This window comes from Manis javanica, chromosome 1, assembly GCF_040802235.1.
Source record: "Manis javanica isolate MJ-LG chromosome 1, MJ_LKY, whole genome shotgun sequence".
Lineage (NCBI taxonomy): Eukaryota > Metazoa > Chordata > Mammalia > Pholidota > Manidae > Manis > Manis javanica.
Window position 1 is genome coordinate 212,434,767 of NC_133156.1, and position 120,171 is coordinate 212,554,937.

The window sequence follows — 120,171 nt, forward strand, 5'->3', positions numbered from 1 at the left end:
CCGAAGCAACACGCCCAAGGTCTTTATTCTTCTCTAGGCTTTATTGTCTAATCTCTCGCAGCGGTTACAGCAGTTGTCGGGCAGCTCTCCTCCCTCCCGGCGGGCTCCCTTATATTCAGTCACCCAACCAATCCGGGACAGTATCATGCGTGACCTTTAAGCGGATAGGTGTCACGCGCCACTCTAAGTGGGCAGCACGAGCTGTGCACGGGTACGGAAGTCTGCTGGGCCAATCCCCAACAGGGAAGAGGGGAAAGGGTGGTGAGCAGGAAGCAGGCACCATCTTTAGGGCATTGTCCAGCTAGAGTGGGGCTCAGCCTCGGCCATAGGCCGGGCCCCCACACTTTCCACAATGGTTGAACTAATTTACATTCCCACCAGTAGTGTAGGAGGGTTCCCCTTTCTCCACAACCTCGCCAACATTTGTTGTTGTTTGTCTTTTGGATGGTGTGCTGAGGCTTTTTACAAGACCTAATAGAGGACACTCCAAGCTTCTATCCTCAGGGACCATCTGGGGTTATTTTCTTGGTATATACTTTGTCTCTCCAACTGGGCTGAGCTCCCCAATCATGGTATGTGTGTTTGTATTCTGGCTTCTTTAGGCAGAAGCTTTCCTCAAATGAGTCCATAAATCCACATTCTAAAGAGTTCAGGTGTTCACTAAGATAATTTTATGCTTGCATTTTAATGATAAAGACTTAGGATAATTTAAGGATATTCTAGAACAGGTGTTAGCAAATGGGCTCACCTCCTGTTTATTTGTAAAACACTTTTTGTTGGAACAGAGCTGTGCTCAACACGATTGTTCCTCAACCTTGTGGTCTTTGCCCCAACATTGTCTAGAGAACACAGATCATAACTTAACTCCCATTTCCTTTTCTACTTTGCACAGAGGAGGTGCTTAATACAGATTTGCTGAATAAGTAAACTAAGGGGCAAATAAATTCCTCACTTTGCTTCGTGTGTCCTCTAAGTGAGAGCAGCAGCAGCCTTTTCATCCATTAACAGTCACATTGCATGAAGTGGATGCTGGGTCATGGCAGAGCACATGCAGGTTCTTGGGTCCTTCATTTTGACAGAAAAATGAGTCCAGGAATTATCTGGGCAAAGTAGGTAGGACAGTATTCTGGGCAGAGGAAACAATGAATGTGAAGGCCTATAAGGGAGAAACCCTCACACATTACCCTCATAAACCATGCTGATATATAAAAATAATAATAGCAACTTTGGGTGTGGACCTACTTTGTTCTAAGCATTCTGAAAAAAGCTGTACATACATTGTTTTATCAATGCTCACAGCTCTTTGAACAATGTATTATTCATTTTGCAGATGAGGAAACTGAGACTCAGAGTGATGAAGGTATCTCGGTAAGATCACACAGCTGCTGGTTGGTGGGAGATGCTTTGATCCAGCCTCACTGGGGACCAGAGCCAGCTTTTGTTCCTAACCACTGTACAGAGCTGCCTTCAGTAAGTGGCTGTGACTGAGGAAGAGCCTTCTGTAGGTGCTGGGGCATGGGGAGGCTTGCTCCTGCCAAGCCAGTTAGCATTTAGATGAACAGAACAGATTTACATAGCTACTCTCACTCTGCCCATCGCCCAAGTTGGCCCCCTTGCAGGTGCCCCTTAGGTCAGTGCAAATCACTTCCATGATGGACCACACAGCAGTTCTCAAGGACGCTCCCCATTAAAGGCCTGTTGGTGGGAGAGAGGTGGGAGGCTGCTTCCCAGGGGTGAGCACGGAGCAGCTCCAGGGAGCTCCAGGCCCACAGATGGCCATGTGGATGGCACCTTCCAGAGCTCTGCAGAGAGGCAGCCTTGTGAAATTCAGATGGCCTGGTATGTTAAGATATACTGAGAAAGTGAGTTATTGGGTGGGTTTGGGAGCTCATCTGTTTTTCAGGGAGTTTTGTAGAAATGTTTTTCTTGTAAAAGAGTTTGGCCAATTCAAGGCGTAGACATGGAGTTAGGTGAATATAGGGTAGGGGAGATGCTGGGAGAAATAGGTAATTGTCATAATTTAATTAAAAATATTTTAAAGCCTCCAAATATGTACACTTGATAGACAGAAAACATTTGATGCTTGCAGAGTTCCATGTATCCACACATCTTTCACCATTAAAATTCCTGCCATTATCTTAAAAAATAAAGACCCATTATGAGCACATAAAAAGGTGCTCACCATCACTAGCCATCAGAGCAATGAAAATCCAAATCACAGTTTTTGTACCCACTGGAATGGCTATAACCAAGAAGACAAATAGTGACAAGAACTGGCAAGGATGTGGAGAGATGGGACCCCTCCTGTGCTGCGGGTGGGAATGTGCAACGATGCTGCTGCTGTGGACAACAGGCTGGCAGCTCCTCAAAAGCCTGTCATAGAGTTACCATATGACCTAGCAGTTCTGCTCCTAGGTGTGTATCTAAGAAAGGAAAAGACATGTCTGCAAAAACAAAAACTCGCACGTTTTCATGTTCAATAATGTTCTCAGCAGCATTATTCGTAATAGCCAAAACATGGAACCAATCCAATGTCTGTCAACTGATAAATGGATAAACAAAATGTGTATATCTGTACAGTGGACTATTATTCTGCAATAAAAAGAATTGAAGTAGTGATGAACCTTAAAAACAGGCTAGGTGATAAAAGCTAGTCGCAAAGGATTATGTATTGTGTGATTCTATTTCTATGCAGTGTCCAAATAGGCAGATCAGTGCAGACAGCAAGTAGATTGGTAGTTGCCTCAGGTTGGGGAGTGACTGCTAATGAGTAGGGGGTTTCTTTTTGGGGTGATAAAAATGTGGTAATATTGACTGTGGTTGATGGTTGTAAAACTGAATATACTAAAGTCATAGAGTTGTATGCTTTCAGTGGGTGAATTATATCTCACTAAGATTATATTATCAAACAAGCAATATGAGCAGTAACCCCCACACCTCAGAGGTGGGGTGCCATTGGCTTATGGGCACATTTTCCTCTCTATTCTACACTGATTACAGCCCCACTGGGCAGGCAGAAAGGAATAAGGGAGTCATTTTTACTATATGAGAAAGCCAAATATAGAGCTTCCCGGTGCCCAGGTAGCTTTGCAGAAGGTCCATTAAGGCCCTCAGGGCTTCTGGCAGCTAGTTCCAGACACTGGTGACAGACCTGTGGTTTTCAAGCTATATCTACAGAACCTCTTCAGAGGACACCCCATGACAGTGGGTGGGGTGGACATGAGAAGCCGAGTTGCTGAATAGGCAAGCTCTGGTCTCCCGCTTGGTTAGTATCAAAGCACTTCTGGGTTTAAATTGACATATTGGGCTCTTGAATGTGCTTTCTTCGGGGGGGAAAAAAAACCAAAATGGTTTTCTGCCAAAATCCATTGCCCTCACACCCCTGGGTTTCAGATTGCAAAGACAGCAAACAGAACAGTTTGCTTGACCTCAGCAGTCAATGCACTGATGTATCTTTAGAAAAATGCCCACATTTCCAACAAAAAGTGGTAACTTGGGCTGCCAAGATCTTGTTGCTTTGGTGTTGATTCTTTGCTGAGGAATGTGCCCGCAAGATATCTGTTTGCCGCACTAATTGCCAATGAACAAGTGAGAAATATTGCCTTTGGCCAAAATATATTCTGTTGCTAGAAAACAGTATGGCTAAAATGTTTATGAAATTATTAGAAAACAATAACTTACTGCTAATATTGTATAAGATACCCTTGTCCCCAGGAATGCTCCCATCCTTATCCAAGACTGTCTGTAGAAGCAAAAATTATTTCCCAGCAAAATCCAGAATTGTTCCCAATTTGTTTTAACAAGGAATGACATAAGTTTACCAGACAAAGGAGTTCCATTTTTCACTCCCTGTGGTTAATCGGTATGGGCAGAAAGCTGTAAATATCATAGATGGTTGCTGCTGGCTGACCTTGGGGGTCCTATTTCCTAAGAACCACGGTTCACTGGTTTCTTATGTCCCACAGGCGCCAAGAGCAGCCGTGAGGACTGGTGAACAAAAGCCGGGGGCCCCAGAAGCCTGTGTTGAGGATTGATGTGACCCTTGACCTCCACTAGTGAGGCCCGGAGGGAAAGAGGCACAGTCAGGCTCCAGTAACACTTAATGACAGGTCTTGTTAGGGTTAAAAAAACAGTTCTGGCGTCCAGCTGAGACCTCATCTGGGGAGGTGCTCAGAGGCCCTCAGTGACAGCCTGTGGGCCCCGCGTGCAGCTGCGCCCGGTGCTTGCTGAGCGCTCTTTCTGAGTCTGTGCCTGCCGAGGACCGCCCCTCGCCTCAGCCTGTGCCAGTAGGCAGATCCATTTACGTTTTTCCCCATTGCCTCCAGAATGTGCCACCCCACCTGAGGAGACAGTGAGGTTCTGACAGTGGCAAAAAAACAAAAAAAATCATCATTAAGAAAGTGACCCAGGATGAGTAGTACCCTTATAGAAGAGTCGCCGAGAGCTCCCTGTTCCCTTCTACCTTGGAGTTACAGGGGAAGACAGAAGTCTGTAACCCAGGAAGTGGGCCTCGGCAGAACACAACCACGTGGGCACGTGATCTTGGACTTCCGGCCTCCAGAACTGTGTGCCACACATTTTTGTTGTTTATAAGCTCCCCAGTTTGTGGTATTTTTGTTAATGGTAGTGAGAGCTAAGGCAACACCTTATGTAAATGTACGGAGCTTTTACCTAGGTGTGACTAGGGTTTAACTTTATAGGTTGAATGGAATGAGATGAAGATCTTGGATGTAGCTCTCCACTGAAATATACAAACAAACTTAAGACTGTGAGAGATCTGAACTGTGAACAGAGGGCTTTAATTATCTTCCCTTCTGAATAATTCCTAGCCAGCATCATGTAAGTCTTTGATACATCTGAATAGATATCAGTGACCCATTTTATTCATGAAAAAGAAAGAAAATAACACAGCATGCTCTTGGCACCTGCAAATTTAACACCATGGTTCTCACTAATCTTTGAAGCAATTTGGTGTTTTACTAAGGTGCCAGGTTGAGCAGCCCAGGACCTGGCATCTACTGCACCCTGAAGCAGTTCCACGGCTCTTGATCTGTCCAGGGTGCAGCGACTGGGGTAATAGGATGGTGCCATGGAAGTGAACAGATGGGGAGCGTGAAACTCCAGCTGAAGGTGAAAATGGGGTGAGGAGAGCTGAGGAGTGTGCAAGGGACGTGTTATTCTAGAGGAATTGTGATGTGGGAGAAAGCCTGTTCATTTTCTGGTATTTGGGGATTTCTGAAGGTTTAGACATATTATTCTCAAATAACAAAGGTCTACTATGGAGAGTGTGAAGCATTAAAAACACATTTTATTTTGAGACAATACAGATCCACATGCACTTATAAGAAATAATTCTGTGAGATCCCGTGTGCTCCTTATCCACTTTGTCCAAAAGGTAACATATTAAAGACTAATAAAATTGAGCAACTTTTTAATGTTTATTGTCCCTTTACATATTATCCCGTGAAGTGCCTATTTGAGTCTTTTCTAATTTTCTATTGGGATGTCTTTTTTTCAAATTAGTTTATACTAATTCTTTATATATTCTGGAAATTAATCCTTTGTTAGGTATTTCCCACCACTCTGTGGTTTGCTTTTCATTCTCTTAATGGTGTTTTGGGGATGAACAGAAGTGTTATTTTAATGTAATCGAACTATTTATTTTTTCCCCCTTAACTGTTAGTACTTCTTGTATCCTGCTCAAAGGTTCTTTTATTCTTGACTTTCATACTTCTACTAATGGATTTCCCATCTTCCCAGTCAAGCAGGTTTGCCACTTTGAAGTCCCTTTGACTTCTTTCTCTCATCTGGTCCACTTTAATTAGTCATTATATCAACTTGATGCTACCTTAGAATTACTCTTACATACCTTTCATTCTTTCAGACACCACCTTCCTTCAAGCTCCGCTTAGTCATCACAAAAACTTCTAGCAAGCTCCTTCCACGTCTCATCTGTCCTTTCGCTGTGTCTCTGCATAGTAATCCTGCTAAGACAACATAGTCTCACTGCTTGGCTCACAACAAGCAAGCGTGCCCCAGTGCATTCAGACTGAGTCTCAGATGCCTTGCCTACTGCTCAAGGCCTTCCAAGATCTGATCCTCTTCGCTCACGTTTTCACACAACCTGTGCTCCACTGATACTGCACTGTTGCTGTTGTTCTCAATGCTCCCGCTGGCTTTCTTCATGCTATTATGTCTAGAGTTGCTTTATCCCTTAGCAGGTTTTCCTGGTGAGTTGCCACCATCCTCCCATGCCCAGCTGAAGCACTATTTTCTCTAGGAGATTTTCCACAGTCCTCTCTCATAGCAATGTATTTGCTTCTTTTTAATGCTATATCCTGTGTTACAGTTACCTGTGTGTGTTTTGTTTACAATTCTATATTGTAAGATTCTAGAGGATAGGGACTCTGTCTTACTCTTCTTACTGTCTCTCTGATGGGACTTACACAGTGCCTTTCACATCATTGGGTTTTGTCTTATATTTATTTATTATTAATAAGAAATTAGAAAGTAATAACTACAATTTATTGAGTATTGTGGTAAATGCTAAACATGCATTATCTCAAATATCATGGAGCTGTGAGGATTAAATGACATATGGCTAATAAAGACCTTGAAACGTAAGTGGTTCCAATTATTATTACTATTATTCCTATTTAACTGGTGAGAAAACTAAAGCAGGTAGAGATTAAGTCACTTGCTCAGTATTGCAGAGCCAGATGGAGTTGGGACTTGAGGCCAGGTGTCTGCCTATTTTTGTCTGGTTTCTTTCGTTTAGCATAATGATTTTGAGATTCAGCCATGTTGTTGTGTATATCAGCAGTGCATCCCTTTAATTGGTGAATAGTATTCCCTTGTATGGATGTACTACAGTCTATCAATGCATTTACCTATTGATGGACATTTGTATTGTTTCTAATTTTTAGCTATGGCAAATGAAGCTGCTAAGAACATTCATGCACAATCTTCGTGTGGACATACATTTTGTTTCTTTTGGTTAAATACTTAAAAGTGAAATAGGTTTTTATATTTCTTTTGTATTTCATTTTATATTTCATCAGTTTCTCCACATAATTGAAAACACTTAGTATGTTAAATCTTTTTAATCTCAGCCAGGCTAATGGGTGTGTAGTGGTATCTCATTGTGGCTTTTATATTGTCATAGATATGTCACAACAATGACTAATGATGTTGAACATCTTTTCATGTATTTATTGGCCATTCATATCTTTTCTTTGGTGAAGTATCTGTTCATATCATTTTGAATTCTAGGAATTCTCTATATATTTTGGATGGAGATCCTTTATCAGATAAATGTGCTGTGAATACTTTCTACCAGTATTTTATTTGATCCTTTGTTTTGTTTTGTTTTCTTATTGGTGCCTTTCAAAGAACAGGTTTAAATTTTGATAAAATTTAATTATCAATACTTTTTATTTTATAGATAGTGCTTTTGACGTCATATCTAAGACATCTTTCCCTGCCCTAAAGTTGCAAATATTTTTCCAGAAGTTTCATAGTTTCAGATTTCACATTAAGCTATTGGATACATTTGAGTTGATTTTTGTCTATAATAGTAAGGATTGATGTTTACTTTTTAATATGGATACTTAGTTGACTGAACATTTATGGAAAAGCTTCCTTTCTAATTGCCTTGGCATCATGGAATTTGCCTTTGTCAAAAATCAGTTGGAATTTTTCTTGACTCTATTCTATTCCACTGATCTGTATGCCTGTGCCTAAACAACAACAAATGGCCTGAATTACTATAGTTTTATACTAAGTATTGTAATCAAATATAGTAAGTCCTCAAACTATGTTCTTTAATCAAATTGCTCTGGCTATTCTAGATTCTTTGAAGCTCCATATAAATCTTAGAATCAGCTTGTCAATTTCTATAAAAATGCCTGTAGAAATTTTAATTGTGTTGAAACCTGGGGAGAATTTGGCAGCATTGCCATTTAAATACTATACAGTTTTCTAATCTCTGAACCATACTGCATCTCTCCATTTATTTAGGTCGGAGAAGTTGGGGTAGGAGACAAAATATTTTGACATTAATGTTAAATCTTGTGAGTCTTCACAATTATTGTTAAACTGTTGGTGTTAAAAGTCAGAAAAAAGTTTCCTCTCCTTTCTTCTTTCCCTCCTTCTTCCTTTTCTTCTTCTCATACATCTTTTTGACTGAAAGCAAATTTATCACAGGCTCAGGTTTTAATTCATATCCTATTTTTTCATCTTCTATTGTTCAAAATTTTTATGCTTTATATCCTAAATGTCTCTTATTATTTAAAATATGTCTATTATATTTAGAGTTGTGCTGATAAATGAATCATGATAACACATTGCCCAATATAGGACTATGATGCTGTGCCTAACACAGCAGACAACATCCATTCTGGGAGCTGATCTAATACCATTTGCATTGGACTGCCATGAGAACCAATGAGCCAAAGTGTGTCAGAAATCACTCAAAACTAAAAAGTGCTGTTATTAATGTTTTTATTTAAAAGATGTACCCAAATAACCTCATTATTTCATTTAGTTGATGCAAATCATTCTTTAAAGTGAAAAGCATATGAAAAACAAAACAAACATGGCAGACAGCCAGTTGGTCATCAGTGACTCATGCTTTTTTCCATAGTGCCATATATTGCCCAGCCAGTAATGACATTTCCCAGTCCTCATGCATCTGGGTCCGGCTGTGTGACTAGTTCTGGCCAGTAGAATGTGAGCTGGAGTGACTGTCACTTCCAGGCAAAGATGGCTGAGCACCCCACGTGCTTTCCCTGTGCTTTTATTACCCTTCGTGGTGACTTTGGGAGTCTCCCGTTGAAGAGGTGACATCCGAGAGTGGATGGAGCCTGTACCCCCAAGTCACCACTTGGAGAGGACAACTGCTCCACCAGGGACATTGCATTGAACTTTGTGTGAAGCAAAATAAAATTTTAGTATGTTAATTCAATGAGATTTTGGAGCTGTTTGTTATAGTGAATAGTCTAGTCTCATAAGCAACCTTCTTTTTTAAATGATAGGGCCTTAGAGCAAAAGAAACAGTAATAGGTTGGGTTTGTTTACCTCATAAGCAAAGAGAAATAGCCTGAAGTTAAATACTTGGCCTATAACCTTGAAAATGACCTCCAGTGAGCCATACTAGTTTTTTGGACTTTGTTCCAAAGAATGAAAATATATAAGCTTTGGTATCTAATAGATCTGAACTTGGATTCTGACTCCAAAATTCTTGCTGTGTCCTGATCTTTTTGAGCATTTACTAGTGACTTTTATTTTAGTCCTACTATACTCCCTCCAAATATATAATTATCTCAGTTCTTAGTCCATCAGGTGAGCTAGTGCTGGATCCATATCAATACTTCCTTGTTGGACATCACTTTTAATATACAAGTACCTCAAAACTAAGTTACCAATTCTAAATTCATTACTTTACTGGAATTACTTTTCCTTGACTTCCTTATTTCCATTAATTGTGCTAAGGACACTACTACTCCTGTTACATCATTAATTAGATAACCTTGAGTGCAAATATTTCAATGAAAGAAGAGACTAATATATATAGCTATTTGTACCTAAGTTTTAGCTCTGTATAACATGTGTAGATCAATTAAATGAACAATTTCAATAGTGGTTCAATTGTTTCTTATAAATACACAGCTTTAACTTTCATTACTTTATTTAGAAGATGTGCAGCAGCAGTACCCCTTGGCATGTGTGGATTTACATTTGTGATTTTGATTCTTCATATGCGATTTTGAAAGTACACAACATAGAGTAACTTGCCAGGAATTTGAGTCCTGAATCTTACGAAGTTGTGGTTGATCTCAGCTGACTACCTAGAATATACCTCTTAAATCAGCCATAGGATTCTCTACTCATTAATGTGCATTTAGTAACTCTTAGGAAGTAATGAAAATTCTGTTTTTTTGATGAAAATGTCCTAGAAAAGAAAACCAACTTCTGGTGTTGATGATGGAAGTTAATTTAAAGAAAGGAGGCCTAAGAAAGTTGTGTTTGTTATTCAGAAAGTAAGAATTCAATATAAATTGAAGCATCGAATATCTAATCTTTTGGTAATACTAAATTAGTGAGCAAGTCTACCATATATTTCTACAGAGAGACAAGAAAAGTTGACTTATCAAACTGGTTCATCGAATTTTTTTATGAGAGAAAATATTGATACATTTTATAAATCAATTTAGTTCTAAAATACAGAATTATGTAAACCTTGGCCACAACCATGCTCACAGGGACTCATTTTTCCTGAATAGATTTATCAAGTACCTTTCTCTGAAGAGGTGGGTCTTTCTTAAAATGGATTCTAGAATTAGGTGATTCAGATTTTCTCCACTTTATTACTCTTAAATTCTTTGTGCCTGGCACATTGGTGAGTGATTGTAGAACACTCCACGGATATGTACCAAAAAAGAGAGACTGCAATTTTCTTAATGTTTTAGGTAAAAAAATCCTGCTCTTGAGGTCAAAAGAGTAAGTTATTTTTAAAAATGTTGTTTTTAAATCTATCAAGATCAACTCCCGAATAATCTCTTTTTTTTTAAATTAAGGTATCGCTGATATGCAATATTATGAAAGTTTCACATGAGCAACATTGTGGTTACAACATCTTGAATAATCTCTTAATTCATCTCTTCACTTTGGTCTTACAGGCACAATATATAAGCATGGATTGGTATAAGAAAATCTTTTTAGCTGAACGGAGTATATTTTCTTCAGAAATTTTACCTGGGTGTTCTTTATTTTTCTCTCCCTCATAGAATTCTGGTTACCTAGATCAACAATCATATTCCTTATATTTTTAAATCAGTCTGACATACTTCTAATGTTTTAAGAAGTATTGTGTTACCCAGTTTCCAAGATGGCTCCGAAAGATTCTTGTCTCCTTGTATACACCCCCATTCCCTTCCCACCTTGAATAGGCTGAACTGTGCAACCACTAGAATAGCGTGGATATGATGGTATAATGTCTGGGGCTAGATCATAAAAAAAGTTAGAGCTTCTATCTTTTTTTTGGATTGTTACTTTGGGGGAAGCGAGCTGTCATGTTGTAAGGCTGTCATAGCAAAGAGCTGAGACCTTCTGAATACAACTAACACTAATTAGCTAGCTGTGTGGGTGAGCCCACCTTGAAAGTCCCAGATAAGCCTTCACATGATATCACAGCTCTGGTCAATATCTTGTCTACAGTGTTATGAGGTTGCCCACAGAAACTATGCGAGATAATAAAAGTTCATCGTTGTTTAAACCACTGTGCTTTGTGATAATTAGTTTCAAAGCAATTGACAACTAGTACAACTAGGGAGAAACGCTTGAAAAAAAATTGTCCTAAATCACCTTATAAAAACTCTTGCATAATCTTATTTAATACAGTGATAAGCTTTTTTTATGAGGAGATCTGAATGTTTTGGGAAGGTATGATTCATTCTCAAACTGAAGTGGCAAATGAACAGGTGTTATTTCTGGTTTTGCTGGAGAAGGAGTTAAGCCAGTCAGTATGAGATGCACTCCCATACTCATCTCTAGGATGAGACAGGGACAGGGCACCCATAATGATGATCTCTTTTCAGAGTCCCAGGCACTATGTAGAGGTCAAGAGAACTCCAGGGTTTCTTCTGTGAATGTCTCTGTCTCAGAAAATGTTGGACAAAGCAAACAAAAATCTGGCTTCATTGCTCCATTGTTTCATGGATGTATTTTGATGTTGTAAAAATCCTTCTATTGTGTGACATATCAGCATTGATTGATTGAGGTGTAGACTCTTCTGAAATTTTCATTTAATTATACATGAAGCTTCATAGAATTTCACCCACAGAACAGTAGAGTTGTTTTGTCAAGGGTTCAAGACCTAAATTTGCCGTTGGCTCACCCCCAGCGCAGTCATGCGATTAGTCACGCAAGTAGTTACAAACCCCCTTTGCCATAAAGGAATCACAGCTAATGGCCCCACTGGCGCTCTTTTCCCAAAACATGTCTCTGAAAACTAAAACATGCATGTCAGTTTGGACTTACTTTTTGTGTTTGTTTTGCCCAAGGCCTGGACCATGTCAGAGAAGATGGAGACACCTTCACGGCCTGTTAGTCACATCTGAGCAAAGCTTCTCAGTGGGCTGTCAAACAAGAAAGGAGCCTCATGTAGCCACCTTAATCAGCATCCCCCATCTGGGAGGTCATTGGGATGTTTCAAACAATTTTCAGCTCTCATTAGTTGAGCGGGTTCCACAGGCAAGTCCTTATCTTTTGTAGCTTTTGCGGCCACATCCTGAGAAAGCCTCTCTGTAGAATGACATTTTTCCCATGGGTCCACCCGCAGTAATGAGCCACCAAGTGATGTGCCCTTTGCACTCACGAGCAGTATATGTGGATATTGACCTTTCATGTTGTGAGATGTCGATTTTACCCTTGGCTTCTGCCCTGGAAGTCTCATTATTTCTAATAGGCTGTGGCAATTAGGGTCTTGGGGCAGCTGATTGCTGCCATTTGGAGCCAGGAAGGGGCACTTGGGGAGAACAGTCGCTTTTTCTTTACATGAACAGTGTGATGCACAGCTCAGCCCAAATCTGCAAACAGCGTGGCCATGGTGGACCTCCAGCCACCAGTGAGAAACTCCTCATCCACTCTATTCACATATCCCTTCCTCGCACCAGCTACTGACTATTTTCAAACCCCTTTTATGCAGAATGACATGCTCAACAGATATTTTAGTGCATTGGATTTGGCCTAATAAGGAATACATTAAACAGAATTATTTGAGAGAGAAATGGGTGCATTCAGACAGACCTCTTTTTCCCTTTCAAAGACAGTTGGCTGGAAAAGGGAAAGGATGACACGGAAAACCGGCCATGCTGGGCGGCCCAAGGACCTTCTGAGGAGGCTCCCAGGAAGGCCTCTCAGATTTGTGACTGTGAAAGCTTGACTCCTGGTGGAACTCTATGATTTAAAAAATCTGGTGGGCTGTAGGCAAACCAAGCTGTTCCTTCAAGGTTAGAGTAATACATTGATACAATCCTAACAGCTTGTGGGGGAAGGAAGTAAAGAAGAAAAAGTCCACACTAGAGTAAGTACATAGGAAGCCACAAATAGCTAAAAGCAATATATACGGTCAACATTCACATTTTCTCCAGTTCTTTGACCTGAAGCACTTTCTATATTAAAAGGAAAATGAAATAAAATTATGCATACTTTTTGCTTCAGACAAGATGAGATTAAAGGCTAAGTGTCGACAACTCAGAGCAAAGACTTTAACATATTCCTACGCAGTAGAGTTGAATGTTATATAATTGGGACAAGATTTTTCCAAACAAATGCAAGAAAAAGCCCCTATATTAATCTGGTTGTTTATGAAAATAACACTTGGAAAAGCCCCTCCAGTGACTATCTCATCAATTAAGGATGTGCAGTGTCAGAGACCCTAGTGCACTGCTGCTGAAATACTCACTCTGGGTGATGTAGCAGTGTGGTCTGCTACTCAGAGTCCCTTGCAGATTTAGTTTTTGTTGTGCAAAATGACACATTTAAAATGTCAGTTCACTTCAATTGGGTTGGTCCATGGTATAAATATATGGCAGTTCTGAGATGGAGAGTAGTTCAAAATGTATAACCAATAATCATTGAAAGTTAATTCTTCCATGAATAGATAAGAAATCTCCAGAAGAAAGCCATAAGAAACTCCCTTTCCTCTTTCTCTCCCTCCCTCCCTCCCTCCCTCCCTCCCTGCCTCCCTCCCTCCCTCCCTCCCTGCCTCCCTTCCTTCCTTCCTTCCTTCCTTCCTTCCTTCCTTCCTTCCTTCCTTCCTTCCTTCCTTCCTTCCTTCCTTCCTTCCTTCCTTCCTTCCTTCCTTCCTGTTGTTAAGATCTTGGGCCGCCTGCTCTGGGCAACAGAAGTCCTCCCTGTTTACACGTTCACCCAGCTCAGCAGGGCTCTGCTCAGGCCCAAGGTCTAGTTGGCAATGAGGAGTTTATATCATTCTGGAGTCTCTTGTTTTCATAATTTCCTCATGAGTGTGTGGAAACTCCTGTTGGTGGCTTCAAAAATTGGAGATTTAGAGTTCTCAGCTGATTACTTCTTTTTATTTTGAAAATGCAACCAAAGTCTTTGTTATATACAGCACTTCTACATCAGTATCAATGGCCAGGGCAGCATTACAAAAAGGGATGCTTCCTACTTAGCTTGCTCACTTTAAACACCAGAATCTTAATTACAATAGGTCTATCTTGTGCAGATTATCTCTCTCTCTCTCTCTCTCTCTCTCTCTCTCTCTCTATCTATCTATCTATCTATCTAGCTGTCCGTCCGTCCGTCCATCCATCCATCCATCCATCCATCCACCTATACTAGTTTGCTAGGGCCACCATCACAAAGTGCCATGGACTTGAGTGGCTTAAACAATAGGCATTTCTTTTCTTACAGTTATGGAGGCTAGATGAAGGTGTCAACAGCGTAGATTTTTTTCTGAGGACTCTCTTTTTTCTGAGGCCATGTTCTCTCTGGGTGTCTGTGTCCTAATCTCCTCTCCATATAAGGAGACCACTCAGATTAGATTAGGGCCTACCATATGACCTCATTGTACCTTAAGTATCTCTTTAAAGATCTAATCTCCAAATATAATGATATTCTGAGGTACTAGGGGTTAAGACTTCAACATTTGTTTTGAAGGGACACAGTTCAGCCCATGACATTTCCATCCACTACCACACCACATCCTCTCCATCTAGGATTTATTCTCTCTCTCATCTCTCTCTCTCTCTCCCTCTCTCTCTCTCTCTCTCTCTCTCAGTACCTAAAGGGGACTTTAAAAGATAATAAAAGTGATTACAAATGACTGAATCTATTGAACAACTGACAGTTGAGAAGCTAAAACTCAAAGAAAGCAAGTGATTTTCCTAGGATAATGCATCTAGTGTCTGATGGAAGCTACACTCAATCCTAAATTTTTTACTGTTAAAATCCACGTTTGTTCAGTGTCATGAGTCTTGGAACAGCTATTAAACTTTCTCCTTACATCCTCAATTAGGATCTCATAAGTGACTGTTATTAAGAAAAGCCTTCTAAATTTAAGAAAAGAGGACATATGGGAGAGGGTGAATTATGAAGCTGGATCAGGAAAGAATTCAGTGGTATGACTGCTGTTCATACTATTGTCAGCTGTAATTCAACAAGAGCTCTTACAGAGAACTTAATTAATTCATGTCACAGAGAATTTTAAGAGTTTTTTTCCCATAAGTACTGTAACCAAAAATGACCAGATTGTATGGGACCTTTCTCTCTGGTACATTTACAGTTAGTTGTGTCAATATACAAGGCTGAGGTACTTCTTTCAGATAATACGATTAAGTATGTTATGATAAACTACTGTTTGGAAGTAAAAACAATAACAAATGAGCACTTCCTGGCCATGTAGGTCAGCAAAGAGATGATTGGTCCTCTGACTTAAGAGGGAAGAACTCTAGGAATTAAGAGTTCAGGGATGCATTTTCTCCATGGGCTTTTCCATGCTGGGTTATGAATCACAATTAACATCTATCCTAATATAGTTTTCAGTTTAATTTTAAACTACTTCTGATACTTGAGAGAATTACAGTTTTACAACCTGATCAGTGGCTTGGGCTTTCAATAATTTGATGCCTGGAGAATTTTATGAAATATTTTAGATGGAAGGTTCACACTTATTGTATTACAACTGGATGATTGCACAGCAAAATTCAGTGCTGCAGTATCTAACAGTTAACAGATGCAGTTTGACAGAGGGCAAAGTTTAGTTCCCTGGGTTTCAAGTTGTAAAGTTTCAAAGTGAAAAGCAAGCCGTGTATTGAGATGGCTGATTATGGATTCCAAAGGACCTGTGATCATGCAAAGGTGAGAGGTGGGAGCATGCTTGTGGGGTTAAAAAAAGATCATTCCTAAGGGGCAGCCAGAGGAATGCAGAGCAGTACAGAGTCTGGGCCAGAGCTCATCCTGAGTCAGCTCTTGGCTTCCTCTGAGTCCTAGGAGAGAGCCACGGCTCATAGCATGGAAAGCAGGGATCTGTCAACGAAACCTCTGAACCCTTGGCGGGACAGCGCAGCCCTGCTTGGGGATCATTGGTTCAGGCAGTGGTACAGGTGTGCATGTGTGGAAGTGTGTTCTTTCCATCCACAGGGCACTTGCAGTGCCATGTGGTTCAGGCTCCGTGTGACTCCTGGCAGTCAATAGCAGGGAGCAGCTCCTGCTGTGAGGCTGGTAGCCACAGTGACCCCCAAAATAAGCAGTGTATTTCTCTGACTATCCTCACTTGATTGTGTAGAATATCCAAATGTCTCCCCAGTTGTCTCTGGGAACCCCAAAGAGGTACCTCCTGAGTCCTCTCACACAAATTATCTCAGCAGCCATCTGGACAGGCTATTTTCCCTCTTTGCCTCTGAACCTGTTTGATAATGTCATCCAAGGAGCCACATGAAGACTGCGTTCTAGTGGATTGTGGTAGATGGGACTTGTTTAAGGACACATCTAAGATAGTCCCTGGAGACGCCCAGAGAGGCTTGGGGAGGCTTTAGGCAGAGTAACACTGCTACGTGTTGAGTGAGTTTTGTTTTCTCAGTCCTTGTGAGAAAGAATTCAATCAAGAGACAGACACAGAACAGTCTTAAGTGGTGGAAGTTTATTAAGCAAAGTGAAGCACACTCTCGAAAAGAGTGCAGAGTGGGCTGTCTGGAAACCAGAACTGCCCTGCTATTAGGGTTACAGTTTTATTTATTTATTTATATTTATTTATATTTTTTTATTTTGGTATCATTAATCCTAGTTACATGAGGAACATTATGTTTACTAGACTCCCCCCATCACCAAGTCCCCCCCCCCCACAAACCCCATTGCAGTCACTGTCCATCAGTGTGGTAAGATGCTGTAGAGTCACTACTTGTCTTCTCTGTGTTGCACATCCCTCCCCGTGACCCCCCCACATTATATATGCTAATCGTAAGGCCCCCTTTCTTTTTGCCCCCCTTATCCCTCCCTTTCCACCCATCCTCCCCAGTCCCTTTCCCTTTGGTAACTGTTAGTCCATTCTTGGGTTCTGTGATTCTGCTGCTGTTTTGTTCCTTCAGTTTTTTTCTTTGTTCTTATACTCCACATATGAGTGAAATCATTTGTTACTTGTCTTTCTCCACCTGGCTTATTTCACTGAGCATAATACCCTCCAGCTCCATCCATGCTGTTGCAAATGGTAGGATTTGTTTTCTTCTTATGGCTGAATAATATTCCATTGTGTATATGTACCACATCTTCTTTATCCACTCACCTACTGATGGACACTTAGGTTGCTTCCATTTCTTGGCTATTGTAAATAGTGCTGCGATAAACAGAAGGGTGCATCTGTCTTTTCTAAATTGGGCTGCTGCATTCTTAGGGTAAATTCCTAGGAGTGGGATTCCTGGGTCAAATGGTATTTCTATTTTGAGCTTTTTGAGGAACCTCCATACTGCTTTCCACAATGGTTGAACTAATTTACAGTCCCACCAGCATACAGTTGGTTTTTAAAATGGTGGCAAGTCCCTCCCTGAATCTTAGATCAGTCAGTTGACATGTTGATTGACAGGCCCAAGTTATATAACCTTCTTCCTAGTGCACAGGTGCTTACCCGTAAGTACCCAAGCAAAACCCATGGGGCCTGGGGCAGGAGGCAGGCTGAAACTACGATGTAAATTTATTATAATTATGGTATAATAAACTGGAGGTGGCTCTGGGTCACCTTTTGGGTCTTCGTGTGTCTGCAGCCAACCTGTGCTGGTGGTGTGGAAGCCCCACTGGGCTTTTTACAGCTTGTTTGGCCCTGATAAGGCAGGAGACTGAACCATAAGCAGGAGGGGTTCGGGGAGCATTCTGCCATCTGGTGACAAGGGAGGGTGTGGAGAAGGGGAGTACCTTGTCCAGGACAGGGTGGAACCTGCTCATGTCTGCCTAGCTACCTGACAGTACCATCTATATATTTATGTAACTAACACAGGCCATCTGTCACTTACTCAGATATGGTTCAAAGCAAGAGTAAAGAACCCTAGATGAGAATAGGTTCAGTGTTTAGAAGGAATGGCTATTTTTTTTTTTTTTTAGTCTCTGTAATGTGAACTACCTCCCTAGGAATAGCGGTAAAGCACATACATCCCTTCCGTTTAAGCCTGAAGAGACAAAAGAGATAATCTTGTCATTGAATCCACTCAATTTGCCAAATTTTTTCTCCCAGGTCAAGGATGTGCTGTTGAATAACAAGAAATTGACTGAAATTACTTGACTATTATTGGTGTCCCTTGAAACAGACCAAATGAGCTCACAATTCTCTTCCTCTGGTTAAATCTATTCTTCCCAGATTAGGAGTCCTGGGGAGGAGCTCACACTCAATGTTCAAACTCTCTTTGAGTGGGTCCTTCTGAAATTCTCTGAAAGGTGAGGTGCATTTGGAGCAGCACTACAGGAAGGTAGTGGGGTTTATACTTAGTGGAAAGAGGGAATTTATGTTCTAAATTTCAACTTTAACAGTGTCCAGCTATGCCTTTTGTCTCTTGACCTCTCTAGGCTTCAGTTTATTCATCCGTAAGGGGAGGTTGGGGCAGATTACCCCGGGGTGGGAGAGGGTAGGGCTCCTCCAGTGCGGGAGCTTCCTGTGCCCTAGGCAAGGCCCCAGGAGCTGTCCTCTGGTCCTCGGGAGCTGCCCAGAGCTAATTAACACACCCAGCTCTTGGGCAGGCCAGGGCTCTGAGTACAGAGTAGTTCATAAACCTGTATTTGTGAGGGTACTTTTGACTAGGCCTTCACTTAAACTGTTCACCACTAATATGGGGCCCAATTTTGGAGCATTAACTTACAGCGAATGGCCTTACTCTCTACACCTCTCCCTCCTGGAGAATCTGCTATCTTCCATTGGCTTTTCGGACCTACCCTCTATAGGGCCTTCTGAGATAGGGAAAGAAAACCAGGCTTTGCAGCTGCAAAACCAAGGCTTTTTGAATGAGAAATTGTTCCCAGCTGTGTGTGTTTACTAGGTTAAACAGCTCAGCCTCTTCTAGCTTCGCATGTAATGATCTTGGCTGTATGAGCTGGTGTATTTGTCTGCACTGCAGCGTGACTCTTAAATTCACATGAATGATTGCCTTTCTTGTAAATTCCAAGCATATTTTTATTCAGTCCCCTAGTATTCTACTGAGCAAAGTGCAGGGCGTCTCTTTCCTGCTCTGTGCAGAAGTGAAGAGTTCCTTGACCTGCTCTGCTATTAGCTCACTGGTAATGGAGTGACCATCTCATCCTGGTTGGCCTGGGATTGTCCTGGTTTGAAAACTGAAAATCCTGCATTACAGAACCCCTCGCAGCCCTGAGCATCCTACAGTGGTGCTTACAGAGGCTGCTTGGAGTCCAAGAACTTGGAGGAGGAAGGAAGCAAACTGGAGACAAAATGTTAATCCTCACAGAAAAGCAGCTGTAGGGGGAAACCAGGTGGCTGCGTGGTGCCATCATGGAAGTCGTGAGCTCCCCTGCTCACCTCCCCCTGGGGCTCAGGCAAAGCTGTGACCCTATCCTGTGGAGGGAGTACGTCAGGGACCTGGCTGAAAAACTACCTACCAGTAGGCTTTCTAGCAATATTCACTCTATTTTTGTTAGGAGACCCTGGCTGATTAAAACCAACAACATAATGTGCTATAGAAAGGAAAATCTGTATGAATCCCTACCCTAAAAGCATCTTTCCTGGCTGTCACAGAACAGGCCCAAGCAGCAGTGGGCACAGACCTTCCTGGTGACACACGGCGAGAGGCTTGGCATTTCACTGCCAACAGCGTTCTGTTCTCGAAGCAGTCAGTTTCTTGGAAGTTAGTGGATTCCAATCATGGGACAGGAAAAATACCAGGCTGGCTTTACAGGACAAAAAAAACAACAAAAACAAAAAAAATCAGCCTTTTGTTGCTGTGGCCTGATAACAAGGAGCTTTCAAGAATATCCGAGCTGTGCTTGAAGGAGTTTCAACTAGCCCAGCTGCCAAAATGTGAACATCGAATGATGGAAACAATTATGGCAAATTGAGACAAGGTGAGTCTATAGGCTGAGTTCATAATCACACTTTAAAGCAATAAGTGTATAAAAATGTAGTTATAACACAAAAGAAAGGTGAATGTAAGATGTAAGAAGAATATGTAGGTATTCATTTAAAAAATATTCATTATATGTCTGTTTTAAAGTATTGATTTGTGTTTGTTTCTCTTAGCACAAGCAGGAGAGACTAAACAAAGGGACCTGTGAGTCAGCCAAGCTGTCCCTGAAAAGGTAGGATCTGTTCTAAGAACAGAAGGACTTAACAGCATCTGTGCTCATGTTCAGTGACCCGGTAGGCAGTGGGTGGGTGAATAGATGGGCCCCACATTGTGTCTATGCTTATGAATTATCCAGGATCCTAAGGAAGAGAGGTAATCTTTCATTTCTGTAGAGGTGAAATCTCAGGATGGACCCACCAATGGGAATAGACTTCTACTAAAGAGGGCATTCATGTTCTAATAATGCTAACAGACCAGGCGGATATATGAAAATCATGCAGCAAAACACTACTAATACATCGGGTCATGCAAATGTCTTTCCTTATTTCTAGGAAACAAGTCACACAAAAATGAAAATCTGCCTGAAAGTCAGGGAGATAACAGTGTTGTGTTATGATAAGAGGATTGTATTAGTTACATATTGCCTCAAATCTTAGTGGAAGGGGAGAAAGAAAAAGAAAACCAAATGTCAGGTCAGGTGACAGGGGCTGACACCTAGGAATATTGACCCCCAAAGATTAAATCAAGAAATAAGGGAGGTTGAGACCTCCAAATATCTAAGGTGGGAGGGGATAATGGCCCCCAGGTACAAGGACTTTCTAAAGCTCCCCAGGAGATAGTATTGTGCACCTGGGGTTGAGAAGCACTATTCTGGAGTATCACCTGCCAATCTGATTTGATGTTAGTCACAAAAATTTACTTTAGCCAAAGTAAAAACATACTAAAATTTAGTCACAGTGGCTAGTGGTGGTAGGAGGGGTGTTACTAACATTTATTGAGCACTAGTTATGAATCAGGTTCATGCTAGGAATTTTACATGATTTCCACTTACTCCTCTTGACAGCCCTGGAAAGCAGATCATTAGTACTACCACTTTTTACAGAGAAGGAAACAGACTAGAGAGATTTAGTGAGTCACACTGTCTTAAGCAAAGCTTGTTTCTTACACCATATCAAGCTAAGTATCAACTGAATTCCCAAAGAGAAAACAGTATTAAAGATAAAGTAGGTAAATGATAAAAGGGCTAGTTTGGTAGCTTTAAACCTGAGCTCTAGGTGGACTGAAAAAGAGCACTACTGACAATATTACTGAACTGCATAGAGTTTGGTCATGAAGAGCAACAGCTAGCGCTGGGCTGCAGAAGACAGGGTGTGGGGCAGGGGTTCCACAGGGCAGCAGGAATTGGTGCAGGACAAGGGAGGAGGGCGGGCTGGTTCCCAAGGCTGGGATGTAAATATGGAGCCGTTTCCCTTTCTTTGCCCCCTGGTGGCAGTGCAGAGGAACCCTGGCACATCAGTGAGGGGCAAGATGGGAGCTGTGGGAACACGATGTCTTGGCTCTGGTTAGCTCCTACTGGGTGTTGAGTAACTTTGCGTGACAGGAGCTGAGAGGCTGGGAAGAGGAGGCCAGGGAGGAAGGGTCAGGAATGCAGATGTCAGAGACGGGGGAGGCCAGGCCAGTGAGGACAAGGATGATCCATGAAGCACCTCAGCTGCTGCCACAGAGGCAAACAGACCATTTCAAGATGGGCAGAAACTGAGTGTCTGCTGGCTTGGGGTTGTCATTGACAGCAAATACTAGAAAACATTTTAAAGCAAATGTGCACAAGCCTACACACCCATGCACACACATTCATTTCTAAATACAAACTGAACTTTTTTCCTACAAAGGCAAAATGCCATTTTCTATTCTCTTGGAGAGTGAAACATTAGGGTTCCCTTTCCACGGAGCTGGGTGTTCCCCTTGGAGTGCAAAGCAGTCGAACATGATAAGTCTGTGCTAGCTTTTCCTTTTCTGAACATTTGGTTATCAGGCTTCACTTAGAGGGACTCCCGTGGCTTTTTCTCTCCTCATGTGGCTTCAAGACGACGTCCCTTGGAGCCATTTCTCCACTCTGGTAATTTACAGGGTGGCTTGTGCTACCCTGGGAAATGACATGAGAAAGACTTCAAGCACCACTGGTGCCTGAGGAATGGCTGAGGTCAGGAGCCAAAACCAACTTGGAAGGAAGGCCGTGGTGCCAGGAACCAAGTGAAAACGAATGAAAGCAAACCAGCCACAAAATCACCCTCTCAGGTCCTGCATGGTGCCTCGGATGCCCTGGAATAGTGGCTCTGGCTTCCAAAACAGAAACCCTTCACCCAGCAGGGACTCCCTGCGTCAGAGGCTGCAAGGTGCTCTTTGCAACCACAAGACAAAAGAATATGAGGTCATTGTTGGAAGTTTAAACCTGGGACCAGAAGGCCCTGCTTTGGTGATACTGGCCTTGGGACCCCTTGGCCAGATCTTGCTACCACCTCCTGTTGCCAAAGCTGTTCCCAAGCACCATTAATTAAAGCATTAATCTCAAATGAATGGTGGTTGACGAGGACCCTAGCTCTGCAGGAAAGCACTCTAGGATCCAAAGGTGAGGAAATAGGGGTGGGTGTGAATTAAAGAGACAGAAAATATATTTGGGTTCTGGTGTCTGGGGCGGTCCTTGGCCCCAGATCTAAGGTCTGTGGAACTGTCACCTGTACTGGGTGGAGAACTCTCTCCCCATATGGAAGCTTTAACAAGTTCATCCTGGATATAGCTGTGAATCAGCCACTTGGTGGTTCTCTCCCATGTGCCTTGTCATAGTACCCATCTGGGACAAAGAACCCAGGTGGGTGTCATACAGGCCAGTTCTTTCTATCCAGAAAGCAAACCAAAGCTATTTTGATTCAGGATGAACATTGGGCATAGCCCTTCCTCAAGATCTGCCTTTGCCTGTGCTGTACTGAGAATATCCACTGTGCATTCATTTCATTTGTCCCAGGATGGAATAGTCCCTCCTCTTGGTCCATGGCCTCTCCACTGGGGAGCAGATGGCCGATCAGTAGCAGGCACGTGGAACCACAGGGAACTGCCCTTTTGTAGATTAATGGTTATAAAAAGCCATTGAAAATTGCTGCCACTTGACCTTTTTTTTTTGCCTGTAAAATTGTTCTTCTGTGTGGGTCTAGTGTTTTCTAGTATTCTGTGCATAGGTCTGTGCTAGGCACTATGGGGGTGCCACAGTTGGAAGCATCCTTGTCTGCGGGAATCAAACTGTGACCCATGGGCCAAATCTGGGCTGCTGCCTGTTTCTGTAAAGTCTTATTGGAGCACAGCCACACCCATTTGTTTACTTATTGTCTATGACTGCTTTCATACTAGCAGAGTTGAGTGGTTTAACAAAGACTATGCCATCCACAAAACTGCACTACTTACTACGTGTCACTTCTCAGAAGACATTTGCTGAGCCCTGTCTTATACAGTGGCAAGAGGCAATGATCGCTCATAAACACTGCCATTTTTCTTACTGCTATTTAACACCACTCCTTTTTCTGCCTTATCTTTCATTACTCTTCTTTTTCCTCTTCCACTTGCCTGATTTCCAAAGTGTCTCCTTTCCGCAGTGTCCTTCACTATTCTTGCCTCACTATTGTTCCTGGCCTGTTATTTTATGTCTGTTTTCCTCCTCTTCACAGGCTTTTGCTCTACCATCCTTGCTCATCTCTTCCCACCTCTCACTCGTCTCCTGCTTTTCATGTGCACCTCCTCGGAACTTGGCCCGGGTCACTGTTCAGAGCAGCTTTCTCTTACTCCAGCACAATCTTGTGTTAATTTCCTTCTTTAGATTTCAGTCTGCTGAGCAGGGCTCATAGTTAACTGGTAAGGAAAGGTTGCCTGTAGGAATCGTTCTTCATGTAGTTGGTTGACTGTCTGTCTTGTTTGGTCAGATTGAAGACCATTCCTGACATGAGATCACCTGCCTCAACCAGCCAGACAGCTCAAAGTTTAGAAATGCTGTCCAGATACCTTTTTCTTAGGGACTCCATTGGTCCCTGTTTGTGGACTCAGCCTCTGCTGAGTTTTAACAAGGCTCCTACTGTTTTTAACAGCATTCTGAGGCAGCGTCTAGAATTCAGAAATTAAGTCCATTCAAAATGAGGATGGGTGTGTGTGCTGGGTGGTGCCTTTCTTCCCACAAAGTAATGTGTTTTGAATCTAAGACATTTGTGGTCAAATGTTTCTCAGAAGCATGTACCACTGGTTGCTAAAGACTTTCTTACGCAATGCTTCAGGACAAAAAAAAAATCAAAACTGGGTAGTTTGCAGTCATTTTAAAATAATTACCAGAGATATACCAAACTTTGTCATAGCACTCACCTTTGATACCAGAGTGACAAGAGGCCTTATATTGCAGGGTCGCCAACCAACAAGCCAGCCATGCTTGCATTGAGAGGAAAGGGACCCAGAACATAGCAGCCTCAAACTTTACCTGGCTTTAGTGAATGCTACTTAAAATATATTTCAGGGGCAAAGACTTTGATTGCATTTGAGTAGAATTTGAAATTAGTCACTCTAATTAGTTTTCTTTCCCTTTTAAACATTTTTTTAAAAAACCTTTGCCCCCTTTTCTCAACCCTAAGTTGTAAGTAAGTATGGTGATTCTGATTTCTATATATTTCTGAAGCTTCTGGACAAACCGTATAATCACTGTATCTAACAGAAAAGCCACAAATTTAATATGAATAAAAGAGAAGGAGCTCTAGCCAGTGTGTAAGAGACATTTTTGGTTGATCCTGCAGCTTCTCTTATTTTCTTCCTGTTAGCCCTCCTTTTGGTTTGGGGATCCAGTGGGTTCACAGAATCTGATTTTGGGGGTGAGGCAGGTGACCCAGATCAGCATATTTGACTCCTTGGTCATTGTGATTGGTTCTGGGTGGATGTGTGACTAAGCAGATCCAGTTAGAGGGAATCTCAAGACCTTTGCTTAGAATTCCAGACCAAGTACCTCCTCTTTTTCCTGGTGATGTGAATGAGTAAGCACATAGCCTAAGAACCTGTCTGTACCCTACTTAGAACCACCAAGATGTTGGGCAGAGACTAGTCAAAAGGGAACTAGGTACTCAGTGACATTGTTGAGCTGCTGGACCAAGCCTCACCTGCAGCCTCTGGAATTTACAGTTATATAAGCCAATAAATTCTTTTACTTGGTCAAGTCAAATCAGGTTGTGTTTTCTTATCAACTTGCAACCCAGTGATTCTTTCATAGGATAATTGAACAATGATCATAAGACAGAACCAGAAGACCAAAGACTGGGTGTTAGCGTCTGCTTCATGTCAGTTTGCTGTGAGACCTTCAATAAGTTCCTCATACTCTCCTTTTTGGGCCTCTGTCTCTGAAATAATAGAGGAAGTAGAAAGTTGGGCTTAGTTCCATCTTACGATCTGTTCCAGCTTCAAGATGCTCCTCTTGAGTCATGACAAGCTGGCTCTTACTCCTCATTTGCTGTTTCTGTCAGTGGTCCCATCGTACTCCCAGTTCTCTATGTAGAAATCTGATATTGTCCCTGTATCCCACCCCCTCTCCTCTTTATCCCGTACATCTGTTCAGTGATCAAGGACTGTCAATTCCCTTAAGTGTCCCTTCTCTTTTCTTCCTTCCTATTCTTACCATCATTCTACATGCCCGGGACATGATCTGCCCCGACATCTCCTTACAATGCTTGCTCCCTTGAAACCATCTTCTTCATTCTTGCTGGATTAATATCCTTGAACAGACTTTTAAAACTTAAACATGGATTCCCTATTAATGGAAAACTGAAGTCTACATCATATGGCATTCTGTGTGGTTCATCCATTACAGCCATCCTAGCTCTTTAACTTGGATTACTTACAGGAATAGAATGAGTGCCCTTTTGAGGGTGAAAACTTTATGCATGGATTGTTTTAATAGTCCCTTCCAAAAACTTGTTTCAGGGAGCATCAAAAGCTTAGAGTACATTTGTGGCTATACCCAAGTTATAGGGCATATATGCTAGTGAATTATCAGGACCAGCAGCCTTAAAACCAACAACCCAGGGCCCTTGAGCACTACATCCTTTATAAACCCCCTCAAAACAGTATGTCCTAGGAAAATGTGTATCCTTTTCAGTACTTATTAAAGCAATATGTATGTTGCATGTGGTTACCCTGAAGTGGTGGCTGTTTTAAATATTTGTGACCTTAACATAACCAAAACAATTAATGTCTAATTACTCTTTAAAACATATATTAATATATACTAGGTATATGTTTTATTGGAACACTCTGTGGTAGAAAGCCATAGAAAAAGTGACTGTTGACTTACTGTAACCTTGGAATTAGTGTTAGACTGAGAGGGGAGAATCTCTGTTTGCTTTTTACTTTTTTTTTTCTGTAACAGAAACCCTGGCCTGTGAAGGCCTGTGTGCTCTGAGAGAATGGGCTGAGCTGACCTTGTTTATGCCCTCTTTCCTATGACATAGCACTCCTCCCTACAAGCTCTTTGCCAAATCCTTATGCATGTTGAGTCAAAGCATTTTGAATGAGTTCTTCACATGCAAAAAAGGGTTTAGACAACAGCTCAACATGTAAATGTACTATAGGGTCTCTTTAGTCACTGTTTCTGTTGAAAGTTCCTGAAGCTTGGAAAGATGCATGCAATTTGTTCAATATCTCAGCATTTCCCTCTGGACTGAAGCAAGGCAGTTAGCTTCCTGTTGTAGACTAGACAAATGAATAGAAATTCACTGGAAGGAGCCATGTGGGTAGTGTATCTATAGCTCTTGGCATTGTCCATTTAGCTGACTGACTTGTAGGTATACCTATATACACAATGGCCCATTGTGTTGATTAGGTGGTCAAAATAAGAAGTGACATTCATTAAAACCACCTTGTCTGGCCAATTTTGATTTCAGCTAGAAATCAAGTCAACTTGAACATCTAAAAGGAGAACTAGATAGAGCCATTGTCTTTTCTTTCTTTTCATGGAGGAAAAGGGGATCTAGACACAGATTAGGCTTCTTTTAGGACTAAGGGTAAGGGAAAACCAGTTGAGAATACATGAAGGAGACAAAAATGGCTTGGGAAGAGAGCGTGGGGAGAGGAATGGTGAATGGGCAACCCTGGGATTGGGAGGTAACAGCTTTGCCTTGTCGTGTACTAGACATCAGCAGCTCCTTAGGCTCCCTTGCTCCTCTCCCTGAGGAGTGTGTAACCACCCTGGTCAGAGGCCATCACGCAGTCATGTGCTTGGTGCTTGAATAACTGACTTGAATCCTGAGCTATTTGTCCTGAGACTGCAGGGAAGTATTCCTGGAGGTGACCTATACTCCCAAGAGTAGTGAAGAGGGAAAGAAGAGGACAGAAAAAGATCAGAGGAGGTGACTCAACGACCAAGGATTTATGAACCATATTAAATTTAATAGTAGATAATACATAGAGGAAAATTTCCTCCTCTGAATCATACATGTTTATCAGGTTTATACAGATATTGATTGTCTTTGCTTTATCTAAAATTTTTTGCTTTTATGGGACTTTCCTTAAAAATGTCTCTTGGTCAGATTGAGCAAGTTACTGAGTGGAATTTGGGGCAGAGGGTGGTCAGCCCTTCAGAAAGCAAACATGAGCTCCGTGGAATGTAGATTCACAGATGAAGAGGCCTTGAAACTGTGGGACTCCTGGCATACACTGTAAGTCTTTCTTTTTCTATTTTGTTTCCTCTTTCAGCTATCAAGTTTTCAAAGGAAAAAGAAAAAAGCTTATCTTCTTTTGATGACTAAGGGTAGAGGAAGAGGTTCTGTCTCTCTTAGCTAACTTGCAGTTCTCCCGGAAAACCCAACACGTACGGCTCTTTGGGAGCTGACATGGCTGTGCCTTCCAGGTGCACGCCGGTAGTTGAGGTCACGGGACATGCTAGGCCTGGCAGGGACTTTAAATTACCTGATGGTATGTCCATCTCAGTGTGGAACTGGAATGGAATTAGAATCTGTGTTCTGATAGAAGAGACTTTCCACACGGAGCTGGGCTTTCCAACTTCTTGAATCTCTTCTTTTCTTCCAAATCACATTTACAATCTTCACTGACCTCAGAGACACTTGTGTTTTATCTGGCCCTAAGTCATCTTGCTGGACAGAATTTCGCTTTTTTTATTCCTTTCCAGATGAAATAGAAAAAAAAACAGCCAATATGAGATGAACATACCCCTTTCTGCCTCATTGTAAATCATAGTAAAACCTCACTTATTCAAACTGAAATGATTGAAGGGCAGACCAGGTGAGTGAATGATCTGAAATATTGAAAATTATGAGAAGGATGCATTGTTACAACTCATATGTATATGTAATGACATGAACTAATGGCCAAGAAATTGTTCTCAGCACTCCCAGCGTAAGGTCTTTGCTGGTTTGTTAATGAATGGAGAAATGGCCATTTGCATTTAGTGTGTTCCCCATTTCCTAGGCAAATATTTACTATTAAAATATTTGAAAACAGCATATCCTCATGATTAGTTTAGAATCCTTTTATTTACATTGTTGCTGACACTAAAGAATATGTTGTGAAATCTTTCGCTGGTACTAACTTTAGACCACTTTGTATCTAACTCATGATGAGCACATTATTAAGGACCAGACTAATCAGACTTAAGGATTTTGTATTGAAAGTTGCTAAGACTCCACTGAGGAATACTTAAAAGGAGGAGCAAAGCAGTGTCAAACGTTCAACAAATGTTTATTGAGTCTTTCTCTGTCCTGTCCAAACAGAACTTCATGTGGGAAATGGGGGTAACATGAATATAGTAACTAAAAACAAAAATAAACAGACAGTACCCACACATTCTACAAACCACTCTTTCATCATAAGTACCTCCTCACCCCCCACATCTTTCAGCCAAAGGCCAACAAAGGGCAAAACAGTGATTTGAATTTCACTTCCTCCCTCTTATTTTGCCCAAATGCTGGGCATGGGGGAATAAACAGTAGGAAGTAGTAAGAAGAGAAACAAAATCGAAATGACCACAAAAGCAAATGGCCTTGGAGTGAATTCAAAGCAGACCACAGGCAAAGGAAATCATTAAAATATTTTTGTTTTATCTGTGTGTGTGTAAACCTTTGAGTCCCGCTTCTTTTTAAAATACCATCTAGTCTCTCTTTTCATGTACTTCCGTTTGTAATTTCCTCCACATCTTGAATGGGCCCATATTAACTTTAAACATTATTTTCATTCAAAGTTCAGTATTTTCCCTCAACTTAGCTAAAGTACTGCCCACCTGTGAATTTATATTCTCTACTCCAGCTTCAAATTTTTTTCCAGCTTTTAAGAAGTGAGTCATAACTTACAAACCCTGAACTTCATTTTTTCCTACCTCCCCAATTTCTCTTTCTCGTAGTTCAAACTTTGGTCTGCTGCTCTAACCCATTCTCTTTCTTTGGGTTTGCAGAGGCTTTATCTTTGTTTATCCCTCTCTGAAAAGTCCTGTGACCCAATGGCTGTGCTATGCTCATCTGAAGCCAGTGAAGTGAGAAAGCAGAAGGCAAAGCACCATTCAACATGAGGACATTTTTGGGTGAGGACAGGAGATCCTGACTCACCCACAGAACATCAGCGTCACACCAAACCCAAATGCAGAAAATCTGGCTGGCATAGTTTTCAGCATGAAAGGCTCATGGAAAGGGCAGGTCAGGGAGGCGTGCCCTGCTCCCACCATGCCTCGCTCCACCTCCTCATTGCTCCCCTCTCCTACCTCCCATGGTCTCTGAGGCTTCTGATGGGCACCAATGTCATTTCTGCTGTTGAGAATGAAACGCAGGCAGCATATTTCCTTGTTAATTTTGGTGTCAAGATCAAGTATATTACCTTGATGAACCCCTCTTTTCCTAGAAACTACTTCTCTGGAGCTGGGAGGCTCTGGTGCTACCCACAGGTGACTTGGTGGAGTGCTAGGGCCCCAATGTGTAAGATCTGTCCTTAAAACCACTCATAACAAGGATGTAGCAAAGCATATGGTCAACATTATCATGTAAAACTACATTTAAAAAATTATTGTCAAATCGTGTTTAAAATGCATCCCACCATAACTTGTAGAAGGACACGGAGAAAGTGCTACACTTTGCCACAGGAAAAACTGCTTCCTATCTGTTCTGATAAAGGACAGATCCTCGGCTTTCATTCTGTCAAGTCCATTAAGGACCCTTCTAGGGGCATTTGTAGTTGGTGTGTTGCCAGGCGAGTGGGCCAGCTAGTGGTTGCACCCACCATTAATTTCAGCTTCAACTCAATTCTCCCAGCAACTGGTGACCTCCCGCACCCCAGTGCCCATTGCTTTCCCAAACCTTCTTATTCAGTAATTCTGGAGCTTCCACTGGCTGTGGATGAGGAGCTCAGGCTCAGAGATCAGGTCCATGGACCACTTAGGGCAGAGAAAGACTGTGATCGGTGGAGTTTGAAAACTTGGGAATCAGCTTTTCATTTCTGCTTCTGCAACTGCCTGACGTGTATTTGGTGTTTCTCATATGCATAAACTTTATATACTTTATCTGAAGTCCTTCTGATAACCTTGAACTGGATGGTTTTTCTCTCTCCATTTTCTTGAGTTAAACCTGTGGGTTAGACTAGTTAAAACACATTTAATGAAGCACGGCTAGTGAGAGGTAAAGGTCCCATGTAAGATGCATGACAGTAAACCTGTACTCCTGTGTCTCCAAGGATTGTGGACTGACATGCAGTATTAGAAACCCCTGCAATGATGGCATATGGCAGATTTTGGCCTGATTTTATGTATAATTCCATCTGATCAGTCAGAGATAAACTCTCATTTCCCTTTGCAGGCACAAAAGGCCATCTGTGTAGCACAAAACAGCATTGTAAGTGCCTATCAAATTTCCTGTCTGCCTATCTTTTAGAGTAATTATGGCTCATCTCTCCAGGTTTTTCCATTGACATCTATGTATTGTTGTGTCTCCAGATGCATTAAAGACACATATCCAAATCAAATATCATTTTATTTCCTGCTTAAGTTCCCTTTGTCCTTTACTCTTTATGGGGTTTATGTTATATTCCATTTAGTGTCTTACAACTTTGGACTGCAGGCTATTAACTACACATCCATGTCGCTAGATAATAAGCTCAAGGCATTCAATTCTACCTGTTATTTAGCCTTGGACTTCTCAAGATTAGACTCTGGCCTTAGGAAACCCTTAGAATCCATCACTGAAGACCACATCTGACATTCAACTTAAATACCCAGCTCACTGTCCACATCTTCACCAACTTCCCAGGAGAGTAGGTAGGGCATAATTATCTATAGCTCATAAATGAAAGTCAAGGCCAGCAAGACTGTAAGGCTTGCCCAGGCTCATGCAATGATAAAACCATGAAGACTAGAAGCTTTTGTGTCATGACTATAAAAGATCAAAACCATTCATGCTTCACTTATATTTTATATAAAAATGATTGACAATTGTTTATTAAATGGCACTTTATATGTTGGCATAAAAAACAGCTTTCAGGTTTAATTAAATGAATTATGTTCACCCTGCAGTGGCTCTGGGCAAAATGCTGACATCAGTGAAGCATCTTTTTAACTTCTGGGGCTCCCACTCTTAGTACCTGATCTTGTGCTCTGTTCCCATCACTTCGTTCTTCTGGTGGGCTGCTCTTATCCCCCACGGCCAACTCCATCTTCAAGGTCCCAACTTTGAGGCTGTGGCCTCGCAATGCTCCTCAAATCATAGCCTGGCTATGAGACTCCTTTGTTCCTGAAATCAAAGGTCTAGCTTTTGGTAGATTCTGTCTGGGACATCTACACTCAAAGTTCCTTTAACAGAGAACAAAGCTTTTCATTCCTAAATCTGGAATAGATGCAGGCATGTGCTTGAGAGAGGTGAGACTTTGATTTAGGGCCACATGAAGAGGTGAGTGCCTGATGTCTTATCTGCTCCTATGCTGCTTTTAATGAGCATGGAGAAGGGAGGGCAAAGGTGAATATCTGGGGGGAGCTGGTGCAGAAGGGATGCTCCAGAGAGGGTGGATGAGGGACATAGGAAGAGACGGGAATGCTTATTTCAGAACTGGTGGCAATGAGTGAGTTCAAAAATGTTGCTGGCTTCCCAGTTACACTAAGGGTGGGCCCCTCTGTGGACTACTGCTTCTCACACTGATTACTCTTCCCAAGAATTTTTGCTTTGACAAAAGAAAAAAAAATCAATTATTCATCAGTGGAGAGGGTGTGGAGAAGTAATGAAAATTAGTGCATCCCTTTGAAAAATAATTGTACTTTTGGTCAAGAGTCATGAAAATGTTCATGTGCTTTGAATCAGTAATCCCTTTTCTGGGAATGTAGCCTAAGGAAAGGATCCCATATGTAACCTGCAAGCCTGTATAGGTTTGCACATTTTCTAGTTAATTGCTTGAACTTCTGATGCTCTAGTACCTGGAAGTCGAGTGTTGAGTTTTTGAGGTTCCTCCCCACCTTCACCTTTATTGGTTAAGAATGCTCTGGATCTTGTTTAATTCAAAGAAAGTCAGAGGAGAAGAAGAGAATCAGGCTCATCCATAGCAGATCTCCAGTTTCATTTACTGTTTTTTTATTATTATTATGAATATAGATTTTTTAAAAATTAAAGTATCATAAATATATGATCTTATGTTGTTTCAAATGTACATCACAGTGGTTCAGCAGTCCTTGTGATCAACTTATATTGTGATTGTGAATTATTGTAGCCTTTTAATCCCCTCTTCCTCCCCACCTTTACCCACCCCAGCCCCTCTCCCTTAGTGACCACTAATCCCTTCTCGGTGTTGATGAGTCTACTGCAGTTTCGTTCTTGTTTTGCTTTGTTTTTACATTCCATAAATAAGTGAAATCATATGGTATTTGTCTTCTTCACCTGGCTTATTTCACTGAGCATAATACCCTCCAGCTCCATCCATGTTGTTGCAAATGGGAGGATTTGTTTTCTTCTTATGGCTGAATAATATTCCATTGTGTATATATATATACCACATCTTCTTTATCCATTCATCTACTGGTGGACACTTAGGTTGCTTCCACATCTCGACAATTGAAGACACTGCAGTGATAAATGTAGGGGTGCATATGCCTTTTTGAATGAGAGATTTTGTTTTCTTTGGGTAAATTTCTAGGAGTGGAATTATTGGGTCAAATGGTATTTCTATTTTTAGTTTTTTGAGGAACCTCCATACTGTTTTCCACAGCAGTTGCACCAATTTGCAGTCCCACCAACAGTGTAGGAGGGTTTCTATTTCTCCACATCCTCTCCAGCATTTGTTTCTTGTCTTTTGGATAGTGGTCATTCTAACTGGTGTGAGATGATATCTCATTATGCTTTTAATTTGTGTTTCCCTGATAGTAGCAATGTGCAGCATCTTTTCATGTGCCTGTTGCCCATCTGAATTTCTTCTTTGGAAAAGTATATGTTCAGATCCTCTGGCCATTTTTTAATTGGGTTACTTGCTTTTTGGGTGTGGAGGCATGTGAATTCTTTATATATTTTGGATGTTAACCCCTTGTTGGATATGTCATTTACGAATATATTCTCCCGTACTGTAGGATGCCTTTTTGTTCTACTGATGGTGTCCTTTGCTGTACAGAAGCTTTTTAGTTTAATGTAGTCCCATTTGTTCATTTCTGCTTTTGTTTCCCTTGCCTGAGGAGATGTGTTCAGGAAAAAGTTACTCATGTCTATATTCAAGAGAGTTTTGCCTATGTTTTCTTCTTAGAGTTTTATGTTTTCATGACTTACATTCAGGTCTTTGATCCATTTAGAGTTTACTTTTGTAAATGGAGTTAGACAATAATCCAGTTTCATTCTCTTACATGTAGCTGTCCAGTTTTGCCAACACCAGCTGTTGAAGAGGCTGTCATTTCCCCATGGTATACCCATGGCTCTTTTATCATATATTAATTGACCATATATGCTTGGGTTTATATCTGGGCTCTCTATACTGTTCCACTGGTCTGTGGGTCTGTTCTTGTGCCAGTACCAAATTGTCTTGATTACTGTGGCTTTGTAGAGAGCTTCAAGTCAGGAAACATAATCCCTCCAGTTTTGTTTTTCTTTCTCTGGATTGCTTTGGCTATTTGGGGTTTATTGTGGTTCCATGTGAGTTTTAGAATTATTTATTCTAGTTCATTGAAGAATGCTGTTGGTATTTTGAATCTACAAATTGCTTTGGGCAGGATGGCCATTTTGACAATATTAATTCCTCTAACCCATGAACAGGAGATAGATTTCCATTTATTGGTATCTTCTTTAATTTCTCTCTTCAGTGTCTTCTAGTTTTCAGAGTATAGGTCTTTCACCTCCTTGGCTAGGTTTATTCCTAGTTATTTTCTTCTTTCTGATGCAATTGTAAATGGAATTGTTTTCCTGATTTCTCTTTCTACTAGTTTGTTGTTAGTATATAAGAATGCAACAGATTTCTGTGTATTAATTTAGTGTCCTGCAACTTTGCTGAATTCAGTTATTAGTTCTAGTAGTTTTGTAGTGGATTACTTAGGGTTTTTTATGTATACTATCATGTCATCTGCAAACAATGACAGTTTGACTTCTTCCTTACTGATCTGGATGCCTTTTATTTCTTTGCATTGTCTGATTGCCATGGGTAGGACCTCCAGAACTATGCTGAATAAAAGTGGGGAGAGTGTGCATCCTTGTCTTGTTTCGAATCTTGGAGGAAAAGCTTTCAGCTTCTCACTATTAAGTATGATGATGGCTGTGGGTTTGTCATATATGGTCTTTATTATGTTGAGGTACTTGCCCTCTATACCCATTTTGTTGAGAGATTTTTATCATGAATGGATGTTGAATTTTGTCAAATGCTTTTTCAGCATCTATTGAGATGATCATGTGTTTTTTTATCCTTTTTGTAATGTGGTGTATGATTTTGATTGATTTACAAATACTGTACCATCCTTGTTTGCTTCTCTGGAATAAATCCCACTTGATCAAGATGGATGATCTTTTTGATGTACTTCTGGGTTTGGCTTGCTAATATTTTGTTGAGTATTTTTGCATCTCTGTTCATTAGGGATACTGGTCTATTATTTCTTTTTTTTTGTTGTTGTTGTTGTATCTTTGCCTGGTTTTGGTATTAGACTGACACTGGTCTCATAGAATGAGTTGGAAGTATTCCCTCCTCTTCTACTTTTTGGAATACTTTAAGAAGGATGGGTACTAGCTCTTCTTTAAATGTCTGGTAGAATTCATCTGTGAAGCCATATGGATCTGTATTTTTGTATTGGGGGAGTTTTTTAATTACCAGTTCAATTTCATTGCTGGTTATTGGTCTGTTCAGATTTTCTGTTTCTTCCTGGGTTAGTCTTAGAAGGTTGTATCTTTCTAGGAAGTTGTCCACTTCTTCTAGGTTTTCCAATTTATTGGCATTTAATTTTTCATAGTATTCTCTAGTAATTCTTTGTATTTCTGTGGTGTCCATTGTGATTATTCCTTCTTCACTTCTGGTTCTGGTTATGTGTGCACATTCTCTTTTTTTTCTTGATATGTCTGGGTAGGGGTTTATCTATTTTTTTATTTTCTCAAAGAACCAGCTCCTGGTTTCATTGATTCTTTCTGTTGTTTTATTTCTTCACTATTTTATTTATTTCTGGTCTGATCTTTATTATGTCCCTCCTTCTACTGACTTTGGGGTTCATTTGTTCATTTTCTAGTTTCTTTAATTGTGATTTTAGACTGTTTATGTAGGGTTATTCTTGTTTTTGAGGTAAGCCTGTATTGCTATGTACTTTCCTCTTAGAACTGCCTTTGCTGTCTCCCACAGATTTTGGGCTATTGTGTTTTTGTTTTAATTTGTCTGCATGTATTGCTTGATTTATATTTTAATTTGTCAATTGATTCATTGATTATTTAGAAGCATGTTGTTTAGCCTCCATGTGTTTGTAGGTCTTTTTGTTTTCTTTGTGTAATTTATTTTTAGTTTTATACCATTATGGTCTGTGAAGTTGCTTGATACAATTTCAATCTTTTTCAATTTATTGAGCCTCTTGTGGCTTCATATGTGATCTGTTCTGGAGGACGTTTCATGTGCACTTGAGAAGAATGTGTATCCTGCTGCTTTTGGGTGGAATGTTCTATAGATGTCTGTTATGTCCATCTGTTCTAATGTGTTGTTCAGTGCCTCTGTCTCCTTACTTATTTTCTGTCTGGTTGATCTATCTGTTGATGTGAATGGTATGTTAAAGTCCCCTAAAATGAATGTGATGCAATCTATTTTCCCCTTTAATTCTGTTAGTATTTGTTTCACATATGTAGGTGCCCCTATGTTGGGTGCATAGATATTTATAATGGTTATAGCCTCTTGTTGGACTGACCCCTTTATCATTACATAATGTCCTTCTTTATCTCTTGTTACTTTCTTTATTTTGAAGTCTATTTTTTCTGATATATACTGCCCCTCCTTCATTTTTCTCCCTATGGTTTGCATGGATCTTTTTCCATCCCTTCACTTTTAGTCTGTGTATGTCTTTGGGTTTGAAGTAAGTCTCTTGTAGGCAGCATATAGATGGGTCTTGGCTCTTAATCTGTTCTGCCATTCTTTGTCTTCCGATTGGTGTATTCCGTCTATTTACATTTAAGGTGATTATTGATAGATATGTACTTGTTGCCATTTTATTAATTATTTTCTGGCTGTTTTTTATATAGCTCCTCTCTGTTCCTTTCTTCCTCTTTTATAGTCTTGTTATTGATGGTTTTCTTTAGTATTGTAATTGGATTTATCTCTTTTTTAAAAATTAATTTTTTTGTGTATATTTATTGTAGGCTTTAATTTTGTAGTTACCAAAGGTTCAAGGATAGCTTCCTTACTGTATAATAGTCTGTCTTAAATTGCTGATTACTCTCTTTCAAACACAATCCAAAGGTACTCTTAAAAAAATTTTTCCCTTCTTCCTTTTCCTCCTCATTTTTCATGTTAGATGTCATAATGTGCAGTGTTTGTGTATCCCTTGACTGATTTTATGTATAGTTGATTTTGCTTCTTCATTTACTGTTGTAAAATATCACTACCACCTGAAAACGGGCCAGGGCATCCTCATCCAGTGTTGTATTGATGTCCCTATTAGGGCTGGCACAGGCCACATGGGCTTGTCAAGCCTCAGTGCTTAGAGTGTTAATAGCCTTCATATTTTGGCTCCCCAGGTTCCAGCTCAGAGGCCTGAATTGCCGTGTTAACAATTCGACTCCCAGAATGTAGTGGCTGTGTCCAGAGGTGCTTCCACCTTAGCTGGACAATGAGTTGAAGCATCCACCCTGTTACATCTGGACCCGTTCTCTCTTTCCTCATGGACCTTCTCCTCTAGGGCCTCCTTACCTTTCCTGGCCACAGGACCTTGGGCAGTCAAATCAGTTCACCCCTCTAGGTTTCTCTAATTTTGAATTGTGGGGAGTAGCTTTTAAATATTAGTTTCTTCTCTGTTAAAGGCCCTTGCTTTTTAGATAAATTAACCACTTCCTCTTCAATGATCAGTTTTGTACTATAATGGCTCTAAGAGAGTGACTGTTTTAAAAGAGTTCTATTATACTTGAACACCACAGTAATGAGCACTTATTTCCCCACTGTGGCAAAACTAAGGCAACCACCCAGTAATTTTTATTGAACCAAAAACATCATATTTTCTATTTAAAAATAAAAAACTATGTGCATGCAGATATTCATTGCACAGTTATTTGTGAAAGTCAATTTATTAGAAGAATCAAAAGATGCAACCTCAGGGGGCTTGTACAGTAAATTAGGATTTACTCAAATGTGTCTACTCAACAAGACAACATTCAACTTTTAAAGTGATGATTATGAAGATTATAAGAAAACATGGGTGTCTCCATCCTATCTTCCAAACTTTCCTTTAGTTTGCCAAATTAAAAGGAATAAAGACTTTATAATTAACTGTTAACATGAAGGCTGTTGCCAACAGAACTTGCTGATGATTCATTTGGTAAAGTGAGGGATAGAGGGCTTGAACATGACTTCTAAATGTTTGCCTTCAACGAAAGGGTGAAGATAGGTGCTCTTTATTGAGATGTGGGAGGCAAAAATGGGGGTGGGAAAGCAAGAGCTTTCTTAGTCTATACCAAATTTGAGGTGTCTCTTAGACATCCATGTGAGGATACATAGCAGGCAGTGGATATAGGGACTTGAGCTCAGGGAAGAGGTCATTGATACCAAGACTAGCAATTTTAAATTTGAGAGTCATCTGAAATATGTAGATGGCATCTAAAAATAGGAGTTTGGATGAGCTCATGTAGGGAGAGGGTATAGATGGACAGCACAGGAAAATCCAGTACAGAGCCTCCAGTCATTCCAACATTTAGAGACCAGACAGGGAAAGGAAAACCAGGAAAAAATCTGATGCAATGCAGCCAGTTAGGAAGAAGGAGAAAAGAAAATGGCATCACGGAAACTGGGTGAGAAGAGCATTATAAGGAGGGAGAAGTCAGCTGTGTCAGATGCTGTTGAGTAGAGTATGATGAAGACACAGAGGTGACCTTAGGATCAGCAAAGGAGGTTCCTAATGACCTTGAAATGAACAGAGTCAGTGGCCTGCAGAGGAGGAAGGCCTGCTGGGGATGGCTGAGCAAAGACTAGGAGAGGAAGTCTCTTCTCAGTGGAGCAGTGATGACAGGCAATTCTTTTAGGAAGTTGTGCTGTGAAAGAGCTAAGAAATAGGATTGTACCTGGAGGGAGATATGATTGTCAAGAATTTTTTTTTTTCCTTAAAGGAGCACTAGAACATGTCTGTCTACTCAGGGAAATGATCCAGGAGGCAGGGAGGAATTGATGATGTAGGGGAGAGAGAGGTTAATTGAAGGAGGAAAGTCCATGGGAAGGAGGGGATGGTCTCCAGGATGCAAGGAGAGAGATGGCATCTAAGAAAGTGGGCACACACGCAGGGTCCTTGGCACAGAATCTGGTACACGTAGTAAATGCTCAGTAAGTACTTGCCAGTATTATTACACATCTGTCTCCTTTAATAACCAAGAGGAACAACTGTTGTCTGGCCCAACTCATTGCTCAAAAGTCAGGGTGCAAATGACTGCATTATAATTGATATGGCGGGGCTGAAGGGGAAAATGCCAAAATGACAGACTGGCCATTCTTTTCTCATACATCCCCCGCTCCCACAGCAGACTCCCAGAGGAGGGGCATTAACATAGGCTTGAAAAATGGCAAGATCCTAGTAATTGATTAATAACTGATGTGACTGCCTTTTAACTGAGTGTGTCATTTTCTTTTCACTGGATTCCATTTGCCTTTTAACAATGCTCTTCAGAGTTCTTGAGAGCAGCCTCCAGGGCAGTAGAGAATGTGGAAAAAACCTCAACCTCAAAACCTCTGCTATTGTGCAATTGAGATGGAATCCACTCTGACTGCTGAGACACATACCTAGAAGCGGTCATTTCACTGACCCTTGGTTAGGAGAAGCCCTCCTAACCACCTTGTGTAGCAACCTAAGAGACCCCATGTTATAACTGTTATTCCAAAAAGTACTGTATTTAGTCTGGGAACTCAGAGCTTTATCTACATAGCATGTTCTTTTGATCATTTGACTTTACTGGTGAAACAGAGTAAGTTGGTGTTCCTTGCCAAACAGCTGATGAAGAAAATGTCCATGTCTTCAAAAGCATTGTTAAAAAGGAAACATTCCTACAGAAATTTTACAGAAAATCTTTGGTCACTTTGTCACTCAATAAAAATTTTGAAATAAAATAAAAATGTATCAGACAGGAATCTTAGTTCCAAACCTCAGAAACTAGCTGTCACAGATGTAAGCAGAAAAATAATTCATTTAAGAATAGTGGAAACGACCCTGATGTCCATCTAAATAGAATGGATGAATAAATTGTGATATAGTCATATAATCAGAAGAGAACAAACCACAATATGTACAACAATATGAATGTATCTCACAGATATAATATTGAATAAAAGAAGCCAGGCAATATGTACTGAGTATGTACCATGTATTCCCATTTACATTAAGTTCAGGAATAGGGAAAAGAAATCTAGGGTGATAGTGTCAGGATAGGGGCTAATCTTTGGTGGTAGAATGGCTGAAAGGGAGCTTGAGGAGGGATTCAGCATGCTGGGTATACAAGTGCATTCAGTTTGGAAAATACACTTAATATGTACTATTCATGAAAGTCACACAGAAAGAAATCAATAGAAGGGCTATTAACAGGTAAAAATATCACCAATAAATGCTGGAGACACCAGTTTGGGGCTGTGGGTCAAAGCATGCTCCCCAAATTGGGCACAGAACTTGATTGTTTATTTTCTGTCTCCCCAACTAGAATGTGAGCTTACTGCTGGCACATAGTAGGTACTCAGCAAAAATTTATTGAATTCAATTGCCTTGTCCTTAACTGAGCAGAACTGCTCTTCTCACAGATGGGCATTTTTTTTTGGTTAAATATGTTAATCTCATCAATCAGAGTCCAGTCCTTAATTCTTCTCTAATTCATCAACATTGACTTTACAGTTTTAGTCTCATCCAACAATCTGATTTACTGTAGCTCCAAGTTGTCCTGCTGTCACCCTTGCATGCTCTCAATAGAAATGTGCAGTATCTCCCTGGACATGCAATTCGACTCAAAACTGCATGTCAGATGGAGCTGAGGCAAGGCATGAGGAGGAGGGTGGACTGCTAGACAAGGCTCTGTCCACCCGTGGAGGAGTGGCGAGGCCATTTCTATTTCTGTGACCCACCTGAGATCGCACAGACTCCTCTGTTCATTGTTTCACTTTCACCCCCATTGGCACCAAGTCATTCATTTGTAGGGCCCGCTGGGGAATTCAGCCGTAGAATCTTGCCTTCCCTCTGCACTTTCTATTGTTTAGGATGTTTAGGAAAGAAATGACTGACTCCTCGGATGGAGACCTCAGTGGGTGCGGTGCATATCCTACCAGCTTTAAGCCTTGCCCCCCATCCCGAGCTCCCCCCACCAACAAAGGCACATGTGCCCCCTGACCTGGGTTAGCCCCTCATAGCTGCCCTGGGCAGCAGTGTGCTGGGGTTGGGGTTGGGAGGGCACCCCTATGAGACTGACCAGGACTTTAAATCTGCAGACTTTCTTATCCTGGTGGAAGACAAGGTAAAGAGAGAGCAGATTGTTCTTCATAATTTTACTTAGAATTCTCTCACTTTTATGAAAACTGCCTCTATTCCACCCAAAAGTGGAAGGTAAAAAAATTATCCCATGTGGTCATTTTGTAAAATTTTGTCTTACATTTCTGCATTTCATTCCTGAATGGGGGTAGCTAGGGAGGGGGTGGCTCACAAAACTCAAAAGGCATCTCTGTTATGAGTTGAGAGAGAAAAAGAAAAAAAAAAAGGGATGATTTCCTTCCCCCACCCTCCTTTGTCTCTTTCTTGCTTCATGGTGTGCATGTGATATCTCACTTTCTCTCTTTAGCTCCATCTTCTTCCTTTAGCAGCCAAATGTGTTTGTTTCTAATTGCCTGATAGACATTTTCACTGGAATGTACTCATGGTGTATCAAACTCAACATAGTCTTTTATCCCATACCAAGTTTTCCTTCCGGTTTCTTTCTTTGGGCTGGTGACACTCAGGTTTCACATCAAGGCTTCCACAGGCAACTGTTTACTAAATCTTGCCAATCCTGCTTCTCAAGAGTTTGATCCCTCTTCTCTGTGACTATCACCAACTTCTGGATTCAGACCTCATCCCCTCCACCCATTCCAGCCTCCTTAAGATGCAGTCAAGCATAGTGGTTAAGAGTGGGTGCTTCTACTGTTTGTGAAAGGCAGGACTTCGGGCAAGGTGCTTAATGTCCTCATCTATAAAGTGGGGTCATAGCTCTTGCTATGAGAATGCAATCGGATTATGTATATGAAGTGGCATCCGCAAAGTACTCCATAACGATAGTGGTTCTTACCATCTGTCCTCCCTCTCATTGCTCCAATTCATGTTACCCACCACTGCTAGATTTATCTTCACCAGGGCAGCTCTGATCATATTTTCAAAACTTTCAGTGCCCCCACTAGGTATCTGCCTGTCACCTAGCATTCCCATCCTGGCACTCCAGATTTTCCTTGAAGTACTTGTCTAACCTTCTGACCTCTTCCTCCTTTCTATTGCCTCTGTGTTTCGGTCAAATGGACCTCCTTGCCCTTCCCCACACGCTCTGCATATTACAGCCTGCGTGCATTTGCTTATGCTGTTATCTTCTGTTTGTTTCACTTTCCCTGTCCTTCAAGGTCAACTCAAACCCTTTCTCTGTAATAATGGAATGTCTTTTTCTCTCCTTCTAAAGTCTCCACACATAATCACATCTTTCTACAGGATGGCTCACTTTCTCCCTGCTCCTGAAGCTGCCTCTCTGGCTGGAGGAATCTCCATGCCCCCGATCTCATGTCTCCACGAATCAGGATAAAAACCGGAACATTAAGTACTCATTTCCCCCTTCTGCCAATGAGATGCAAAATAACTAATTTGAGCAAATTCTCCACTAAATCAGTTGCATAGACCAATGTCTGATAGGCAAGGTCTTGCTTAAAGAGCCAAAGCTGGAAACATATTGTGGCTAGGAGAAATGGGAAAGATCTGAGTGTTCCAGTTCAAGCAATATTCTGCTCACCCCAGCCTGTTTCCCTGGTAGCCCCCTGCTTCTGTGCTCTATGCTTTAGTGATTAACAATGCAAGATAGTCACTAGCTTACTTCATTCAAGAAAAGGTAGGTTAATATCAATTTCTTTAATGTTTTTCAAATGAAACTTGGGCTTTTAGCAGCCATTGGGTATAAATATCAGTTCTCTAAACTCTTTGAGGACCCTGAAAGGTATTTTGTTTTTCGATGGCTGCTTCTTTCAGAATCCATGTGAGTTTCTTAAAATCCCACTTATGAATAGCAATATTTTCCTCCAGACACTGGCCACAGGCTGGAGGTTGTGAGAAGAAAACTATGAAACCTGCCAGGAAGTGCTGCTTTAAAAATATGAAGTTAAATTCAATCTCGAAAAGTTTTAACACAACTTCCCTTTCTTACAGAACCCTACCTTTGACTCAATTCAGGAGTGTTTTGAAAAATATGTCTCTTTAAGATATTTAAATAAAGAAATCAGTAGGAAATTGCTAGTTTTAAGAGGAATATAAATTCAGGAAATATTTTATGAATGAGGCTAGGCCATTCAGGCTTAAAAAATTATAAAGGCTTAAAATGTTTGTGTGTGCAACCCTGTACAATTTTAGTATTTTGCTTTGAAATATGTCATGCACTACTGATCCATGGCTCCATAAGCAGCACTCAAATACATTAGGTTTGTTTGATGGACTTATTTGTTTATAACATACCTCTTTATTATTGTTTTAAATATATATTTATATGATTTATTTTTTCCTTTGCTGATGGTGTTTTGAGTATATTTGTATTGGTTTTCCTCTTTCTGTCTTTTTAAAAAAATAGTCTTTTTAGAAAAATAGGAAACATACACAAAAGTAGAGAAATTAGTGTAATGAACTTCAACTATTAATCACTCAGATTCTAAAATTACCAGTTATCTTCCTACTTTTGCTTCACCTATACCTTTCCCTTCTTTCTCCTTTTCTTTTGGCTGAAGTACGTTAAAGCAAATCCCAGAATCATGTCTTTCACCTTTTTGTATTTAAGTGTGCATTGCTAAAAAAAATGGGTGTTTTCTTATATAATCAGCATACCATTATCACATGTATCAAAACTAACAATAATTTATTGGTATGATCTGGTACTTGGTCCAAATTAAAATTTCCCTCACTGTCTTTAAAGTGTTGCATTATAGTGAGTTTGCTCAAATAAGGATCTAACCAAGGTCCATACATTTGGTTAAGTTGTCCGGGGCTGGAGAAGAGTTTTAGGGTTTGGTAAGGGAGAGCACCTGAAGCAGGTAAAATGTGGGAAAGTATTGTGAGCTGTGGAACAGGCTTTTGAGAGTTGATGCCTGAATAATGTATCTTCAAGACTGGAACTATTTAGCTTCTGGATAGTACTTCTTAAATGTAACTCCCTGCAGAGACTGAAATTAGAGGGACTACAGGATTTGTCCTGTTTATGGACATAATTTCCAGAAGAAGTTATTCCATCTCCTCCATCCCTTCTTACTCCAGTAAATATCACAGAATACCCTTCCCAGGCAGAAAAGAAATGTAGAGACTTGTAGAGAAGGTACTGTCATAAGTTTTGCTGTCAATCCATTACAAAATGATCTGCCCTTACTTTCAGAGCTGTATTATGTGTCATGTCACTTTTCCCTACTACTACATTCTCGGTAAAACAGATGTTGTGTTTGATAGTTCTGAACTTGCTCTGTGTTGATATTAATGACTTCTGGATCTGTTGAACCATACAAGAATATATGTCAGCACCTCTGGTAGTAATAATTCAGCCTGTAAAATCAATTCTAGTTCAATCTTGATGTATTGTGCAACCCACCTGTTCATTAATATTTCACCATCTGTGGATCCTTGTGAAAAATGGGTCCAACTCAAGGGTTCATTTCACATATATTTTCTTTGGCTCTGGAGACAAAAGTAATTGGCAATAAACAGTGGAAGGGACAGCTTCTGTCAATGCACAGTAGGAGTCAGGGAAGAACCTCAGCTCCTTCCAACAGCTCTTCCCAGCAGACTTCAAACACATTTTTTCTTCCAATAGGGAGCCCTACAGGTTCCTAATCACCAACCCAGTGGGATTCCAAGTTGCTGGGAATTTCATAAGGCAAAATTCCCCAGGGAGTTTCAACAGAGGTGCTCAGGAAGCCAAACCCCATTAGCTCTTCAGCCCAAAACAAAAGCCCAGCTGCACATGGCCTCCCACACTCTATGCTCCCAGTTACTCTAGTTCAGCAGCTGTACTGTTCTCAGTGTCAACTTCTGTCCCTTTGCAGGGTATCTCTTGAAAGTCTTGAAACAGTAGACTGGATAGGGGTGGAGTTGGGGAGTAAATATCATCACACCCAATATCATTATCATGCCATACATTTATTTATTTTTTTATTAAGATACCATTGATATACACTTCTGAAGGTTTCACATGAAAAACATTGTGGTTACTACATTCACCCATATTATCAAGTCCCCCCCATACCCCATTGCAGTCACTGTCCATCAGTGTAGTAAGATGCCACAGAGTCACTATTTGTCTTCTCTGTGCTACACTGTCTTCCCCGTGACCCCCCACACCATGTGTACCAATCATAATACCCCTGAATCCCCTTCTCCCTCCCTCCTCACCCACCTTCCCTCACCCTTCTCTCCCCAGCCCTCCCCTTTGGTAACCACTAGTCCCATCTTGGAGTCTGTGAGTCTGCTACTGTTTTGTTCCTTCAGTTTTGCTTTGTTATACTCCACAAATGAGGGAAATCATGTGGTACTCATCTTTCTCTGCCTGGCTTATTTCACTAAGCATAATATCCTCTAGCTCCATCCATGTTGTTGCAAATGGTGGGATTTGTTTTCTTCCTATGGTTGAATAATATTCCATTGTGTGTATGTACCCCATCTTCTTTATCCATTCATCTACTGATGGACACTTAGGTTGCTTCAATGTCTTGGCTATTGTAAATAGTGCTATGATAAACATAGGAGGGCATGTATCTTTTTGAATCAGGGATCTTGTTCTCTTTGGGTAAATTCCTAGGAGTGGAATTCCTGGGTCAAATAATATTTCTATTTTTAGTTTTTTGAGGACCCATATAGCTTTCCACAATGGTTGAACTAATTTACATTCCAATCAACAGTATAGGAGGGTTCCCCTTTCTCCATATCCTCGCCAGCATTTGTTGTTCCTAGTCTTTTGGATGTTGGCCATCCTAACTGGTGTGAGGTGATATCTCATATTGGTTTAAATTTGCATTTCACTGATAATTAGTGATGTGGAGCATCTTTTCATGTGCCTTTTGCCCATTTGAATTTCTTCTTTGGAGAGGTGCCTGTTCATATCCTCTGCCCATTTTTTAATAGGGTTATTTGCTTTTCGGGTGTTGAGGCATGTGAGTTCTTTATATGTTTTGGATATTAACCCCTTGTTGGATATGTCATTTACAAATATATTCTCCCATACTGTAGGATGTCTTTTTCTTCTACTAATGGTGTCCTTTGCTGTACAGAAGTTTTTTTAGTTTGGTGCAGTCCCATTTGTTCATTTTTACTTTTGTTTCCCTTGCCCAAGGAAATGTATTTAGGAAAAAGTTGCTTGTGTTTATATTCAACAGAGTTTCACCTATGTTTTCTTCTAAGAGTTTTATGGTTTCATGACTTACATTCAGGTCTTTGATCCATTTAGAGTTTACTTTTGTATATGGAGTTAGACAATAATCCAGTTTCTTTCTCTTATATGTAGCTGTCCAGTTTTGCCAACACCAGTTGTCAAAGAGGCTGTCATTTCCCCATTGTATATCCATGGCTCCTTTATTATATATTAATTGACCATATATGTTTGGGTTTATATCTGGTCTCTCTATTCTGTTCCATAGATCTATGGGTCTGTTCTTGTGCCAATACCAAATTGTCTTGATTACAGTGGCTTTGTAGCAGAGCTTGAAATTGCAGAGCATAATCCCCCCCCCAGTTTTATTCTTCCTTCTCATGATTGCTTTGGCTATTTGGGGTCTTTTGTGTTCCTTATGAATTTTAGAACTATTTCCTCTAGTGTGTTGAAGAATGCTGTTGGTATTTTGATATGGATTGCATTGAATCTGTAGATTGCTTTAGGTACCATTTTGACAATATTAATTCTTCCTATCTATGAACCTGGGATGTATTTCCATTTATTGGTGTCTTCTTTAATTTCTCTGATGAGTGTCTTGTAGTTTTCAGGGTATAGGTCTTTCACTTCCTTGGTTAGGTTTTTTCCTAGGTATTTTATTCTTTTTGATGCAATCATGAATGGGATTATTTTCCGGATTTCTCTTTCTGCTAGTTGTTAGTATATAGGAATGCAACAGATTTCTGTGTATTAGTTTTGTATACTGCAACTTTGCTGAATTCAGTTATTAGTTCTAGTAGTTTTGGAGTGGATTATTTAGGGTTTTTTATGTACAATATCATGTCATCTTCAAACAGTGACAGTTTAACTTCTTCCTTGCCAATCTGGATGCCTTTATTTCTTTGTGTTGTCTGATTGCTATGACTAGGACCTCCAGAACTATGTTGAATAAAAGTGGGGAGAGTGTGCATCCTTGTCTTGTTCCTGGTCTTAAAGGAAAAGCTTTCAGCTTCTCGCTGTTAAGTATGATATTGGCTGTGGATTTGTCATATATGGTCTTTATTATGTTGAGGTACTTGTCCTCTACATCCATTTTGATGAGAGTTTTTATCATGAATGGATGTTGAATTTTGTCAAATGCTTTTTCAGCAACTATGGAGATGATCATGTGGTTTTTGTCCTTTTTGTTGATGTGGTTGATGTATGATGTTGATGGATTTTTGAATATTGTACTATCCTTGCATCCCTGGAATAAATCCTACTTGATCATGATGGATGATCTTTTTGATGTATTTTTAATTTCAATTTGCTAATATTTTGTTGAGTACTTTTGCATCTATGTTTATCAGAGATATTTGTGTGTAATTTTCATTTTTTGTGGTTTCTTAGTCTGGTTTTGGTATTAGAGTGATGCTGGCCTCATAGAATGAGTTTGGAAGTATTCCCTCCTCTTCTACTCTTTGGAAAACCTTATGGAGGATTGGTTTTAGTTCTTCACTAAATGTTTGATAAATTCAGCAGTGAAGCCATCTGGTCCAGGTGTTTTGTTCTTAGGTAGTTTTTTGATTACCAATTCAATTTCCTTGCTGGTAATTAGTTTGCTCAGATTTTCTGTTCCTTTCTGGGTCAGCCTTGGGAGGTTATGTTTTTCTAGAAAGTTGTCTGTTTCATCTAGGTTATTCAATTTGTTGGCATATAATTTTTCATAATATTCTCTAATAATTCTCTGTATTTCTGTGGTGTCTGTAGTTATTTTTCCTTTCTCATTTCTGATCCTGTTTATGTGTGTACACTCTCTTTTTTTCCTGATACATCTGGCTAGGGGTTTATCTGTTTTGTTTATTTTCTCGAAGAACCAGCTTCTGCTTTCATTAATCCTTTCTATTATTTTATTCCTCTTCATTTTATTTATTTCTGCTCTAATCTTTATTATGTCCTTCCTTCTACTGACTTTGGGCCTCATTTGTTCTTCTTTTTCTAGTTTCATTAATTGTAGTTCAGACTGTTTATTTGGGATTGTGATGTACATTTCTGTAGCACTCTTTGGTTGCCAATCATGTTCATGAACATGGTATTCTTGATCCTCGTAGTGAACCTGTAAGGTTGGGAGTGTGAGATATTTTTAACCCTGTTTTATATATAAGCATATTGAAGGTCACTAAGGTTAAGGGCCTTGTCCAATATCCACCTCTTGGGAGAAATAGAACCAACATGTTGGTCTTTGCTGTCTACTCCAGAGCCTTGTCCTCGTCCCCATGTGGCCTCAGTATGGGCTCAGCCCTACACACAGTCTGAGCTTCCTAACTGGTGAACCCAGCTTGTTTGTGTGGAAGAGAGGTATTCCTCAGTCTTTGGGGACCTGGTGTACCTGAAGGGGCCCACACTAGCAACCTCTGTCTCAAATGACCTAGTCCTTTTACCTCAGTGCCGTAAAATTGCTGCCATTTTCTGTGTACACAGGAACTTAAATAATACTGCAGATCACTATCTTAAAGGAAAGTGTAAGCGTTCCCTTTTTCCATGGAACTTAATATCTGAAAGCCAATTGATAAGCCTTAAGTCTGAAAAGTCATCAATCATAAGTAGAAAATAAAATTTTCTTTATTTCATAGTGAATTTTAAAAATCTACAACGTTTTTCTCAGTGAGCTTCTTTTAACTTTCATTATGGGCTGAAGTGTGATTTGAATACTTGTTTTTAAGTAAAAGCCTTATGGTCAGTTGCCATGGAAGAGCTTTTATTCCTTTTCTTTTTTTGCCTCCAACAGGATAATTAATCTCCACCTCCCCTACCCTGTTTATAATTAGGCCAGGTTCACTAACCTGTGTTCTCTTACATAGTTTTTAGTTCTGCAATAAAATGAGTCAGTCCCATTGTGTAAGGTAATTTCTTTGTTTATACTTCAAACTGGATTATCTCATGTTATTTCTGTCATTTGGATGATTATGTAAAATGTTCTTCTCTTCATGGGTTTTTACTAGGTTTTCAATTCTGCTATTCTTGATTCAGATCCAAAGCAATTAATGGGAACATGGCCTCAGGCAAATTGACAGTGTTCATTTTCAATATTAGGTCCTTCTATCTTGTCCTATCCAGATTCTACCCTTAACACCCCATTCTAGCATACTCCAGGAACCTGGACCCAGAGCCTTATGCATTTTCTATCACTTCTCAATTACTGAGAAGGTCAATTCATACTAAGGAATACGAGTATTACTTCATACCAGTACTCATTTACTATATACAAAGCCATTTCTCATGTGTACACAGGATTCTGAGTCCAGGGGTATATATTAGCACAGAGGTTTTTGTATCAGTCTGTCCCAGAATAGCATCTGGGCTATCCTTTTGCATGAGGAACCATCCAGTGATCCACGGGAAGAACGTTCTATTGGTTGTGAACCTTTTCATTCAAGTGACAGAAAATCAACTCAGCTAGCTAGAATTAATTCCAGTTGGTTTAATTTGGTTTCTGTCCCATCTTTGAGCCAATCCTTTGGCCAAAGAGAGGTAATGTTCTGAGTGGTCATGTCTGGGTCACATGTCCACCCCTGAGGTCACAGGTTGATTGTATATAGACTGAAAGTGGGGTAAAGATGGTTCCCTGAGGCATAATCAGGGAGCCAGAAAGGCACAAAATAAGTGTCCAATGCAGCTGGTAATAAAATCATCTAGACGGTCAGTTTAAGAAGAGTGTGAACAGACAAGTAACTCACCTTGAGGTAGGAGAGAGTAAAGGTGCTTGGCAGACTGATCACTTTTCAGTGTTCTTGGTGCCAAAAAAATGCTTCAGACCTAAACTTTGGATTTGTTCTAAGTTTGTGGTTGAGGTAACAAGTTCAGAGATGCAGTGGGCGGAGCAAATGGGATACCTGGAAGCAATCTGGAAGCTTAGTTTCTAAATGTTCATAATCCTAGGGCACTATAAAAAGACTAGAGCATGAAGACATCGTGTTTGAGAGCTCATTAAAGAACCATGGGGCTGGCTGGCAAAGGCCTCTCCCATCTCTGCAAGAGCTAAACCAAGGTTATAAGAATGGGGAGGTGAATAAATGTGATGACTGAGAATTATCTCAGATGTACAGGGCCTAGCACAACACGCAATAAATAGTAGCTGGTGAGAATTATATGTTAATGTTTTTGGAAGCACCATGTTAAGTTTCCGAGAACCTGTTTAGGTGGAAAATGCTTACAATTCTGGTATGAACCACTTGAGTGGTTCCTTTGGGGCCTGCAGTTTTAAGGCAAGTATCTACTCACTGGAGGATATTTTTGATTTGGGCTTTAGATGCTGTTGTTATGCCATCAGGATGTGCTCTTCCCTTACTGCTCCCATATCTACTTACTGACATAAGTTTATGTAAAGAGAAGAGATTCTCCTGGAGGAAGAAGGATTTGCAGTGTAGATTTATTAAACTGTCTGATGATCAGAGTTGGCCCTAAGTGAGGCCAGATGGCAGGGAAGGACCTGCTGATTAAGAGAAGGGAGTGTGGACTAGTGATCCCCAATTTAACAGCAGTGTCCACCAGCCCACTTCAAATGATGCCCCTTAGAGAAAATGTGTGTGTGTGTGTGTGTGTGTGTGTGTGTGTGTACACTGAAAGAACCTAATATGAGGAGCCAGAGTACTCCAGACTTAGATACGTTTACTCTGAGCACCTGGGACTGAGCCTAGCACAGAAAGAAGAACAGTCTTCCCCTCTGTCTCAAGGAAGCAGCAAGATGGGGCTGGAGCTGGTAGGAATGAAGGACACAAGGCAGCTCCTGCTTTGATATGACAGTAAAACATGTCATGAGGAAGCAGCTCTGTCTGGGATTTCATGTTATTCTTCTGCCCTTAGCAACTGAAGTCAGATTTAAAAGGGGGCACACTTAACCCTCTAAACCACCCAAAGGCAAATTTGGGGTCATTAACCAATGACATTTAATAGACATAGGACAAAAGTCTTTAATGAGCCTCTAACTGCTGTGATGACATATTAATAATCCTTATCGGTTATGGAAGCAGGCTTGAGGACTAGTGACAGTAATTAACATTCCAGGTGCTATGCTGGCACCAGTTACTGGTAAATTTCAGCCACTGAGATGCCTGCTAATTAGTAGACAGTGGCTTCCAACTTTTCATTGCTTCTTTGACCCATGCATGCCACATAAATGAAATATTGGATAAAAACAAAAGCTGAAATCTTTATCCTGAAACAATATTTAGAAACCTCTGGGAAGAAATGAGATAAAAAAGCTTGATGCTGATCCAAGAATTTTCCTTGTGAAAACATACAACAATCTGTCTAGAGGGTCCTCCATTGCCCCTCAGCCACTCCAGACTGCTGGATAAGCAGCAAAGAAAACCAGGATGAATCTTGCCCTTTATCTCCTCAATAGTCTCTCTCTGACCCTCACCTGACAAGCTCTCAAAGACTTTTGAACTAGGAAGTTGAGGGGAGCGAGAAGCCAAGAGCAGAGGATTGTGGAAGCAAAGAGACAAATAGTTTGAATCAGTGGTTTTCAAACTTGGCTGCCCATTGGAGTTTCCTGGAGAGCCTTGCAAATACAGGTACCTGAGTCGTACCCCAGAAGATACTGATTTCAGTTATATAGGGTATGGTTTGGGCATCAGTATTTTATAAAACTCTTTGGGTGTTGCAGCCAAGGTTGAGAACCATTGTTTTAAGTTGTTTGCCTCTAACACAGCAGAGAGAAGGGGGAAATGAATTTGTGGTTACCTCTTACTTGGCAAGAAGTGCACTTGGTATGTGTTTCTTAGCCCCAGCTGAGTATCAGAATCATCTAGGAGCTTTGAAAACATCCAGTGCCAGGGCCCCACTGCAGTAAATCAACTCAGGATACCTGAGGGTGATGTGAGCAGTGGTATTTTTAAACACTGATTCTCTTATGAGTCAGAGTTGAGAGCTACTGTGGAGGCATCATTCTCAAATGTCTGGTGTATAAAGGAATTGATATACAGTTTGGTGAGACTATTAAAACTATATATTGTTGCATCCTACCCCCTGAGGGTGGGCCTGAAAGTGTTACTTTGACAGACCCCACAGGTCATTTTGATGAAGGTGATCATTAAGGCCACCCTGTCCGTTGTTCTGATCACTTTCTCGTCCTTACGTTTTGCTCAACGTAAGTGCAACTCTGGCATCTGGTCTTCGGTTGTTCTCAATTGAAAAGGTAGGGACAGGAGGCAGTACCACCTTTCTAGGGGCATTTGGAAATGTCTAGGTTTGTCTTCTAACGATCATGATTAGAGATACAGCACATACTTAGTTAATGAAGACCAGGGTGTCAAACAGCCATCCCGCAACAAAGAATTATTCTGCCCAAAATATCAATACTGCTCCCAGTGAGAGACACTGGAATATGGAAAGGTTTGGATTGTGTGTGATCTGAAGTATCAAGGTATGGACTTTAAGCTCCAAGCAGGCATCAAGGTCAGTAGCCGTGAGATTTCAGCAACGACCTGGAAGTTCAGGAAACCAAGATACGTAATAAAGCGTCTTTCTCACCTAGAATCTATATTACTCTCGCTGTTCATATCTAAGGGGGCAAATCTAACTTCCCAATTCCCATCCCCTCTCCCTAATTGCAGGCTCTGTTAGGGACTCAGAGACAGAACTAATGGTCTTATATTCATTTTTAGTAAAATCACAACACAGGCCATCCTTCCATTGGCTCCCAGACTCTGTCATTCCCATCCAGGTGACCTTGGGGGAGTCACGTTATCAAGCAGGACCAAGAGTCTCCACCTGTAAAACCAGTAGGTGGAGCTGGGTGATTCCTACAACCCATATAATTTCTGACATCTGTGATTCTGTTTGAGGTCAGGAATTCTTAGTCTCAGTAAAGACCTGTTCCAAAATATCATTCCTATTTGTTCAGTTGATACCTGAAATACCTTTACTGGAGCCAGAATAAATCTCTCAGCTCACAGTGAGAGATCAGGCTTAGACTACACTGACCTGAAAGGAGAGATACACTAACTTGAGTTCCTTCTCGGGACCCGATGACTCACTATCACACGGCCCTTACAGGAGAGTGGTTTGACTCAGTGACACAGATTCACATTTTTTTCATTAAGCAGCATTATTTATGTATCCTTTGTCGATTGACATTTTGGGGCCCCAAAATGTGTTTTGAGAGCTGTGCGTCGCATGACGGTTAGCAGCGTCCCTGGCCTCTACTCACCAGGTGGTGGTAGTGCCGCATGTGGGCTATGACAGCCCCACTGTCTCCAGACACTGCTGCGTGTGCCCTGGCAGAGGCAGGCAGGGCTGGTGGGCCTTCTCAGTCTTTCTTTCCTAGGAAACAGGGGGCAGAGAGTGGCTTGAGGCAGGGGAGAAAAAAGGTCAGATTTGTATATGTTAATAGCTCACTGTAAACCGATTTTCATGTGAATGCCGTGAAATACTGGATTGTAGCAGACCAGTTCAGAAGGCCGTTGGAATAGGTAATCCAAGCAAGAGAAGGGGAAAGCCGGAGCCCAGGCAGGCGAAGAGGGACAGGAGAGGAGGAGGAGCAGGGCACTGGAGCCTCTTCCCAGAGGCAGCAAGGCCGCCCCCTTTGCACCCCTGGCCAGGGTTCTCCTGCCCCACATGTTCCAGGCAAGGTGCATAAAACATCAGTGTCCAACCAGACTGTACCATCATGGTGTACTAGATGACAAGGGAACTAACTGCTTTTTCTAACTAATTAATTCACCAGCCAAGCTCTTGACTCATTTTTAGTATGTCAAGAAAGATAGGCCTTCCCCAATTTCCAGGTCTACAAAAAATTGGTGGTGTTTTACTGAGAGCAAACTGTTCTCTGTAAGACAGCATGCCTGTACATTTCCACATGCTCCTCCGCATATTTGAACTGTAGTGGGCCACCACGGGGAATTTCTGGATTGCACGGCCTTCAGCTATGACAAGCAGTTAATGCTGCCATACTTAGAGGCAAATGGAAGTTGAGAGATAAGTGGAGGTTAAAAGGGGATTGCAGGAAGACAACAAAGGGCAAACTATGGAATGACAGGTGGTGTAGCCCACAGGTATGAAAGCTAGCTGGGGAGTAGAGCATTTTCTCCAATCCTCTGAAATCATTCAGTGTTGGTAATTAAATTCTGCTGTAAGTTACTTTCAAGTTCAAGGCAGCGTTTCCTCAGCTTGAATAAAGCTCCCCAGAAGGAAACATTGGTTACAAAAGAAATTGTGGGAGTCCATGTGCAGATAAGCCAAGCCTCATACACTAGCAGACATGGGCGTATTTTGATATGCATGGCTGACCTGATGCAAACCCAAGAATTGACACACTCTCTCTCTCTCTCTCGCTCTCTCTTTCTCTCTCCCACCTCCCCACCTTTGTTCTCAGGCTATCCCTTGGCTTCCCAGGGTTTCTCACTTAGGCTGTAAGGCCGGACCAGGTCAGATGGCACTCTGATTCTAGATCTTCCACCCTACACAAACTCAGCTTCTCTGTAACGTATGCTACCAAGCTCTAACTTTCTCTTCTAGGAAGTAGTTCATGAGCTATTAAATAACAGCAAGAGGCCCTCTGCAGTCTATGAGTGAAAGGTTATTTTCTGCTTGGTTAACTCATACGATCTTGGTTAAGGGTACAGATTTCTTCTTGGCAAAGTTTGAGTAAGTCAGGACAGCATGGATAGGGTTTGAATTGATTACACTTATTTTATCCAGTGATAGGCAAAAAGCAAATTAAGACATAGGAAGTCTCTTCTTCCAAAATATCTTCCGTCTTGGTAGACCATTGACAGATTTCTTTGAGATGAGCTCTGTGTTTAAAGTGAACTGCTTTATGCTGGAACATAATATCCTTAGCTGGTTGAGACCAACATCCTGGAAACAGAAATTCTGCCTTGGATGAAGAGGAGAAAGGAAGAAAGTCGCCCTTGGCAGTAGGCTTAGATGGGCTAGATGTAGTGGGGTGTCTTCGGAAAGCAAGGCAGGGAAGGGCTGGGCAGGGGTTCAGAAACAGAGGCAGCAGGCCAGTGAAGGAAAGAGCTTACGTTGTGATTTTTTTCTCTGCATCCTGGTGCTAACCAGTCTGCACAGGGCTTTGTGGTTCAGTCCCAGAGGTCACTTAAACTCTTTTGTTTGAGAATCCATGATCAAGGAGCGGCTGTCTCTGTAGGTCAGTACCCACTGTGCTTCGCCATCCTTGCTCCTGCTCTAGGGAAGGCTGCAGAAAGCAGGAAGAAACTAACACTCAGCAGAAGAAACTATTTCCTGAAATTCCTTAATGCTGTACTTAGAATTCCAGGAACTCAGAGCTCTGAAGGACCTTGGTGATCCCCTAATTTAGTGTTCGTTTTTTATAGCTGACACCCAAGCAGGAAGAACCAACCTTATTAGGTTGCTACTTTTCAGACTAGAGTCTGTCCAGGGTCTAACTGGATGGTGCTCAGAATGTGAGAAAAACAGTCTTTCTTTTGAAACAAGAATGCTTGAGCAGAAAGGATGCTACATAGTGGCTGCGTGACTTTAGTTGAACCTTTTGTGATTATTCATCCCATAGTTGAGATCTGGATTTTTTTCTTCCTGATGATGTTTTCCACTAGGCTTTTAAAAGAATATACCTCATATCAAGCTGACAATGGCTTCACTATTAAGAGAGGATGGGGCTTGAGGGGGCTGCAAGAAGAGCTCCAGGTCACGAAGGGAACAGCCTGAGAACACAGCAGTTTTGCCAGACGCTTAGGAAGCCATTGCCAGATGCAGTTCTGTTTCATAATATATCTCCATTTGTCTCAGTACAGAAAGGTGCACCCAGTTTATCCTGAAGCCTTGAGTTCCCTCTGGCTGCAAAACTCCCAGGGTTGGGAGTTTTAAATATCAATTTAAGATATATAGCCTTAGAGGAAGTCAAAGTGTATTCCTCTCCTTTGGAAATATTTTAAACACAGATTCTCATAGAAACAAAGTAGATGGAATTATTTTATGAACTACCCCTCTTTTCTTCAGAACTGAAGATGGACTACAATGTTCTTGCCCAGAACTTTCTAAAGATAAGACTTCAGTGGATAGTGGGATATGATATAGCAAACCATAGATATTCCAACAAACTATCTCAGGCATGAAAGATTTGGGAACTACAGGTATAAGGTAGGAAATGTGAAAAGTGCACCCTTAGTGTTCAATAACCTGAATGCCTCAAGCGAAAACTCAAGTGACTTAAGCCCTGTTTCACAGTAACCATTTATCCCAAAGGGCTGTGGCTGTCTCAGTCTCATCAAATGTGCCTTCACATAGTTTGTTCTGGCACATTTGGTCTACTTTAAAAATCTGTGCCTTGGTTTAAAACAGTAGCAGGTATTCTCCAGAATCCTCTTGACTCTGCCATATCCACTTTGTGTCCACAGAGCATACTTTGGGTTCAAGCCATGGACTAACGGAATCCTATTTACCTCACATATCATCCCAAAGGCTGACTAGTTTCAGTATAAATAGCTCACAGGTGATGGCCTATTCTAGGTCAGCTTTAAGAATCTGGGACCTTCTAACTAGGAAGTATTAAAAAAAAAGAGCAATGCATTAGGTTGTATATCTTCTCTTCTATTCTTTCCCTGTCCATTTCATTTTCTGCATCGATCTGAATGCTTGGGACTCAGCCCCCTCTGATTTACAAGGCCACTTGAGTTGGCCAAAGTCACTGCTAGCATTTCTCTTTTATTCACAGTGTTCTTCAGAGACAGAACACTTAGCAAAACACAGGATGTTTTCTCAGCAAGGGTCACCTCCAAGAAAGGGCTGGTCTTCACAGCAAGCATTTGATTTGTTTCCTTGCCAATGAAATGGGGTTGGAGTGAGCAGTATTTGTCAGCCTCTTCTTGGTCCTGATGGCTTCATTAGAGAAGGCCTTCCTCATTTGCAGCCTTACTAAAATCTTTATTTGTTTGCCTTCCACTCCAGAGTAAATTTTCTGGTCTGCCCACCATCCTCTGAGAAGAGTGACGAAAACCAAACAAAGTTGGAGTGATTCCCCAGCCTTACTTCCTGTTCTCAGCCTCAGCTCCACACACCAGACCCCTGCAGGTTTGGTCTATCCTTCAAACCTGCAATATCATAATAGTCATGTCTGTCTGGGGCTGTTTACCCCTCGCTGGACATAAAGCACCACTGGATTTATTGCCTGCATTTGGCTCAGTCAGTGCGATTGTTCTCTGCCAAGGGAAATATCAGCAGGGGATCGAGACTAGTAAGAGAATCAAACAAACCTAAGTTTACTCCTTACTAAATGAGAAAGCAAACCTGCCATCTGTGTCCACATATCCATTTCCAGAAGGCTCAGAAGCCAGTTCTCTTGACTTTAAGTTGGCAATTCCACATGTTTGGCAGAGATTCCTGTAGCTTCCTTTGTGAGTAAGAAGCTCTTGGAAACCTTGCCGAAGTAGAAGTTACCCTTTGAATAACCTGTGCATTGTCTCCAACTCTCAGTGTTTTAGGAGGGGATCATTGTAATTAATTCCCCATTCCCTCGTTTTTCTTCCTGCAGAACTTTACTGTGTGGCTGGCTCCACTCACTAACAGCCCCTTTATCTCAGGCTCTTCTTCCCGAAGTTTTTTTTATCAGGCACTAATTCCTGGGGCCAGCTGCTGTCACTGAAGCTTTTGTGTCAACTTTCCCCTGCTCTTGAACTTTGCTTCACTTGGCTTCTTTTCTTACTACATTTTTATCTGAAATGGAATGAGAGTACTGGGAGATAAAACTGTCCTCTCAGTGCTGTGCCCACTCCTGAAAAATGAACTGGGAAACTGGCCAATTAGCTGAGTTCTTTAGGCATAAAACCAACTTTTATCTCCAAATAATGAAAAACAGCAAAATGTATGACTCCAAGGGGACTGAATTAAGTGGAAAATTGTCTCCATTTGCCATTTTCTTCTTGCTTATAATGACAAAGAAAGACTCCTCCGACTGGGATTTCTATCTGAACTCCCCACAGGGAGACTTGGCTGGGGTTGGTGGGGAACAGAGGGAAGGCAGAGGCACCCCCATGGTGAAACCCAAGAGGTTTCATGAAGAAGACACTATGTGCTTTTCTGTCTGATAAGGATCCTGTAACATCTTGCCAAATAACCCAAAAGATGCCCATCTCTGTCCATCAAGCTTCTGCCATTTCTCAAGAGCCAGATGCCTCTTTCCCCAAGAAATGGCAGAAGCTTTAAGGGTGGGTTCTGTTCTGCTGCACAGAAGTGCCATGCTTTCCCCCTGTGGCAGATGTCTGAAACTAAGCATGGATCTCTCCGCTGCCAGGATCCTGTGAACTCCTTATTCTGTTGTTGATGTCCGTGGCTTCCTTCTGGTAGAACCTCATGGAGTTCTCCATGCTCAGGACTCTGCTGCTGTCCTGGGGCTTCACCACTCAAAGCTGAGGGATGTGGTGGTATCATTTTTCTTCCATCTTCTCTCCCTCACAGCAACATGTGTGCCCTGCTCCCCTGACAGTCAGTCATCTTCCCTCGTGGGGATCAACCTACTCATCTCTGCAGCTCTGGTACCACCTAACAGGGTGCATTTTTCTCAGTAGCTCCCCAGTAAGTGGCTCTAAATGGAATCCAGTAAATGACCGCGTTTGGCCCTTGAGCAGCCAACACCAAAAGAAATAGGCATGCTTGTGATTTATTCTTATTCCTCATCACTTCCATTTTAGTCCCCCCTCAACTCCTTGCTAAGATTCCTAAGTGCCCAGGACTCCCCAATAGTTTCCCTTTGGATCTTGTCCAGGCTCTGGAGTTTTCTTTCCTCTCACACTCCACAGTAAATCACCAGAGAGCTGCTTCCCACAGGACTGATGTGTTAATGGCTAACAGTGGTTTAATTCTATTAAAGCAGTAGCATTTTATCTGATGCCTGCAGGTAAACGTAGAACTAACGGCCACTGAGGAAACTACTCTGGCCTAATGGTAGGAGTCACCAGTGCTATCCACAGATTTCTTGAAAGCTTATTTCCTCAGAGTCGGCACCACCGGATGACTAGTGCTCTCTGGTAGCTGAAGACCAGCCCTCTAGGAGCTGGCCCCCTAGAGCAGACTTGCCCAAACAGGTCTCCCTTCAACAAGAACCTATCAAACCAGTAAGCTGAGGAAACTGACCAGGTGTCAGTAGCCTTTAAGGCGAACTGCGTAGTGGAGGATGAGCCAGTCAGGACCTAATGGAGATTCAGGGGCCCACGCCTTGTTACGAGCAGCAGAGAAAGGGTCACTTCCTCACTCCGTCACCTGGAATGCTATCTTCATTTGACTTCAGGGACCACATTGTTCAATCTTTTTCCTCCTCTTCTTTTTCCTTCCTCTGCGAGGAATGCTGTTGTCTTAACAGTCTGTATTAGTTTCCCAGGGCTGCCGTAACAAATTGCCACAATTTGGCAGCTTAAACCAACAAAGATTCTGGAGGCCATGAGTCCAAGATCAAGGTGCTGGTGGGATTGGTCCCTTTTGGAGGCTCTGAGAAAGAATCCATCTCATCCTTCTCCCCTAGCTTCTGGTGGCTGCAATCCTTGGTGTTCCCCGGCTGGGGCGGCATAACTCCAGTTCAAACCCTTTGTGGGCTTAGGGGATGTGTCTCGCACCTTTTCATTGTTGGAATGCGTTCTCTTCAAAGGTTAGCTTGAGTCCGGGCTGCAGGGACCATGACATCCTGCTCTGGGTCCCAGGTATTTCTAACAAGGTGCCTGAGCTGCCCCCAATTAAATGAATGTTGGTCGATAAGATACGCATTGGTTGTCTTTGTCTAGGTGATGCAGGCTCAGCCACACTAATTCACACTTGCCCAGGCAGTTCCCTCGTGGAAGCCAAAGCCAAAGCCTTGAGGCAACGGATATCGTGAGCATTCAGGGGTGGGCCAGCCAGCTTGCACTACCTCTTGGGAGCCAATTATGCATTTCTTTTCTAAGCACTGCACTCAATGACATCTCATTAATAGGTAGAAATCAGCCATGGTGGGAGTATTGTCGTGGAAATTGGCAAATTCTACAAATCAGCACCCACTCACCCAGAACCAGTTGTAAATGTTTATCAGCACACCACTGTTATGTTGCTAACTCTTTGGTTAATTCTTGGTCCTCACCCTACCTGACATCTGGATATGATGGTGCAGTTGATCACTCTTTTTGGAAGCACTGTCTTCACTCAGTTTCCAGGAAAACATACTTCTCAATCTTTTTTGCTCATTCCTTCTCTCTCCTCTGATCTCTTAACAAAGAGTGAGAGCTGGGATTTCAGTCTTGGACCTCTTCTCTTCCCTTCCCTAGCTATGCTCATTCCCTGGTGGTCTCATTCAGTTTCATGTCTCTAAATTCCATCTATATGCTGAGAGCTTTGAAGGATTTATTACCAGTTTGGACTTCTCTGTGGCTCTTAGGAACACTAGGCTTCAGCATGATGCTTGGGTGACATTTTAAAGAGTGAAGCACCAACAAAAAGTATGAAAAGGTGAAAAATATGACACTAAGTTGACCTTGAAAGGACACTTGTTTACAGTATAAGAGAGTGTAAAAAGTAAAGGAGGCAAAGCACAGCCTGGTTTGACCTAAGCTGTTAATTTACACATTGGGTGGTTCACATTTTTTACTGCTCTGTGCATGCCTATGAATGACTGTGAAAATTGGGGTTATAAATAGATTTTAATTTGCAAATATACATTCCATGAATAATGAGATTAGCAATATATGCTCAATATGTATTTGTCGAGAGTATATACTTGGCCCTCTGATATCAGTAGACATGTGGCCTCTGGAAATCTTGGAGTTTAAGGTCTGCAGGGTCTCTGTCTGGTGTAAGGGCCTGTCTAAGGGCTTCTGCCTTAGAGCTGAAATCGTTTTTCCCTATTTCCTTTAGCTTAGTTTGAAAAGTCCACCAGGGAATTCACTCCTTTGGAAATTCAAACATTCTTGTTACATTGAATATGTGTTATACATAACTAGGACTGGAATCACAGGAAGGCAGGGTGAGCAGCAGAGGGGAGAAGCGCAGCCATCACTTCCTCATTTGTGCATTCCAGTGTGATGCTGGCAGATGGTATTTTCCAAAGATGGCCAATGTCCCCCAACCCACATTCTCTTCCTTACCCCTGTACCTTGCCCCTGCCTCCTCAGGAGAGAGGATCTACCTTCCTTTCTCTTGAATCTAAGTGAGCTGTGATTAAACAGTCAAGGAGGGTTAAAGTGACACTGTTTATTTTCTGATGCTGGATCATAATGATGTGCCTTCCTCTTTGTTTGTTGGAATATTAGCTGTGGGAGCTCTGAGCCTGACCGCCCCCCAGGCCACCATGCTGTGAGTGAGCCAGCTGAGTGGGGAGGCCATGGGGAGGCACTTCCTTACCAGACCTAGTCTTTCAGTCGGGTGCACTTAGAAACCACGTATGTGAGCTAGGGCGTCACCAGGCGATTTTAACTCCCAGTCACAGAGCAGCCCCCAGCCTTTGAATCTTTCCAGCTAGAGTCCCAGACATTGTGTTCAGCATGCTTCCTTCTTCAAAAGTCAATCAACTATTAGAATCATTCAAGTTGATACAAGGTTGCTCTTCTCTCTGACCTGCAGCATTTATCAACATTTGTTTAATAAATTCTTATTGAGCACCTACTGCACCACCACTTTTAAGAACAAGTCTTATAATAATAAACCATAAAGTCTAGTGGGAAAGAAAAATGATAAGCAAGATAACAGAGAAACCTTGTCATGTCGAAGTCCATAGAATCTGGCAGGAGGGAATGTGGGCATTTCATGAGGCGGAAAAAAGGAGCAAAAGCAAGATCATGAAGAATCTTTAAGCCACGGGGAGATCAGACTCTCCTGAATTCAGTGGCAATCCCCTGAAGGAGAATGATATGATCACCCACCTTTCGGTAAAGGAACTCTGTATTAATTAGATGAAGCAAGAGTGGATATAAGGAGACTCGTTATTAGTGCAGGCAAAAGATGATGGTGACTTGGACTAGGAAAGTGCCAGAGAGGATAGAAAGAAACGGGTATTTGTAAGATCTATTTTGGAAGTAGAATTGACCATACCTGGGTTAAATGTGAGCCCATTTCTGGTCTAGACATGGGTAAGTAGCCACACCATTTATTGAGCTGGGGAAGATATGGAGAGGACAAAGATATTTCAGAGGGAAGCAGGTGAAAGATTTGTGTATTTCATGTTCCCAATGCCCATGAGACATTTGAGTGTGTAGACAGACAGTGGGCCCTGGGACAAATGATCTGAAGCTCAGACCTGAAGCCTGAGATTTGAGATGCTATTTAAAGTCATAGGAATGATCTAGGTAGGAAGGGTAGAAAGAGAAAAGGAGGAGTCTTTGCCAAGGACACTACAAAGGACAGCCCTGCCAACACTGTCTTCCCAGCAGAGTGTGGAGACACAGGGTAGAGCGAGCCAGCCCATCTTTGGAGCAGGGTTACAAGTCTGCTGTATCACTAGTTGAGACTTGCCAATCTGTGCTAGGATGTCATTCATGCCTCTAGTCTGACAGCCATGACCCACCTGTTCTTCCCTGGTTTATCTGGTTCTTCTGATATCAGTTCTAGTTTATTTTAAAGAATTTCCTACCTTGTTTTACCTCCACTTTTGCTTGATTCATTGGAACTCAACTATTAATAAGACATCTTTCCTGCAGGTCATACATTTGTCCCCAGAGTAGTTTATTAATTATATCCTTTTGTCTGAACTATGTCTTGAGAACTGCTGAACCTCCTGACCAGTTCAACTCATGGGCCTTTGCTAGGGGACAAAAAGGAAAGTGAGAAACTGAGGGCAAACATTTGCTCACCTTAAGCCTGTCTTTGAAGTGAGACTAGTCCTCTTATCCATAAGAAAGCAGACGATGTTCTGTCATAGTTAGTAATGACCCAGGGAACTACTAGAATATGGTCATTCTTAGTTGTTCATTCTGCTTGTCCAGTTTTTAATGATTCAGGTAGTTCATTTCTACTTGCTCTACGTGCTACAATGTTAGAAAACCACAGACCAGGAGGAGAAATGGGAGATGAAACTCAAATTCACTCAACAACAATTTACTGTGCAGTTTGCCTTCTTTGTACCTTAAAGGCCAAATTTTTTGTTGTTGTTGTTGCTGTTATTGAACAAGAAGACATGATTCAGGGACTTTTGGGTGACTGGACCTTTAATTCATCAATTCCATTACTAACAAGGATGACAAACTGTTTTTCATTTTCTTCCCTGAATTTCAGTCTGAATGATTATAGTGCCTGTCTGCAGCTTGTAACATCACCCATCATTGATCAACTTTTCTTCATAAACAATCTCACTATACTGGGGGAGGGCTTTGGAAAGACAAAGAATTTCTCAGTAAAAGACTTTCTGGGAAATTCCCAGAGCAGTGAGTCTAGCTGAAAAAAATCTCCAGGCCAAAGATACCTGGCTCTGGTTGTAGGTCAGTGCTGGGAGTTTATCGTTGGGACAGGGCCTGCACAGGTCAGGGAAGCCTTGATGGTCAGGCAGGACCTCCAGAAGGCCAAGGCAGGCGATGCGTAGCTAGAGGTGTGAATTCAGGGGAGTGCGGGTCCTTCCCTGGCATCTCACAGAGAACCACCTTCTGCTGCTTCAGCTTAGACACACACACCACTCCACTGGGTCAACTCTGGGTCTAACAGACTCAGGGGTGGTCTTCAAGAGTAGGGAGTGATCAAGTTCCTAGTTAGGCCTGTATCTTTGCAGTTGAGTCCACTTTAGGGAGGTGACTGGGAAAATTTAATTTTTTTGGTCATTGCCTTGATGTGACACATAATTATTAGTCCAGAGGCCTTCTGAGGTATATACATGCCAGCTCAGTTTTTAGGGTTTTTTTTCTTTTTTAAAATTCTCTTTCTATAGCTTTTAATGATGGCTTTGGTGCATGGCAAGATGATTCAGTCGGCATTACCAAAGGTGGGCAAGAAAAGAGGTTGGAATCTGGCATGAGGCTGAAAATCACTGTGGTGCCTGACTCCAGAGGGACTGCTCTCTGACTGACTGTGTGACCGACTCCGAAGGGAAAGGCTGTCCTCTTCGTGGAGCAGGTAGATGTCTAGGGGGTTCCCATCAGCTCAAAGGGTTCAGAGGCAGCACAGGCTGCTGCTCCAATGGGCTGGGGACAGGAAAGGAGGACAGACGCCTGTAAGGCAAGGCAGAAGGGTCTCTAGCCATCGGACTGGGGACAGGGCAGGATTACCATCCTGAAGGGGTTGGGGAATAGTTAGGGATAACAGGGCAGAACTAGGGAAGAACTAGGGCAGAGGCCAACGTGGGCTTGGGAAATGGGAGAAAATAACATCACGAATAGTTCATTTAACATAAAATCAAGATATTTCTTTACCATTTGGAGTAAATTATCCCAGACACACAGTAGGAATGTTTCTTTCCGTGCCTGCCAGGTCTACTTTCAGAGATCCCCTTTCGCTCCCCTCTCAGTCCTCAGCTAATCCCCCTTTCCTCCTCCCTGTCTCTTTACCCTTCCCTCACTTCCTTCCTTCTTCAAATATTTATCAAATCCCCACTGTGTGCTGAGGGTATAGCAGAAAGTCTTTTCTCTCATGTATATTCTTGTCAGGCAAATCGTACTGCGAACAAACATATAACCATTAAACATGTGAAATGATTTAAAAGAAGTGCTATGAAGAAAATAAAGTAGGGTAAGGGTCTAAGCAGCGTGGCCAGGGGAGACCTGTCTGCCCAGTTGACTCTTGAGCGGAGCTCTGGATGAAGTGGGGAACATGTTACAGATACGTGGGAGCAAGACCAGGATGGCAAAGGCCGTGAGATAGGAGCGTGTTTGACTGTTTGCGAATCAACAAGGAGGCCTGCGCAGCTGCAGCCAAGTCAGGCAGAGAGGAGAGTGGGAAGAGAGGAAGTCAGAGGTAACTGAAGGCCAGATCATGTGGTAATAGCTAGCTGTATCTACTTCAGCTTGAGGAATTTGTCTTTCTAGATTAAATTTTCTTAGGAGTATCTTAAGAACTGAAGAAGATGAAAACTAAAATGAATGAATCTGGAATGTCCTTTCAAGTCTGGAGGAGAAATGCTTGAACCAGGGGCCCCTCTCTTCAAATCCTATGGTAGATATCTGCCTTTTGCAGCTTTGCTTCCCTTCTCCTCTCTACAAGTTGTTTCCAAGTTGAGGATGTGGGGGTGGCAGGGAAAGGGGGACTTCCTGGAGCAGGAACAGAAAACATCAGACTGTTCTCTGGCGGTGGGCCTTCTCCCGCCAGCGGGTATCTCTGGGGAGGGCCTCAGGGCGGGAGGGAGGTGGATGACATGCCAGGTGTGGTCTGTGCCCAGCTGACCCTGCCTTCCTCATGACGTACCATATCTTCTAGTGGTTTGAAACCTCTCAGGTGTCAGGCAGTTATTCTTCCTAAAACAAGGGCCAGCCTCAGGATTTTGTGAGTCTTAAAAAGAATGTTTTCTTGGTAAACTCACAGACTTTCAGTGAATTCATGGCTCCCACTCGCTCTCTGGAACTCTTACACCTTACATCTGTGGGGCTGAATCATTAAAAGCTTTTCAGTTAAATATGAGTGTTGAAATGAATTATTGACCCGTTTGTTTTTTACTAAGAACTGGGAACCAAGGGGCCAAATGGCATTTTTAAAAATATGCATTTAATATGTGGAAAGAGAAAGTTTCTAGTTTCAAACAAATAAGTCAGTTGGTAGTATTTATTTTAAAAAGGGTAGAGTTCATGCTTTCTTTTACCTATTTATTTATTTTTAAGGATCAAATACTTGACTGAAAACTCTGTTTTAATGGGGAATGAAGGTCTTTGTTACAGGGACCATCAATTTCTCCCAGTACTTTGCTCCTTTACTAAAAAGCTATCAAAGAGCTTCCATCTGTCATTCTACTTATATGTATCTGAGGTGATAAAAATCATGCAAGAATCAGGGAAAGAAAGCAGATAAAATCTTTGATTCCATGGAGTTTAAAATTTAGTAGAGGTGTTATACATGAATAAAAATGAAAATTAAATCATGGAAAGCAATGTAAAATTACAACTACTATAAGGCTCTAGATGAGGGCTATATTATGCCAATGTGAACACAGAATAGTAATAGTAGTAAAAATATAATAGTTTAATAGTAGTAAAGTAGTAGGTGGGAGTCAAAAGATACCATTTAAAACTGATAGATAAGGTAGTACAGGATTAATTTTTTTAGAAAGCAGTTAAGAACACTACAAAGGTAACCACTAGAAAAATTAAAAATGTTCCTAAATACCAAAAGAAATTTTCCAAAAAGTAAAGAAGGTATATGAAATAGAAAAATGAACTTAGTAAATATGACATAATGTTCATAGCAGTGATTAGTATAATATGACAAATCTTGTCCAGAAATATCAATTACACTTATAAGTATGAAAAATCTTAATTCACCTATTAAAAGAAAAAGACTTTTCTTTCCAGTCATAATGGAGTAAGAGGGACTGAACTGACTCTCCTGCCTGTAGTTATTAGAATACTGGATGGAAACATGAAATACATTGAACAAAGGTTTTCAGACATTTATAGCAGGCACAATTTACACAGTTGCAGCACAAACTGCAGTGATTAAGAGAAGGAAAAGGAATGAAATGAACACTGATTGCCCCTGCATACTGCTCAGAGGCAGTTTTCAGCTTGCAGCACAGGGAGGGAGAGCCCCAACAGAGGTCTGCCGTCTCCCCGAGATGAGGAAACAGAGACTGAAATTTGGGGAATCCAAGGAGTATCACCAGATTTTTTTAAAGGGTAGTTTATAATGATAAAAGAGTCAGTTAATCAAGAACATATAACAACTCTAAAGGTATATGCTCCTAATAACAGAGCTTTAAGAAATGTGAAGCAAATCTGACAGAACCAAAAGGAGAAATAGACATCAAGCAGCCAGGGAGAAAAGAGATCAGAAGGAGTGTGAAAGAACCATGGATGTGCAGGCAGCAGCGCCCAGCCAACAGTCAGCGTGTCATGGCAGATGTTCAGTCTTTCATCCCGGATTGCTCTCCTGGCTGTGTAAATGGTGAATGTGGCCACTGCAAGTCAAGTAATTGAAGATGACTCCTCATTGTGAATCACAAAAGCTTAAATGGTATCTTTTGACTCCCACCTACTACTTTACTACTATTAAACTAAGTTTGGGGACCTTAAAATGGATATTATCACCTTCTGAAATAGTGAGCAGAGGGAGTCCTAAAGCTTGTCACCCAGAAGAGCATGTCCTATGATGTAGGAGTCCCTATTCCCAAGGACCCCATGCTTCTTTTTGCTGAAGGCACCACCAAGAGACCTTGTGGGGAAGGACCAGGCTTTCCCTGCACCCCTGAAATTCCCTCATAGAAGGAGAGGAATTAAAGACAGTAATTATAGACAACAATATACAGAAATATCTTACACTCTATACTTAATGCTCCTATATGGCAATACTATACAATACTTCTATACAGTAAATATTGGAGTATTATGGGCTGAATGTGACCCCCTGAAATTCATATGTTGAAGCCCTATCCCCCCACCCATGTAATGGTATTACAAAGTAGGGCCTTTGGGACATTAGGATTAGGTGAGGTCATGAGGCTGAGCCCTTGTGAATGAAATTAGTGCCCTTATGAGTCACAAAGGAGCTTGCTTCTTCTCTCTGCTCTCCACTATGTGAGGGTACAGTGAGAAGTCAGCAATCTGCAGCCAGGAGAGGGATCCCATGAGACCCTGACTGGCACCCTGATCTCAGACATCCAGCCTCCAGAACCATGAGAGCTAAATTTCTGTTGTTGATAAGCCACCCAGTTTCTGGTATTTTGTTCTAGCAGGCCAGGCTAAGCCAAGGAGTTCTGCTATAAAGAGGAGTAGAAGTAAGGGGACACCCGGGACACATTCTCTCAGGTGTCTTTGGTATGCAAGAAAAAGGCAGATGAGCTGGCATCTGTACTCATATATTTTGTAAAGAGAAAGAAAGGAAGGAAAGAAGGGAAGAAAGGAAGGCAGGAAGGACAAAGGAAGGAAGGAAAAAGAAAGAAAGAAAGAAAGAAAGAGAGATAGAAAGGAAGGAAATCCGGAGTCCTCCTGAAGAATAATTTAAGATGACTCCTCAGTGTGAATCACAAAAGCTAAGGAGAAAGAAAAGTCAGCGAGCAGTATGCCACCGAATCACTAGGGCCTCTCCCCAGGGAGCCAACGTGGGACAAATAGATTTCGCAGAGCCTTCCCTCTCCCCTCTTTCCTCCCACCCCAAATCCACATGTCTGGAAAAATAACTTATGCGCCCCAGATTTCCAAAGTGATTGATTTCAAACAAAAAAGGGTGGGTTTTTGTTTTGGTTTTCTTAAAAATAAGGAAAATGTATTTGTCCATTTCCATGTTTAAGAGCATTTTAAAAACAATTTTGAAGAAGAAATTCTGCCACAAGCAAAGAGTTGATTATTTAGTTTTATAGAAAACAAGAAAATTAAAGACAAGTGGTAGGCTCCCACACAGCAAGTGTTTAGCTCAGGAAATTAAAATACTCCTGGGAAACAATTTATCTTTTGCTCACAGAATAGTTGAATAAACCCAGTAGGGCATCAGCTCCAGTTCAGGGCTTAAACCAAAGGAAAACCTGAGAAAACTGAAAGCACCTACTTTGCACCAGTCACCTCCTATGTCCAGCTGCCTTCTGGCCACTTTATAGTAAGATTTCATGGTGACTCAGAAGCAGGCATTGTTTTTATAGATGAGAAATTTGAAACTGGGTGAAGTTAGCAATTAGTCATAGGTCACTTCAGTAGGTGGCAGAACCAAGCTTTAAGTGTAAGTGTATTTGATCCCGAAGCCTAGTATCTCTGCTACTCTGTGGCAGCACATGGCTTTTCTTCCTTATCTCTTTTGTCCATTCAGCCTATAGCCCAGAATAGTGGCCAGTTTGAGCAACTCACCTCTACAGATACTTGTTGAGTAAGATTGTGAATTTGCCTGTAACTAACTCTATGGAAGAGTTTCATTCATCAGTCCTGAAGAAATCAAGATTCCCAGAAGAAGCTCACTTGTCCCCCACTTCCTCAGACCCATCAAATAAGAGACCTCACTGGAGAGTTGGACGGGACAACAGCAGAGCTCTTTCAACTCCCTGTGGCCAAAAATGATCTGTAAAATCTGCGTCACAATGAGAGAGAGCACACGCCAAGAATATCCTGCACCCCTGACGGTCCTGTGGCTGTTTCACTGCCCAGTGGGTGATCGGACCCAGTTACATTGGGACAAAGACATGTGGGAAGGGGTTTTTCTGCCACAGCTTGGGAGTGGAAGTGGGGGAGGTCAGAGGAGAAGCACACAGCTTGAGGGGTGGAATCCACTCCCTTCTGCCTCCCAAATGCTGCTGGGGTGTTGGATCTATGGCAATGTAATGGGCATATTCTGAGCACCACCCCCCGTAATCTCTGATTTCTTCTAGCTTCTTGATATTACACTAAGAGAATATGAATGTCCCGTCATAGTAAATGCTGTACTTTTAAACAGTTCACCAATAAACCCATGTTCCCTTGGAGACCAAGAGAATGGAGCAGGAGAAGGCATGAAAAGGTAGGTCTTCAAAAGAGGCTTGGCAGTTACACCATTGCAAGGAGCTCGGGGAAGTTTCTTGCTTTGTTGGGCCTGGGACAAGGCTCGTGAACTCAGTGTTACACTGGACTGCTTTCTCTTAGCTCCACTACCTGAAATCTTGGGATTCTCAGCTTATGAGAACTGGTTGAATTTTGTAGGCAGATCGGCATTCCTGACCCCTGTCTGCTGACATCACCCTGCTTCTTTGGGGACCCTGGGCCCTTGGCTGGAGGGGACTGTTGGCACACACTCACATTTCTCAAACACACTGTTCTGCATGCAACGCTGTGCATCCTGAGCCCTGAGGCATCTGTGGAGTTTTGTCTTGTTTCCCCTGAGCCCAGGCCACTGTGTCCTCCCTGGCCTTTGTCCAGCCCCGATGGAGGCCCCAACATATGCGCCACAAACCAGACAGGCCTCCAGAGTTTGGCAAAGTGTCTGGCACACAGTACCTTTTGCGTCAGTGGTGTTCGCCCACGCCCCCCACACCCAGCATCTGCAGTGTCTTGGAGTCAACTAATGAAACACTGTGTTGTACATATTCATGATCCTAGTGAGTTCACGGGCTCAAAGAAGCTTATTTTTTATGTCTTCCAATTTGTGCTTCCACTGGACGGCTTACCAGTACCCTGCTAAAGGCATTTACGTTTACTGTCATCAGGAAGGCAGCTAGCCAGGGGAAGTATGGGCCAGTAGGTTGCTGTCCTTGGGTTCTTCACAAACAGTACTTTACAAGTAAATAATGAGCTTTAAGAAAATGAACTTAGAGGGTAATTCCCAACCTCTTTCATCTCTCCTCTAATACTCCAGAGGTTCGCTATATTTATTGATTCTTCGTATAAGACCTGCCTGCATTCTGTTTGTTCAATCTGTTTGGGAAAGGAGACATACCCAGGGAGGCCTTTGTCTGAGCTCCTCAGAACCCCAGCCTTAGTTTTAGGACCTTCCCTGTAAAATAATTAAAAAGATTTAATGAAAACTTTCAGCATGGAAGCTTCAAGGACATTCTTTAAAAGGATATATGTCAAGCTGGCCTGCATACTTATTTTTGTGTTGCTTTTCTAAACCTAGTGGGAATGTGAGCCCCTGAAAGAGGGCCCCCAGCCCATGAAGGCGTGAGAGAGGCAGCCTAGGCACAGGTTGCGGGCAGAGCTAGGTGGACAAATGATAGGCTCCTTGGAGATAGGTGGGTGGGAGAGCAGCGGCCATGGCAGAGCAGAGCCAGGGTCAGGCAAGTTGAAAGAGAGATACAAAAAAAGCTGCCTGCCTGCTGTAATGTCCAGATCCTACTCTGCAAACTGTCTGACAGAGTCCTTATACTGTCAGGAGAGCCTTATACTGTTTTTCTTTGAGAACAATAGTACACATCTGGTGGCACAATTAAGAGACATGATATTTGAAAATTGTTCACTGAGTACCACTTAGCACAGTTTTCTCTGTACAGGACCCAAGCTGGGCACTGACAGTGCATATCCACATCTCACTGCTACTGCCAGCACAGCCCAGGGTCAGGTGCCCCGCCTGGCAGGGCATCTGTAGCTCCCAGGCTTCAAGCCAGAGAATTCAGGAGACCATGATCTATTGTCATGACCATCTGGAGGGTGAAGTCTCTGGAGGGTTCTAGGGACCCACCCTCTGACTTCCACTCCAATAACCCTTTTCTCCTAGGGCTGATATGTGGCTGGTGACCAAGACCTTCCTGAGAACTAATAAGTCATTTAAGAGGCATATTAGCTGTGTGAAATTTGTCCTTCCTTATTTTCTGGACCAATTTTCAAGCATAGAACTCTCTTGTTCATAAAGGCTTGCATCTTGCAGGGGCTGGCTAACTATGGCCTGTGGGTTGCAGGCCAAATCCGACCATGACAGTTCATATAAATATATTGTCTAATGACTGCTTGCCAATGCTGAGGTTGAGTAATAGAGACTGAAAGGCCTGTAAAGAAAAAAATATTTAGTATCTGGCCCTTTACAGAAGCAATTTACAGGCTCCTGCTTCAGCATGAGACCAGTTCTTCTGGGGGCCAGGGACTGTCCTTGCTCTTGGGCAATGCCCTGGATAGAGGAAGGAGAGGGAGTCCATCTGTCTAGTTGATTCTGAGGAGCAAAACCAGGCTGGTTCAACAGGGATGTCATAAGTCCTTAATGTTCTGGACATCAGTATCTCCATCTTGTACAGCCAATCTTTCCATGGAGCTGGAGTATAGACTCCTCACAAAAGGGAATCTTGACTATTTGGGACCAATCTAAAATAAAAAATAAGTGATTCATGTTTATGTCTCATATAGAATGAATCCAGTTACCAATACTGTTAAGCTGATTATAAGTCTCTTTGACGTGGGTGCAGCTCTGACCACATTTAGGCACATGAGATTGAGAATGTCCATGAGCCAGGCCTTCAAGTAGAGGTACCCCCGAGTCGCTGTCAAATTGCCTTCAGCCCTGAGGCGAAAACCCAAATCCAAATCATAGCGGTTAATTGCCATTATCATACACTTTTCCAAAGGAATTGTGTATTAGAAAGGAAGATTGACTTCTCAGAAGCCATCAGGGCAGTTCCCATGTTAACAACAGAATCTGGGTCAATGCTTAACACTGGCATGGGAAGAGGTTTTCAAACCCAACTCTGTCTTTTTCGTGATTATATAACAGCTTCTGTATGGACAGTCACTACAAATGTATGCTTTTCTCTTGTGCTGATGAGGTGTTTTATATTCTGGAGGAAGGTGTTTGGTTAAAAACAGGCAAAATGGAAAGAGATTTTAACAAAATTTCCATATTTATTTGGTCTCAATGTGTTCATCTGTTTTTCCAAAGAACATTTTAGCAGTAATTTCTTTTTTTGATGTGCTAAAAAGTGGTGTATTGATTAAATTACTTGTAAGTTATAAATAATACTAATATAGTAACATTATTTCAAAGTTAATGGGGTCTCAAAAGACCCTCTGTCAGCAGGCAGATAGTTTCCTCTTTTAGGGATAAGGAAATAGAGCACCACAGAAACTGTGTAACAGATTGAGGTTCCGCCATATCGTCTCTTTCCATTGGCCACCAGATTCTTAGTCTGGTTGCAGAAGATGGAAAATATTTTTCAAAAGTCACTTTCTTTAGACTATATTGACTTTATGAAGAGAATTCCAGAAGCAACTCTTAGATTCAAGTTTTTCTGCTTATTGCCACCACCATACTCCACCAGTCATGTGACAAGAAGGTACAGGAGGAAGAAGAAACAAACGGACTACGGCAGTCTTTCTGCACCTTTCCTACCCTCACCCCATTGGTGGCCTCACTTAACAGTCACCCATCTCCACAGGTGCTCATGGCCAGAGCTTCTAGAATTACTCATCCTTCCCCATCTGTAGCCCAGATTTTTCCCCTCTTCCTGACTTCCACAAGGATGCAATTGTAGATCAGAGCTACCCTAGTGGACAGGACCACAGTTCATCCTGAAAAGGTTCCAGATCTGGTATAAATCCTACCACAGGTGAAAACAAAATCCAGCTTAAGACAACATCAAGGGCAAACCTGAAGGGGAACAGAAGTCACAGAGCAATGTGGACAGGAGACTGGATTGGCGATACCAGTCATTTCCTCCCTGCCACAGTCTCATCTTTTAGAAGCTTACGTTGCCCTCCTCATGACAGACACTCGGCCACCCATAATTGAACTAGGAGGTCTGACCTACTTTGAGCCAGTCAGGTCTCTCCATCTAGAACCTGGAGTTGGGACCCCAGGAGCCTGAGGCTGTTAGTTGTCTGTGGGTGTAGGGCCTGGAAGATCCTCTGGGTTCCAGGTGTGAGGCAGGCAGCATCATTTCAGGTGCAAATGAAGGAAGCTAGACTAGAGGGAAGACACAGGAGCAGAGGCTCAGAGACAGAAAACTGAGAGAAAGGGATGAAGAGTAGCTGCCTGGGGACTATAACTCTTCAGTGTTCCAGGAGTAATTCTCAAAATCAGCCTCCATAATATTCCCTTATAAATGTACAAGCAATTCCCAGTTATTTAAGTTGGTCTGAGTGGATTTCTGATCATTGCAACAGAATGTTCCCTCATCCTAAGATTAAATGGCTGTGGTAGAGGTGGTGGTGGGGAGAAAGTGGAGCCAGACAGAAAGATAACTCCAGGCACTTTTCTGGGGAGGGTAAATCTTAGAATCGAGTTCATGCACACATCCAAATTTATGAGACAGCCCTATTTCCAATGTGACAGTTTGCCCAAATTTCTGTTTAGAGAAAGATGATGTGTCTGTTTAAATATATAATCTTAGTACCGAGAAAGCCTTCGTAAGTAACACACAAACCTGGAAATCATGAAGAAAAAGTTGACAGGTGATACTTTCCATCCTCAAAATTTAAATGGCCTTTGATGAAAGACACCATGAACAAAATTAAAAGTGAAGGATCTATATGGTGGCTAGGGACCCCCTGCACGGTTCCAGACACCCTCCAGCTGAAGACCAGACGCTCCTTCGGGGCTGCTAGATGGGGTCCAACCTGGCTCAGTGGCTGCCATGACTGCTGAGAGTGTCAAAACTAGGTTGGCAGCAAGACCATGACCTCTCACTGTCCCGAAGGAGGAAATTAAAGGGAAGAAAGAGGAAATGGGAAGGAATGAAAGATGGATGAGAACAACAGAGAGGGAGCAAGAGATATTGAGAAAGGTGAAAGAAATGGAAAGAAATGAGCTGTTTCTCCCTCCTCTGCTTCTGGGCCCCCTCCTTTGTGACACCCTAGTCATGCACTAACTCACTGAGCTGGTGTCATCTCAGTTTGGGGCTTACGGTGGAAATGGGATTGTAGGAACTAGCACTTACTGAGTGGTCATAGGGTGGTCTAGGCAGTCAGCCCCCTCCATCTGATGCCAAGCTCATGCTTGCATAAATTAAATCCATGGATTATTCACAAGCCTTCTGAACAAAACTTTCAGGTCTAACATTTCCTTCCCATTCTTATCATTTCCGCTTGCTCAAACTGAATTCCCTTTATTCTTACCATCTACCAGAATGGAGAATTGAAATTGGGTTCTATTGCTTAATAGCCTGCCAAGCTATAAACAGCTCTCTCAAATTAAGCCATATCTCATCTAGGGAAAGGGCAATAAAAATAATGATCTATGTGGTCAAGAGTCCAGTGAGACATTTTTATAGCATCACAGATGGTTTTCCAAATTACAGAGCAGCTTTCTTTCTTTCTCTCAATTTCTCAGTCCATAGTTTAAAATAATGCTAGCTGACTGTTTCTCAGGTGAATTGGTTTGATTGTGAGGTTCTTGTTGTGCCCAAAGTTGCGAATCCCAGAAGACCACCAAGGAGCCAACACCGATGCAAAAGCAAAGAGCCTTTATTCCAGCTAGCTCGAGCTCAGTCTCTCATCTGCACCAATGCAGGGGTAAGATGCCAGAGAAAGAGAAAGAGAGCGAGTTTCAAAAGTACAAAGGTTTTATTGGGGATCTAGGGGCGGTTGGTGGGGTGAGAGGTGTGGCCTTGGCCGATTGGCTGGGTCTAGGGGTAGTTGGTGGGGTGAGAGGTCGTGGCTCTGGTCGATTGGCAGGGTCTAAGGGTGGTTGGTGGGCTTCTTGCTGACTGGTGAGGAGCGAGCCCAAGCTCCGATTGGCTGAGGTAGGATCTGGGTCCCAATTGCAGGATAGGACCCAGGTCCTGATTGGCTGAGGTAGGATCCTTGAAATGGCAGCACTTATGCTAAGGGTGGGGGAGTCTAAAAATAAAATTAACTTCTGGGGGAAAAAACTAAGTCCCCTTCAGTTCTATGTAGAAAAGCACTGTAGCTCTTACAGAGAAGGTGGGAAAAATCATATGGGAGCCTCGTATAGAGAGAAGGCTGCAGGCATATTGCCATGTGGGGGGAAATGGTTTGTCCCGGAGAGCACTTGGCTCTATGTAGTGCCAAGCTGCTTACGAGGACCCAAGTGTAAACAGGGCACAAGTGTTTTAGACAGGTCTTCAATAGCACTAAAATAACTGCTGGAAGTGCTTACAGGGTGTGATGGTGAAAGAAATGAGATTTGCATTTACATCCCATTCCTCCTATCTATAACTTATTTATTTCATTTTTTTATTAAGGTATCATTGATATACACTCTTATGAAGGTTTTACAAGAAAAACAATGTGGTTATTCCATTCACCCTCATTATCGAGTCCCACCCCCATGCCCCAGTGCAGTCACTGTCCATCAGTGTAGTAAGATGACACACAGTCTCGATTTGTCTTCTCTGAGCTACACTGTCTTTCCAGTGACCCCACACACCCCATGTACACCAATCATGATACCTCCTCCTATCACATTTTAAAGTAAAACTCCTTGACTGCAGTTTTCATTGTGGTGCCTTTTCGGCTTTGGCCGTGGCCCTGATTCCGCACACAGTCTCTTACAACTTCAGCCCTAGGTGTACATCAGATCTATTCTCAGCACAAGTCTGGACACTTTCCCTTCTACCCAAAACGGGGGCACTGGGTCCCTGAGATCTGACAACCCAGACCAGAGGTGGCATCTGCACTGTCGAGATCACAGGTGCCAGGGCAGGCCTGCCTGGGTGTGAACTCCAGCACCCCTCTCCAACCTGGCCCATCTCCTCAGCCGTAAATGGGTGTGACACTCATATACTTGTTCATAGGGCTATTGGATAGTTAAATGGGTCAGGGCTCAAAAATCCTTTGCACCCTACTTTGTATAGTAAATGACGACTTCGATTTTTATAGGCATATTGTAAAAAACATGGTGGAGATGGGTAGGATAAGGATATTTGGATTGTCCCCTGTAGAAAACAGTATGATGGTTCCTCAAAAAGTTAAAAATAGAGTTATCATATAATCCAGCAATTCCCATTCTGGGTATATGCCTAAAAGAATTGAAAGCAGGGTCCCAAAGAGATATTTGTACTTCCATGTTTATAGCAGCATTGAAAGCATCCCCTGATTGATGAATGAGTAAGCAAAATATGGTTTGTACATATATTGGAATATCACTCAGACTTTAAGAGGAAGAAAATACTTACATATGCTATAACATGGATGAACCTTGAAGACAATGTAGTAAGTGAAATAAGCCAATCACAAAAAATACAAACACTGTATGATTCCACTTATATGAGGTACTTAAAGTAGTCAAAACTGTAGAGACAGAAAGTAGAATGGTGGTTGCTGGGAGCTGGGGAGGAGGTTAGGGGCAATTGGCATTTATTGCTGAATGAGGTAGAGTTTCAGCTCACAAGGTGAAGAGTCCAGGAGATGGATGGGGTGACGGCTGTGTAATCATAGGAGTGTGCTTATACCACTGAGCTGTACATTTAAATGGTTAAGATGGTAAATTTTAGGTTACATGTATTTTACCACAATTTAAAAAAATTGGGTTAGCTGTTTTCTTTCACGGGTAGCATTCAACATTTTTTCTTTGCCTTTATTTTTTCCTCACAGGAAATTCCCTTTTAATTGTGGCCAAGCAAACAGAATGAGTATGCTTTTGGTAGTTCTACCATCTTTCTGATTGTTACAAAAATTATCTTTTTTGTCTTCTGAGTTTCTGGGTATTACAGTAGAAAATAGGTATTAAGTTGATATGGGGCAGGGGCAATGGCAAAGATCTTCTAAAAACCATCTCCTGTACACTCTTACACTATATTTACATTAACCCATATCTTTGAACTTGGGACCAGTCACAAGATCCCACATCTCAAGGTTCTCAGAAAAAGAACATAATAATTAAGTACGTACTGAACATCGTCTATGGGTATGTTTTGGGCTATGTGCTTTCCGCATACTGTCTCATTCAATCCACAACCCTAAGGACTTGCATTAGCCCCACATAGAAACCGAGCCTTAGAAAAGTAAGTAACTGCATGGGTCACACATCTGGAAAATAATAGAGTCAAAGTTTGAACTGAGAGCATCTGGATCCAGAGCTCCTGTTTAGCAACTTGCTGTAGCTTTAATGAATCAGAATGTGACAGCTGCAGGCCTGCATGGACTAGCCTTGGACTCTAAGTTGCTCTGCCATCCCACAGAGGTTGACAGGTTCATGTGAGCTCACTGGAGACTGGTGCCAAATTACCAGGTGTGGTACCTGCTCTGAGTCTGAAGCTGGCAAGAATAACATTGCCACATGGAATAGACCAAGAAAGATGCTATCAGATGGAATGTGCATGTCCAGAATATATCTATGTATTTTAAAACATGCAATGCCTAATTTTGAAACAAACTCCACATGTAGAGAAAATGCACATGCATTTTTCTAAATGGAAACCTAAGTTAGCTAATTCATTCCTTCTTGATAAAATGGTTAGAATTTGCTTAGAAATACCTTTTGTCATAAAATAGAAATGATTAGCAGTACCTTTCTCATTTGCCACCTCCTCTGTTTTTTCTCTTGTTCTTTGAATTCTCACCTATCCCCTCTCTTTGTTTGCCTCTTGCCTCACTCTACTCCTTTGTAAGAATCTAAGCAACACATTTAAATGTTGAGTTATGTTCTTCTTGAATAGAGATCCCTTTCTTCCCCTCCATAACTGGCTGGGCCTGTTACCTCTGGGTAACAATTTTGCCAGAGATGTTGGGGAAAAGAAGGAGGGCATTTTCTTTTAGAAATCCAGCCTGTGTGACATTTACCATCTTGCTATGGCTTTACAAGGCTGTGCTGTCCCTCCAGAATAGAGGCCTACACGCTTACATTCATTGAGTGCTCACTTGGTGTAGAAATGGTGAACTTACTTGCGCAAGGTCACAAGTATGCGGCACATTCAGGATTCTACCCAGGTTTGGCTGACTCCACAGTCTATGCTCTTAATCACTATACTATACTGTCTTTTCAACCAAGGTCAGGTTCAGTACGTTCCTCTGAGGTAACCTTTTCTAGCAGTGTAGACAAGATGGCGGAGCCCCTAGGTGTCACCTGCTATAGTGCTAGCTCTTGGAGGTGTCACCAAACTGTGTCTGGGCTTCCTATTCCTGGGGCAAAGAGGAATGAAGGTGATGTGGAAGGTTCCATGTGCACAGGCTAAAGGAGAAAAAAATCCCCACGATTTAGGGAGAAGAATGTGGTTGACTATATGGTGACTGATATGGTATTTTAGAGCTGAGCTGAATTTTAAAGATAATCTCCTCTAACTTCTTTATTTGCAGTTGAAGAAGTTGAAGATCTAAGAGGTTTAATGAATTGTCTAAAGACACACAGCCAGGTAGATGCAGTGCCAAAACCTAAATTTTGGATTCCAAATAGACTTTATGTCCTCTACCTTCATTCTGCCTGGGGTTTTCTTGTTCTTAAGAAGTCTCAAAGATCAGAAAATTAAATTGCTTTTAGTAATGTAATTGCATACATAATACAAGGAAATTCAAAGTAAATACAAGGAAAGCAGGAAGTTAACTCAGAGATAGGTAAGCTCAGCCTCCTCCAGTAGCCATCTCTTGTTCTTTAAAAAATTGTTATACTGAGATGCAGTTCACACACCATGAAAGTCACCATTTTAAGGTGTACGCATCAGTGGTTTTTACCACTGTCACGGGGCTGTATAATCAATCACCACTGCTATCTAATTCCAGAACATCTTCATCATCCTGCTGCTTTTCAAATGTCAGTTTGGCGGGGCTGAGTGTAGCTTCACTGAAACTTGGCTCTTGCTTCAGTGTCGGGCCTCCCTGTGGTGTTCAGCTCCCCTGAGATGATCAGATATCCTAAGTTCACTCTGTTCGGAGAGTTCGGTATCTACTAAAGGTCTGACTCCCTCAGAGATGGGCCAGGAGTAGGAATGAGATAGGCAGTGAGCCTCAAAATAAGCCTTAGTAATGAGAATCAGAACCTAAAAACCAAACTCAGCCTCTCCAGCTGATCTGTAGGGCTGAAAAAGGACGTGGTCCTAATGACGCAGGCCAAGAATGAGTAGAATTGGTAGTGGCCAGTGTAGTTGGTTTAAAGACTCAGGGTTGGGGCTGAGAGGCTCTTCAAAGTGTCATTCTCTTATGCCTCAGGCGCTTATGCACACTGAATCATCCCACCTCCACCCCACCCCATTATCGCTTCATCTAAGCCTCTGGGCCCTGAGCACCCAGTGCTGTAGGTTTCTTCTCAGCCTATGTACTGTGATTATGGGCTCTCTGGTCTGCTTTTCTCAATAGAATACAAGCTTCAAAAGGGAAGAAGTTCTGTCTTGTTTTTGTTATCTACCCACCTGCTCTCAGCATCATCTGGCACAATGCTCAATAAAGATTTCTTGAAGAAATTTTTAATTTGTCCACAAGCCCAAATTTTTCTGTCTCCCTATAATACTCGAATTAAAATCAAGTGCTGGGAGTATACTCAAGCATCCCATAGTTCTTTAAGGTGGATCATGAAATAATAATGTTCCTAGACCAAAGCTGCCTTTCTGTAGTTTTCATTGAGGTAGCCCTAGTTCTGGTCCAAAGAACAAGAGAAAAATAAATCTCTGCCCTCTTCTCTATGATAACCCTTAAAGTATTTGAAATGAACTGTCACGTCCTTTGTATCTTTTATTAATTTCCAGGTCAACCATATGTGCTTAATTCAACAGTTATGTGTAAAATGTGGATTCATTTATTCATTCATTCATTCAACTGATATTTTTGAGTGTGTTCTATTTATAAGGCACTGGGCCAGGGGCAGTGGTACAAAAGAGGTCAGGACACAGACCCAGTTCCTAAGAAGTCTGAAGTCCATGCTGGCTGTGTCATTCCTTCTCTCTGGGGTTTCTCTAATTTGTCAATATCCTATCCAAATGTGCTTTCCAGAACTTGACATTATATTCCCAAGTGGTCTGAACAGTGCAGAGTTCAGAAGAACTATTCATGATTAGGACCAGTTGCTTACAAGAACTACTGATTGTTTAAATTATCCTTAGGAAGTGTTCAGGGTGTGCTAATTGTGTGTGTGTGTGTGCGTGTGTTGGCGTGTGCAATATAAGAAGACATTTGGTTAAAATTTTTGTAAGACTGTCTGCTCTTTGTGATTAAACCAAATATATGGTAGATTGCTGGTGATAAAAGTTTCATTCGAATACATCCCCATCCTGCTAAAAACAGACACAAACAAAAAAACCCCAATCCTTAGGAGTGGGATGATTACAATTCATATCAGACTGAACTCATAAGAATGAACAGATATTTTTAAAAAGGACATTTCATGTCACTAATGGTTCTTTATGATATTTTTTAAAATAATTGGAAGGGAAGCATGGACATCTGGCATGTGAGTAAAGCTGTTTCTAATTGTGAGAGGCTGTTTGTCTTCAAAGCCAGTGGACACTGGGTACCCTTGGACGTGCTTCTCTTTAATGATTCTTGCTCTGGACCTGGCAGCCTCCAACCTTCACCTATTTGCAGAATGCAGGGTGGGCCAGCTCATTTTAGCTTCTGATCCAAGTAACTTTGTACCTTAAATTCCTTTAGGCTTTGGGCTTTTAATTATTTGGGGCTTTGCTTTGAGACTGAAACGTACATTTTTTGGTTATGCTGTTTCCTGGGTACTTTCCATATGTGCAGAAGACAGAATCACCAGAGGTTAGAAGGTCAACAGAAGAGAAAGTGCTTCTCATCTGTGACAACTGGGATAAATGTGGGAGAACTCCACAAGACTTGGGTGGTCAGGAGATTCCGGAATGATTCCAGAGAAAGCAAAGTGTGTACGAGTCATTCTGTCTTCTACCATAATGTGATCTGTTACATTAAGAAGGCATTGTACTGAGCATTTATAAATCAGTGATTTCACTGCTTAATATTTTCAATTCCTTTTTCTTGTCCTAACAGTTCTTCATGTACTTAATATTTATTAGGCACTGAATATGTGCCAGAAACTTTAAACTGTAGAAATAACTGTTCTCACAAGTGTTGTCTTGAGATGAGTCTGTAGTTTTTTGTTTGCACCATGATCCCCAAAGCACGTAGTGCACTTTATACATAAGCCTTGGATACAGTGCTCACTCTTTGAAGGCAGCTGAGGATAGAAATTTTAGAATCTTCCAAGTGATGTATCTTATCGTAAGATTTCATCAGCATCAAGAAGCCTGAGGAGGCTGTGGCAAGGGCCACTGTGAGGGCTATTGCCATTATTCCAACTGCATTTCCAGAAATCCCTTGTGGAACCTTCTAGAACCTGGGAGCTATGTCTGAAAATCAGTGTTTTAGTGAAAAGAAAATGATTTGATTCAAAAAAGTTTAACTAACAGACATTTTTTTTTCCTGATTATAATGTTCTCATGAAAGAAATCCTTTGTTACATATTCTCACCAAAGAAGTTTGGAAAATAGAGATAAACACAGAGGAGGAAATTAATCATCTATTACTCTACTGTGCAAAGATAAGTACAGATAAAATGTTGATGTATACAGCTAGTTTTTCTAAATCTGATTTTCCTTTGCAATAATTTTATAGCATGTTTTTTAGGAAACAATATATTTTCTCCAAGCCACTGCCTTTTCTTCTACAGTTGTAATAGCTGCATGATATCCCATTATATGCAGGTACTGTCACTGATTTAACTAATTGCATAGTATTGCCTCTCAGGTTTCCAGTTTTGCACAAGCATTATGTATATATGTACTGGAATACACATACACACAAATATATATATATATTTATATATATTTACTGGAATAAACATGCTTGTCTCTAACTATTCATTATTTACTCCCATTCATTATTATTTCCTTATAATAATCCCCAGAAATATATTTTATGAGTAAAAGGATAAGCCAAAAATTTAAACCTTTTTGGAATGTACATAAAGAAGCCCTGGATTCTGAGTAGTAATGTCTTTGTCTCAATCTCTAACTCAACTGTTTGACCTTGCACTCAATTACCCCATGTATAAAATGGGGAACATGGTCATGCATCCCACTGTATTTCAAAAGATGATCCTGAAAAGAATGCAGTAAGGCTTTTGAAATATGGCATTGGTAGGCACTGATGGTTGTCTGAACGGTGGCCATTCTTTACTTCATCATTCCAATAAATCTTAATTTTTGCCTGGTGTTCACCCCTTCCTCATTCTAGTCCTTGAACCTTTATGGTTGGTAACTTGTCTAAACATAATGTAATCACCCCTGCCAGTGACAGTTTTAGGAATAGGTTTATGAACTAAGTTGGTTTCATGAGATTTAAGGGGAAGTTTGCTGGGGCTTCTGGAAAATTCCCCATTCTTAAGAGAACCATGGGAAGAAAGAGTCTCTGTCCCTGGGCATTGTCATGTGCAAATATAAAGCTTGGTCATTGTGCTCTAATAGCCATATTACCCCAGCCTGAGAATTAAACTGAACACAGAGCTGTACATAATGGGAATTGGGGCTGCAGCCACTGGACTAGTCAAGTTCACTGGACCGTGAAGCCTGCCCCCCCTCTATTCTGCAGAGACCCAATTCTGGTGATGTATATGCTTGGAATCAGTCAACCTGAATTATAACTCCAGTTCTGATCATCAATCACTCTTTTCATTTTCTTTCTTAATTGTAAGAAATGCTTTTATCCCCTTATAGGTTTCCTTCAAGCTTTTTGTATCCTTCCTTTCCCAATTTTCCAAAAAATTGTGTCCTAAGGGAATATTTGAATGAAGAGGATAGTACTTATGTCAACAATTCAGAAATGATTCACTTAAATCTGCTGAACTGAAAGAGCTCAACCCTGGCCTTCCAATTGGTTCACAGAGTCACAAGATTTTTTTACCTTGGAAGGAAACAACATGTCTTCATCCCGTTTTGCAGAAGAGGAAACTGAGGTTTAGAAAGATTCATGATGACTTGCTACAAAGTCTGTGACAGCTGGGTGCTCTGATGACAGCACTCGCAGGTGATCTACCCAGAGTGCCCGTTTGACTCCTGCCGTGTTTCAGTGGGGAATTTAAGCAAAAACATATTGTAATTGGTTCACTACCCTTTGTCTCCTGGTAAATCAAAGTGTTGCATTTGGTGCAAGAACCCAAAGAGCAATATTCCGACCTACCACATTGGAAGTCTAGTCTTGAGTCCTCCCTACTGATTTTGTTTTGTAGAAGTCCCTGGGGAGAGCTCTCACAAATATTCCAGACTTCTTCCTGAAGTTCTACAGAGCATGTGCTCTTGGGCCACACCTCTTGGTGCCCTTCTGCTACTTGACTATCATCTCTCTGTATTCCTGGGTCACAGTCCGTGCTGCTGCCAAATTCCCCCAGCTACCATCTCTGTTCAGTGCATGGGTCATTGTCTGTGCTCCTTTTGACTGTCCCTGGATGGCCAAATGCTTGTTTTGTTTTTCATGGCTAACTGATTCCAAGTGGGTTCCCAGAGCAGAGCTGGGGCCGCAAGCGGGTGGGTCTTTACTCTCTTACTCAGCCTGTTCCTCTATAGAGAACAATGAGCTCCAGGAAGGGGTTTAGCCAGCCTGGGTCTGACACAACATCACACTGTGTGGGACCACATTTCTCTTTGGTATCTGGCTTTGCTAGGCTGCTTCTTGACATGTAGTGTTTCTCAGAGGCCTCATTTCCAAATTATGGGGTGGGACTAGAGCAGGAATTCTCAATCTATGATGAATCCTGGGGTGGAGGATGGGCATCCATGGACACTTTAAAACTGTATTCAAATCATTGTGTAAAATAGCCTTCCATTGGACAAATGCCTCTAACCATCTATCAGAGTGTCAAGAGGGTCTGTGACCCTATAATGGTTGAGAACCACTCATCTCTAGATGGTCTCGAAACCAGCTGGTCTCTAAAGATGTTTAAGTTCAAATGTTCTGTGACCCTGAGATTCCAGTATAGTTTTGTAGCAAATTTACCAAATGCAAAATCATTCAGTTGCTCTCAACTACTCTATTATATTCCTATGTGGGTGCAAGAGTTTATGCAAGAATTTTTAGCCTTATTTGCTCTGGAGATGTTATTTTGTTTTAAGGGGATAATAATGGATTAGGAGTTGAAGCTTTTATTAGCAAAATATTAGTACGATAGAGTACTATCTTAAATAAAAAGGCTATTTTTTCTCACCTTAAATATTGTAAATATTGGGAGATGTTTCTTTTCATAGCAGCAAGATCTTGGAAACTTTACCGACTGGAAGAATGGTGGGGAAAGGATGGTGCTTAGAACTGGCTCTTTCCAAGTGCCTTTTCCCCTCGAGAAGTGGGAGGCCTGGGGGAGGGGCCTTACTTCTCCTCCTTAGGTGGCTGCCTGAAGTTCCGCAGTTGACCCCCAGGCGGTGTTCTTGAGTTAGTGAGGGGCATGGAAAGCCACGTAAAAAGGGAGCCCACAGTGACTGCTAAAACTGTCAACTGGTCAAATGGTAGGAAGTGAAATAAATGTAGGCGATATTCAACCACAGTTGGAAGACAGAATTGGAAAAGGGTAACAAAAATCTTCCTATACTACTTATAGTAAAATATGGAAACATTTAGCATTAGCCCAGTCATTGAGATAGGGTTTAAGTGTGATGTTCAGAAGAACCTGTCAATTTTTAAAAATTGTGGTAAAATACATGTAACATAAAATTTATCATCTTAACCATTTTAAGTGTACAGTTCAATAGTTTTAAGACCATTCACACTGTTGTGCTACCAATCTCCAGAACTCTTTTTATCTTGCAAAACTGAAACTCTATACCCTTTAAACAGCTCCCCATTCTCCATTCCCTCAGCCCCTGGCAATCACCCTTGTACTTTCTGTCTCTATGAATTTGACTACTCTAGGTATCTCATGTAAGTCGAATCTTATGGTATTTGTCTTTTGTGATGACTTCTTTCCCTTAGGGTAATGTCATCAAGGGGAACCTATTTTTATGTCAAAATTATTTTTTAATTTTAAAGGAAAACTGGTAGTTAATAAAAAGCATATGACTAGACTGTTGATTCATGCAGACAGCTTCATGGATCAATGCTTTCGTTCAAACTACTGAAAGTCAAAATCTCACCTGCAAAGTGCACCAGGTCTCCTAAGGTTCTATGGGATAAGCAGTCTCACAAGGCTGCCGTGCCACACTGGGCACTGGTTGGCTCAGCAGGAGGCATAGGTCAGCCTGCTGAGTGCGCCAGCAGGGCATATCCTCACACCTCTCCTGCAAAATCTTGCAGACCACAGTCCACACCGAAGCCAGAAACTATTCTCTTTGCCTCCCAGCTGTGAAGAAATGAGACTCACATCAGATGGGTGTAGAGGTCACCCTGGTTTGGAAGGCCCATACTCCACAGTTGCTAATATCTTTTGGAGGAATTCTCAGGCGTAGCTTCTGTGATCCCTATGGAGACATGCCAGTTAGAAAAGTCAGTGCATTAAGGGCAATGCAGAGATATGGCTTCCAACCTATTTGTCCCAGTCTAGATGGAGTTTACCAAAAGAAGTTTACCATTTTTATTTTCTTTTATCAGATTTCCAGCGAAACAGAGCTAGAAAGTTAACCAAAAGTGAAATATTCATGTGAAAGGGAAACAGTTTTGTTAATTTTGTATTCACGACTTTTTAAATGTTTAAATTACAATTTTTGACAAAGCATCTGGTTAAATAGAAAGGAGTCCAAGTGACAAACTAATTGAAGGTGTAACAATGATTTGTCATCTCTTATTGGCTGCAGTTCTGTTCCTCAGCCTACACAGACTGACAGTGATGGAGCTATAATTAGAATTCAGATGTCTGACAGCAGGGCCATCAAGTATCATAGTCTTTCCTTGGGAAGGAAGAGGAAACAAGTGGAAAGGAGGACAAGGGGTGCTGATCTATGAGGAAGGCAGTAGAGGAGAAAGAAGTCAGGAAAGCATTTCTTCTTGGCAGCAGCCACTCCCCTGGTAGCAGATTAGGAATCCTTTGAGATTCTGGTTGGGACTCCACATTGGCAGACAAGGGAATTTGGTAGTAATTTGTTAGCGCTTTGATCTTGCTAAAGGAGTCACTTTTTGTCTTCCAAAGAGGAAAGTAATTTACTACATCAGCTATTCTGCAGGAGTTTTGAATTGCAAATAGAAAAACTGTGGACTTCCTAAGAGGTAGAGGCGGTGGGCTAGGGCCTTCCCCTATTTGTCCCTATGCACCAAACTTTTGTCAAGTGAGCATTTGTAGGCAAAATAGATGCCATATATTGTCCCTATACCTCTTTCTCTGTCACTGATGACAGGAGCTACTATCTACATAGTATGCATTTAATATACATAAAGACATTTCTGGGTCTTCCTTTGTGATAGGGAGGGCATGAGGACAAAGTTGAGAGATGGTTGCAAAGCTGCTGCCACAACAATTAGAAAATGAGCAAGACATTCTTGAGAAGCAGCCAGTCCATGAGCAAAGGAAAAGCCAGTTTGAGGGGTGGAAGAAGAAAGTTTGGTCTGAACTGAAGAAGGTCCTACACGAACGTTGAAACCAGGAGAGGTTTCCTATTGGACTGAACTCAGGAGTCGGGTCTGGAGAAAGCAAGCAAAAGGATCTGACTTCTCTTGTCGAAGGAACTCAGAGCAAGAATTTCAGTCCCTACTGGGATAAAAGCTAAGAAAAAGATGTCTGTGCTGGGAAGGGCTTGAACCGGAGAGCCATCCATGGATAAGCAAGGTCGACAGGCAGAATGGAGTTCCTGTCCGGAGCACCCCCACTCATGAGTGAACCCCCACAAGGACAGAAGTTTTCTTCTTTGTAACCCCAGTCCCTGGAAGCACCAAGTAAATTATTCAATATGATTCCACAAATATGACCTTATAGGGAATGCTGCTTCATGTCTCCCTATCAAGGAACCAATCTCCCCCAGCTTTTCCAGAGCATTCTTAATTTCTGACTCATGACCAACCAGGGGACCGTGATTTTTAGTTCAGAAAATGTACTTGCTCTAGGGATGTGAAGAGCTGTGGAGTCATAATCTATGAGATGGACCTGCAAGGTCTCAGGAGGTGACAGTAGAGGTGATATTTGAGAAGAGCAGGAATCTCTGGATCTGTGTGTGTGTGTGTGTGTGTGTTTCAGGATGGAGTCACATTTTGTTTTTTGTTAGCTTGGTGACATCTGGCAGTATTCAGTCTCCCAAGCTAATGCTCAAAAAATCTAAGGTGACCTGGTGTCACTAAATCATCACCAGCTGTGTCTAGCTTAAATAATCTGTTGTTAATATCAGAGCTGAATGTTATTTATTAACGAAATGCTGCTTATTAATTGTTTACAGGTGTATGGTGATGGTTAGAGTTAAGCCCCCAAAGACAATGCCCTGGCAACTAAGAATCTGTGGGCTTTTAACAAAGAGAATGATAGCAGGATGGGAGAAGGGCCACCAGGATGCAAAAGAAAGAGGGCAGAGAGAACACAAGCCTTTGCCTAATGCACTGCTCACTTAGCCTGCCATTTAAAATGCTTAAGGAAAGGGCTGGCACTACCCTGTGAGGACAGGAGGCAGTTAATGTCTGAAGAAATCCAGACCTCTGAGGTGAGGATGGAAAACTAAAGCTGTGGATCAGGCAGTTAGTCCCTGTTTCCTCCCTTCGCCGGCGCCAACAGCCTGCGGGTGCTTATCTGGCAGAGTCTCTCCTTTCTCATATTTCTGGGGTTCATCAGTTTTAGGGTTCATCTCTCTGGAGCTGTCCTCTCTAAATCCTACAGAATGTGGCACCACCTGCAAGCCCTTCTGCCAAAGGGCAGCTGAGCAAACCTGCAGGTCAGCAAATCACAGTGTTCTTCTCCCCCCACCCCCGTTCCCAGAGAGTGACAGTGAAAGCCAAAGGCTGGGTCCCTGGGGGCCCTATTCAGGCTGAAAGGGGAATGACTACCTGCCCAAAATCCTTGGTAGAAGGCTGGTGGTACAGTACTAGGAGATTGTCTTTTCAGAAATGTGGTCTGAGGTTTCACAGGACTCAGGAGTTCACCAGAGACAAAAAGGAGTCTGCCTGAGGTGCAAGGAGCAGCCCAGAGCTTAGGAACATATGTGTACATCTCACATGCACCCATCATGTATTCATACCACGATGTATGTGAATGTACGTGCGTGACGTGTTCACCATCATGGAACCCGCTCATCAGGCCAAACTGTTCTCTAGTTCTATTTCTGAGACGACAGTACGAACATACGATCACTGTAAGGAAAAAAAAAATCAGCAAGCACAGAAAAGTACAAAGAAGAAAATTATCCCATCACCAAGAGAAACACTGACGTTTTGTATCTGGTACTCAGGTCTTTTCACATGGCAAATTATGAGCTCTTTGTTTTGTTTTTCAAAATTGAGATCCTACCAATATACTGGTTTGTGTATGTTAATGATGTACTGTTATCCTGTGTTACGGATGAACTGTGAAGGTCTCCCTGTGTTCCCATGGTTTTCAGTGCTGGTCTCCAATTCCATGTCTGGATGCAGCCAGACAGACACTTTAACTCCAATCATATAAACACATTTACTCATAGCCTTGGTTTGAGGCATAAGTAAAAATGATTATATCTCTGCATGGGTCCTAAACCCCTCAGTCTCATGACACCAGTGTCTTCCTGGGGGCTGAGGGCACAGAGCAGGGCTGCTTGTGTTCTGTCTTTGTGAATGTTTCTGGGAAGAGAGACTCCCCTGTGACTGGACTGATTCTCTCTGCTCTCTTGTGGTCTTTTGTTTGCCAGGAACCCCCGTGTCTGTTGTTTTAGCTTTTCTGAGCAGTTCAGAGCTTTAATGGGGGAGTGCTTAGGGAACTACAAACCCCTCATTCCCGAGTGCCCGCAAGCAGGCCTTGAGGGCATTTCAGGGTCTGAGAAGCAACCTTCACTGCCAGAGCCAGTGGCAGGAGAAAAGGACCTGGGGACGGTGAGGGGAAGGTCTGTAGTGCGGGTGGGAGCTGAAACTCTCTCTTCCTTCTGCCTGTTACCATTTAAAACCATCTGAGGGCAGGAGGCAATTTGCTCACCCTTCAGCTGTGTGACCACATGCATTTTTTAAAGAAATATTTACTAGCTGCACAAGAAAAAATACTCTTCTTAGAAAAGCCCAAGAAAATACTATCAGTTTTTTCTGTTTTCCACTTGTCTGACTCTCCATAAGCAAGGTATCTGTGGCCTCTCAAAATCATGCTTCAACTTTACCCTCAAAACTACCTCTTGCTACCATGAAATGCTATTGCCTGAGGTGGTTTTTCCTTTCTTCCCTGCTGTAACTCCTGAGATAATCCTTGGGCCTGTGTCAGTGGGGGAAGAAGGCTGGAAGAGATGGCTCAAAGTCCTTTACAGAGACCTTCTCCTGATCTGACAGTCCAGCCTGCTCAGCTGGGACCTGAGGGAGGGAGCCCACCCCTGGCTGAGAGGGAAGGGACCCCCTGAGGATTGTGTACACTCTAGGCAGAAAAAGCACAGGACCTTTTAGTTTTTAGAGTTCTATCCTGCTTTTCCTTCTTATTCTGTCCCTGTGTCAATGATCCAGGAATAAAGCAAGGAAGAAAGAGCAAATGGAAGTGTTTTGGCCTAGAGAAGGTGAGATTTCACCTGAGATGGCAAGAGAGAACAAAAATAATAAGGAATGACAACACACCGCAGTTGGTAGTCCTTCACAGTTTACAAAGCAATTTCAGAGCCATTATCTCCTTAGCTCCTCACAACAGCCTGAGGAGGAACACACCCCAGACCTGATGGTTATCTCTGCAATTATGGATGAGGCCCCCACAGGGCTGTAATGGATGCTGTGATGTGACACCCAGATGGCCAGGGCAGAGGACCTCCTTTCCCCAGCTGAGTCCCTCCCCGGGAATTGCTCTCCACTGCAGGGATCTGCCTCACCCAGGGTTTTACTTTCTCCCTGGCCCTTGCTTTGTTCCCCACAACTCTACAGGGCCAGCCCAGCTCCAGAACATGCTGAAGGATCAGCTGAGAACTCGGTGGCAGCTGCATCAGAGTTGAACAAATGGGGTTTCACTCTATGTACCTCTTTGAAAACTGCATTTTTTCCCCAGTCAGTAACTGATATTGGCTATCTAGCCATATTAATGAGTACACATATAGTCTTTAACAGCTGTAAAATATCCTATTGCATGGATGTCTCATAATTTATTTATCCAATCTCTCATTGTTGAATATTTTGGTCATCTCCAATTATTTGCTATCAATTATAAATACTTTGCTGAACATCTTTGTGTATACATCTTCTCAAACTTGTCCAACTATCTTTAGGATAAATTTCTAGAAGGGGATCGCTGGGTCAAAGGATATATAGTCCCTCCAGAAAAGTGATAACAATTTACATTGCTTTCCTACAAGGTAATTCTTTTAAGCTGTTTCATTTCTCCTCAGCCCTACTAAATCTCTACCCCATCACATGCCCAGCGATGTCCTGATTTCATACCAAAAAAAAAAAAAAAAGAAGCCACAAAGGGGGCAACACTCTTTTCCACCCATCCCCAAATCAACACGTACACACGGCATGCACGTTGTCGAGGAACTCGCCTTCTCTGCCTTCCTCCTTCACCGAGGCAGAGTCTGCAGGGCTAGCAACTATTGACACTTACTTGAACCATATTTGCCCAACTGTTCACCAACTTCTTCCCTGCGATATCCCCTTTCTTCCCTGTATCATAATCATTTGCCGTCTCTTTCTCCCTCCTGGATCACTGCCAACAGCATAAAACAGTCACCTCCCATTTTAAAATGCAAACAAATAAAAATAACAAAAGAAAACAAAATCCCTCTCTTGTGCCCATGTTTCCTCCAGCATTCACTCCATTTCTCTCAGGTTCCCTTCCCAGCAGATAGATCTTCCCGGCCGCACTGGCTGCCACCACCTCCTCACTGCCCGCACACTCGCCACCTGCTCCCGATGAGTCCTTCCTGTCTAGATCACTGAGTCCTTTCATGTTGCCAAATCTAATGGACCCATTGCGGTCCTCATCCTAATCATTTCTCAGCGACGGCGGCATTGTTTCCCTCTGACCACTCCTTTCTGAAACAGTCCCCATCTTTCTCCTAAGATAACTGCTGGTTTCCCTTCTGACTTACAGCTTCTCCTACTCAGGCTTGTTGGCCAGCTCCTCCCAACCACGGCCTGTGAACTCTGAATTTCTGCCAGCCCCACTGCCCAGTCCTTCCATCTCTAAGCCTATTCCCCCATTCCCTCCCCCTCCTGCTCCTTCTCAGTAACTGGCTCATAAAATCAATACTAAAACTTGACAGACAGCCCAGAAAGGAAAACAGACACAGATCAGTGTCATACCATTCACCCACTCATTCAATACATATTTGTTGAACACCTAGTATGTGCCGGGCCTCTGAAGGAAGAGAATGGGGAACTGGGTACACAAGGTCTCCGTTCCCAAGGTACGTAACATAGAGTGCAAAGATCCCCACACTCAAAGAGTTCATTGTCAAAATCCCTGTGTGGAATAATTGCATGTGAAGGCCTCCTTACTTTTTTTTTTATTTAATATTTGTCTTTATTAAAGAGTTTGGCTTTTTTTCAAGGAAAAGGAAAAACCAGGTCTATGCATCTGAAAAAAATTTTGGCATAGATTCTAAACAAACAGATTAAAAATTTTCTAATCTTCTTAGATTCATAAATGAGCTATTTCCTTACTTAAGTACAATTAGGAATGGCTTATTTTCTCAATTTTAAGTGAGTTTCTGAAACATATCACATGACAAAGAGGATGAGTGGAAATTAGAAGCTGCTGCTGTGCTTTCTAGGTCATGAATCATACCATCCTGCTTCTCCTCTGCAATTTGCTGCAATTAATGTCTGAAATCTAAGACCACCGCCATGAACTAACTTATAATTCAGCATTAAAAGGACATTATCCAACTCAGCACTGTAGGTATCATGCATGTGGTGATAAATAAGGGGATCCTTTGTATATATAAGATTCTCATCTCAGAACATTTGGATATTTCTGTAATACTGCTTTTAGGATAAAAATAAGATGGGGTGGGGATTGGTCTGGAGCTGTTTTCAGATATCTTAACACACATTTGGGTTAAATATGTAGAAAAATCTCATATTTATATCTGCATAAATCATTCCATCCCCAAACAGCCACGGTACGTGTGCACACACTCAGGTCACAGGCTCCCTGGCTTTATCTTTACCTCCTCTAGGGCTCTGTGGGGCCTGCTGTGTGAACATCATGACTCCCTGAATTTTCTAGGCTAATTATTGCAACAGATTTAAAAGCTTGTTGGGATTGAGGCTGTGGTAGGTGCTGAGGCAAACGTTCTCGCCCATCTCACTCTGCTCAGGAGTCAAAGGAAAGGTTTTAAACCCAAACAAGTGCCTTCCAGGCCCTGGGGATGGAGGGAAGGCCCTGCTTCTCCTGGTGTCCTCCCTTCCCGGCCAGCAGCCTCCCTTCACCAAGTTGTTTTGTGGAATTCGGCAGACAGAGCCAATTCCACATAGTGTTGATACAGCAGACATGCATCTAATGGAATTTTTAGAGTGGAGGTGAAGAGACACTTATGGTCCTGGTGTCACAGTTGTTCATTGTAGAAATTGTGGCGGGTGATTGGAAGGGATCGCATACTTCCCGACATTCCCGGCAGCTCTCCTTGCCCTCCTCCGCAGCCCTCCTCCGCACGGAATTTCCCTTCTCAGATTCAGAAAGGAAAATAACTTCCACTTCCCCAGCCCGGCTGCCTCTTTCCCAAACTTGTTCTTGTTGCACTTTCTTTTCTGTGCTCTGGTTCTGACCCAGACCCCTCTGGGCCCTCAGCCGGGTAGACACTCTTCTCAGAGTTACAGGTCTTTTCTTTCCCCAACCATCAGCCTCACACTGCCACTACTTTTCTATTCCCCTCTTCTCTTTGAAAGTCAGCTTTGTTGTGCTCATTGTCAGTTCTGAGACATCTTACTAAAAAATAAAACTCCCCAACCCTGCCGGCATTCCAGGCTGGCTGAGAGAGGAAAGGTCCGCGTTTAGAGCCTCTGCCCATCTGGGACCTGAGATTTTTTATTCATTTTCCCTCCATTTCAGGAATGTTGCTCCCGGATCCGGGCTTGTAGCAAACAGGTTTTATCTGCTTCGTTTCTCAAGCATTATTTAACTTGTCTTCAGTCTTCCCTGACTCTCTTCTCACTGTCAGAATGTTTTGTAAAGCTGCATTTGTCATGCTTATCCCAATAATTAAAGAAAAGGACACTAAGCTGCCATCTGTTGAATTGCCCGCTTGGTGCTGTCCGCATCACCACACATGACCTCCGATCCTCTGGCTCTTAGCCTGGGAATAATGAAATTCTCAACTGGCTTTACATTCAACAGCCTACATGCAATCACCACACAGACTCTCCCTCAAATATCTTTGGTGAGACAATTCACATATTTTTTAAAAAAATAAAAAAACAAAATAAAAAACATTTTATCTTAGTTCTTTCAATAGTTAAGTATTTTTATCAAGAGGATCAACTTTTCAATTGCCTTGATCCTTTCCTGAAGAAAAGATTCAAAATTTGCAGCATCCATGATTCTGTCTTCCATGGGAGGGCAACAATCAAGGGTGGGTTTCAGGACATTTGTGATGGGGGTTGCCACTCCTCATTACAAAACCTCTCTGTTTGTTTTCGTTGTAAAAAACCTTTGCTGAATCTAAAATTGCCTTTTCAGTAACAGAGCTCCTCTTTATCTCTCCACCACTGTGTTTAAAAGCCCTTCATCTAAACTTTGCTTAATTAGGCTAACTTTTTGAATTCTTGTTCATTTTAAAATGAGAATCAAATTTTCTGCAAAATCTCTACCTAGTAAAAAAGCAAGGGATTTGCTTTAAATTAGAGTTTACATTTGGCAAGAAAAAGACAAGCCCACACAGGGCTTGGAACCTCCAAACATGACTTTAAGTCAAAGGCAGCAGAAGCATAGATGCATTCAAGGGTTCACCTTGGAGAAACAGTGGCGTGAATGGAAATGTTCCCAAGGGAGTTACCATATGCTAGAAGAACAGGAGCCTGGGGCAAGTAAAACTGAGTAGCAATATATACACATATATATACTTCTAAGTTTCAGGAAAGCTCCCAAGGACCCTGAGTCAGATGCTATTCGCAAAATCTGCTGATGGGAGGGTCACCCAGATGGTTCTAAGCCTGGCTAAGACGGGAATATGTAGCCCCTCTTATCGAGTGAGGCTAGACCAATCTTTGCCCACCAGTGAAAAGCCAGCTTTCTCCCTGGCCCCAAAGCACATGCCCCTGGGACCCCAAGCAACACTTCCGAGCCCACAGCCTCCCTCTGATCACTAGCCTAACTGGTGATCTTTGGGGAGTGGGGATCAAGTGCTTAGCCCAGGCTGTGAACTTCTAACCTGCAGAGCAGTCTTATTCTGTTGGGGTGAAATCCACAGGTTCATAATTTAATTCTATGAACACTGAATGGATACCAGGTGCTGGGGGAGAGAGGGAAGGAGGAGAGCAGAGAGGCTGGGCCTTACCAATGACTAAGTCCCTGGTTTCCAGGTCCTGAGCATCTACTTGAGCAGAGATGCATCGGATATGAAGCCAAAAATAACACCAGACAGAATGAAGTCAATGGAAAAAATAATAGTACAAAGTGCTGAAGGGATCCAGAGGGAAAAATAATTTGTTCCCTAATGAACAGTAGAGAGAAAGGGAATGAGAATGTTCACAACAGAGAAAGGGAGGGGGCATTTTTGGCTAAGGGAACAGCCTGGAAAGAGTAGGCTGTATTTAGAAGCCATTTTTAGCAGCTGGCATAGCTATGGGGGAAATTCAAAAATTTGATGAGGAATAAAATAGACACACAATCTCCACATCAAATCGTACTGTGGGTTGGGGAGGGCAGTAACCTCCTTGTTTCATATGAGTTAGGCAAGTAAAAGTTGTTTTTTTTTTTTTAAGAAAAGAACTTAAAAAGAAGATTTGCCTGGCTAGTGAAATCCTTTAAATTATAGAAGGGAATCACTGATAAAAAAAAATAGTGACAGTTATAGTAATAACAGCTCTTACTATTTTTTTGTCAAACTGGAAGTGATTTAGGACATACATAGTGGAAGGAACTTTAAAGGCCATCTTATCCAACTCGCTTATTTTATAAATGAGGAAATTAATACCTAGAGAAAAGTTCCTTGCCTCAAATCCGCAGTTAGAGGCAAAGCCGGGTTGGAGCACAGACCTCTTTTTTCCTAAACCAGATCACTTTCCACTAAAATGTGTCAATCCGCACCCTTGCCAGCTATTTTTCAGAGAAGAAAAAACAGTAGTTGGAATTTAAGAGAGTGGCTTAAGTCCCACAGCCACTGGTGGCTCAGAAGGAACTCCAACCCAGGACATTAGGGACATAGAGCAGACACTGTCCCACAAACATTCTTACTAAAATTAAATCCATTCACGAGGGATGAAGCATGAGACAGAAGAGTGAGTGTGGTGATTAAAGCTGAAGAATGTACATTTCTCCAGTCATGACCTGGGTAAGAAATACAGGGCTGCAAGGAGTCTGCTTTGCTTCAGCTGCCATCCAGCCTAACCACACACAAGCCAAGCTGCAGGGAGCTCTCTTTCTTCACCAAAGGCTTAGCTGCAATGTGGTTTAAATTAGACATTTCTTGCCTGAGTAGAACAAATCACTTAGGTTATATGCTGACAAAAAAGGAACAGTCTGCATGCTTGGAAAGCTTAGGGGGAATTAAATTATGTGCTGTCACTTCAGAGTTGTTCCTCTGTCCTCTCCACTACCACCTCTCAATTGCCTGTAGGAGTCCTGGAGCCTTGCGTGCAAGCTGTGCCATAACCCAAGGCTTAACATAAACTTCAGGCTCTCAGGTCATTGGGAAATAACAGGTATATCCGGTTGGGCCTTTTGTGCTTGTCTGCATGCAAATTAAAAGTTAGTGCAAAGCTGAACTCTTTGGAGCCTCTGGTTAGGGAGAAGGGAGGATGCCTTGGAAGAGAATTCTCACACAATCTCCCTGTTTATTTTTTCAGGGAATGGTGGGATAGAGCTTATTTATGGGAAGTTCGCACCTCTGGGAGGCTGAGCTCAGAAAGGGTGGGATATGAAGGTGGCTTTGTGTCAGATGGCCCGCTGGGAACAGGACTTGGAGGATCCTAAGTCAGAGCTTTGCAGGGGAGCAGTTTGTATAGATCTTCAGGGAAGGTGCAAGGGAGGGACACCAGTGCCCTGCTTCCAGCTGGTGAGAACAGTGGCAAGACAGCCAGCATGCAGGGGCAGGTTGGGGGAAGGGGCACGAGAGGGGGCCTGGCCTGGAACCAAAGGGCCAATGGTGAGCTGCACACCCAGAGATGTCACCTGGGCTCCCCACCTCCCTCAGTCTTTTGATGACCCAATACAATTCAGCTCTGAAGCTTCCAGGAGGCTGGTTGAAGTGCGAAAGGGTGTCCACTCTGTCCCCATACTTCATCCAATGAGAGCAGTAACTCATGCATTGTGCCCTCCAACTTGCAGGCTTTTTTGGTAGGAAGTTTTCCCACCTGTTGTGGCTAGAGGCAGTAGAGAGTTTTGGAGTCTGGTAGACTTGAATTCAAATTTTGGCTCAGCTCCCACAGGAACTATATGACCTTGGCTGATAACTCCAACTCCTCCTGCCTGGCTTCATTTGTCTGCAGAGAAGGGATTATGTTTCTACAATAGTTACCTCAAAGGGCTGGTTGTGAGGGATTAATGAAATGACCTATGTCAAATGCTTGACACACTATCTGGCTCAAAGTGCTGAATAAATGGTAGTTCTTCCTTTATAAGCAGTATACTATTATTGTTACCATTGTTAGTATTATTAACGGCATAGCTGCCATCTGAAGAGCTGCTGTGATTTCAGGCTGTGGCTCAGATGCCCTCCTAGCCCCACACCTGAGCTGGATCACCCTCCACCCCCACAGTTACTCTGACCTCTTCCACTGAGCCACGCTCTCCCAGCCACTTGACCAGGATATGGCCTGGGCTCTGGGCAGCAGAGATTTGGGTACTTACTCTGCCTCACCTTCCTGATGCATCATCATGCCAGCCAGACCCCTGGGGGCACTGCCTCTGCAACAGTCCAGCAGGGCTGCCTACAGTTTGAATGTGCCCCACTTGCCTCGGGGGCTTTCCTTCTACCATCAGTAGCTGGGCATTACTACCTCTAAAATCTACCCCTACTCCCACCAACAACTTGCATTTCAAGATAATAGCCCTTTAGCTATTTCTTGGATGGAGAGACACAAGAAAAAAAAAAGTCACACTTTTAAGCTTAGACAGTGGTTTCTCAAAGTGTGGTCCAAGGACTCCTTGGGAGAGCAGGTGGTCCTTGAGACCCTTCCCAGGGAACTGCAAGGTTAAAACTCTGGTAATAAGACATTCTTTGCCTTTCTCACTGCCCTTCTCTTGCAAGTTTACCAGGGGTCTTTCAGGGGCTGCCTGACATTTGATATCACTATAGATTGCATGCAGAATCAGATATGAGTATTCATCTGTCTTCTGTTAAGTCAGAAATTAATCAGATTTATAAAAATGTAAAATGATGCCACTCTTGCTAAATATTTCTGGTTTGGGAAAATGTTATTTTCCATAAAATATTTTAACACGTAATAGGTTTATTATTTTTTAGTGAATAAATATTTTAAATTTTGTTCTGTTTTCATGGCTAAAATTATAAATATTGATAGGAATAAATTAGATTAAACAAAGCTCTTGTTTCTACAATAATTTTTAAGAGTATAAAAAGGTCCCCAGAACAGAGCATCTGAGAAGCCTTGAGATAAGATTTTGGCATGGAGGCCTATGAGATCATCCCTTTGCTCATTTACTTCTAAATAAAATGATCATTTATGGGGATTTGGGACAGTGAGAATTTTATAGTAATCTCAGTAAATGGATTTGAGTGTAGCAGATCTAGTCGTGAGCATGTGGAGGTTTCATTCCAGTTTTCTGCATGTATCAGCCACTACTTTAAAGGAAAATTTCCTAAGCCCTCCTAAGATTGGATTGTGTGTTACAGAGATTAAATGTTGTTTAAGGGCAGATACCCAGGGTGCTCTGCACTGGGAAGGGTGGACAAGGGTTTGAATGGAGTCATGCCCTGGAACCAAGATGCTTCAGGAACCAAGGAGTCAGCAAATCTGGTGTGACAGACTTGGGTCCTCAGCAAGCATAACAGCGCCAGAGAAATCTTCACATAGGGAGTCAGAAGGGAGGGCAGGGCCTTCTGTAAGATCTAGGATGCTAGGCAGTAAGGTAATGAGTGTTTACTGCTGTGGGACAGATGGGCCTGGAGCCCAAAGAATTCAGATCTTAGCCCCCAAGTTTCCTGTGTAACTTGTGGCAAATAGCTCACCACCTCTGAACCTTAATCCCCTTATATGTAAAGTAAGCTAAAACTAGCAGTACTTTTAGGATGATTAGGAGAAGTAAGTGAAATAGTGGATGTAAAGTATAGAACACCATGCCTGACACTGGGGGAACATTAGCCTCTTTCCTTTCTCTGTGCTGACTTGTTTTATGCTGTGAGGCACCCTAAGAGGACAGAGTCTAGACATTAGGCCACAGGCTCTAGTCTTAGGACTCTAACATCAGAGAGGAGGGTTGTCCACCCATTAAGCTGGACACAGTGCTCTGCACATGGCACTCAAAACTGTTGGTGTGTTTATTCCTTGTAAATTAAATGGTATGTGTAATTTGATTTTCATTTCTCTGTTCTGCCTTAGGGGTCTCAACTATTGTGCACAGAGCCCAGCAGAAAAAGGGAACAGAGATGAGGGCTCCTGCTAGCCCAGAGTCCCTCATGTGTCCTTGCTGGGGAAGGACATTTCCATTTCACCACTAGCCCAGGTATTCCACTGGGGTTTGGTGCTGGTCACCTGGGAGCTCAGAACTCTGTGACATCTTTATTGTAACAGGAAGTCCCTGAAATAGTGGATGGAGAGCAGGTGCCTAAGGGCTCAGCAGTGGTAAGAGGGCCCAACCATACCTGAACAGGCCAGATGCCGTGCTTTCAGGGCTCAGAAACTGACAAGCCCCTCCTTCTTTCTGCATTCCAACACTTAGAGTGAATAAGCCCCCAGGGACTGACTCAGCACACTAGCAAAGCAGACACTGAGCTTAGTTACCACCAAAGTTAGGACTATTGAATTTAACTTCTCATTTTGGATGGGGGAGCATTCTGGACAATTTCCTCCCTGGCACTTAAGAAGGGAGAGCTGAGAGCTTCCCTGTCCTGCTTTTGGGGACAGGCTGCCGGGATGGCCTCAGCTTCTTCAGTGTAGTTCCTAGATGTGCCGTATGCCCCAGGTCTGAGGCCATAGTGCGCTGCCACCCAGGCCTGTAATGTAAAGAAAAGAAGGTGGTATCTTCTGGGAAGCTGGAGAGCATTGTTTCATTTATATAAATCACTGGGTGGCTCCACAGCAGAATACCTTTGAGCTCTTTCCCATTTGCACTGTGTAGAGTGGTGTTTTCTCTACTCTCCTTGGCAGTAATTGCATGAGTGTTCTTCTGGAGCCTCCTACCACAGGGCTGCAAAGCATGAAAGCCACAGAGGGACTGGCAATACTTTTAGGATGGAACCCAGCAGATCTTTCGCCCAGGGTCTCCTGGGAACATGGCATCCTCTAACCTAGAGGACTGCCTCTGTACTCACGGTCCTGAATGGAGCACATCTGGGTGAGGTGAACTGAGGTGAGGAAGTACTGGACAGCCGCCATCTGGGAGTTGGAGGACAGCGCAAATTGACTCTTGGTGCTGAGCCCTTCTGCCAAGAGCAGACGGCTCTGAGGTCAGCCTTTTAGAGGAGGCAACAAATGATAATAGCTGATGCTGTCTAAGTCCCTGCCAGGTGCCAGGTACTGCTTTAAAAGCTTCACATGCATCGCTCATTTAGCCTCTCCACAACCCTCTGCAGTAGGTCCTCGTGTCACTTCCATGTTGCCCAAGGGCAAACTGTACCAGGAAAAGGGATTTGCAGCCGTACAGTCACTCAGCTATGAGAGGCAAAGCCAGATGCAGACACAGGCTGGCTTGGAGTGGTGCTATTAACCACTCCAGGTACAGCCTCAGGAAGCCAGGTGGCCGATGTCCCCTTAGACTTTCAGGAGCTTGTGGGTGGTTAAAGGTGTTTCGTCCTGAGAGTCGTCACACTGAACCAAGCAGACCATGTATTTATTCTTGTGAGATCCAAGCCCTTGCTTGACTCTGATTTTACTGGACAGGAATAAGGGCTCTGCAGCAGTGGCAGTAATGATAAGAATGGCTAACTTCAGTGAGAATTCACTCTGCCGTTATCTAAACTGGTTAGTTCCCTCACAGCATCTCCTTTAATCTTCATGACTACCCTCTGGGGTTGGGATATTATTATCCCTCCTGTACAAAAGACTCAGAAAAGTTAAAAGGTATGGCCAGTGTTCCTGCTTGTAAATAAGAGAGCTGGGCCTCACACAGAGGAGTACCTGGTCCCAGAAGCCAAACCCTTGATGATCACGGCATGCTGCTTTTATTGCTTTTACTCTCCTCTGGAGGATTAGACAAGCCCGGCAGGTATTTGGGTCTGTGCCCAGGGGCCTGTAAAGAATTGCCATCATCTCAGAGAGGATATCATGGCACACCGAGGCCACTCTCCCACCTTGGCTTCTGTGCTATCTTACACATGGATGTGGAAAGTTGGAATGTTACCCCTATAACGTCTTACAGGTTTTAATCTGGGGATTTCCCTCCTCGGTCAGGAAGAGGAGTCGATCCACACACAAGTAAGGAGTAGGTGTGAAAGACAAGTAACATTTTTGTTTTGTTTGTTTTTGTTCTACATTTGCAAAGCTAAATTAAGGCAACAGTTCTTTATAGATGGAAAAGTATTTTAGTACACTACTTGGCAGAAAATTCCAGGTTCCTGAGGATGCAGACTGACAGGCCTTTTGGAAAGACAAGGAGAGCGTATCAAGACCTTTTAAAAAATGCATAAGAAACACATGCAAATGTATATGTGATAGCACAGAAAAGTGGAGTCCCTACTGTGGAGACTACTGGTAAGTTGGAAACAACACAAATGACTAAGAGAATTGTTTCAATAAATTATGTTACAGTCATACCATATAATAGTTGAAAAGCACGACGTAGATATATACCTTCTATTGTGGTCACCAAGACAATTGTTAAGTGGGGAAAAAAAGTCACAGAGAAGTAATTCTAGTATGATCTCACTTGTATGAAAAATACATACATTTGCACAAACATACACACATACACAGACAGAAGGCACATGGTTCCCATGGCGACATCTGAAGAGGAGGAGGAATACGGGCTTTCTGATTTTTCTGCATATTCTTATGTACTGATGGAATCATTTGCAGCAAGTGTCTATTCATGTACTATGTGTGTGTGTTTTAAGAATTTATATCTGGCAAAACAGATTTTTTTATATACACACACACAAACACACACATATATGTAACATTGTGGATGTATAATAATGTGGATGTATAATACAAACCACAGTCCCAAGTTTTTTGACCTAGAAGTAGTCCAGAGTGGGCTAGTGGTCACCTGGCCCTTGGACATGCTTACCTCATATTGTTTCCCTGCTCCTGTTCTGGTCTCTGGCCCTCAGGGCCAGCAACAGTATCAATATAGACTCCATGAGCTGGAAAACTGCCTTAAAGCCTCAAAATGCATTTAAGAGAAATCAATATAAAATCTCATATTTCTTTTTTTTTAATCAGTTGCACAAGTGCCATTAAAGACTCAGAGTGGTATTGAGTCTTATAATAAAAGTTGAAGACTTTAGTTTGATCACAAGCTTAGTATGGGCACAACAGTGGGATGCAGATATTTTTAAACAGTCCAAAAACTGCATCAGAAGAAAGGCTACCTGGCTGGTGGGAAGTAACTAATGTCGCTCTGGGCTGGACAGAATGTCACCTTTGGGGGTATTGTGTTCAGTTTTAGGTATATACTTAGGCATATTGGAAACTTATTGTCTAGAAGGCATAGATAAGCTGGATAAGGTTCTAGAAAGCCCAGTTACTTAAAGAGTAATGGAAGAAATTGGGGTGTTTCTTATTTGGTGAGAGGATGGCTCCAGGGCAGCACAAAAGCCACCTTCAAACATGTGACATGCTGGTGTGTGAAAGGGGAATTAGTCTTGGTTTATTTTCCTCCTAAGGGTAGCCTTGAGTTCAGTGGAAGACAAGAACATTTTCTCTAGATTCCTTCCTTATGCTGGGGAGAACCTCCTAACATTTAGAGCTTTCTAACCCTAGTTGTCCAGCCACGTGACAGGCTACAGCTGACCAATGAATGCTTCCATCATAGATGGAAAAACCCTGCTTGGGGTTGACAGTCAAAAGTCAATATATAATTTCCAGCCCTTGTGTTCCGTTTTGGGAAATTATTGTTGGGGAGTAACCACCCAAGTTATTTAACTACCAGTTATTTTCTCAAGCCTGGATGTGACTGCTGTTTTTGACCTGAGTTTTTGTCCCTTTGTGGAAACAGAAGGAAACATGTGTGAAATACAGATATAATCCTAAAAACTAAGAAGTTAATGAAGAAAAAAAAGGACTGGAATCTTATCAACCAAGAGAGATCCTCAACCAAGAATCTATCCCAGATCTGGAACCTGTACCAGTCAACATGCCTTTGGCTAATGTTGAAATTTAGCTGACCTCAAATGTACATTTTCCATATGCGTGTGTGCTTTACTTGTTGTTAATTTATGCATTTTCTCAGTGACTTGGTAAATGTTTATTTTTAGGGAAAAGAAAAAAGATCATTCACCTAAAGACTTACTGTGCATTCAAACTATTCGAAGAGCAAGGACAGCAAAGAAGGTAAATGTTGTATCACATTATGCTGAGGAAAACTACTGCAATTAAGCACCAACTTTTTCTTAGTCCTGAATCCTAGGAACAACATATCAGACAGAGACGATTGAATGACGTCTCAATCCCAGGTTCCTCTCATGGTCTTTTTTATAAGAGATTCCCAATAAAAGCTGAGAAGACAATGTAAGATCATGATGTTAGGAAGATATTTTTTCTTATTTTTTATTTTTAGTAACTTTTAATATTAACATATTATTTCAAATTTACAGACATGTTCCAAAAACATTACAAAGAACTCTGATTTACCCAAGTTCTCCAATTATGAACACTTTACCACATTTGCTTTATCATCATCTTCTCTCTTCCCTTCTCTTTCTCTTTTTCCTTGACCATTTGAGAGTAAATTGCAGACACTGATGTCCTTTTACTTCTAAATACCTATGAAAGTATTTTTGTGTGAAACTAGAATAATATAGCACAGCTGTGTGGCTTTCCCAAATACCAGATTATATGGAAAGAGGTTAGTGGGGCAAACAGGTTGGAAGGGGAGGAGGGCTGAGAAACCTTGTGCTAAGATTCACTGATTTAGCAAGTGACTGTCTTTTTATTAGATTTATTTAGGTCGATAAAATTAGCAAAATCTCCGAAGCAGCTTCTATCCACACTTTACATAGGATGGAGAAAACATCATTGTCCACATCAAATTATACAAATGGAAGGGGAGGCTCCTAGCCCCAACTGTCCTATCCCAAGAAACCCCAGGATCACCACCGCTTCATCTCTACAAAGGTACAGAGTCCAGGGGTCGTTGCAGGCATGCAGAGTATTTTGTCAACTCTAAAATGCACTTAAAAAGAAAACAATTTTAACATCTCTGAAATCAGAATATGTTTCACAGTCAATGGCATAATTACTATCAATAGCTCCCCTGCCTTTATGTTAGTACATAAATAATGGTGCATCCTACAAATGATCACCTCTCAGATTAATGAAATAAGGTATATATTTTAGCTGTGCAATTCTCAGCCTGTGTATTACCAGGAGGAAAGAAGCAAAAGCTGGTCAGGTGGGGCAAAGGGTGTTGGTATTAACTCCTAAGGATCCTCTCAATCCCCAGCCCATGGATCCTACCGCTCCCCCCTCTGCTGTACTCTCAGCCGCCTTGGACACTTGGTGTGTCTCCTTTTTCGTTTCTCTGCCTACAGAGTGTGTGTCTGGTTACTGATTCTTGCCCACCCTTCACGTCAAAGACTTGTCAGAGATTGCTGCTTCTACTCCACTCTCTTCTCAGTGCATGTATATATGTGCGTTTGGAGGGGGTGGGAGGAGCACAGCGTCTACTTATAAAATCCAGACAGGGATTAGGCTAGAGAGTAAGCCCATGAAGAAAACCAGCTTCTAGCATGATGACATCAGGGATGGGCTTTCCTGGATACTGGCTCCAGGTGTAGTGCAACTATCTCATTCGCTGATTTAAAATAATAATAAAAAAGTTGGGGTCATCCTTCAACCCAAAGGGGATGCATGAGAACTGTGGAGGCTCTAATCTTTGGTTTCCTGGTATGTCCTTTCCCTGCCGTCCTTTTTCCTCAGAACAGACCTAACCCCTTGGCTACAGAGATGGCCTGATACTGGCCTGGCATGTAGGCATCCTTCCAGGGGCCTGTAAAATGACCTTGGCAGAGATATTCTCTTTTTCTTGGGATGGTTAATCTGAGGCCGCCCACAGCCAGCCTTCCCACATGAAGGGAGTGTGCAGAACAAAGCCCAAGCAGAGACCAGCATGGCAGGGATAGGAGAGAGCAGCCCCAGATTCTCTGTTATGTGAAGTACCACAGTCATCCTTCCCTGCCCATGAGCCAGTGTGGGCATTCCTGTCCTGCTTAAACAAGCTTAAGCTGGGTTTCTGTTCTTTGGAATCAGTACAATACAGGGTGTTTTAAACCTCTACTTTACACTTTTTCTCTAGCTTAACTGTTCTTTTGAAAGTTATTTGCAGCACACAATTGCAGTTTGAGATGGGGAGGTGGGTTGAAATCCCCATATTCTGTGTTGACTCCCAGGGCCTTGGAGGCTGGCTTTGGTGGAGAAGTTGTGTTGACAATTCAACAGCCTGGGGTGGCTTCTCACTAGAGGGAGGCCTTACTTTAAGCTGCGTCAGGGATACCCAAAGGCCACTTTTGATTCACCTAAAGTCTTCATCAGGTACCAGATGGACCTTCCAACAGAGGTCTACCCCACAGAGCCTGGGAGAACCTGAGGCCTGCAAATTCTGAAGAAGGTGTTCCCATAGCCTGTCATTTGGTTTGTCGTAATTGATAAGGGCCTATCTTTCTGAAAGCATTTGCCCAACTGGTTCTTCTGCTTTTTAAAGGTATGTCCTAGAACAAGAGCTGAGGCCCAAGGCACCATAGCCTGGAGGATATGCTTGAACTATTTGCTGTGGTAGGAAGGTGGGCATCTAGTTTATCTAAAAACTTCATGGCCTTAACAGGAGGTCTTAGAACAGCCTCATTTTATACTTTATAAGATAGGAATTGACTTGGGTTAAAGACAGTCTCCATTCACTATGATGCTGGTAGAGATACTGTGATTAAAGGCTTTCAGGAATGTTGGTAGCTCAGAATTGGCATTAGCTCCTAGACAATTTCCATCTACTAAATTAAAGTCTAGTGATTGATGCATGCAGCAGTCTTGAATTATTAGACAAGGGTCTTGATAAAGCTGGACATTGTAAGGTTGCTATGAAACGCATTTCAGAGGATAGGTAGGCCAATACACTCTGGGAAACCAGAGCTGATCTACCCAGTTGCTCAAAAACTAACTTCATTATGGATCTGAGTACTCCATTATGGTGTGTGACATCATTTCCAGAGAACCTCTCAAAAACTACTGAATGGAAACTTTAAAAAAACATGTTTTTTTTCTTATCAGGTCAGATTTTTTATTTGTTGGTTTCAGTTGCTTAAGAAGTCAGACTCTTTTCAGATGCTCCTTTATTTTTCTTTCAAATTTAACCAGTTATTCCAATGTTAGGTATGAGGCACAGTCCACAGCCTCCCTCATATAAAACCAATTTCCAGTTCTTTGTCATCTCAGAATTCTCAGTTCTGTAAACAAAAATAACTATTAAAATTATTCTTCCAGCCATTTTTTTTTAGCAGGCAGGAAAGAAGGCATTTATGCATATATTCTATCCCAATATCCTTTTATCTAAGGATTTCTTTCCTTATAAACCTGTATAACGGGTACAGAGTGGAACTTCATGAGTTCAAACCCTGGCTCCATCTCTTGATAGCTGGTGAGAGAGAAGGTAGGGAGGTAGAAAAACACCCCACTTTGACCATTTAATCATTTCAATCATTTCCTTGGAAAGAGGAATCATTTGAGAACATATGAGTGTAACTGTATTATTATAGTGTGTGTGATCTTGAGTAAGTCACGTAACCTCTCTGAACCCCCGTTTCCGCATCTGTAAACGGTAAACAATAGAGATTCCAAACTCAAGGAAAGCTCAAAGCTCAGGGTTGTCACGTGGTAAACGCGCAAAACTTATATTTACTTTTGAGGACACCAGAGGTCCGGAGGTACAATTGCTACCTAGTTAACTATCACACAACCCACCTTTCCCTAGCTTGTGGAGAAGGCTTTTTCTCTTCAGGGAGTTGAAAATACTTTGTACCAGCCGGTAGGAAGGGTGCAGCCGGCCGGTAGGCTACCACCGCCCCGGCACCTGCGGCTTCCTCTTTGAAGGAAGCGTCCCCACCTCCCGCGCGCGCGCCCAGATCCGGCCTTCGGGTGGTGGCCCGGGCGGCCGCCTCGCTGACCCGGCAGGCGCGGCTGTGCGTGCGCCGCGGAGGGTGGTGGCGGCGCGCACCCCGCCCTCGGCCCCCGCCCCCGCCGCCGCCTCGGCGTGTCAGGTGCCGTGAGAAGCGCCCAGGGATATGACTGGTGCCGACTTTCCAGAAGCAGAAGCACGCAAGCCCGAGCTCCGCACGCAAGGGGGAGGCGACAGCAGAGAAACTTTTCAACCCGATGGAGTTCTCAGGCGCGCGATTTGTCTCCTCCTCCTTCCAGAGAATTTCAGAGCGCTCTCCCTCCCCTCCTTGCCCCGGTGTTCGCCCCACCTTGGCTCCCGGCCCTGCGGCCAGGGCCTGGGACGCGGCCAGCGCGGCCCCGCGTCCTCCAGTGGGCGGCGCCACCTGGAGGTGTTTCTACGCTCGAACCTCAGGGCCAGTGCCGGCCTTTGTGCGCCAAGCACAGTCGGGGCCCTGGGGCGGAGGACAGGCGATCTTTAGGGATTCTTGATCTCGCCGCACGAGATGGAAGAACTTTGTGCGCCAAAGGGCCTTATCTGAGGAACCGATTTGTTTGCGAGAACGTTATGAAAAAAAAAGAAAAAACTAGGGATGCTGTAAGGCGAACCTTTCCAAACTCACAGGTTTCCTTTCTTGGCTCGGGCGCCTAAAGATTCCGCGCTGTTTTCTCTAGGGGAACGAAGTTCAAGTCACTGCGCGAGAAGAGGTCGTGCGCTCGGGACACGGCGCGCTCCCAGGGACAGCGCAGCGGGATTGGTCAGGTTCTGTCCCTAGTGCACTTCCAAGGAAACAGTGCGGCCTCGATTGGGGGTGACTATAATTAAGAGTGGTTTTCGGACAAACTGCCACAGCTAGCAAAGCTGCCAGCTACTGCGCCGAGGCCGTCGGGGTGCACGGCGGCCGCCTCGCGCGACCGTCAGCGCGCGGGAACCCCTGTCGGTGTCCATGCAGCGGGAATGGTCCCGCAAGCCCCGCCCCCGCAAGCCCCGCCCCACCAGGTCGTGCTGCCTCCACCCCCTACACAGACCTTAAAAACCAGAGAAGTGGATGGCGCATTCTGACTCTCTGGGGTGACTGTGTGCAAACGGGATACACCTCTGCAACTCAAGCTGTCCGAGCCGCGCGGGGGTCGTGAGGGCTGGGTATTTATTCCACTCGACCCCCAGTCTTAATCCCCACGCTGTGAGAAAACCCCGACTTTGCCAAGGCCCCAAGGTGCAGCGCTGCTGGACAAAGGAGGCACTGTCCTCCGTTCCCATCCTAATCCAAGCACCCCTGCCTCTGACGACGCCTAGAGACTCCAGAGTGGGCGCTAAAGCTCCCAAAGCTGGTAGCAGGTGTCCAGGGCGGGCTCCGTTTTCCTCAGGACACCCTGGTTGACGTTTTGCCTTTCATAAAGGCCCCAGCCTGCTTTCGGAGCCCGCAGTCCCGTGCCGCTGGAAACTGCGTCTCCTCGCAGGTCAGTGCATCCGCCGAGCGGCCTTCCCAGCGGCCTTGTGTGATGTGTTCTCGCAGACCAGGGTACGGGTGGCGCAGAAGCCGGGGTGGTGGGCACTTAGTGAGCGCTACTGCCTTGATGCCCTGAATTGCAGGAACCGTTACGCGGCTGGGGTGGGGCGAGGAGTCTGGGTCACCGAGAGGCGGAAACAAGCCCCTTCCCTTCTCCTTTGGGAAATGGGTTTGGGGTGGGAAGTGGCATTTTCGGCGGCCTCTCCAGTGAGCCAGTCCTGACCTGACCTACGTACGACCTCCTCCCTACCCAACAGCGCACGGTGGCCCGAGGATGGGTACACGGTAGGGGCATGGGGCGCCCGCTCCTTTCTCCGCACACCTGAGTGTCACGCTTTCGTCCTTCTCTCTCCAGCATGGCCACCAACTTCAGCCCGGACGATCCTCTGCCGCCGGGCCCGCTGTCGGCCCAGCAGACCACGCTCCTGCTGTTCCTCTCGGTTCTGGCCGCGGTGCATGTGGGCCAGTGGCTGAGGCAGCGGCGGCGACAGCCGGGGTCCGCGCCCCCCGGCCCCTTTGCGTGGCCGCTGATCGGAAACGCCGCAGCTCTGGGCCCGGCGCCGCACCTCGCTTTCGCGCGCCTGGCGCGGCGCTACGGCGACGTCTTCCAGATCCGCCTGGGCAGCTGCCGGGTGGTGGTGCTGAACGGCGAGCGCGCCATCCGCCAGGCCCTGGTGCAGCAGAGCGCCGCCTTCGCTGACCGGCCTCCCTTCGCCTCTTTCCGCGTGGTGTCGGGCGGCCGCAGCCTGGCTTTCGGCCAGTATTCCCAGCTCTGGAAGGTGCAGCGGCGCGCGGCGCACAGCACCCTGCGAGCCTTCTCCGCTCGCCAGCCGCACAGCCGCCGCGTCCTCGAGAGCCATGTGCTGGGCGAGGCGCGCGAGTTGGTGGCGCTGCTGGTGCGCGGCAGCGCGGGGGGCGCCTTCCTGGACCCGCGGCCACTGACCGTGGTGGCCGTGGCCAACGTCATGAGCGCCGTGTGCTTCGGCTGCCGTTACAGCCACGACGACGCCGAGTTCCGCGAGCTGCTCAGCCACAACGAGGCGTTTGGGCGCACCGTGGGCGCGGGCAGCCTGGTGGACGTGCTGCCCTGGCTGCAGCGCTTCCCCAACCCTGTGCGCACGGCGTTCCGCGAATTCGAGCAGCTCAACCGCAACTTCAGCAACTTTGTCCTGGACAAGTTCTTGAGTCACCGCGAAAGCCTACGGCCCGGGGCCGACCCCCGCGACCTGATGGACGCCTTCATCCTCTCGGCGGGAAAAATGGCGGTAGAAGGCTCGGGCAACGGTGGCGCGCGGCTGGACGTGGAGTACGTGCCGGCCACTGTCACTGACATCTTTGGCGCCAGCCAAGATACTCTCTCCACCGCGCTGCAGTGGCTGCTCATCCTGTTCACCAGGTAAAGCCTCCAGGAGGCGTGGACCGGACCTTCCCTTCCTCTTCTGTAAAAGGCAGAGTAGGACAAGAATATGCTGAGGTCGTGACCAGCGCCCAGGGTTGGGGTTTCGCTTCAGGTCCCCACTAATCATGTGCCAGATCATGTTCGGGAAGCGCAGCTCAGGAAAAGCACAACGCGGGCGGAGAGGGGCGCGCACACATACCACCGAGGGAGCCCCGGCCGCTCAGCATTTCTGACCCGCCAGCTACCATTCCGAGTGGGAACAATTTGTGAGAACCCCCCCCCGAAAAAATAAGATTTTCAAAGTGCTCGCATATCAGCCCTGATCTCTTCCTCCTTAGCAAAGGAGAATCAAAATTGGAACTATTCCGAAAGAACGGGTAACGCAGTAAATATGTTAAGTAAACACAGCAGCCCAATCGGCTCCGCCAGTAGTCAGCGCGGATCCGAGACCGCCCAGCCCTGGTGCTAAAAGCCAGCCGTGCGTCCGGGCTTTGCTCCCAAGCAAAGGAAGCGCTGGGAGGTCAGCCCTGAGGCCCGCAGGCCTGGCCCCGCAGACAGTTAACCCGAACTGAAGTTTAGGAAGGCGGCCAGAAACCAGCGGGCTGTATTGGGTTTATAAAACCGCAGCGCTATTGTAGCAGTAGTGCCGGGGTAAAGAAACGGCAGCATCTAGAAAGGCAAAAAGGGAAGTCACGAGGCGCCTGCAGACCTTTCTGGCCCCCTGGTCCTGACTCAGTTGGTTAGCCGGTCCCCAGTACCCACCTTGATTAAGGTCTCAGACTTCTATGAGGCTCAGTGCACGCACAAATCGAACAGGTTTCAGGTATCGGAATTTGCTAGCAAATTGATACATTTTACATAAGACATACTTACGCTAGAAGATTAGCCATTGTTTATCTGAGCTTCAGATTTAGCTGGGCGGCCTGTATTTTTTCTGGCTAACCCTACCCTTGGGGCCAGAAATCCTTGAGAGACCAGAAATCCTGGTTGTGCCATTCCTTGGCACATAAGCAAGCGATGAGAGATGCCAAATTTGCTGGCGCTCCAGAAACTGGAAGGCAAAGACAGCTTCTTTTCATATTAGAATTCACTGCAACCTATATTTCCTAAGCTACTATACAGCTACTCTTACAAATTGAATTTTTCTGTATATTTAAAATCGATTTTCAATATTAAGATCCTGTATAAAGTCAATAATAGGCCAGGAAAAAGACATCCCAATCTGGGATCAATAGGTCTTTTGCATCTCCCTTAAGTATATTATCTTTAGAAACATCCTTTCTGTTTCATTAGAAACTGAATTGGGCAGCAAAAGAATATAAAATTTGGGTCACTTTAGATTCAGTATAGCTGATATGTTTTTCTTCTTTTTAGTGAAAAGACAATATGACAGGTGTTGGCAAATCACACTACCTATTTTTGTATATAAGATTTATCATAGTATGGCCATGCTGACTCATTTACGTATTATCTATGGCTGTTTTCACATTATGGCACAAGGCAGGGTTAAATAGCTGCAACATAGAAGGTTTGGTTAGCAAAGCCTAAAATATTTACTGTCTCGCTCCTTATGAAAAAGTTTGCAAACGTCTGAAGTATGATGCCAATGAAGCAATTTTTAAAATCACCCATAATTTCAGCACATACATTGCTTTAATTTTTTTTAGAGTTGCAGTATTTACATTTTTTTTACTTTTGATGTTTCTCCATCTTTTAAACTTTATTTTAGTAATTTTTGATGGCTACATAATATTTTGCCATAACATATCATCATGTTAACGATTTCTTGATCTTTTATGTTGTTGATTGCCTTTTAAAAAATTTCAGCTATTGTTGTGATTATATATTTTAGTACCTGTTATTTGCTAAAAATACATTTCCAGGCATGAATTACTGGGCTAAAAAAGGGAAGAGGGGTCATCTTCATGGATCTTGCTTTGTACTAAGCTTTTGTTTTCCAAAAGCATTGTACTAGTTTGTATCACCAGCAGTGAATAAGTATTGTAGTTTGTACCATAATATCATGAACACTAGAAGTTCGCCTTTAAATATTTAGGAGATATGTAGCTTTTTTATTATGAGAGCAATTATCTTTGAATAAAATGAGAACAGTGTATCTGTTAGAATTGTCTAGGGAGATGAGGGGATAAAAAGGGTCTGCTTTAAGCACTGCATTTAGACTTTCGTGGGTTCTAGGCTCTTTTGCCTTTGTAGATGCCTTCCTCCATAAAAACATTTTTTAACTGTGTGTTATGACTACATTGCTATAAACATACTCAAATTATATACTAAGATGTTTTCTTTTGATTTTTAAAGAAATGAAAAGACTTCCATGGACCCCTGAAAAGTATTGTGGGTCCTGATCCCTGGGCTTCCTATGCCAAATGGAGAAGCCAGCCTTGGCCTAAAATTATCATGCTTTTTCAGGCTGAGAAAACTTAGACATTTTGTGACTTATGATAGGGAGAACATTAGCCGTGTGAGGTTTATTACTAGAAATACAATGATCAATTTGTCCATCTTGTAATTTAGTGAGACATTAGGAAACTGTCTTAACATTCTTGGGGGGAGGGGCAGAAATGTTAATTTAGTCACTGATTTAGATAAAGAAAAGTGGAATTAAAATAAATTGTAATGTGCTTTCTAGATGAAAGAAGAATTCATTTTCCTCACCTTTTTTCTCCCTCTGCCTTGAAACCCAAACAGATACCCTACAGTGCAGGCTCAGGTACAGGCAGAAGTGGATCAGGTCGTGGGGAGAGAGCGTCTACCCTGCTTGGACGACCAGCCCAAGCTGCCCTACGTCATGGCCTTTCTTTATGAAGCCATGCGCTTCTCCAGCTTTGTGCCCGTTACCATTCCTCATTCCACTACTGCCAGTGCCTCTGTCTTGGGCTACCACATTCCCAAGGACACAGTGGTTTTCGTTAACCAGTGGTCCGTGAACCATGACCCAGTGAAGTGGCCTAACCCAGATGACTTTGATCCAGCCCGGTTCCTGGACAACAATGGCCTCATCAACAAGGACCTGGCCAGCAGCGTCATGATTTTTTCAGTGGGCAAACGGCGGTGCATTGGGGAAGAGCTTTCCAAGGTGCAGCTGTTTCTCTTCATCTCCATCCTGGCCCACCAGTGCAATTTCAAGGCCAATCCAGACGAGCCCTCGAAAATGGATTTTAATTATGGCCTGAGCATTAAACCCAAGCCATTTAAAGTCAATGTGACCCTCAGAGAGTCCATGGAGCTCCTTGATAGTGCTGTCCAAAAGTTCCAAGCTGGGGAAGACTGCCAGTAGGAAACTAGAAGCGAGCTGATATGGTAGAAGTGGAGTAAAATTTGGGGGATGGGGAGTAACATTTTCTAGCCCCTCTGTGCCACTTTCTCAATTTGCCTTAGAGGTGAGCATAAACCAACTGACCCACAGATGATGTGTTTCACACACATGTGCTCAGATGAGCACTGGGCTAGGCAGGAGCTACAGGAAGATTTTTTGAGGCAGCATTAAAGGGCCCAAAGAATTTTTATATATATCTCAAATGTTGGTAATAATAATTTCTCGAGGGAGCATTCTTTGGAGTTAAAACACACATGCATGCACACACAAAACTACCCAATGAGGAAATACTTCAGTAACCATGCATTCATGGGTGGGATCCAAGATTGATGCTCCTTGTACAGAAATTAGTTCCATGGAAAACTATATTAAGCAAAGTTTCAGAATATATTGTCAAACATGCAAAGGCAAATAATTTCAGTGTAAGACATATGATTGAGGGTGATAAGGAAAAAGGTAAGGACCAGACATTCCCTTCTTACCTTTTCAATAAAATAGGCTCTAGTGTCTATGGAGGGACTTATCTTTTTGCCTACTGGTATGCTTTCTCTTACTTTTTTGCATGAGTCAAATGGTCATTTTGCTCAAAAAGAAATTAATAGTAGAAGATTTAGTGGTTATAGTGGGTTTCAGTGATTTACCATGAATTTTAAAGTGTAAGTTGCTAAACTGTAAAAATTCCAAACTGAAGTCATATCTGTCTTTGTTGCCAAAGTACAGAATTTCAATTATGAGCAAAAAAAGAAAAAAAAGATTTAACAGCCCAGCTAAGCTTTAAATTATGTGATTGTAGTGCACTGATTTCATTAAGTCTTGTAGGTTAAAAATAAAGTCACTAAATAATATTCAATATGTATACATATATAATTATTCATAAGCAGTATATATTAGGTATTGCATTAAATAGTATTAATTATTTTAGTCAAGCAAAGTTTGGAAAAGTGTATGTCTTTTATAATGTCATAGCAAATCATATAGTACAACCAATTCAACTAATTTTGGGCTCAAATACATGAAATGAGCTTGATTAAATCAATCATATATATATATTTTTGACATGGAAACTTTTTGAAATTGATCTGGTTAGTATGTTATGATTTCAAGCTTTTGGCATGCTTAAATTTTAATTGTAAATTCTGGTAATCGACTTCTAGTTGAAGTTACTGGGAATCTGACCGTTAGGCTGTGAAAAGCAGGGAAATTTAACCTGTGTCTGCCTGATGAATAACGAAAAATTCAGTGACTTATCTGGATGTTCTCTTTATTAGGTATCAAGGGGGGAAATTTCCATTACAGGAGGCCTAGTTTCTTTTTCAAATGGTTTTTAAAAAGTAACGTTGTGTTTTGGAAAGTCAGAATCAGACGGTAGTCTTAGGAGTCTGTTTTGAGGATTGCACTGTGTTCCTGTGGAGCTGATCAGATGGGTTGTGCCGTTCAGGATGGTCAAGCCAGCGAGCAGTCACTTTGCTAACTGTGAAATTGTAAAGCTCGAACAAAATATATGTTCAGTTTATCTAAATAATCTGAAAACCTTACAAAAATGCGATGAAAGATTGCAGAGGTACAAAGTGAAGTTGGAGGTTTTAACTTTCACAGCACATAAACTTCCAAAGGAAGTGAGCTTACTGCTTATTACATTTTATTAAAATGATTTTGGGAATCTTTTCATCAAAATTATAAAGGAAAGTACATGATAGTTGCATCAGGGGGTGGTAAGAGAAAAGAGGGAAAAATGAAAAGGAAGAAACATGATTAAGCATTTCCCCCACCAATTACAAATTCATTATTTTGAAGCATGGACATTTAGAAAAAAGATGTTTCATGTGCTAATGTTAAATCCCAAGTGGCCTTTCTTTTTGAAGATTAGCAACACAGAAGATCTATTTTGAATTTGGGATTTTTACATTAAACATTTCATATAATTTTAATTATAAAGTTTCATAGCTGCACCTCTCGAATGTGGAAAACTGTACCAGTATTTTTAAAGGCACTAAAGTCAACTATAGAAAGCAGGCTTACCCAATGCATTTAAACTTTTTGGCACTGGCTATTCCAAAACATTACCTCCCTGTCCCCCAGTTGTGCTGAGACAGTGATTTGGGGCTGCCCTAGCATATTTACTTTGAGAGATGTGTGGCAGCAAAAGTAATCATGTACCAATCAGGACGCCTCATTAAGTGAACCAGGTCCAGATGTGCTAAAATCTGTTTTAATGCACATAGGCTCAGTTCCTCTGGTGTTTTTGGCAATTGGAAAGCTGTGCTTATATAGAGGAAAGTAAGGTGGGCACTTGGCAGTTACCTGGTTTATTTAATATGTTTATAATCTATTAAAGGAAAGAAAGCAAAAGCAAAACCAAACAAAAATAACCAAATTTGGGGGCTCCAGTAATTGGGTTACTGGCTTAATCAGGAAACCTCATTTTATTTGTGTCAGAGAAAGACTGTATTCTCTGGTCACCATTAGAGTCAGAACATCTACTCTAGGTTATTGTAATAAGGTATATTATTTATTAAATACTTCTTTATATATTAAACCTTTGACTTTGTAAGAAAATTGCTTTTGCCCAAAACAAAAGATGTCTCAGGTTTGTTTCATGGATTATCTGAAAGCTTTTATGTCTCAGAACTTAGCCTTTACCTGTGAAATATTATTAATTGCCTTAATATTTCATATTAGATCTATATTAGATCAAATAGTTACATAGCATTATATATTAATTTGTATGCTTTTAGCTATAATACAGCTGTGATGGAAAGGTATTCTTTAGATTTGTTTAACTCATTTATCAAGATGAACTCTCTAACTTTTTCTTGCATTTTATCATATATTCTTTTAACATGTATATAGCAACTATAATACATAGTTGTAACTGAAATAGATTTGGGGACACAGCATTAATATGTAACTTTTGTTCTTTGATATGCCAAATTAAAAAAATTTTGTATCTATAGTTACCTATACACAATTACCAAAACTGTATCTGTATTTACAGGACACCATTACCAAAATAATAAAAGTCACTTTCATAATCTTGTTATGAAGTTTTACTTTATGTTTTAGCAAATATAGTCTAATGCATTTCTTTATTTCAACTACTATTTGTAAGTGCTTGAATTAAAATGTTGCACTGTAAACATTTTATTTGGCCATTCTACATTTTAGGCTGCTTGCTTTTTTTTTTTTTTAATTATTTTTTATTGAAGGGTAGTTGACACACAGTATTAGATTAGTTTCAGGTGTACAACACAGTGATTCAACATTTATATACATGATAATTCTAGCTACCAGCTATCACCATACAAAGTTGTTACAATATTTTGACTATATTCTTTATGCTATACATTACATCCCGGTTACTTATTTATTTTACAATTGGAAGTGTGTACTTTTTTTTTTTTTTTGAGAGGGCATCTCTCATATTATTGATCAAATGGTTGTTAACAACAATAAAATTCTGTATAGGGGAGTCAATGCTCAATGCACAATCATTAATCCACCCCAAGCCTAATTTTCATCAGTCTCCAATCTTCTAAAGCATAGCGAACAAGTTCTTACATGGAGAACAAATTCTTACATAGTGAATAAGTTGTTACATGGTGAACAGTACAAGGGCAGTCATCACAGAAACTTCTGGTTTTACTCATGCATTATGACACAGCTCATATTTTTTTTTTTGAGAGGGCATCTCTCATATTCATTGATCAAACGGTTGTCAACAACAACAAAATTCTGTATAGGGGGGTCAATGCTCAATGCACAATCATTAATCCATCTCAAGCCCAATTCTCGTCAGTCTCCAATCTTCTGAAGCATAACGAACAAGTTCTTACATGGTGAACAAATTCTTACATAGTGAATAAATTCTTACATGGTGAACAGTACAAGGGCATTCATCACAGAAACTTTCGGTTTTGATCACGCATTATGAACTATAAACAATCAGGTCAAATATGAATATTCGTTTGATTTTTATACTTGATTTATATGTTGATCCCACATTTCTCCCTTTATTATTATTATTATTTTTATTTTTAATAAAATGCTGAAGTGGTAGGTAGATGCAAGATAAAGGTAGGAAACATAGTTTAGTGCTGTAAGAGGGCAAATGTAGATGATCAGGTGTGTGCCTATGGACTATTAATCCAAGCTAGACAAGGGCAGCAAAACATCCACGGATGCAGAAGATTTCTCTCAAAGCAGAGGGGGTGAGGTTCTGAGCCTCACCTCTGTTGACCCCCAATTTCTCACCTGATGGCCCCCCTGTGACTGTGACTGTCTTAGGTTGTTCCTCCCTTGAGGAATCTTACCTGTCTCTGGCTAACCAGTCATCTTCCGGGGCCATACAGGGAAATGTAAAGTTGGTAAGTGAGAGAGAAGCCATATTGTTTGCAAAGGTTAGCTTTTTACTTCTTTGCAGATTTATGCCCTGTGGCTTCTATGCCCAGCACTTGTCTCGAGGTATCTTTACCACCTGGAGGAATTATGATACTCGGTAAATTCGATATGAGGCACGAATTCTATTTAAGGGTTGTAATTAGGAAGGAAGAAGAAAAGGTATAGAGGTAGCATATGGAAGAAAACATGGGAGGACTGATTATTTCTTTGACATATCTTCTTGTAGAGTACCTTAAGTATGTATAGGTTTTAAACTACTAACTAATTTGCACACACATATTAACATAATAGGAATACAGTGACATAAACAAAGCAAATCTATAATTACCATCCATCTCCAGTGAAGCCAAGAAAACCATTTAGGCACCCTAGGCATTTGTGAAAATTTGTCTATGATATGATGGATATTGTCCAACTGTACTTGAACAGTCTGAGAGAAATCAGACAAATTAAAGCAGCCCATTTCTGGGATCTGTTCACATCCCATATGTTCTTTTAACCGTAGATAGTCTATAGTCAAAAGATTTTGGAGTGCTACACCTTGCACCCCTCCCAACTCCTGGTTGAGTTCCAACAGTACAGATCTGGTCAAATTCGTTGTCTCACTGTATGCACATGCCAGCCTAGACATCTCCCTCCTCATTCCAATGGCAAGTCCAGGAAACGGTGGGGTGGATGCAGCCACAACCGCAGCATCGCCCAGATCCCTGTGAAGGCTTTTTGTTGATCATCCCCCTGGCACAAGTCCTCCAGAGAGTGCTGATGCCGGAAGCTCCTCCTCCTATCGTATCTTAGTTCATTTTCTGGGTTAGGCTGCTTGCTTTTTTAAAAAATAGGGATTTGGCATTCAGTTTCCTACCAAATTCCTAATCTCTTTATTTTTGAATTGTAAGAAACAATGTGAAGTTAATTTGCAATGGGAAACACCTAGCAAAGTGAAAATTAAAATTTTTAATTTGAAAGATGGGATAGATTGAGACTTTAACATTTGGACCTTATATTTCTGCTTAATCTAAAAAATGGAGGACACATTTTTTCCCCCTCACAGCACACCAGTCCTTTCCTTGAGAATGTCATACATTCATTTTTTTTCCTTTTGACATGAAAGCTTTTGTTTTTAATTTGTTTGATGCATGTTCATTCATTCATCTTTTTATTTATTTATTTATTTATTTATTTATTATTTTATTTATTTATTTATTATTTTTTTTTGAGAGGGCATCTCTCATATTTATTGATCAAATGGTTGTTAACAACAATAAAATTCAGTATAGGGGGGTCAACGCTCAATGTACAATCATTAATCCATCTCAAGCCTAATTCTCGTCTCCAATCTTCTGAAGCATAACGAACAAGTTCTTACATGGTGAACGAATTCTTACATAGTGAATAAATTCTTACATGGTGAACAGTACAAGGGCAGTCATCACAGAAACTTTCGGTTTTGATCATGCAATATGACCTATAAACAATCAGGTCAAATATGAATATTCGTTTGATTTTTGTACTTGATCTATATGTTGATCCCTCATTTCTCCTACTATTATTATTATTTTTATTTTTAATAAAATGCTGAAGTGGTAGGTAGATGCAAGATAAAGGTAGAAAACATAGTTTAGTGCTGTAAGAAGGCAAATGTAGATGATCAGATGATCAGGTGTGTGCCTATGGACTAAGTATTAATCCAGGCTAGACAAGGGCATCAAGACATCCACGGATGCAGAAGATTTCTCTCAAAGCAGGGGGGGTGAGGTTCTGAGCCTCACCTCTGTTGATCCCCAAATTCTCACCTGATGGCCCCCCTGCGACTGTGCCTGTCTTAGGTTGTTCCTCCCTTGAGGAATCTTACCCGTCTCTGGCTAACCAGTCATCTTCCGGGGCCATACAGGGAAATGTAAAGTTGGTAAGTGAGAGAGAAGCCATATTGTTTGCAAAGGTTAGCTTTTTACTTCTTTGCAGATTTATGCCCTGTGGCTTCTATGCCCAGCACTTGTCTCAAGGTATCTTTACCACCTGGAGGAATTATGATACTCGGTAAATTCGATATGAGGCACGAAATCTATTTAAGGGTTGTAATTAGGAAGGAAGAAGAAAAGCTATAGATGTAGCATACGAAGGAAACTTGGGAGGATTGATTATTTCTTTGACATATCTTCTTGTATAGTACCTTAAGTATGTATAGG

The 120,171-nt window shown here is 42.3% G+C and overlaps 1 protein-coding gene across 2 annotated transcripts; it reads left to right on the forward strand.

Annotated features, from left to right (window-relative positions):
* The first annotated feature begins 27,289 nt into the window (after window positions 1-27,289).
* Window positions 27,290-116,622, forward strand: CYP1B1 (cytochrome P450 family 1 subfamily B member 1). 2 transcript variants are annotated; one of them, XM_073214240.1, is made up of 3 exons: window positions 27,290-27,799; window positions 109,213-110,253; window positions 112,963-116,622. In XM_073214240.1, the coding sequence occupies exons 1-3, from the start codon at window positions 27,732-27,734 to the stop codon at window positions 113,549-113,551; spliced, it is 1,698 nt and encodes a 565-aa protein (XP_073070341.1). In that variant the 5' UTR covers window positions 27,290-27,731; the 3' UTR covers window positions 113,552-116,622. The 2 variants fall into 2 exon arrangements, with proteins under 2 accessions (XP_073070341.1, XP_017500800.3); XM_017645311.3 differs by lacking the exon at window positions 27,290-27,799 and adding an exon at window positions 108,173-108,807.
* The last annotated feature ends 3,549 nt before the right edge of the window (window positions 116,623-120,171 follow it).

Coding starts and splice junctions, on each gene's coding strand:
- CYP1B1 (XM_073214240.1), top strand. CDS start 27,732: ATGAGCTCCGTGGAATGTAGATTCACAGATGAAGAGGCCTTGAAACTG. Junction 27,800..109,212: donor TGGGACTCCTGGCATACACT/GTAAGTCTTTCT, acceptor TTCTCTCTCCAG/CATGGCCACCAACTTCAGCC. Junction 110,254..112,962: donor CTGCTCATCCTGTTCACCAG/GTAAAGCCTCCA, acceptor AAACCCAAACAG/ATACCCTACAGTGCAGGCTC.